Here is a 144,179-nt window from a genome sequence, read left to right as displayed (position 1 = left end):
GATCAACTCTAAAATGAACCGAATGAATCTAAAAACGCATTGGAACTAAACGCAAATATCTAGAGGTCTAGGTTAGAGACGTGTTCCGGCGTCTTTAAACATAGTCACTGTTGTTTCACATTAGGTTGGGTGATTCCTCCTTCTGTGACTCGATAGTGGTCTAATACGGACTGCGCTCCCACGTACCGTCGAGTATATAGGGAGACCCCACTAGGCTTTTATCCTTGATCCATAGGAAGCCGAGTCTGCCGCCTTACGATTCGCAATGCAGTGAACACAGCATTCACGAAGATTGACCACCCGTACCCTAAAAAGTATTCTGTGGTTTTGCGAAAAGTCTGGCACACCTTTTACCTAGAGTCTCCAGAGCAGTCACTTTTGATCCTTTTCGGACTCCCTAAACGAAAAGGTGCCTGTGAGCGTCTTGTCACTTCGTGCTCATTAAACATTCGAAGGAGACTGGAGTCATCTTTTCGTCCTTTTCTCGACTCCTGAAACATGAAAAGGTCAAGTTTAATTCCAGTGTCTTAACAATTTATTCGGCCTCGATAACATTTCCTGGTTAGATCTTGTGTGCGCTAGCTTGAGTAGGTTTCGCTTTCTTTCTCAATGGCAACTTTTCCGGGATTCACTAACCCAGGTTCCCCCTCTGATGGGAATCCAGGACAATTCCCTCCTCTTGGGAATGTTGGTGCTCCGTATATGGCGACGTTATCCCTACCAGGGTTAACTGTTGGGTTGCCTGTTTGGTTGTTTTCAACCTCTTTGGTTCCTACCGTATCGGCTGTTAGTCCATCAGTCCCTCCACCTGAACAACATCATGTTGATCCTAAGGTGGATCTCTCCCCTTCGACGCCTACTTCTACGTCGTCCTCTAGTACTTCGCCTAGTGAAAGTAACCAGGTGGCTAAGAAGAAGAAGAGGAAGACCAAGAAGAAGAAGTCCCCTAAGGGAGAGCCTACACACACAGTTCCCCTCCTAAGTCCAGCTATTCACTCCAGTACACCTGAAGTCGGGTCACCTTCTGCTCCTCCGCGGAAGGTTAAGTTTCCTTGTCGATTATGCAGGGAGGACCATCTGCTTCGTGATTGTCCTGGCATTCCCAGGGTATTAGAAGTTTGGTCTCACGATCCGGCCCACCCTTCGTCATCCACTGATGATCATGGCGATGCTACCTCATCAGTTGGGAATGGTAAGGAGAAAGGGAAGTTTCGAATCCCCTGCCAACTTTGTGAAGGCAAACATCCCCTTCACCTTTGTCCACTCATGGATAAAGCCTCTGCTGTGTTGGAAAGTCTTGCTGCTCCTCCGAATCCATTCCCCGCTGGTTATCAGCGTCTTTCTACAGCTGTAGATCGCGCCCCTGTTCACAAAGAGATCGCTTCAGATTCTCCTATTGTCCAGGCCCCTCTTCCCGAACCTGGCTGTTCCCAGCCTGTTCCAGACCCGCCGTTGGTCGGAAAGGGTGTTGACTCGAGTTCGCCTCCTCTCAACCACTCTGTTTCGGAAGAGAAAAATTCTCATGTTCTTCTCGTCTCCTCGGATCCTCCTGAGCTTGATGAAGGTTCTCCTGAAACCTCTCCGGAGAATTTAGATTCGGTTCTTTCCGAGCAGGGGGGCAACCATATGGTTCCCCCACCAAGTAGTTCAGTCATCTCCTTTGATTGGAGTCGTTTGACTGCCCCTCCCCTTCCATCCCATGTGCCTTTCTGGGTCACCGCCTATGCTTGCAATAGGGCACTGCCCGGCACTGTGTTAGACGAAGGAGCATCGGTTAGTCTTATGCCCGTTACTACTTGGCGAGCTTTGGGTTCCCCATCGCTTGTACCTGTCGCACCGCATCTCACCGCGTTTGACGGAGGAACGAGTCAGCCATTAGGGATCCTTCCACAGTTTCCTATCACTTTGGGAGGCAAGACTGTCTATATCGACGTCTCGGTTACCCAAGGTTCTTTAGACTTCAGTCTTCTCCTTGGTCGTGACTTTGTGTATGCCATGGGAGCCCTTGTTTCTTCACTTTTCCGTGTGGTTTGCTTTCCACACGATGGAAGAATTGTGACGTTCGCTCAATTATCGTTCGTTCGTCCACAAGCCCCTCCGGCGCACTCGTCCTTCCCTCCTGGCTTTCAGCCACAAGTTGCATTTTCCTCGCCGCAAATCAACTACGTGGCCACCCACCCCGTGCCCGTACCCAGTGATGACACCATCGTGCATAGTGTCCTGGGGGCATTAGGTCCTGATTTCCAAGATGTCGGCCTTCCCTCCGGAGCCACTTTCTTGGAGGCTTCCACTTCCCGTTCATTATGATGAAGTCTGGATGGAGCATAGTTCTTTTCCGGTGTCAAGCTCCTTAAAAAATGACACTGGGTCTGGTCCGAGCACAATTCCTTGTCTTGTGTCACGCTCGCTAAAAAATGAAACACGGCGTTCCGAGGATAGTTCTTTTACCTGTGTCAACCTCGTTAAAACAATGAAACATGAGTTCGTGCAATTCGAGCGCAATAGCTGTTTTGTCAACCTTCAACCCATTTTCAATGGCTTGACGCTTGGGGGGCATGTACCTCGAATTGAGACACGATGCTGGGGGCATGCCCGCTTCCTTTCCAAGTGGTTTCTAAGCATAGTTTGCATGTATGTGCTTTTAAGCTTGCATTAAAAAAGATAAAATCCATGGGTCATGTGTCATGCAAATTCATACATAAGATCACAATTGTATTGAATAAACGCATAACATAAACAATACATCATCACATGTAACAACGACTCATCCAAAAGCCGGTATGTATATATATATATATATCGTGTGGCGCACTAAGGCGCTCAAAATAGAAGTGCATGTCCCAAAATCTCAATACATCTGAGTCATATGTCTCAAAATAACAGTGGAAATAAAACCTAGACGACTAGTCAGCTGGATGGTGCTCTCTGTAGTACACAGCTGCTCGTGCCACCCGCCTCAGAAGGCGGTGCACTCTGGGTTCCACCCCCACTGTGTGAATCTGATGCTCCACGGGGACCTCCTCGACCCCCTGGTAGTCTGGCACCCCCTCCAGCAACCCCTCAAGGTTGCGAGCCACAGTCTCCGATGTGTTGGCCTCTGGAGGGGCTAAGGCCAAAGCTCCGGCTCCCAGGCCCTCTCTCCGTGCCGTGGCAGCCAGGCCAATCGGTCTAATAGGCCCCACATCTGCATGACAAGACATTTATTAAGACATGTACATGAAAATTAAAAAACAATACAAAACTCAAAAAGACAAAAAGTGTCATACCTGCATCGTCCCACTGTTCACCCGGAGGCAGTACCAAATCAGGATCATTGCGGAAATCCATCCCCGCATATGGCCAATCCTGCACGAAGATCTCCTGCTGATCCAGCCAGTCTCTGAAAAATGCCCCCCAGCTATGTGGCCGGCCGCCACCCCCACGTGGCATGATACGAGCCCATCGTGAGGCCCTCGTCTCTCGAGGATCCCTGGGGGCATCCACAGCCATAGACTGCAGCCGCATGGCTGGTACTCGCTCCAGAATGAGCGGGACCAGAATCGATCCATAGCCGAACTGCTTCGTCTCCCCACGACGGTAGTTGCTCAATTGCCTCTTCATGTTGTTGGCCACTGCCGTGCACCAATCAAACACGGTAGGCTCGAGGCACTCGAGAGCTAGTAGGAGATGGGTCTTGGACGCCTCATGATTCGCCATGCTACCCGCCGCCTGGGTCACCATGAACAGGATGGTGCGCAGCACTATGTCTCTCACTGTGGGGATCGAGCACTTCCCACTCCGCGTTTTCACCGCCCCCGGGCAAACCTGAGCCATCAGATCATCTAGTGTGCCGCCGCTAGGTCGCTGCCCCTCCAAGATGGGCCTCGCACCTCGGCGCGACAACCCAGTCAAGAAAAAGATGTCCATGTGGTCAAACTCAATGTCGTGACCACGGATGGTGAATTTCTGGTCTACAGGGTTCCATGCTCTGATCAGCAGCTCCAGAAGATCATGCTGGGCCCTCAAACGCGGCGTAAGGAAGAATTTCATGAATCCGCAAGCCCGCATGGCGTTGCAGCAATTCACATCTCCCCAAGCAGCTACATCTTCTACATCGTGAACTCTCTCTTGCCATTGAAAGGCCATGATGTCCTGCACAAACCATAAAAAACAAATTAGAAGTGCTTCCATGTAAAAATTCACGTTCATTTTCAAAAACAAAAATTTTTCCGCGCCAGCGTGGCTGTTTTAGAAACAGCCGCGCTGACAATGGCAGCTCTTTGTAAAAAATTTGAGGTCAGCGCGGAAGAACACGGCTTTTCCGTGCTGACCCGAAGTTGGCTACGTTTGTTATTTTTCGGTCAGCGCGACCCCGTGGGCGATATCTGCGCTGACCGAGGGCGCATCCATGCAAATAAAAAATGCCCAATTGGGCCAATTCGACCGTTAAAAACCTACTAAAATGAACCAGAATGCAGGGCAAGGGAACGAGAACCTACCTGGAAGAAGCAGATCTGAAAATGGTCTCCGTACGAGCTGGAAATCACTCCGTCAACTTTTTGGCTCCTCCACGTCCTTCACATTCCAGAATAGTGAAATGGTAAAAATGACTTATTACTCCCCCCTATCTATAGTAAAAACTCCTAAATTGCCATATTTTTTGGGTTTTTACCATTTTTAACCATAACACTAGCCCTGATTTTGTTTTAAGCATGTTTTAGTGTGTTTTTTTACGTATATCGAATGGATTTATGTGGGTAGTGCCCTTGTGCAGGTACAGGTATAGCAGCTTGGTCATGCCGGTCCACAATTCATGTGATCCCCAAAAAGTGTCGTCTCTAAGCTCTTTTCCGACGTTAAACAAGAGAAGATAGCCGAGTTTCCTTTCAGCTCGTTAAAAGGAATGAAAGGCGGTCGTTTTTAAGCTCTTTTTCCGACCGTTAAACCAAAAAGATCGCTGGGTGTTTGTCGTTTCGCACTCGATATTGGCTCTAAAACGACGTGTTTTCAACCACTTTTTTACTTTTTCAGGTCGGAGACACTATTCATGAAAAGTACTCCTCGGTTGTAATGACCGGGCGGTTCTTTCGAGCATAGTTTTATACTTTTTCGGGCTCGAGAGACACAACTGTATGAAAAAGGACCCCCCTGGAGTCTCCTTTTCCGCATTCTTTTCAGACTCTCGAAACAAGAAAAGAAGCCGAGTTTCTCCTTTGTCAGGCTCGTTAAACACTCAATGACATCGGATATTGTCAACATGACACACATCAAGCATATGTTATCCCCGTCAAGCTTGTCATCCAAAAATAATCGGGGTACCTGCCTGCAAAGGTGGGGAAAATGGAACTATGATTACAGTCGTCTCGGCAGTACGTCGCTCTTGAACATGGCACTCCACTGTTTCGTGTCTGGGTGGGGTCCTCTCATCTCGTTTTCACTAGCCTCCATGGGTTTGGGATATCCTATTTGACCTCTCATCTGTTCATTGCCATCACCATCTTATCCGCTGCTCATTTGATGTCAAGTACTGCCAAACCCGTTACAGTGCCGTTATATGTTCAAGAGAAGTTGTCCTCTGCCACAATGCAACCTCGTCTGCTATCTCGTACAACTCATTTTTCCTCTGTCTCGCGTCGATGATGTGGGAAACATTATGGCCCACCTTCGATCAAGGTCCCTTCCTGTTGACTTCAGCTCATTATCCGGGAAGGTGGCTTAGAGACTCCCTTCAGGTGCCTTAGAACCTGCATGCCTCAATGGCAGGTTCTTCGTGTTCGACGCGAGGTTTACATCAGTGGCCTCCGATCGAATGATTCCGTGGGTGTTCGACACCAGCTCATTGATTCACATGCCGCGGATTGTACCTATAGTACCTTGAGGACCATTGTCATTATTGGTGGTACCTCTCGCATCTGTTAACAGTTTTCATCATTGACTGGTAATCAGAGGATGTTCATGCATGTTCGACTTCAAGTCATATATTCACATGCTTGAACTTGTACTATGTTCGGATCGGGACGGAGCGCAAGACCCTGGATCCCTATCTTTGAAGGCCGGGTTGCGATTTTGTGGATGATCATTACATGACTCGTTGATGGATGGCTGCGCCCATACCTGAGTCTTCATGGATGGCTGCGACCATACCTTATCATTATTATGGTCTCTTTAGCTGGGTGGCTGCGTCCTTTCCACAGACCTTTTCGCATGTCTTTTGGATGGCTGCGCCCATGCCTAGACTGCATGTATTTGATTGTCAGAGATTGTCGGTACTTCCTGGTGGTGTTCCAGTTCGGCGTGTGTTGTAAAGCATTTCACCCCTCCCACTCTCTCGGTCTTCATGCTTTAGGGGGCATCTGTTACATAGTAATTTATCACTGCCTTCATGTCAGTCACCCTGCTATGTCCAGAATTCACAATCACTAAGTTCTTGCTCCCTGAACTGGTTAAAAACCCATTTTTCCAAAGTTTTGTTCATCAGCGCGTCTGTCCCTAAAATAACCGCGATGACAGGCGCTTTCCAGTGTATTTTGTGCGCTTCCATCGCGGAAGAACATCACTTTTCCACGATGGTTCACAGCGCGCCTTTCCCGTGTTCTTCCACGCTAATGTGACTTGTCCAGTTACTGATATGTGCTGACAGCGCGGCAGTTTCCCTATAATCCGCGCTGATCCAGTTTGGGCGAATTTGTTCAAACAACCTGCCTTCCAGATCTCTCCAGGCTTGGTTGTTAGCTTTGTGAATGTCGACTCCCTTCTATGGCATGTCTGTTTGACCCTTTCCAACAACTTCCCTTGAAGATAAGCTCATCCTTCCACCCTTATAGGAGACTCCTTCTCCTATATAAACTCTCACCATTACCATGGGCAGCTAGTTTTTGGATAGTTAGACATAGCTTGGATTGTATAGAGCTTATAGTGCTCAGATTGCTGCTACTATAGGTATTTGGTGTGCTAGGTGTGGAAGTGATTGATTTCTTAGGGAAGGTTGTTTTGTGTTGCTTGTGTGTGAGAGAGAGTTGTTGTTGGTCTTGGGAGAATCATCCTCAAAGGTGAATGCTTGAGATACATGCTGACTGGCCCCTCCTGAGAAGATTACCGACGTCAGAACATTTGGTTGTACTCTTCTCTATTCTGATTAATAATAGATGACTGCTATTATTGTTCCATTCCCATTTGTACTTGCAATGGTTAAATGTGAATTACATCTTTTCTGACCGATGTATGGTTGCTTTTACTAGATTTCACGCTTGTGTTTGTTTCCTCTTCATGTGTGCAGGTATCCATTCGCGGGGATCGCGGAGGATTGTGACTAGCCAAAGCGAAGGAGCGAAGGCAACATCTCTTTGCCAAACAACAGCGCTAGAATCCAAGTAGCTGCTCTTTGCCTCTTGTTTAATTGTAATTAGGAACATGCATAGCAGCATTGTTTGATTGTTGCTAGACCCTTGCTGGGCTAGTAGGGATCGCCTCTATCCGTAGAGGGGATTTACCTCTCCAACAGTAATGTTTCCACTTTTTCACACTTTGAACTAATGCATACAATTCTTTATCATATGTAGGATAGTTAACTACTTCAGGATTAAAAGTCTCAGAATGATAACATATGGGTTTACCGTGTTGTGTCAACACTGCTCCCATGGCATAGTCACTGGCATCTGTTTGGATCTCAAACAGTCTTTGTAGATTAGGCAGTGCTAGTACAAGTGTTGTACTAATCTTTTCTTTCAAGGTGTCGAAGGCTTTCTGATGTTTCCCCCCTACTGAAACACCTTGTTCAATCCTGTCAAAGCATGTAAGGGAGCTGCAATTGAGGAAAAATTAGAAATGAACTTCCTCCAATATTGTACTGCTCCTAAGAAGCTTCTCACTTATGTAGTAGACTTGGGTTTAGGCCAGTTTACAATGACTGCCACTTTAGAGGGATCTATTTTCAATTTACCACCCCCTACTATATGACCCAAATAATTTAGAGATGTTTTGCCAAACTCACATTTTGAGAGTTTAACATAAATTTTTTCTCTTTTCAAAACATCTAATGTCTACTTAACATGCTTTAAGTGTTCTTCCCATGTTTTACTAAAAATCAGAATGTCATCCAGATACACAATAACAAAATCATCAAGAAAAGGCCTGAGTACATCATTCATTAATCTCATGAAAGTAGCAGGGGCATTGGTCAAGCCAAAAGGCACAACCAACCACTCATACAACCCCTGCTTGGTTTTGAAAGAAGTCTTCCATGCATCTTGTTTTGCAACTCTAACCTAATGGTATCCACTATGCAAATCCAACTTGGTGAAATAAACAACTTCCTTTGATTGATCTAAAAGATCATCTATGTGAGGAAGGGGATAACGATTTTTGATCTTTATCTTATTCAGTGCTCGGTAGTCAATGCACATTCTACACGAGCCATCTTTCTTTCTCACCAAAACGATTGGTGACCCACATGGTGATGTGCTAGGCTTGATGAACCCCTTCTTGAGCAACTCTTGCACCTACTTCTTGATTTCAACATTCTCTAAAGCAGATAACCTGTACATTCCAATGTTAGGCAATGGAACATCTTGCTGCAAAATGATATCATGTACTATTTCCTTTTTGGGTGGCAGCCATTTAGGTTCCTGAAATAGGACATCATACTCTGAAACAATCCTTTCTATATTAGCTTACTGTTGAGCATTACAACCCTCAAATACATTGGTTTTATTAGGTTTCTTTTCCTTTACAACCATTAGTAAGAATTCTTTGCATGAATTTATCATTCTTTTCATCTGGTCAGAATTTATGAGAGTATAATTATTCTTGAGCTTGTGAGCTCTCACAAAGTATTCGATTCCATCTTTAACAAGTAGATACTTGTTCTCAACTCTATAGAAAATAGCTTTTCTAACATACAAGTAAGGACTTCCTAATACGATTCCACGTACATCCAAAGGAATTATGTCTAACTCAACCTCATCTACAAATGCTGACCCAAAAGAAAACTTGAGTTTACACTGTCTAGTCACTTGTAGTTGTGCTTTATCATTCAACCAGCCTAATGGGTATGGTTTCTTGTGAGGTGTAGTTGCTAATCGCAATTTCTTTACAATTGCTTTAGAAATCAAATTTACTTTTGAGCCACTATCGAACAAAGTATCAATCTTTTGATGCTTGGAAATAACTCAAATATGGAAAAGCTCATGTCTTTTTCTCTCATGTTCTTTATCAATAATATTTTGAGCAGAATTACTAGTAGATGCTTCAGAATTCTTACCTTTTATACTTGTGGCTGCAATGATTGTTTCATCTCCCGAGTCTAACCACAAATCTTTTTGAATAGCTGCAGCAATCTTCTTCTTCTTGCCCTCAGACTTCTTAGGTCTCAGCTCTGGATGCAGAATCCAACAGTGCTTATCATCATGCCCCTCCTTTTTATAGTGAGTGCATGAAGCTTTGTTTTTCTGTGCAGTGTTAGCCTTCCTTGCTTTCCACTTATGCTTTCTTTTCTACTTGCTCTTGCTTATAGTGAGTTGGGATGGTCCCCCAACTTCTGGATTTCCATTCTTTCCTCTAGCTTCTAGGTGAATAGCTTGTACAAATACCTCATCTATACTAGTGGGATTAAACATGAGAATGTTATGCCTCATGTAGCTGTGTAGACCACCAATGTACTTCAAAAGAGTCTTTGGTGAGTATAATGAGATCCCTAGAATCAATGCTCTCTTTCTAAATTCTTGAGTGTACCCTTGCACACTTTCCCCTTTCAACTACTAAAGAGTTTTCCAACTCATCATGGCTTGTTGCATGTAGGCCAATGGATATAACTGCTTCTTGATTGTAGAAACAAAGTCACTCCAGACAGAGATAGTCTTCCCATGTCTTTTCATGTCAGCTTGGGTTCTACCTTCCCACCAAACCAAGGCAGTGCCTCCTAGGCATAGGCTTGCCAACTGAATTTTGCTCTTGTCTGAGTCGATGTTTTTCACTCTACAATACACATCAATTTGTCTAATCCAATTGTCCAATTTTTTAGCATTTAGCTCTCCATCATATGTAGGCAAATCAAATTTAACATTTGGTTTTATCAAAGATGCTTTCTTATTATGCACAGGGCTATTAGGAGGTGTGAGAAAGCTTTCCTCTTTCCCTTTTCCCTTTTAGTGGTCATGGGAATGAGACTCATCTTCTTATTTATCTTGTTTAGAACCTGATGAATCTTCATCCTTATGCTTTCTAAAGTCCCTATACATTTCTTCTACCATAGAATTTATAGCTAGGAAACTTTCTATGAATTGAGGGTCTGGCCCCATAAAACCTTCCTCTGACATTGTCTTCTAAAGATAGACTCTCCCAATTTCAGGATTAGTTTCGACCAACTCTCCTTCTCCTAATTTGAGCTTTGATCTAGTGAGCATTCAACAGCTAAACCAACACAAGCTTGTACAACCTTACAGCTTAGAGCTCTGATACCACTTGATCTAATAATCACCCTATGAGTGATCTCAGTTAAAGATTTATTAAATGAAGGTATTAAAGAATCATATGTTGGTATGTGTGTCTATGTTATTTAAGCAACAGATCGATAAGATTGCAAATACACAGAACTTGAAATGGAAAATAGCAGAGAAATACAGTAAGCAAATACAAGAACACAAAAATTTAATAAGGATTTCACCGTATCCTCCAGGGCTACATCTCCGGTCCAGCTTTCAGTGGTGGCCTTATTTTATTGTGTCTTGAAGCAGAGAATTACAATGAAGGAGCTCAATGTGAGTCTCCTAAAATAGAATTTGCTTGGTAGGGTGGTTCTTGGATGCCCCAAGCCCCTAGAGTACACAGACTCTTTTCCTTACTAGCTTTGTGACCTTCTGGTCTATAATGGAGAGAGACCAATGTGGTGCTCAGTCCAAACAGATCCTCTCTAAGATGGCTTGAATCCCTCAAGCTCTATGGTGCTCGATGCTGCCTTCAGTCAGCTCGGCCCTCTGTCTTCCGTTCTGCTATTGCTTCACTGTATTTCTTCTCTCTCTTCTTCCTTTCTGTGTTCCGTCCTCCTCTCGGGGTTCTGGTTGTTCTTTTTTCTCTGTGCGTATGTGTTCTATTCTCTGTTCATGGCTTAAAACCATTCATACCCATGGCTCTTCGATTCCTCTTCCACTTCCCGTCGGATCGCCTACTACAGCTTCGTTGGGAGTTCCCTATTTGGCATCATCATTAGGCTCACAGAGTGTGGCCACATGTCCTCCTGCAGCTACACCAATTCACTTCGTCGGTTCAGTTTTTCCATTATGTCGTGGAATGAGTCTTCTGCCACCTTGGTAGTCAAATTGAACATCAAATCTTTACAAACTACGGCTTAATCCCCCATCGATTCCGCTTTCCCATCAGGCGCACTCTCAGCCATTAGATCTGGGGCCTCCAGATTTGACGCCATTTGCTCATCCCACGCAGTTGACCTGCTCGACCGTTAGCACGCGATGAGTGGCGATTGTTTCTCTCCTCCACTGCCATGCGTCAGGCGCTGAGTGGAATCGCTCCTTTTCCTTCGAAACAGCTTACTGCCCATGGACGCCCTCAATCAATATCGCCAGTTTTGGAGCGGTTCTCGCCTTTAGCGCTTTAGCCTTTATCCCATGATTTTCCCAGCTCTCATGTGACCGAGCACTTGGGGCTTCTCCAATTTGAGGGTTTTCGCCTAGTGATGCGTGATTAATCGCGCATTAAAAAACCTCCTCTGTTTCCCGATCCGGGCCTCCCAAGGGCTAAATTTGCCTCTTGCGAAGTCTTCATGGGCCTCGATTAGCGCACTTTGACCGAGGTCCTCATTGTTCCACGCTGGTTTCCATTTCCATTGGTTTAGAGGCGTTTTTGATTGTTGTTTTAAATTCTTTGAAGTTTGTCTCGACCTAGTACAACCATGGCTCTATTTAATTATTCTTTATGGATCAAATTCGGATCAACAGGCAAGGCCGCATGCGGGCCCTGCGCTCTGGTGCGCGATCTGCTAGGTGGGTAGAAAGCACACAACGGAAAACTATCATCTGCTGCAGAAATATACCCAGGTCCTACAGCAATTGTTTTGCAACTTCTACAGTTTAGTAGGACATGATGAGCGCACATGTTGGAGCTATGAGCTTATGATGGATATGACCCCTACCTATCGAGTGTAGACAGAATCGTGGAACCTCGATCCCTCCACAACAATAGCGAGGGGTGGCTTCCAAGGGCGAGATCGAGGATGAGGAGGGATGGGACCGGGACGAGGGCATGGACAGTTAATCTGCTACAACTGTGGAGGACCTCAGCACTACAGGAGTGACTATACAAATCCGACCAAAATAAGTTTCCCCTATTGCTATCTATTTGATCATGAAGTTGTAGATTTCCCGACACTGATCACACAAATGCATGAGAAAGGGTACTACAACTTGCTCCACCTCAAAATGTCCAGATGATGAGGTCGGAACCACGCGAAGGAGGCCCCAATGTGAATATGGTGCTTAGAAGTGGCACGAATATAGAGGAGGATAAGGAGAAGCAACCTGGGGACGATGTATGGGTCCACAAGACCCCTACAAAGGTGCCTGAACTTGACTCGGGATATGTGAAGGAAATAGATACAAAAACTACGAAGATCTTCATGGAGATCTCTATCTCAGGTAGTAAGACACAATTAGAACTGGGAATGGATCCGTCTGTCATTACAACCTTTTTAGAGACTTGCATGAAGCTACTATGGGACAATGAGGCAGTTCAAGGACTTCAAGAGTTGATCACTAGGTTTGCAAGACTAGGAGAACCACGTGTAATAAAAAATATGGGAAAGCATACTTTTCGTATAGGAAGGGAAATGAGGCTAACAGTGCAAATTGGTGAATATGAGATGGATCAGGTAGTTCTTGACCTAGGTTCGGATGCGAACATGCTACCAAAACAGACTTGGGAATGAATGGGTCGACCTGCATGATAGTGGTCTCCTATTCAATTGAGGATGGTGAATCAGCAAAAGATCGTGCCCATGGGAAGACTACATGGGGTAACCGTGGATATTGATGGCACAAGTACACAGACAGATTTCAAGATAATAGAAATTGTGGATGACAGTAACCCTTACCCCACATTATTAGGGATAGATTGGGCTACAAACATGAATAGAGTCATTAACCTGAAGAAGAAAAAAATGATTTTCGAGAAAAAGTCACTCCGTGTAATAGTTCCATTAGATCCAGCCGAGGGAGCACACTACACTGAACCTGTGCACGATGAAGACAGTGATGATGAACTATACTACATTTACCAGATAATGGCGCAAGACCAGGACCAAGTGAATCCGACAACTGATGGAATACTCTCATGGGAACGTGACAGTTCCTACATGTCAGATTCAGATGAAGAGGTAGAGTGCTGGCAAAACCGATTGCATGAGGGGATGACGCTAAATTGTAATATGATGATTGGATCACTACGACGCGTGGCAATTGAAGTAAGGACACTACCGAAAAATGATGGTGCAACAAATGGGGAGGAAGTCATAGACCACTAGGGATCTACAGTTATCGAGCAGAAGCGGCCTGTGGCGCACGAAGAGGTGTTGCGCACAACAACTCCACAAGGGGGGAGAATACATAGGAAGATGAGGAGGAATAGGCGAGAACGTAGAAGGTGGCTGCATGTACGGATCAAAAGCTCTCAACATCAAATGTGGCCCGAACAAAGAGGTTTGAACAACCACCTATGACAAGGACTGTAGACGTATATGCACATACCAAGGGTTCGATGGAACTATAAGATCACAACCAGAATAGGGTGTGTGAAGATGGCCTTATTCGTGCTCCAACAGGATGAAACCAGGAAGGCAGAGAAAATTTTCGTGACCACCGCTCCTACAGTTCGAACTAGACACTAGGACATGGGCAATGGAATTTGGCAGTTGTAGGAAGCCATTCGTCACGGCAGCTTGAGACTTCACAAACTTGATGAAGAATGGGCAAGGCTAAGGAGGAAAAGCACGAGGTTTGATGAAGAAATAAGCAACATAAAAGTTGGAGTCGCACACACGGGCCGCGCGAAATTGAGAATAAGGGGACCAGGCCCAATCAGCCCTCCTATGACATGGGAACAAGTTGCGACCCTACTATCATGGCTGCCATTGCACCTTAATAAAAAAGGGAGAAAAGGATGCGACACGCTTCTTGATGCAGAGGTACGCGAAGGGTTCCCGCAGCCTGGGCTAGCAGGGAAAGGGAAGCCTCATACAAGGGGTGTGACCACCTGACTATCCGTAGGAGGCCCAGTCTCAATGCATCAAGCAGTTGAAAGAAGGCACGGGACTATAAAAAATTCTGCACAAAAGCTACGCGTAAAAGACATTCCATGCAAGACCAATCTGTCATCTAGATCGCATTCGCAAACAAGGAGTTGCGCTACCGCATGGAGGGGCTAGGAGGTGACCATTGACAACACTATTCATTACAAGAAATTCGATCTACGGTTGAGAGGAGTGGGCAGCAGGCCATTAAGGCAAGAATTTCGAGTCAGATACGAAAATATCTGCCGCCAGGAAGATGTTAATGACTCAGAAGTGGAGGGAAGGGTCGAATTCAAATTTCCATGGTCCTATAAAAACCCTAAGTAGCCGCCCATGTATATGTACCTGAATGAATCCAGGATAAAAATCTTATCTAGAACTAGCGCAAGGTTCGCAGAAGAACCCTATCTGCCCCAGGAAAAGCCGGAAAAGGAGGCCGCTGAGATTCCAAAATCCCTATGTACGCCGCGACCCCAGAAGAATAGACACGCTATGGGGCCAGTCCATGCATCACCGCGACTCAGTAAATTATCAATGGCAGAAAAGGGTAAGGCAATCACTACTGAACTCGAGGAGGATGAGGAAGATCTCCAAGACCTGATAGCTCAGATTGAAGCCCAAGATGAGGAAGAGGAAAATGTTCCCCAAGTTCCTTCGGTGATAATTCTACCACCATATATCTCTCCGTGGAAAAGAATAGCCGAGACTCCAAAGGACCTGGAGGCCACGAAGAATACGCTCCAGACCCTGCTTCTTCTAGATGAGATAAGGGTTGAAGGCCTGCTGCTAGGTCAGATACCGAATATCAAGTTCGAAGATTGGGATCTCACGGATAATGAGAAGTTCCCCCAGTTGGCGAAGGAGAAATTACTACAGCAGAAGTGGATTCGGGGTGTGGAGAAGGCAAGGTTGCTCAACCTAAGGTGGATACCCCACTATCACTGCACGACCATCACGATTTTTGTCATCCGACAGTTACTATGTTTAGTACATGATGGGTATCTCTGGTTGGAGGAGTTGATTCCCATTACGGTAGACTTAATACACTAAATTTCCTAGCTGCCTACTAAAGGGAATGATCCTACAGACATAGCTAACATAAGTAGCGATGTAGGCCTCGCGGAAGCCATGAAGACCAAATACAGAATAGAAAAGCGGAAGCGCGAGTATGTCATAGCAACATCAAAGACCGAGGGGTGCGCACCGCTACCCAGTTACTGGCTAATAAGCTCATGAGGAAATGCCATGCATATGAGGTCCCAGCCTTTGTCAATGCGCTTGCGGAGTAGTGTGCAGAAGGGTTTCAGTTCAACTGGGCACAGTTTCTCTACGATGAGTTTTTGTTGAATTGTAGGAAGGCGCAGGAGAAAGGTAAGAATTTCCATTATGCATGGCTGCTACTATCAATCCTACTAGTTGTAGGAGAACTACCAAAGGGTATCTAGTTTCCCACCATTGAGATGAACCTACCTGAAGCCGTGCGATATAGCTCACTCTAGGCTACAAAAGATGCCATGAGGATTTGTGAGATCAAGGTGTTTTGGATCTTCATGGAGGCAAGTATATGGACACAAATCAACTACAGGCCATGGTTATCTCCAACAGTATACAACTGGTTGCAAAGACAACCGATTTCAAGGCAGATATACATAATCTGTATATTCGGGTGAGAAAGGATCCTACTCGAGCATGGGTAAAGCTTCCATTCATTGCAACGGATGATGCAATATTTGAGGCAATGGCGGCATGGCCTCTGGAATGGTGCACTCCAGATTTGACCAAATTAGAAAAACTTGCAGCTTAGCAACAAAAGGAAGAACTCAAACTATGCATTACACAGTTGGCAACAAAAACGTGCCACGGAAAGGAAACACCCATGTAGCAGGAGGCGACTGAGGTAGCAGCAGAAACTATCATGATGGCTAGCGAAGAAATTGTGGAGGAAATATCTATGGAACAGGACATATAGGGGGAAGTGGAGACACAAGAATGTGTGGACCTGACCACAACATCAACTCAACTTAAGAGACCGCGTGTCTAGGAGCAGCCACCAGCACACAAAAAGACAAAGACAGCGAGGACCTTGGAGGGAGATCTTCTTGCACACGAAGAACCAGTGCGGGACATCACTAAGAGTGCTCTGGAGGATTTGATGATAAAGAAAATGACTATGTTGGGGGTGCTCAGAGCAGCTACAGGCACTACAAGTGTGACCCCCAGGAGGGTTGATATTGAACCTAGCAGACAATACATCTGTAGCAGAATAGATGGTGTGTGCCCACACAACGAACACCTTAGGATTACCAGTAGGTGTCGTCATAGCAAAAGCCAAAGATAACGTGCAAAGCTAGGGGTTGAATTTGTCTGCCCTTCCTAGAGAAACCCTATACCAGCTGCACGATGGGGTAACCACTGAAATCCATGCCAGGCAAAGCCGCACCCTCTAGATTTTGGCAGAGCAAAAGGGAAATCTAGACCAAATCAATCTCCAACACAGTGACTTGGTCGCACATAACCGAGAATTGGAACAAATTTTGGTGGAGGTTCGCAATATTCTACTAGAGCTGGCTATGCCAGAAGAACTCCCAGCAGCTGAAAAGATTCACCATATAGCCACAGGATTCTGTAGGGCTCAAGAGGAGGATGCCAAAATTCAATGGGAATTGAACTTGCAGATCACAGAGCTAAGACTAAATGCACCATCGGAAGGCGTGCAGCAGCGCCGCCGAGCCATTCAAGTAGGAATGGAAATAGTGGAGCGCGCTATACAGGATTTCATGGGATTGTTGGACCAGTCCCTGCTTACACTCACATCACTACAGGAAGACCCGAAGCTACAGTAGATAGAAACAAAAGCACGAGAGTTGCAGTAGGCCTATGATAATGTCCGGGGGACCGTGCAGACAATTGCTATTACTCAGCGCTTGGTCAAGATGAGGGAGGCTAAGGTACTTAAGGCACAGGTCAACGTTGCATGCTAGAAAGAGGCAGTCCTTAAAGAATGCATCTAGCCATGTCTCGATGAGGCATTTGCAGTCACTGCCAGCATCGAATGAAAGCTAGCTCACATATAGGCAATATACAAACTCAGAGATGCAAGTGAGGCTAATAATGATGTGTCAGAGGCTCACGTGCAACAAGTACAGAAGATTGCAGAAGCATGCATTGTAGAAGTAAGCGAAGCACAGAAGTTGTTGGATAACCTCCGCGCAAAGATCACTGCACCATCGAGTGACTCGGGACAAGTCATGATGATTGTGTTTGGGGCTTGTTGGGTGGCGGACCCCTGCGTAATGGTGTTGGTGATCAAAGCCCGCAATTTTGGGTTAAAGTATGGTAAAGGTTCCACAAAGTGCGTGGAGCATGAATTCTAATGGGTTAATTCTGCCCTAAAACATTATAGATTAATCTAGAATGTGTCGGCTTGCCATGGTCCGTGGACCACGGAAGTGTATAAATAGAGCAAGGCTCTAGGCTTAGAAGGCAATTTTTGGGGTTTGGAGAATAGCTTCATGTATGGGTTTGTAGAAGCAAGAATGCTCTGAGTCTGTAAGTTTGAGTCGAGGGTAGAGGTTAGAATAGGCTCTATAGCTATGTGTATAGAGGTCTGATAGAGTCCGCAGCTATGTGCAGGAATCCCTGCAGCTGAGTGCATACCGTAGAAGTGGATTGTACTGAACAGAAGATTATTAAAAGATAAGTTGTTCTGAAATACTGTGTATCTGATTGCAAAATCTAAATGTTTATGCTTATGTTATGATTTTTATGATTCCGTTTATGAGCACGCACTAGGCTTAACTATTAAATGTTTGCTTAGAGACCTTAAAGAATAAATATGAACTATAATAATTGTAATAAGACAGAGGATCTAAGAAACTCCCCTTCGCGAATCTTTGCGAACGCCAGACTGCTGCGTGGAATAGCAGAAGGGTGTAGATCGAGTTGCTAGGAATCCAAACCTCATCAAGACATACCTAGGGTGTGGAAACCTAGTTCCAACACCCTCCCATACTACCTCAAGGGAGACCTCAGTCCGGGCTCCGCGAGCTGTTGTCGAAAGGGCCAGTAGTAGCGGGATTTTCTTGGCTAACTAATTCTGAACCTGGGTCAAGCCCCATCAAGCCAACAAGGACCGTGCACTAACGTGGTATATTAAGCACTCGAGTGATCATCCGAATGCTAGAATAGCAGAAATCCAAATTGCATTAAACAAAGAATTTAGCCAGCCAAAATCGGAGACGCGGTCGATCATCAGATTCAAGGAGATCGCGATGCTGCCAGGCGAAACCCCCTGGGATTTGGATCAAAGACTGAAGAGCATGATCCATGAAGCTAACATGATGCTGACAGATGCATAGTTCTACGCGTGGTTTGTGGCATCTTTGACACCACACCTGAGGACGGCGCTATCACAGCAAAGGATCTCAACCCAGGTAGAAGCATTGGAAATAGCAATGAGGTTGCTTGAAACAATGATACAAGATCCTAGGTTGGGAGTCCAGCAGATCCACGCCCAGCTACAAACTGTATGCTTAGAGATGCAAAGTTTGAAGTAGGATAGGGTGCACTGACCAGAAGTATGCGATGAAGTATGGTGTATCAAATGTAAAGGCCAGGGTCACGATAAGGATCACTGCCCGGTATTCACGAACTATTTGGCGAGAGGAGGACTGATGCCTTTGAGGCCGGAAGTACAAGCAGGGCCAAGTGCAGCACCCGCACTCTGGTGCATGATTTGTCAAGTGGGAGGAAAGCACGCAACCGACAACCGTCACCTATTGCAGAGGTTTACACAGACCCCCCAGCAGCTATTTTGCAATTTTTGTAGATCGGTGGGTCACGATGAATGAAACTATCAGAGTTATGAATTGTCTATGGATTAAACACCTGCCTATATGATGTAGACTGAGGTGCGAGTTCAGGACCCAGCCGCTACATTAGTGCGTGGTGGGTTCCAGGGACAAGGACAGGGACGAGGAGGAATGGGACCCAAACGAGGCTATGGACAGTGAATCTGCTATAATTGTGGAGGACCGGGGCACTACGCGTGTGACTGTATAAACCCAACCTGAACATGTTTTCCGTACTATTATCAATTTGATCATGAAGTGGTAGATTGCCCCACACTGATTTCACAAATGCGTGAGAAAGGAGTGCTTCAGACTACTCCAATGCAGAACATCCAAATGATGAGGTCTAAACCGCGCGAAGAAGACCCTAACGTGAATGTGGTGCTCAGAAGCGGTGCAACCACAGGGGAAGATCAGGGGAAGCAACCTAGGGAGAGTACATGGGTTTGCAAGGCCCCTACAAAGCAACCTGAGTTTGAGTTGGAATGTGCAAAGGAGACATTTATGGAAGCTAAGAAGAGCTTCACGGAGGTCTCTACTCCAGGTAGTAAGAATTGCACTGAACCAGAAATAGATCCTTCTATGCTAACTACCTTTTTAGAGACTTGCATGAAGCTACTACAGGATAATAGAGCAGTCAAGGGATTACACAAGCTAATAACTAGGTGCGCAGGGTCGGGTGAACCTTTTGTGATCCAAAAACTAGGAAAGCATGCTTTGTGCACCAGGCGGGAAATGCGATTGACAACACAGATTAGTGACTTTGAGATGGATCAGGTCATCTTGGACTTAGGTTCAGATGTGAATGTGCTACCTAAAAAGACATGTGAACACATGGGCAAGCCCACATTGCAATGGTCTCCTATTCAATTACGGATGGCGAACCAACATAAAATCTTGCCCATGGGGAGATTACAAGGAGTCATAGTGGATATCGAAGGCACGAGCACACAAATAAATTTTGAGGTAATAGAAATTGTGGATGAAAGTAACCCTTACCCTACATTGTTAGGGATAGGCTGGGCCATGGACATGAATGGAGTCATCAACCTAAAAAGAAGAAAAATGATATTCAAGAAAAAGGCTCTACGGGTAGTAGTTCCGCTGGACCCTGCCGAAGGCGCATGCTACACCGAACATGTGTGCGATGGGGACAATGATGATGAAATGGACTGCATTTACCAGATCATGGCGCAAGACCAGGATCGGGTGAATCCGACACCGAACGGGTGAATTTCATGGGAGCACGACAGTTCCTGCATGTCGGATTCATATGAAGAAATAGAGTGATGGCAGAACCGATTGCATGAAGTAATGATGTTAAATTGTATTATGATGGTTAGATCACTGTGATGCATGATGACTAAACCAAGGGAACTGCCAACCAATAAGGCCACAACGAACATGGAGGAATCCGTAGACCACTATGAAAAGGTGATACTGGAATGGAAGCAGCACGGTGTGCAAACAGGGGCACTGGGCGCAACCATTGCAAAAGGGTGGAGTACACATCGAAGGACCTAGTGGAACTGGCATGAATGTAGAAGGCAGCCACATGTATGGTTTGGATTACAATGCGCTTTGAGCATCCACCAGTGGAAAGGGATGCAGATGTATGTTTTGCACCCATCTCCCCACCTACGACTCAAGAAACAGAACCCGCCATGAAAACAGGGGAAGCGATGCATTCTGCCAGCCATTCGCAACAAAGAAATCGGAAAAATAGGCTGGATCATGAACAAAGTGTGCCAACTAAAACACACCAATGGGAATCTACATATACCAAGGGTTTGATGGGCCTATAGAACCATAAGTAGAAAGAGGAATGCAAAGGTGATTCTATCATTGATGAGACAGGATGAACTTGGGAGGATGGAGGAAACTCCCCAGACCACAGCCCCCTCAGTTCTAATAGGACGCGAAGACTGGGATAAAGTAATTCAACAGTTACAAGAATCCATTTGGTGCAAAATCTTGAAACCTCTAGAACTTGATGAAGAATGGGCACGGCTAAGGAGGAAAAGTGTGATATTGGACAACGAAATCAGCAAACTAAACAATAGAGTCGCACAAGGGGGTCACGCAGAAACAAGCATAAGGGGACTAGGCCTGGCCGACCCTACTACTACATGGGAACAAGCTACAACCCTGCTATCATGGTTGTGACCTCACCTTACTAAACAAGGGAGTGTAGATCGTGATGTGCTACTGACTCCAAAGGTACTTGAAGGATGCTCACAGCCCAGGCTAGCAGGGAAGCAGAAGTCTCGCACGTGAGGTGCGACCACCTGACTATCTGTGGAAAGCATAGTGTCACTGCCCCAAGCATTTGAAAGAAGTTGCAAGAGTATAAACAAGTCTGCAGGAAAGCTACACGGAAAAGAAGTTCCGCGCAAGGCTATTCGATCATGAGGATCACGGTTGCATATAAGAGGCTGCGCTGCCACGTGGGAAGGCTGGGAAGTGACCATTGACATCACTATTCATGACAAGAAGTCTAATTTATGGCAGAGAGGAGCGGGCGGCAGGCCATTAAGACAAGAATTAAGAGCTAGATTTGGGAAAATTTTCCGCCAATAAGATAATAATGACTCGGAAATGGAGGGAAGCGTCGAATTCAAAATCAATAGGTACTATAAAATTCTGTGGGGTAGTCGTGAAGAAATACTTGGTTGGTTGAAATCTCAGATAGTACAAAACATTGGGCACCAAGCTATCCTACCATCTGTGAATACGCAATCCAGTATAAACATAATGATGGCCAGAACTAGAGTACGATTCGCGGAAGTTAACCAAGAACCCCAGGTGGCCCAGGAAGAACCTGGAGAGACAGCAAAGGCACCAGAGGTTCCAAAGTCCCCACGTACACCGTGACCACAAAAAAACAAGCAGCCAATGGGGTCGGTACGGTATCCCCACGGAACCCATGTTTTAGGAAACTCTCAATGGTAGAGAAGGGAAAAACTATCACTGTTGGAATAGACGAGGAGGAGGGACACTTGCAAGCCCTGATTGCACAAATTGAAGCACAGGAAAACAAGGTGGGGAATGTTTCCCAGGTAACTTCGGCATTACCATTAAATCCCTACTTCTCACCATGGAAAGGGATAGCCAAGCTACTGAAGGACCTGGAGGCCACGAAGAGTGATCTCCAAACCCTGCTTCTTCCAGATGAAATAAGGTTCGAAGGTTCATCACTAGGGCAGATACCTAGTATAAAGTTCGAGGACTGGGACCTCACGGACAGCGAGAAGTTCCCACAGCTAGCCGGAGAGCAATTAGGATACCATAAATGGTTACGTGGTGTAGAGAAAGTTGGGTTGCTACATCTGAGGCGGATACCTCATTACCACCATGCATCTGTCATGATATTTGTCATTCGGTAGCTAATATGTCTCATACATGATGGGTATCTCTGGCTGGAGGAGCCGATTCCCATCATGGCCGACTTAATTCACCGAATTTCTTGGCTACCTAATAAAGGAAATAATCTCGCAGCCATAGCCAGAGAAAGTAGTGACTTGGGTATAGCAGAAGAAATGAAGGCAAAATATAAGCTTGAAAAGAGGAAAAGAGGGTACGTGATAGCGAGCATTAAGGACAAAGGGGTGCGCGTCGCTACACAGTTGCTGGGTGGAAATCTCATGAGGAAATGCCGTGCGGATGAAGTACTAATGTGTGTGATTGGATTGGCCGAATAGTGTGTAGAGGGAGTCCAATTTAACTGGGCACAATTTCTCTATGATGAATTTTTGATCAATTGTCAGGAACCCTAGGAGCATGGTAAGACTTTCCATTACGTGTGGGTACTCTTATCCATCCTGTTGGTTGTAGGAGAGCTGCCGAAAGATAGTCAATTTCCCACTATTCAGAAGGACCTACCCGAAGCTGCAAGGTTCACCTTGCTCTGGGCAACGAAAGATGCGACAAGGGTAAGTAGCATCAAGGCTTTTTTGAATATTCATGGAGGCAAGCATCCAGACCTAGATCAATCGCAGGCCGCGATTGTCCCCAAGAGTATAAAAAAATTTGCAAAGTACAGTAGAGTTCAAGGCGGATATGCATAATCTGCATATCTGACCGAGAAAGGATCCAGCCCATGGGTGGGTAAAGCTTTCGTTTATTGCGACGGAGATGCAATTTTCAAAGTCATGGTGGCATGGTCCCCAGAGTAGTGCACGCCAGACTTAAAGGAACTGGAAAAGTTCACAGAATAGCAGCGAAAGAGGGAACACAAGCTGTGCTTCGTGAAGCTAGCAGAGAGGTAACGCCAAGAATAGGAAGCAGCTGCGTAGCAGAAGGTGGATAAGTAGGGAGCTACAGTACAAACGACAAAACCCACCAGCGCACCTCCCACAAAGAACAAGGAGGGTCAGGATATGTCCACGGAGTAGGACATACAGGAGGAGAATGAGGCAAAGGAGAATACCATAGTAGTGCCCCAACTTAAGAGGCCACGAGGTTAGGATAATCCAATCACCCGGAAGAAGACAAAGATAACGAAGACCTCTCAAGGAGCTAGTCTTAAAAGTGGTGAACGACCACCTGATGTCACTAGGGATTCTCTGGAAAAGTTGATGATGGAACAGACCACTAGGTTGGGGGCGCTTAGAGCGTAGTTGCAAGCACTATAGTTACAACCCATAAGATCGATGACACCATGCCTCACAGAAGGTGCAGCTAAAGTTGAGCAAATGGTGCGTGCCCGCATAGCGCATACTCTAGTGTTACCAAACGACACCGTCTCCACCAAAGCTGAGGGTGAAATACAAGGTTGGGGGTTGAATTTGGCTGCCCTTCCCAGGGAAACATTATACCAGCTACAGGATGGGGTAACTGCTGAGCTACGTGCCAGGAAGGGCCGCGCTCTCCAAGTTTTGAGTGACCAGAAGGCCAGTTTGGACCAGCTCAGCCTACAACAGGACAACTTAGTCGGCCAAAATCAAGAAGTGGACTGGGCAATAGATAAGGCTTGCAACAACATTCTAGAGTTGGCCGTGCTAGTGGCACTTTCCACTGAGGAAAATATGCACCACCTAGCAGAGGGAGTCCGCAGGACTCAGGAAGAGGCCGTGAAGGCCCGGTGGGAGCTGGACATACAGATTGCAGAGCTGTGGTTGCAGGCACAGACTTCTACACCCACGGAAGTCAGAGAGCAGCTCCACCGCACCATTCAAGCAGGGTTACAAGATATTGAGCATGCTGTCTAGGATTGCATGGGATTATTGGATCAATCCCTTGTTAGGCTCACTTCACTGCAGGAGGACTAGGCGCTACAACAGTTCGAGACAGAAGCGTGGGAGTTACAATAGGCCTATGACAATATTCAGGGAACCACACCAATGGTCGCCCTTACTCAGTGATTGGCTAAAATGAGGGAGGCCCAGGCTCTCAAGGCCCAAGTGGACACCACACGCCAGAAAGAGGCAATGCGTAGAGAACGTATCCAACCCTGGATCGAGGAGGCATTCACAGTTTCCACTATTGTTGAAGGGACATTGACCTAGATGCACGATACCCATGCGCAAAGGAAGGAGGGTGCTTGTGACAACGATGCTCTAGAGAGTCGCGCACAATTGATACAATGGGCAACATAGGAATGTGCGGTGGACATCCGCAAAGCGCATAAATTGCTGGATGAACTTTGTGCAAAGATCACTGCACCAGCAGAGTGACTTGGGATGAGTCACGATGATTGTGTTGGGGTCTTGTTGGGCAGTAGATCCCCCGCTTAACTGTTTTGGGGCTCAAGGCCCACAATTTTGGCTAATGATGTTGTAAAAGCTCCGCGAAGTGTGCGAAGCGCGAATTATAATGAGTCAAGGAAAAGGGTTGTCCACCCAAAAATAATGTAAAAATAATATAGAATAGGTCAGCCTACCCATGGTCCACGAACCATGGGAATGTATAAATAGAGCGAGGCTCTAAGGATAGAAGGCATCTTTTGGTAATTCTTGAGGAGATCTAAAGGTGCTATGGGTTTTTGATATCTAGATCTGGGTCTATAAGTCAAGTCGAGGGTTATAGTAGGAGATAGAGGCTCTGTAACTGTGTGTGCAAAGCCCTGGTAGAGTCCACAGTTGTGTGCGCGGACCCCTGTAGCTGAGTGCGCTGGATGGAAGTGGATTGTATTGAACAGAAGATTAATAAAAGATAAGTTATTTTGGAAATATTGTGTAACTATTCACAAATCTGAATATTTTATGCTTCTGTCATATGCTTATGCATCTAGTTATGATTTAAGATTGCGCGCACTAATTAAAGAGATTAAACAAGTACAAGACATTGAACTAAGTCAGATCTATATTATTTCTGAACAAGATTAGACTGTGCATCATCGTGCTCTGCACTAGGCAACACGAAGGTTAGATTCTCGAGCAGAATAGCACAACAGCATAGACCAGTTCGGGACCTTTCCAAAACCCATCAAGACATCCCTAGGGTGCGGAAACCTGGTTCCAGCACCCTCCCATGCTACCTTGAGTGAGACTTCAGTCCACACTCTGCAGATTGATGCCAAAAGGGCCGATAGTGTTGGGATTTGTTTGGCTAAAACACTTCTGTACCTGGGTCAGGCCCCATCACGCCAACAATACCCCGATATGGACATTTTCAATGATACTAGGCTTGATAGAAATATCAATCGGCATCGTTAGGGTAATATTACCCAAATTTCCTTCTAACCATACTTCATGAGTCATGATTGGTGGCGGAAGCGGGAGGGAAGGAAACAAAGAAGAGGACTCTTTGAAAGTGGTAGACGTGGTTGTTAGGCGACGCAAGAGTGAGGGATGATGATGAGTATTGGTCCAAGGTGGTTACTCGAGAGACATGACTTCCATGATACCTTCATCAGCAAGGAAGGTCTTGGCCAAGGGATCAAATGATTCCAAAGCGCCAAGCCATGAGGATTGAGAATACATATCGAGAGAGGTCTTCGAAATAGAAGAATCAGAGGATGCAGAAGTCGAAGCTGAAACAATTTCCACGTAATTGATTTCGACTAGACTAAGCGGCATAACCTTGCCACAGGTATCAACAAGATCCGGTGAAGGTATGACCCAAGGATCATATTTGATCGAGACCATGTTGACAAAGGCAACATGAGGAGGTGGGAGCGGAAAAATTCCAATTAAGGCAGAATCTTTAAAAAGACCTACCCCCACACTCTCATAGGGAGCACTAGTGTGCTTGAGATACGAAACATTGCCATCTAAAGAGGAAGAGGCAAATAAAGATAGCTGGTCAACAGTGACAATCTTCCCTTGATGGGGAAAATGAATCACATGAAATAGGGAGGATGCTACAACATGCATAGCATGGATCCAGCTCCAGCCGAGTGGAAGATTGTAATTAGGATTGGCATCAACAATTTCTACCTCGACTTGCACTATCTTTCCTTCCAAAGTAATGGCAAGGTTAGGTAATGGTGCGGCTTCTTTCTCTTTCCCATCTCTAGGAGCAGGAGCTTGGTAATCTTTTGATCGAGTAGCCACATTAATAGGTGTACTCATCATGAACACTTGAGACCCTGAGGAAGCAGATGATTGAGGTTGGTCTACCATTTGGGTGTGCTGAGACAGAAATGGCTCCTTGAGGACAACGAGGGTCCCTTTAAGAAAATGACTAACTTCAGACCATTAGGGAAAATCCTTAATGTAGTGATCCTCTTTGCAAATGAGGCAGGGATACTTAGGTTTCCACTGTGATGATTCACTAGCAGAAGATTAGGGAGGACCCTATTTTGGGGCATCAGCTTTACCCTTGCCTTTGCCTTTCTTCTTACCTTTCGAGGATTTTTTCGCTCTGATAGACTAGACAGAGTGGACCTCTGAGGTTTTACCAGGTCCAAGAGGATTCTGGGAAGAACTATTGGGAACAGCATTCGAGACCAACTTCTGTTTGGAAGAATATTTAGCAAGGGTCTAGGATACCGAACCAATAACTCCATCGATAGGAGGCACAACTTGTGACTTTGGTGTCATCGGATCGGATGATGGCTGCAGAGCATTAGGTAATAACTCATACAAAGTTCCAAACAGAGAGTAAACTATATCTAAGTACTGGGCACAAGCAATGGCTTGTTCTTCAGTAACACATCCACCCATAGCTATATCGCAACCAATTAGGGCCATGAATTAATTAGTGAACCATTCAGTGAGCAACTGATCAGCAATCTCGAATTTTATCAGGAAACGTCTACGCCTCCATTCATGGATGTGATCGAAGATGTGTGTCGCAGTATCTTGCTTAAGCGATGTGAGCAAATAGGTGCCAGTATCATAGTGAACTGACAGCTGAAAATGTGTGAGGAAAGCCATGGCTAAAGAGTTAAAGTCATGGTAAGTACTTCGAGGAAGCTCAATGTACCACTTGGCTGCAACGCCTGTGAGGGTTTCCTGGAAAAGATGGAGATGAATGGAATCATCAACATAAGAGTTTGAAGAGCACCAGAGGTGATATGTCATAACGTGGGCTTGAGGATCTTCTTTTGCTTTCCCATCGAATTTTGGGCAATCGCTTGGTATATTGGACAGCTCTGGAGGCTAGTATGGTGAATGAAGGATTCGATCATTCGTAAGGTGAGACACTTCTGGGAACTCTAGTGTGGCCAAGAATGGAAATTGAGTATTAAAAGGCATAGGAGATCGGTAAGCAGGTCCAAATGGAGGAGCCCATCCCTGTTGGTAAGGATTTTGGCCATATGGAATTTGATGTTGCCCCCATTGCGTGTTACTTTGGCCATAGGGAGGATTTTGACCTTGAATACCTTGGAACTGTCCAACCATAGGTTGATGATAAGCAACATACAGGTTGAAATGCTATTGAGCGTGTTGACCTTGGAGATATGGATATTGTACCTGTTGTCCTTGAACAAGAGGATTTTGGACCTAGTGTCCTTGGGCATAAGGTTGATACACTTGTTGGCCTTCAACATAGGGTTTATGTACCTACTACCCTTGACCAAAAGGATTATGTACCTCTTGACCTAGGACATTTGGGTTTTTTACTTGCTGCCCTTGGCCAGAAGGATTCTGGACCTGTTGACCTAGGACATTAGGATTTTGAGCATGTTGTTGCAGGACTTGCCCCTGGCCTTGTCTTTGCAAGGGTTGACCCTGCTAATATGTATACAAGGGTATTGCTACCTGGGTTGGTTTTGCTGCGGCAAGGGTTGGACCTACAATTGAAAAATTTGTCCCTGGGGCTATAGAGGTTGGCCTTGTGAGGACATGGTCTGGGAGGTTTCTGGAGCATAGTGCATCTGTTGCTGCACAGTTTGCTGCAACTATTGCAAGGGTTTCCCTTACGGTTGTTGCAAGATAATTTTCCCTTGCGGTTGTGTGGATATCCCTTGCTGTAACAAAGGTTTCCCTTGCGGTAAAAAATGTTTCCCTTGTTTTTGCAAGGGTACTTGAACAGTGCTCAGAAAATTTCCGAACTGAATATGGACATAGCCACCCTAGAAAGTAGACGAGCCAGGCTAAATGTACTACCCAGACTGAAGTTAGTAAGGTTAATTAACCATTCCTTGAGAACCATATGGAACATAAGGAGTTTGGTTGATCCGAATTAGATCCATGAAGATTATCACAGTACCATGACTGTATCAAATCAGGACAAAATCTTCAAGTTTATGAACATAGAGTGATTAGGAAGACCTCTGGACAGTGCCAGTTTGCAGCCAGCATAGAACGACGAGGACCTCGGTCAAAGTACACCGATCGAGGCCCATGGAGACCGCGTAGGAGGCAAAATTGGTACTTGGGAAGCCTGGATTGGGAAAAGGAGGCCATTTCTGATGCACGATTAGCGCATCGCTGGGCAAAACCCCTCGAGAACAAAAAGCCCCAAAGTGCTCGGTCGCATGGGAAGCCGGGAAACCATGGGGAAAGCACTAAGGAGAAAGGCAGGTCCCGTGCTCCAAAACTGGCGGTATATCGAGGGCATCCTTGGGTGGTAAGCGGATTTTGAGAAAAACGAGCGATTCCATTCAGCACCTGAAGTGTGTCAGGTGGATGAGAGAGAAAACCGCCTCTCATCGCGTGCTAATGGTCGATCAAGTCAACCGTGCAAAATGATCGAATGTCGTAGGATCTAGGGGCTCCAGATTTGATGGCTGAGATTGTGCCCGATGGAGAAACTAGATTTGACAGGGGATTAAGCTACAAGATAAAGAAATTCTGAAGTTCGATTTGACATTGAGTTGGTGGATGAGTCATACCATAGTGTAACTGGAAAACCGAACCGACGAGGAAGAGGTGGCATAGTAAGCGAGAGGACAAGTGGCCACTCCCTGTGAGCCGTTGACGATGACGTAGAGACAGGGAACTCCAAGAGAGCAGCAGCAAGCGATCCGACAGGGGCGGAAGAGGAAGCGAGTAGTCAGGGATAGACTAGCTTTAAGCCATGAACAAACATAGAACAGAACACACGATAGAAGAGAACAAAGACAGAGAAAGCGAGAGCGAAGAAAAGACAGTGAAGCAAGAAGCAGAAAACAGAAAGCCGAGCTGACCTAAGGCAACATTAAGCAAACAGAGAGCTTGAGAGGTTCAAGCAATCCCTGAGGGGATCTATCGGGAATCAAGTACCATATTGGGCTCCTACCATTAAAGACCAGAGAGGTCAAGACCTAGTAAGGAAAAGAGTCTGTGCACTCCACTGTCTTGGGGGATACAAGAACCACCCTACCAAACATTATCTGTTTCAGGAGACTCCAAGTGAGCTCCTCATTGTAAATCTCTGCTTTAAAGACACAACAAAAGAAGGCCACCACTGAAAGCTGGACCAGAGACATAGCCCTGGAGGATAGTGTGAACTCCTTATTAATTGTTGTGTTCTTGTATTTGCTTACTGTGTTTCTCTTGCTGTTTTCCATATTTCTAGTGTCTGTGTAATTTGCAATCTGATCGATATGTTGCCTAAATAACATAGACACGCACCAGAACATGAGTCTGTAATACCTTCATTCATTAATTATTTAATTGAGGTCACTCAAGAGTGATTTTTAAATCAGGTGGTATCAAAGCTTTAGGCTGTAAGGTTAGACAAGTTTGTGTTGGTTTAGTTGTTGAATGCTAACTAGATCAAAGCTCAAATTAGGAGAAGGAGAGTTGGTCGAAACTAATCTTGAGATTGGGAGAGTCTATACTCAGAAGACAATGTCAGAGGAAGGTTCTATGGGGCCAGACCCTCAATTCATAGATATCTTCCTAGCCATAAAGTCCATGGTAGAAGAAATGTATAAGGACTTTAGAAAACACAAGGATGAAGATTCATCAGGCTCTAAACAAGACAAAGGAGAAGATGAGTCTCACTTCCATTACCACTCAAAAGGAAGAGGGAAATATGAAAGCTTTCTCACACCTCTTAACAACCCTGAACACAAAAAGAAAGCATCTTTGATCAAACTAGATGTTAAATTTGATTTACCTATATATGATGGAGAGTTAAATGCAGAAAAGTTGGACAATTGGATTAGGCAAATTGATGTTTATTGCAGAGTGCACAATATCGATTCAGACAAGAGCAAGATTCAGCTGGCAAGCCTACGCCTTGGAGGCACTGCCTTAGTTTGGTGGGAAGGTGGAACCCAAGATGACATGAAAGGACATGGTAAGATTATCTCTGTCTGGAGTGAATTTGTTTCTGCAATCAAAAAGCAGTTCTATCCATTGGCCTACATGCAGCGAGCCATGATGAGTTGGAAAACTCTTCAATAGTTGAAAGGGAAAAGTGTGCAAGGGTACACTCAAGAATTTAGAAAGAGAGAATTGATTCTAGGAATCTCATTAGACTCACCTGAGACTCTGTCGAAGTACATTGGTGGTCTACAGAGCTACATGAGGCATACTATCCTCATGTTTAATCCCACTAGTATAGATGAGGTATCTATACAAGCTACTCATCTAGAAGCTAGAGGAAAGAATGGAAGTCTAGAAGTTGGGGGATCATCCCAACCCACTACAAGCAAGAATAAGGAGAAAAGAAAACAGAAAAGGAAAGCAAGGAAGGCTAACACTGCACAGAAAAACAAAGCTTCATGCACTCATTGTAAAAAGGATGGGCATGATGGTGAGCATTGTTGGATTCTGCATCTAGAGCTAAGACCTAAGAAGTTTGAGGGCAAGAAGAAGAAGACTGCTGCATCTATTCAGAAAGATTTGGGGTCAGACTTGGGAGATGAAACAACCATTGCAGCCACAGGTATAAGAGGTAAGAATTCTGAAGCATCTACTAGTAATTCTGCACAATCTATTATTGATGAAGAAAATGAGAGAAAAAGACATGAGCTTTTCCATATTCGATTTATTTCCAAACACCAAAATATTGATACTTTGTTTGATAGTGGCTCATAGGTAAATTTAATTTCTCAAGCAATTGTAAAGAAATTGGGATTAGCAACTACATATCACAAGAAATTGTACCCATTAGGATGGTTGAATGATAAAGCACAACTACAAGTGACTAGACAGTGCAAACTCAAGTTTTCTTTTGGGTCAGCATTTGTAGATGAGTTTGAGTTAGACATAATTTCTTTGGATATATGTGGAATTGTTTTAGGAAGTCCTTACTTGTATGATAGAAAAGTTATTTTCTATAGAGCTGAGAACAAGTATCTACTTGTTAAATATGGAATCGAATACTTTGTAAGAGCTCATAAACTCAAGAATAATTATACTCTCATAAACTCAAGGCAGATGAAACGAATGATAAATTCATGCAAACAATTCTTACTGATGGTTTTAAAGGAAAATAAACCTGAAAAAACCAATGTATTTGAGGGCTGTAATGCTAAACAACAAGCTGATTTAGAAATGGTTGTTTCAGAGTATAATATCTTGTTTCAAGAACCTAAAGGTCTGCCACCCAAAAACAAAATAGTGCATGATATTATTTTGTAGCAAGAAGATCCTTTGCCTAACATTGGAATGTATAGGTTGTCTGCTTTAGGGAATGCTGAAATCAAGAAGCAGGTGCAGGATTTGCTCGAGAAAGGTTTCATCAAACCTAGCGCATCACCATGTGGGTCACTAATCGTTTTGGTGAGAAAAAAAGATGGCTCATGGAGAATGTGCATTGACTACTGAGCACTGAATAAGGTAACAATCAAAAATCTTTATCCCCTTCCTCACATAGATGATCTTTTAGATCAATTGAAGGAAGCTATTTATTTCTCCAAACTAGACTTGCACAGTGGATATCATCAGGTTAGAGTTGCAGAACAAGATACATGGAAGACTTCTTTCAAAACAAAGCAGGGATTGTATGAGTGGCTGTTTATGCCTTTTGGCTTAACTAATGCTCCTGCTACTTTCATGAGATTAATGAATGATGTACTCAGACCTTTTCTTGATGATTTTGTTATTGTGTATCTGGATGACATTCTGATTTTTAGCAAAACATGGGAAGAACACTTAAAGCATGTTAAGCAGACACTAGATGTTTTGAAAAGAGAAAAAATTCATGTTAAACTCTCAAAATGTGAATTTGGAAAAACATCTCTGAATTATTTGGGTCATATAGTAGGGGGTGGTGAATTGAAGATAGATCCCTCTAAAGTGGCAGTCATTGTGAACTGGCCTAAACCCAAATCTGCTATAGAAGTTAGAAGCTTCTTAGGAGCAGCACAATATTGGAGGAAGTTCATTTCTAAATTTTCCTTAATTGTAGCTCCCTTACATGCTTTAACAGGATTGAACAAGGTGTTTCAGTGGGGAGGCAAACAACAGAAAGCCTTCGACACCTTGAAAGAAAAGATTAGTACAACACCTATACTAGCACTGCCTAATCTTCAAAGACCATTTGAGATCCAAATAGATGCCAGTGACTATGCCATGGGAGCAGTGTTGACACAGCACGGTAAACCCATATGTTATCATTCTGAGACTTTTAATCATGCAGTAGTTAACTATCCTACTTATGACAAAGAATTGTATGCATTAGTTCAGAGTGTGAAAAAGTGGAAACATTACTTAATGGGCAAAGAGACAGTAATACACACTGATCATCGACCACTTCAATATCTACACTCCCAAACTAAGTTGTAGAAATCAAGGCACTATAGATGGATGGGTTTTATACAACAGTTTTGTTTAGTCATCAGATATAAAAAGGGCATACATAATAAAGTTGCAGACATGCTATCCAGACCTATTATAAATGCATCTACTATACTTAAGCATAATTCTATGCTACATGAAAGCTACATTGAACAACATGCTCAAGATATAGACTTTAAAGATGTGTATGCGACTTTAAGTCAAGGAAAATGATTAGAAGAATTGGATTATCGTGTAAAGGACCGAATCTTATATCACTGTGGGAAGTTATGCATTCCACAAACTAAAAGAGTAAGGATAGTTAGAGAAGCACACACTTCTCTGATATCATGTCACTTTGGGGTAATTAAAACAGTTGCACAGCTACAAAGATTTTGTTATTGGCCAAAAATGAATGAGGCAATTTCTAGATATGTAAGAGGGTGTACTATGTGCGCTAAAAGCAAGCCCATCAATAGAAAACTAGGCTTGTACACTCCATTACCAGTTCCTTCTCACCTTTGGGAAAGTGTTTCCATGGATTCTGTTGGAGGACTGCCTAAATCTAGGAAAGGTCATGATTATCTATATGTTGTTGTGGATAGGTTCAACAAAATGTGCATTTTGATACCTTGTAATAAACAGAATACAACTGAACAAACTGCAAAACTATTCTTTGAACATGTATGGGTTCATTTTGGATTACCCACTTCCATTGTATCTGATCGAGACACCCGATTTGTGGGGAAGTTTTGGTCAAGTCTGTGGGAACTGATGGACACCAAATTGAAGAAAAGCACAGCTTTTCATCCACAAACTAATGGCTAAACATAAGTAGTTAATAGGACAGTGATCTAGTTACTCAGAGGATATTGCAGCAAACATCCTAAGCTTTGGGATGAACATTTGTGTCATGTGCAGCATGCTTACAACAGAGAAAAACATTCTTCTACATAGAGATCTCCTTTTGGGACCTGTTTTGGTTTCACACCAAGGTCTCCTTTGGATTTTGTCTTTGGTAAAGACACCACAGTTGAGGGACATAGTGATGTGGACAAGGAAACTAGGTTCATTGAACAAATCCAAGAGATCCACCACGTAGTACAGGAACAGCTAGAAAAGTGCCAAGCCAAATAAAAGGCTAGGCATGACAAGCATCGGATGGAGCATAGTTTCCAAGTTGGTGACCGGGACTGGCTGTATATTAGCAAGGACAAGATGCAAGGTGAAGGTAAAAAGCTAAAGCCTATTAAGTATGGACCCTTCAAGATACTTGAGAAGATTGGTGAGAATGCTTTTCGCCTTGATCTACCAGCTTACATGCACATCTACTCAGTCATGAATGTAGATTGCTCGAGATTGTTTGAACCCTCACTAATTGAGGATCCCGAAGAGTAGAGTCAATTGCCTTCTATTGATGACCTGCTACTTGAATATCTTAATGAGTTGCAGGAAGACATAATTCTGGATAGGAAGGTGAGGACAACGCGCAGGGGATATGTTGAGTACCTCAAAATTGGGCTCAAGGGTTCAAAGCCGAGCATTGCAAAGTGGATAGAGATTGGAAAAGTGAGACAATTGTACCCTCACTTAGTCGATGCTTGAAAACCAACTTTTGGTGGTCCAAAAGCTTTTTTAGTGGAAGGTCGTGATCTGAATTGGATCCATGAAGATTATCACAATACCATGACTGTATCAAATCAAGATAAAAACTTCAAATTTATGAACATAGAGCGATTAGGAAGACCTCTGGACAGTGGCAGTTTGCAGCCAGCGAGGAACAACGAGGACCTCGGTCAAAGCGCGCTAACTGAGGCCCATGGACACCGCGCAGGAGGAAAAACTGGCACTTGAGAAGCCCGAATTGGGTAAAGGAGTCCATTTCTGATGCGTGATTAGCGCTTAGCGCTAATTGCACATCACTGGGCAAAACCCCTCGAGAAGGAAAAGCCCCGAAGCACTCGGTCGCATAGGAAGCCAGGAAACTATGGGGAAAGCACTAAGGCGAATGGCGTGTCCCGCACTCTAAAACCGGCGGTATATCGGGGGAATTCGTGGGTGGTAAGCTGATTTGGAGAAAAACGAGTGATTCCATTCAGTGCCCGATGCGTGTCAAGTGGCTGAGAGAGAAAACTGCCTCTCATCGCATGCTAATAGTCGAGCAAGTTAACCGCGCAAAATGAGCGAATGTCGTAGGATCTGGGGGCTCCAGATCTGATGGCTAAGATTACACTTGATGGAGAAACCAGATTTGGCAGGGGATTAAGCCGCGGCATAAAGAAATTCTGAAGTCAGATTTGACGCTGAGTTGGTAGATGAGTCATACCACATTGTAACTGGAAAACTGAACTGACGAGGAAGAGATGGCGCAGTTCACGAGAGGAGAAGTGGCCACTCCCTGTGATCTATTGACGATGATGCAGAGACAGGGAACTCCAAGCGAGCAACATCAAGCGATCTGACAGGGGCAGAAGAGGAAGCGAACAATCAGGGATAGATTGGCTTTAAGCCATGAACAAACACAGAACATAACACATGAGAGAAGAGAATGAAGACAGAGAAAGCGAGAGCGAAGAAAAGACAGTGAAGAAAGAAGCAGCAAATAGAGAGCCGAGCTAACCTAAGGCAGCATTTAGCAAACAGAGAGCTTGAGAGGTTCAAGCAATCCCTGAGGGGATCTGTCATGAATCGAGTACCATGTTGGGCTCCTCCCATTAAAGACTAGAGAGTTCAAGATCTGGTAAGGAAAAGAGTCTGTGCACTCTAGTGGCTTAGGGGATCCAAGAACCACCCTACCAAACATTATCTATTTCAGGACACTCCAAATGAGCTCCTCATTGTAAATCTCTACTTTAAAGACACAATAAAAGAAGGCCACCACTGAAAGCTAGACCGGAGACATAGCCCTAGAGGATAGGGTGAGCTCCTTATTAATTGTTGTGTTCTTGTATTTTCTTACTGTGTTTCTCTTGTTGTTTTCCGTATTTCCAGTGTTTGTGTATTTTGTAATTTGTTCGATCCGTTGCCTAAAATAACATATACATGCACCAACACATGAGTCTGTAATACCTTCATTCATTAATTATTTAACTGAGGTCACTCAAGAGTGATTTTCAGATCATTGGTATTGGACCTGAGCCTCATAAGGATGTTGATACTAGACACTGCTTGACCCAAATGGACCAATGGGATTTTGAAGCTGTTGGTATTGGACATTGCCTGATCCAATAGGATCAACAGGGTTGTGAATAACACCAAAAGAAGGTTGGTTCATACCAAGCATGTGAGATTGTGAGCCACTCACATTGGTGGCAGCTGACACCATAGAAACATTTAGGTTTTTCCCCCCAGGTAGTGGCACAGCTTGGCCACTGATCGGAGGGATGGGGGAACTGATAGAGACATTCCTCGAGACCATTGCTTGAACTAGAGGGGTGACTGGGACTGACAATACAAGAGGGTTCGAAATGGTGGGTTGCACCGAGACTGAGGTAACAGCCTGTTGGGAGGTCGAGTTTTCAATGAACGGACCTAAAGTAAGCATGGCACCCGACGCCTAAACAAGCTTATGGTAAAGTGATGAGACACTAGGTGTACCTGAAACCAACTATGCGAAAGACACATAATTAGGTAGCACACTAGCAGGAATACCCCCTGTATAGGGGAAACCTTCAGGAGGAAAAGGATGTTCTTCCTCTTCAATAGTGTGCGGAGTAGAAAATTTTGACCCTTCCGAAGAGGTGATTGGAGCATCGCCTTTAGGTTCCATATCTGGGAACAAACGACAACGAACATCTAAAGAAGTATGAGGGGATAATTCCAAAGGAACACCTGGCTGATCATATGGACTGTAAGGACACTACAGTGATATCACAACAGGGTCAAACAAAGAATTCGGAGGATAGATAACCAATCCAAGCTAACTGTCAGTGGTCAATGAACTCTCAAGAGTTTGAATGGGATTTTTTGGAGATTCCAGGCCAAGATCAACGGATGACCTAGTATCTAAAGTAGGCAGAGGACGAGATGACAAAGGTTGAATGCTCGGAATAATTCTGAGTTCAACACCTTGGTCCTCGAGTGACTCTAGTAAGTCAGGAAACAACTCCTCAGGAAATATTTCAGACGGAGGAGAGGAAGAGGAACTAGGTGAACCATATGGCTCAGCCACGATGACCTTTTCTTATTTAACAGAAAAGAGATAAATAAACTTCAAGGCTTTAAAATTTTCTTTAAGGGAAACTCACGATTCGATGTAGAATAGACTAATGGTGTGTTATCAGATCATGGCAAATCAATTATTAAGATGCATAAAAATACTGGTGCTCTTTCATTTTTTAAGAGTCGAGAAAGAAACAAAGATAACTATATCTATCTCGATTGGAAACAAGCTCAAAAGGACAAGTGCTTGAATGATCTTTTAATTTTAATGAGTCAAAAAGATCAAATGACTGCTTTGGATGATCTAGGTAAACAGGATTACCAGGTGACCTTGAACTATAGAACACCTCTTGGTGAACCGAGAAGTACGAGTAGACAATCTCCCTGAATTTTGTGTTCAGTGTATCATGTTTTCAAGGAAGCTAACTCTGCTTCCTAAGGATAAAGGATTGCAGCCTAGAGGAGTCTCCCGTTATATACTCGATGGTACAGGGAGCACAAATCTGTACTAGCATTGTCTAATGCTGAAGCTAATGACAGCTGCTAGGTTTAAAGACGTCAGAATATATCTCTAGCCTAGACCTTCTAGATATGATTGTTAGATGTCAAATTAGCCTTAGTTTAATTGAGTTCATTTTAAAGTTTATCTTGAGTTATGTATCAGTTTTTAGGCCTTAGCGATGTGACTTGAAAAAACTTAAATGCAACTAAATGAGACAAGACCCTTTCAATTCGATGAGTTGCCTACACTAGAGAGGGTAGAAACTACACAGTCAAATGCAAACCACCAAGCCACTGAAAGAAAAATGATCTTTCACTACAATTTTTCGAAAAAGTAAACTAATGAAAAATGCATTCCAATTCCTAATTTCCTAACAAGTACATTTCTAACAGTCCTTTCAAAAGAAAAAGAGTTCTTTTCTTTTTCAAATGTTAATGCAATCCTAGTCTTTAATCATGCTGACTATCATAGCATAATGATGCAACAAACCAGAATTTCATACTTTTTCATGAAATGATGAAATGAACTTTCACATGTAACACTTCAATGAAAAATTTTCGAGACAATTAGCTCTTCAAGCAAATGAAAACACGAAAAGAGAGACTCATTCAAACTAATGAAGCAATGAATTTACCAAAAACAAGACAAGTAATGTAATCCATGCCGGAAAAGAAAAGTTTAGACAAGCAAACAAAAACTTTTCAAACTTGTGTAATGGAGGTCAAAGTCGTAAAAGGGCCGCAAACGAAATGCAAGGAGTAAGTACACCTACCACTCGACTTACTAAGTTCACAATCAGCTGAATGGATGATGATCTAGATTCCCTAGTGTTACTAACCATCCAATGACTCAAGAAATCAAGTAGAAAGATGATAAGCCAATAAGCAAACAAAACCAAATGAAAGGCAGCTTTCTAGTCAGGGAGAAAACAGTCTAAGAGGCTTACGGGTCGAAAACATGAGAGAAAAATAGACTGGCCAAGATTGGGGATAAACCCTAATCTTCACTTACAGGCATCGACATGACTGCCTAACTGACAACAAGCACCAGAGGTCAGTCGATGGAACTATTTCTTAGCATATCATGCTGATCAGCGTGACTATTAGCGATTAAGCATGCTGAGCGAGGGAGCCAAGAAAAAAAAATTAAAACAGGGGCTAGATTTGCCACTATGAATTTCAAACTCTGACCAGTAAGGAGAGAAAAAGAAACAGAACCAAAGGGAAAAAGTGGAACTAGAAAAGTTCAGACGAAATCATGAAATCTCAAACAAGACAAACAGAAGGATTGGTTCGATTGGTTCCCCAGTATGGTCACCAATTTGTGGTGAAGTAAAATTATAAGTGCGGACACAAACAATTCCTCTAGCCTGATAATGGGTCTAGCCACAACTGATACATTCTATGGAATATTTCCTTAGGTTAGAACCAATTAAGAGGGCCTACCACTTAGTACACTTATCCTGTTTGATGATGTCCTTGCTTGCTTGCTCCAATGATCTTTTGCTTCCTTCTTCAAACACCTGAAACAAGTAAACAACATCAAACAAAAACTGTGATAATATACAAATTGTAATTCAGCCTACTTAACAAGTCAAGAAAAATTAAACCATGAACATGTAAGATGACAAACCATGTAGGAAACCAATCAATAGTTTCATATATATTGAATCAAGAAGAGATTACAACCATTGTCTTGATGTTGCCATTCTCCTCTGACAAAACCAGGTTCCCACACACTTCTGCTAGCATTTCATGGTGGCCTCAATAACAATAGTTTTAAGGCTCTTCCCTTTAGGCTTCACAGTAAACCAAATTGACACTTCTCTCTCACACAACTAGAGAGCTACAACTATGAATAGCTTGTTGTTTACTCCAAACTTAATTAGCACTAGCACATCAACATTGACACTAGCATGTGCTTGGGAAAAAGGGGATGTTTATAAAGGATGAATGGATGGGAGATGGATCCTCTTCTCATGGGAGAAGGTCTTATCTCTTTAGGTAGTTCCATCATTATAGGGGAAAGGATCCCAAACTGACATCCACGACCCCATCTGGCCAAACCATTTACTAGACTTCCGTTACGAAGCTTCTAGAGCTGGAAGCTTCGGCTCTTTATTTAAAAAAAATTCCATAGGAGCACCAGTGTGACTGGAACAAATATCAGTCGCTCCGGTCAGTGCTAGGGACAAAGGCCATTAGCGTTGGTCTTGTAAACTGGGAAAAATAGAAGATTTTGGGGAAATGGTGCAAAAGGGAATTGTTATGCTCATGAAGAGGGAAACAATGGGAGTTTCTTCATGAAGGGTAAGCATGTAGGGTTCACTATAGAGGTCCTCCAATATCAAGGAACAGGGAGTATAGGGATAGTGACAAAATTATGTGTAACACTATTGGTAGTGGAGCAACACCAAAGATGAAAACTAAGACTTTGACATCCTTTTCACTTGCATATCTTTATACTCCTTATCCCCAATCAAAATAACTGAGTTTTGACTTAATTTTGTTTGTGTGTTTCCATTCAAGAGAATGAAGGAACTATATCTTTAAATATATCTAAGTAAAGAAGCTATGGTGATCGAAAAAATGAACAATACTTATTGGAGAGCTAGACTTGGTTTATAGATCTATACCCATATTGAGAAGTTGGAGTTCTACCTGTGTGTCGCCAAGTGTTCTAGCTACTACAACCACCCTTCAAAATTTTTGCATACACTTCAATTTTGGAGCCTACCTTTTGTTAATAAGAGCTTGTCTTTCAAGGTCTTCAGGTGTTCCTCTTGATTGTTTATTGTTGTAATTACTAATTCTTTCATGAAACACTTGTTTTATTCCTTAAATGAGTCTTGTCGTCAATAGTGGCACATTACTTCCCTCCAAACATAAGCTAAATTTTACCTTTATCTTTCACCAACTACTGGTCTACCCTCTAGCAATTGCACAATCCCCTTCCACTGGAGACTTGTAAGCCCTTGAGGATTTCAACTGTGAAACCCTAAGATACTGGAAGTCACTCAACATGTAAATTGGATAATCACTCACTGAGAGTCAAGACTATGCAACTCAATGAGTCAATGTATTGTGCAATTCCCTGTCCTTGGGAATTGCACAATCTCTTCTTCCAGTGACACTATCTAGTTCCCTAGAACAAGAAAGTGTGAATCCCTAGAAAATAGGGAGTGTGCAATCATCTTTCGACAAGTGGCACAAAGTTTATGTTTTCGATCTAAGGACAAATGTTGCTTCCTCATTTATTTTAGGAATGCGCATCATAAACCCTAACCTAGCCCTATGTGGGATAAATATATATAGTAGACAGTTGTAGAGCTCATTTGTAGACTCGAAATTGGAGCTCTAGTCTTCCCCACAATATCAAGGATATTTGGACTTGTTTTGCAACGCTTTTCTGCATAAGTTTCTCATGCGTCACTTTTTACTGTTTTTTTTCACCTTTGTCACTTTTGTCTTTATGATTTTTATTTCACCCATTTATTTTCATGGTAGTTGGAATTTCTATCATTAGTAGCTTGTACAAGTGTTGTTTCAGTCCATCATTCAATTTTTATAAGTGTCACATCGCCTTCTTTTTTTTCCTACCAGCAATTGTTGTTGTTGGGTCTCTTTGTGCATGCATGTTTTTCCCTTTTCATTATCTCTTCTGGCCCATGTTTTTGATTGATATAACTCAACATAAGGCCAATCTACACTTATTTATACTCCAGCTTTAGATATGGAAGTTCCTCTCTATCTTTGTCAAAACTGCATAATCCTTCAACAGTTTCTTCCTCGCCAACTGAGAATTTTGCAACCTCAAGTATCAAGCTCACCTCTTGGCCTCTAAGACTATGTAGTTTTCAATTAATGGCTTTCCTAGCTACGTGTGTAATATATCAAACCCTCAGTGCCCATCCATGGCCTCTAAGACTCTACATTGTGCAAAACCTTCTCTCTCCTACCCAAATTGGGATTGTGCATTGTGCAATATCAAGCCTCAAACTTCGTCCCTATGTGTTCAAACTATGTAATCCATTATCTCACTATGAATTGTGCAATTTCAAAGCCCATCCTACCTCCTGGAGCCCAACAACTACACAATCCTTCTCCTTGGTCAGTGTGTTCCTCCATTAAGTTTGATTACTCAAATGATCTGCTTGATCTAAGTTGTTTAGCCATGAGTGCATTTCTTGTTACAAGTAATGTAAGTTTTGGGCTCATCTCTTATTCATTAGCATCAATTACCATGCCTCCCAAGAAATTAACCTCAAAAAAAACAACAAAAATTAGTACGATGAAGTTTTTGAGGGTCCTCCCACTAGATTTCCTATTCTATCTCATACTTACCTCTTCATTGAAAAAGAATTTGATATCACATGGCATATGGTCAAATATGCATTGAAATCTATATAATTCAAGTAATATCTAGAGGATAGACAAGTGTATATTAACATCCAGCGCTTAGGTTTCTACAAGGCCGCTTGCAAGTTCCCAATTCTACCTTATGCATATGTCATTAAATGGATTCTATAGCACTTGGATGCTAAGAGCATGACCCTAAACAGTGTCAGTGGGTAGAAACTTGCTTCCGATTTATCCCATTATATTCACTTGATGTACCACTTGCCTAAACTTGAGGGATATTTGGATTCCCACTTCTATGCAATCACTAGATATGTAAACACCAAGGATGTTATCAATACGTGGGTAAAAGAACCAGCTAATTTCTGCTAGACACCTAATAATACTTGCAAGAATAGATCTCTTAGAAAGGTGTATCAATACTTGATAGTGTTATGTTGTTGAATATATGGGCAAAAGAATATTGAATCCTTCCTTGAAGGATGGATTTACATGTTGCCTCAGATTGTCTTAGAGGGGAAGGTATTTAACTGGTATCATCTTTTGGATCAGGAGCTCAAGATTAAGGTAAACAAGGAAAAGAATCCACCTAAGGGTAAGCAAGCTAAATTTTACATGTCTAGATTCCAGTTGGATGGTATATGTGCTTGTAATAGTTTTCTTGGCATGGATTTGAAATGCACACCCAAGGATCCTCCTATTCACATTGATTGTAAATTGATTTCAGAGTGTATGTACAAAGGATTCATCATGAAGCTAGTTGATCACTTCTTCAAAGTCTTGTCCCAAATAATATTTGAAGAAGAACCACATTTCATGTCTTGTGAGGTGATGAACACAATATCAAAAATTGTTGATTGGGTTGCCTCACTAGATGACACTTACCTCAAGATGTTTGGTTGCCATAAATCATCTCATTTGTTACCAAGGTATGACACAGATAAGTTGGTCATGCAGGAGGTCGAATATCATCTTTCCACTGGCTTATCAGTAGTACTATAGAGGAAAACAAAAGCACCCTAGCCTGCTTTTCCTTTACAGGTGGGATCCTATGAAATCAAGAACCTGAAGGTTCCATAAGCTGAACTCAAAGAGTTGGATAATTTTAGGTTTGGCATGATAGATTATCTCTAGCATGATGCCAAAGGAATTTACAAGTAGAACTATGCTAAGTTTCATTTCAATTGGCCATGTGGAATCGTCTCTAGGCCAGAGGAGAAGAAGATCAAGAACTGCTATAATTCCTCTACGGCCCATGGACTAAGAAGCAAAGAAATCTCTTCCCATGTGGATCCAGAGAAAGATACCATTTTGGAAGAAAGGAAACAAGAAGAGCACAACCCATTGAGTATTAAATATAAAAGGAAGGTTTCTCATAGCCCAGTGGGGGAGAAAATTCATAAGTTCCAAGCGGATCCAACTATTTTGAAAGTGGCTATGGTAGTAGAAAGAAAGAGGAAGCAACAACGGGAAGAAGAAATAAGAGGAAGAACTAAAGGGGTAGGAAGAGGAGTGAATGTAGAAGGAGGAATAGGAAAATAGATAAGAAGAAGAAATGCAAATGAAACAAGAATTAAGAATAAAGGAGGAAGAAGAAGCAATGTTGAAGCAAGCAGAAGAAGAAAGATAAAAGTAGCTACAAGAAGAAGAAATCAAGCAAAAGTAGGATCAAGAACTTGCCTAAGAGGTTGAAGAGAATATTTTTCTAATATATGAAGGTAGAGCAAGCAAAGCACAATCAAGATGTTGATCTCATGCCCAATGTAGAACATATCATCACTCAGTCTATGACTCCTCCTACAGATGGGAAAGCTCTAGCTGATGAAGAAGAAATTGCTACTTTAGATGATAACCCAATCATGGATATTTGTAGTATGACTTTCAATGATCTTCATACAAGAATTTTGCAAGAAAGGAAGAGGCATTTCCCCAATAACCTCACACATCCTAGTTTCATTAATACAAAGAGGGTTTTTATCATGGATACTAGAAGGAATCCTCAAACCATTTCTGCAACTAACTTGGCCTTTGCGGGAGCTTCAAAGGAAAGTACATATTATCTAGTGGTAGCGAACAAAAAAATGGAAAATGATTTGGAAGCTGCAAGATAAGAAATAGAAAAAATTCAAGCTGAAACTCAGAACTTATCTTTTGCACATGTTTACTTGAAGGAGCTTCAGGTGGCTATATATGGTGAAGTTCAAGCATTAGGAGACACTATGATGAATCTTTATGAGGAGTTGGTCACCATGTATAAATAAGTTGTCCCCTTTCATGATATGTAGAAGAAATCTCTGGAGAATGCAAGAGTTTTGAAATTCATTCATGTAGCCATCACCATAATTCATGAATGGGGAATGAGGTACAGAGATGCACCACCAAAATTGGCTAGGTAAACAAGACAACAAGTTGTGTTGGAGAAAGTTGAAGTCATAATGCTTATGCAAAGCAATAAGAAACTCAACACTTTCATAGCCAACATATTATCTTGTTATGCATGCTTGTACAATGTTGTGGACTCCTTGGTGAAGTCTCATAAGATATCTTTAGTTAGTTCATTCATAGAGGCAAATGGAAGAAACATGGTCAGGCAGGAGGTTTTCAAATACTTGGACCAGCTGAAGCAGATTGCTACCAAAGAAGACTTGGAGATTAATAGACACATTATACATAAATATATTGGTTTCCCTACTAAGATCAATACTATGTTGTTCTTATTAAACAAAGAGACACAAACTGGTTCCAAGACTGTATGCCCATATTTAATGGAAGCTAGAGTCCACTATTAGCGTAATCTTCTTGGAAATTCTGAGGAGACCATCACGCAGTACAAATATTGGCATCACTATGTAACTGAATATTTACAAATTGAAGTTTATGAGCTAGAGTTTCCTCAAAATCAAGCTTAATGTGTCTAATTTGTCTTATTAGGCTCTACCCATTTTTTCCTATATGGGTTTTTGTATTATTGTATTTTAAATAAAATATGAAAGTGGAAGTCCAAGTGTCAATTGTGGAATATGAAAATTCATTGGTTAGGAAAATAAAAAGTAAGTTAAAGAGTATGAGGGGAGCTCGAATGTCACAATGGGAGATGAAGAGTGATATCATTTGTTAAAAATAAACCCTCATAACTCAAGAAAAGGGCTTGGAATTGAAGGATTGGAATCTTTGTTTTGGAGACTTGTCTTCATTGGTTTAGTATAGGAGGAATATCTTTCTTTGGAGAATTAAGTGTTGGATTCATGTTCCACTATTGAGGATAGTGTCTTGTCAATGTAATTGTATGCCTAGAACTTTCCCTCTTTAATAAAAGCTCAAAGCAGGCATGCCTTCATGCATATGTCATGGAAGTAGTATGATTATTCTTTATATATTTGCAATGTATGTTGTTTCAGTTTCGATAATGCTAATGAACTAATTTTTTTTCTTTAGTGTGTACCTTGTTGGATGCATGTTGTATATGTTATTTTGATTATTCTTATCTTGTGAACTATTTTGAAGGTTAAATAATTACTCTTTTGTATTACTCATACGTCTCTTATAACTTAGTGCTTTTACTTTTACTTTTACTTCAAAAATTTCATACACTTTCTATCACCAAATTCATGTATATATAATTCTATGTGTTTATTGCATTCAAGGCACATCTTTAAAAACCACCACTTTAGCAACAGGTCATTTTCTAGTTGGGGCTCCTACTCTAAATGGTGTGGGGTCTTATTGACACTACACATCAAGGAGAACCCTTCCCTGTTGGCAGCTTCCAGCATTATAAACAATATTGTTGACGGTAGTGGACCCGCCAACATGTCAGGGGATCTCCCTGATAAGAAGTCCTAACATGACCTCAAACCATTTAGTGTAGGAGTCCCAGTAGTGGGTCATGTAGTATCACCTTGAACGTGGTTGCACGCAGAGGCAAGTATGATGCCCATGTTGGTAGCAATGGTGTGATATATACAGCAAGTCAAGGAAGGTGCATGAGCAGTTCTAACATGGAGGGTGAGGTGAGTGTGCCCCTTGGAAAACTGTGAAAGCACGGAGTTAAGAAGGGATCACACGAGCAAAGACACATCACGAACTAGAAGGCAAGTAAGCTTCATACATACATACATAGGAAACCCATACATGCATGCATAAGAAAACAGATACATATATCACTTAGAGTAAACAAGATAGCTGAAATAAAATATGACATATGCATGAAACGTGTCGGCTCTGTTGTATTAAGAAGTGAAAGTTCCAATCATACAATACAACCATGACCAACCACTAGTTCTGACAGCGGGACATTACAGTCATTGTCGCCTTCTCCAAAGAGATATACTAGCTCTGCACAGTGGAGAAGCTAAGGCTTGTTATAGTACTCTCCAAGCTTTCTCTAAGATACTCCTATCAAAAGCTTGGCTGACCAAAATCCCTTACAATGAGTTATGAGGTTCTATTTATAGCAAAGGGTGGGGTGACCCTTAACATTCCCCTTTGTGACTCTTCATCTACCCTCATGACTCTTCACCTACTACATGACTGTTATGTCCAACTATCGTCAATTGGACTTTCACTGTACATGATGTTACATTACAATGCACATGTACCCATGTGGGACATCATAGGCTTGAGAAACCCATGCAAGACATCACTAAGACTTCGACTGTTGTGGTCAGAACAACTCTTCAACATTCTCATGATGATTGACGGTGGTGAACTGATGCCAAGCTTGGTCATCCATGATGGTGTATGTGCACTCAATGGTGACATCTTTCTGAAAGAAAAATCTTGCCTCTGTTGCATCCGAGTACACTAATATGGCTCCTCTGTCCAACTCGTCTAATAATATTTGCATCACCGTCTTGAGTGCAGTTAGACTAGCAACATACTGATGCATACTATTTGTGCTGACCTCCAAGCATGTGCTGGTGGCCATGCACATCAACTTGTTGGAATACATGTTCAGTTCCAATCAAACTTTCTCCTTGTCTTCACCTCGGTGAGTGTGCCAAAAGGGAGGAATCGCATGTGTGCGCACAATGATAAGCATGCTACTGAATTCCCTTGCATGCGATCAACAACATTGCTCACCTTCCCTGTTTTGTGCCAGCTTTTGGGATGGATCTATAACTTGCATGGGCACAGTTTCATCTGTCTATGCATGTTGCGCCCCCTACTGTACCTATTCATGCTATAACTCATTCTCTCGTCTATGCAGATCATGTTCTTCCTTGAGTTTCTACTTCAGCACATGCAACTCCTTCTCTGTTTCTCTCTCTACCTTTACACGAACTACGTGTCTCTCTGTCACCTCATAACCTCAATCTACAAAGTTGCTTTCGTCATGAGTGGATCTTCTTTGAGCTTGCAACTTTCCTCCACCTCTATGCTATCAAAAATCTTCATCTTGCATTCGTCGCATGCAGGTGTGCTGCCTTCCACTGCTGCTGATGGTGCTTCTCGCTATGATGTCATTTCCATTCACCTTGATATCATTGTCTATGAACAACTTGATGTCTTCATGGATAGGCAACTTCATCGACACTTGATTGACTGCATCCCTAGTTGCACTCTTAACGGTATCTTTGGCTCTACTCTACTGGAATCCATTGTACCTATGCTGCTGGGAGGCAGATGACACCTGTGATACCTGGAGGCATAGAACCACTCATGGCAAGCAATATGTCAATTGAAAACCAAAAGAAGCTATAGGACTACCATGCAACATACCTGTGTCCATGTCTGCAAATATTGCGCAATTTTCACCAGGAGGCTGCGAGACTGACTGCCAAGGCTATGGACGAAATATTTCAGGCTGCAGTGGACATTCCAGCCTGGCCTACTGAGGAAAGAAACTTTTCAATGCACAATTTAAGTCAACAGTGACATGCAACTAGAAAACTAAATTGTGTAGTTTCTGGGGCCAGTGGGACACTACCTTCGAGAATTGCGCAATCCAAGCCTAGAGGTTAGTGTTGGGCCAGACTTGCACAATTTCTGGAGGGAAGGAAGAGCCTTCACTTTCAGAAATGTGCAGTACTAGCTGGGTAAGGCATGGTATAGGCCAAGCAGCCCAGACCGGATGATGGGTGACTAAAAGCATGAGAATTCTAAATGCATGATGAGATGAGTGCAAACAAGAGTGAATTATTATGCATTCAAATAGTAAGTGCAGGATTCAGAAAATGGGGCGCAGGCATGCGTGTGAAGCAGGTCACCACGACGGCGATAGTCGGTGCAAAAACAGTGTCATGCATGCGATAGTAGTGAGATGTGAACGAAAATGGAAACGTTTCTTGTACATGCTAACATGCATGAAAACAACAACAAGTGTTCATAGAAATCAAGCAAACAACATTCAAACAAGCCAAAACACAAAAAGCGATAGAAACACAACACAAGACATGTGAAGCAAGCTTACCCTGAAACAACTAAGATGAATGTGCTGACGACTCCTAGATGTGATGTGGGATGTCAAAGCTATAAGATAGATGTGAGGAATAAGCTCTGCAGCGTCTGGTTCATAAGTTTTGATAAAATCGAGGTTTTAACACGCATGCCACAAATCTACGAAAAGCGACACTTGGTAGGAGGTTTCTGAATGATCCTTTTATGTAACCTCCAGCTCCCAAAAATGAATCCCTAAATCTAGGGATGCCTTTGTATGATGCCTTAGGAAAAGCAGTCCATGCATACAAATTATTTTTGCTCAGTCCCGGAGGGAACCAGTCAACTTGAAGGCACATGCATTAGTCTGCGAGCCTTGGATGAAAATATACATAGTTCCTGGGCTGAGCAGCGCTAGCTATTCTAGGGGGATTACGTAATTTCTAGGAGGAATAGGTGACTATCTCCCAGGATTGCACAATTTATGGGCTGAGCAGTTTTCCTGGGTCAGATTGTGAAATTTTCTCAAGGAAGCATGTCTCACTACATTGCACAATTTCTGAGCTCAGTAGGTTGCCTGACTCATTTGCGCAATTTCTGCTAGCTATTGGGTTGGCTGTCCCAGGGGGATTGTGCAATTTCTGAGAGCAGTAGGTGGCTTCTACCCAGAATTCCACAACTTCTGGGCTGAGCAGCTATCCTGGGATGAATTGCGTAATTTTGCAGAGGAAGACTATCAGGAAGAATTATGCAATTATAGAGCCGAGATAGGTGTCCAACTAAGTTTGCGCAATTTCTAGAGGGAAGGTTGGTTCACCTCCAGAATTGCACAATTCCTAGAGGGAGCTACTCAACTAGCAACAGACACTAAGTCTAGAAAGCAGCCTTTGAAGGAGGTGGAACAAACTTGCATACACAAGCTCACTAGACTCTATGAAACATTTGAAGCCTATGTGCTTGATAATGTAAGACATGTTGCTGAGGATGGTTGGTAGGGAGGCTCCAAAACGAAGTTAAGGCAAAATTTTGGAGGGTGATTGTAGCCGCTACAACACTTGGTGACACACCGATAGAACTTCAGCTCCATGAATGGACTTTGTTTGGGAAAAGAAATTCAAACACCTCCAGAAGTATTGTTCAGTTCTTTGTTTGTCTTGGTTTCCACACTTACTTGATTGTAATATGTAGCATCTGCCAAGCTCTTGGTTGGTCGACACACATTCCAAGCCAAGCCAACACAGGTGTTTCGATTAGGGATGAGGGGTATATTGGTGCACAAGAATATTGGTTGTCAGACTTTAAGTTTCATCTTTGGTGTTGCTCCATTACCAACAGGCCTGGCTAGTACCCCGGCGGAGTCACACGAGAAAACAAGCATCGTTACACTTCCAACGAGCTTGCTTAGTACCCCGGCGGAGTTACTTATATCACTTCTCTGTGTAGGAAGCATTTCTCTTCTTTCGCCTTATTCAAATTTTCATTTTTTTCAAATTTTCGTTTCTTTTATTTTTTCATAATTGTGCATAACACTTATTCATTTCAGAGGTGAAAGAGGGATCCTGACTTATTGAGAGTAGAAGAGTTTGTTACTTCATGTAGGTTTTAAACCCATACAGAAATTACCTGCATACAAATTCTAAAACACAGAAAATAAACAATACAAGAGCATAACACATAAAACCCATATACACAGAGATTTTCCCCTAGATCCCAAAACTGGGACTACCAGCTTGATTTTTCATTATGTTCTTTTCAATGTTACAATACATATATATACATGCCGAAGCATCCAATACTATGGATCGAAAACCATCGCACCCAAAACCATGTACGAAAACCATGCATAAAACCATAGGTAGGTCCTCCCACCTAATATAGGGTCCCAAAAAAATTTCCCTGGGGTGCTACCCCAGAGCCCATAGAGAGGGGCTAACCACCCCCCTCAAACCCCCTTGTGACCACCCCACTGTGCAATCGGCGCAACGAAGGGTGGGCTCTGGCCCCCCTCTAACCCCCTAGTTAACTAGGGAAGCTATTCACGGAAAGAATATAACAAAACCAAACATTCTCCACTTGTTGTTTTCTTTCCACAAGGGGCCACAGGAGAGCTTAGTCATTTATCTAGCCCTACAATGCCCATTGTTTCTCTAATCCAAGAGAAATTCTTAGACCTCACAGATTTTTTCAATGGATTTGCAGTATTATTCACAGTGTCCACCTTTACCAGCAACACTTTTTTGTTTTCTATCATATCCCCCACAAAGTGTTACTGAACATCAATGTGCTTTGTCTTTGAATGATAAGCAGGGTTCTTTGCCAAGAAAATTTCACTTTGGCTTTCACAATCTATCCTTATAGCTTCCTGTACTAACCCCATACTGTTGAGTGTGGAGCATGATTATTTAGAGGTCTTTGTTTCAGCCGAATGTATACCCCAGGAAGTTTGTACACCCCTCCACGCGGGGGGGGGTGTGGGGGGGACTTGTCCCCCTCGCGAGGGTTCAGGGGAGCCGATCCCCCTCAGCTGGGGGGTCTGACGGCTAGCATTCCCTCGAGCAGGGTTTCGGGGGTAGCGCCTCCGAACCTAAAAATAGATGTAAAATTGCCTTGTAAAAGTATAGTAATTTCTAGTCAATCTGGGCCATTCATTAGGCAGATGATCTGATGGTAGAACTTATGTTTAGTTTAGGGTTTTTTTCCCTAAAAGGCAACCGCTCTCTTTGTATGAGGGCATTGTATTGAGGCTGTGTAATAGATGTGTATTCTCTGAGCGAGAAACAGAGAGGCGAGACTGTGAGAGAAAACAAAGGATATTACAGCGAATCTGTTGTAGGTTGTGCCTCTTCATTTTTCTAGATAATAGAAAGGAAGGACTGGCTGTTCGAGGTGGACAAAGCCCAAACTGGGTGAACCACGTATATCTGTGTCTCTCTGGTTTTATATGTTTTCTATGTTTATATTTATGCTATATTCTATGTGTTCCATTGCTCTGTAATATATATAATTTTCTAACACATACTTGAACACAATCTCTGCAACCAAACTGCTTCCTTACATGCATGAGTGGCTACCATGTATTCTACCTTTGTAGTTGATAGTGCCACTACAGATTGTTTCTTACTCATCCAACTAACTACACCTCCAAATAGGTTAAGAACATACCCACTTGTAGATCTTCTCTGATCTAGATCTGAAGCCCAGTCTACATCAAAAAAGCCACAAATATCCAATACTCTGTCCAATCCTGGTCTTCCTTGGTAGCACAAACCATAATCACTAGTGACATGAAAATACCTGAAAACTCGCTTCAATACTGTCTAGTGCTCCTTCCCTGGTTTTGACATAAACCTTATCAATACTCTCACTGCATGTGCAATGTCTGGTCTAGTACATACCATCACATACATTAGGCTACCGATTGCACTTACATATGGAACACGAGACATGTCCTCTTCCTCTTCTTGCGTCATGGGACATTGTTCAGTAGATAACTTCACACCTACATGAATATGAACCTTTACTAGTTTACTATCCTTCATATTAAACCTCTGCAGTATTGTCTTGACATACTTCCTCTGGTTTAACCGGGGCTTCCTCTTTGCCCGATCTCTTTTAATTTTCATGCCCAAAATATAGTTTGCAGCACCAGGATCTTTCATGTCAAATTTCGAGGACAATTGGGTCTTCAAATCCTAGATAATTTCTTTATCATTTCCAACCGGCAACATATCATCCACATACAAGATCAGATAAATAACATGGTCACCAATTAATTTAAAATACACACAGTGACCTGCTTTGCTTCTGCTGAAGCCAAGTCCCCGTATAAATGTATCAAATTTGTAATACCACATCCTTGGTGATTGTTTTAACCCATATCAATACTTCTTTAACTTACATACTAGTTCTTTCTTACCCTTCACCACAAAGCCTTTAGGTTGCTTCATGTATATCTCTTCTTCTAGATTCCCATGAAGAAATTTTTTCTTCACATCCATCTATTCTACCTCAAAATCAAAAGTAGCAGCAACAGATAAAAGAAATCTAATAGAATCTACCTTGGCAACAGGAGAAAAAATATCACCAAAATCAATTCTCGGCACCTGGGAATAACCTTTTGCTACCAACTGATATTTTTATTTCTCCACCTTTCCTTTTGCATTTTTATTCTTCTTGAACACCCATTTGCTACCAATGGGTTTCCTTCTAGCCAACAAATCCACCCGATCCCAAGCCTCATTTTTGTGAAAAGATGCCATTTCATCAACCATGGCCTCTTTCCAGAGTTTTCCAACCATTGAATCTACTGCTTCCTTCACAATTCTGGGATCATTATCAATAATAGATAAAGTAAAATTTGAATAGAAGGCAGATGGATTATAACTTTCTGGTTGCCTTCTTTCTCAAACTGATCTTCTCACAACTGGAGTTTGTCTATGTTCATCTTCTGATTCCTCTTCTGTTGTAGAGTCTGATTCTTCCTCCTTTAGCTCAAACTATATCTTCTCAAGTTCCTTTGATTGGACTTCATGTTTAATAGCATCTTTCACCTCTCTGAACACCACATCTCAGCTGTACACAAGCTTCCTTGTTACTGGGTTCCAAAGTTTATAACCCTTTAAACCATCCTTATACCCAATAAAGATGCACTTTTAATATTTACTATCCAACTTTGTTCTTTTCTCCTTTGGAACATGTACATATGCATCACATCCAAATACCCTAAGATGTGAAAGAGTGGGTTTCTTACCAATCCATACCTCTTGTGGAGTCTTATCCTCCAATGATGATGAAGGTGATCCGTTGACCAGGTAACATGCTGTCTCCACCGCCTCTGTCCAAAATTCATGTCCTAACCCGGCACCACTAAGCATGCTTCTTGCCCTTTCCATCAATGTCTTGTTCATTCTTTTTGCATCTCCATTTTTCTTAGGTGTGTATGGAGTAGTCTTCTATCGTGCTATACGACAGTTCTTACAGAATTATTCAAATTCCTTCTTGCAAAACTCTCCACCATTATCTGTTCTTAGCATCTTTATCTTCTTCTTTGTCTAGCTTTCCACCAAAGCCTTAAATTCTTTAAACCTCTCAAAGACTTCATATTTCTTCTTAAGGAAATATATCCATGTATTCCTTGAGAAGTCATATATAAATAATACATAGTACACAGACTTACCCACTGATGGAACCTTCACAAGTCCAAACACATCACTGTGCACAAATATCTGTTTTGCCCTCTTACCACCGGAGGGGAAACTCACCCAATTCTGCTAGCCATGTTAGCTTTTTGGGGCCTGACCCAGGTTCAGAGTTAATTAGCCAAAAAAATCCTGGTACTACTGGCCCTTTCGGCAATAGTCTGCATAGTGCAGACTGAGGTCTCACCCGAAGTAGTATGGGAGGGTGCTATAACTAGGTTTCCACATCCTTGAGAAGTCTGAAAGGTTTGACTTGTCTCACTGCGTGTCTCTGCATGCAGGTCACTTCGCGCGCTTCTCTGTCCCTCACACCCTGATATGCTGTCTTCGCGCAGCCCTAACTAGGGACTGTGGAGCTTCCACGCTGCTAGATCCACACTCGGGTTTATTACCTGCAACCTTACTTATCTTCTTATACCAGTTAATTACCTTCACATATTTGGACACCTTGTGTTATTATTAGTTATACAAAACATTCAAGTAAGTTTCTGCAGCAAATAAACAATATATTTGCAATTTATACCCAATCATACATTAAAATAGGAAAAGATGCACAAAAATATGGTTAACTTTCTCTTTATTAATTCTTCCAACGGTTACAGACTTGTCTTGCCCTGCGCACTCAACTGCAAGGGTCCCTGCACTCAGCTGTGGACTATTAGGCCTCTGTGCACTCAGCTGCAGAGCCTTATCCTACTCTACGACCCAAAGACAAACTCTACACTTAGACTCAATCACTTAGACTTATCATGCTTCCATTCTTGATATTGATATCCTTTACAACTTAGAGCCTCGCTCTATTTATACACTCCCATGGTCTGCAAAACATGGGTAGGTCTATCCAGCGAACATTACATTACAAAAACTAGGGCATACAACCCTATGACTCTATTATGACTTCGCACTCTGTGCCCGCAATTCACGGAGCTTTTACAAAAAGATTCAGTCAAAACTTGGGCTTTAAGCCCCAAAAACTGCCTTGGGGGCATTCCATGCCCAACAAGCCCCCAACACAAACATTGTGACTCTCCCTCGAGTCACTCTATTGGTGCAAAGATCTTTGTATGGAGTCCCTCAAAATCTACTAGAACTACGACAAGGTTGGCAACGCACTAAGCTGCTGCCCGCTAGATCTGTTGCATGCTTGTTCCGAGACCGCATTGTCAAAAGTTCTTCTCTACATCTATATGTGTATCCCCTACATTTTTGCAAGCTTAACTTCAAATGATACCATGATAGTGAAGGCCTCTTCGATCCAAGGCTGAACGTGCGCCTTCAGGACCGCTTCCTTGTGTCGTGCCACGTCCACCTGTTCCTTCAGCGCTTTGGACTACTGCATCTGCGTGAGCCTCTGGGTGAGGGTCAATGTCTACATAGTTCCTCTGACACTATCATACTGTTGTTCAAGTTCTCGCGCCTCTGTCTCTAAGTGCTGGATGTTGGGATAATCCTACAAATTTGTGAGGACCTCTAATGACTCTACCAACATGCCAATGCAGTGCTGCACTCCACTGTCAATTTCATCCAGGCTTGCTGTAATAGCACTAATGCACTGTTCTCTGACTTCTAGAGGGGTGGATGGCTAAGCCTTTAACCAAAACTTGACGATCTTGAGGTTCATCTCTAGCTAAACTTTTATCAGTTCCTCTTGTGCCTCTCATACCCATGCTGCTAACCTAAGGACGCGCGCCTCTATTGGAGTGTCCACTAGGATGGCCAACTCCAGGATGCTTTGACAAGCATCAGTTATTACCTGTTCTAACTGTCGATTCTTCGACACCACTTCGTTGCACTGCAAGATCAACTGTTCCATATTGATTTTATGTTAACTAATGACTTGTAGTGCACAGCTCTCCCTAGCCCGCAATTTTGTAGTTATCCCGTCCTATAGTATGTATAAGGTATCCCGTCGGAGTGCAGCCAAGTTGATGTCGAGACCCTTCATTGTGCTAATCATAGGCCTATCGACCTCATTTGCTATCACTACTGCCCCTTTTGGTAACACGATGGTATTCGTCACCCGGGAATGCATCATCTGTTCTACAGTTGTTGTTCCAATTGCGAGGCTGGTTGAAAAGGTACCTGCCTGAGGAATGCGCACCTGCAACTCCTACAGTTGCATTCTAAGGGCCCCCAACACAATCTAGTTCTCCAGCATGAAATCCCGGAGAGACTCGAAGGTGACATCATGCACTATTTTGCTGATGTCATGTAGATCACCCTCAATAAGGGTGAGTGGGTCCATAGACAATTTTGATGCCTTGACCTTTTTGTGCGACCCTACTCACTCAATCGGGTGTAGGCGCTTCAATTGTGTTGATGCGGTTTGTAGGTCCACACCTCCCCCTGCTTCCTTTGCTTCCTTCCCATGTGAAGGCGACTTTTGGCCCTCGCGCGCCTTCTTAGTTTCCTCCTGCGTTGCTGCTACATGTTCCTGTTTAGTGGTTGTTTATGTAGTGTCCTGTACCATCCGCGCTTCGGTTACAGCTGCCTCCTTCTTTTTTCTGCCAATTGGGCAATGTATAGTTTGGCCTGTTATTTCTCCCTTTGTGCCGCTAACTTCTCTATCTCCACGATGTCTAGGGCACGCCAATCTGGTGGCCATGTCTCTAAGACGTTAAATATGACATCGTTGGTAGCTACAAAGGGTAGCTTCCTTCATTGTTTGGCCGAGTCCTTACGTGCTCTGATGTATATACTGTGGATGTCCACTTTAAATTCTCAAAAGCTCTGTAGGCTATTGTAGATATTGGGTGACAATCACAGCTTGTGGTTGATCCCCATTCTGAGGTTCATCTCCATGAAAACTGAGAATATTTTACTGTCAAGAATCCTGTTAGCATTCTTTGTGGCCCAGGGCAAAGCATACTTCGTGGCCTCCGGCAGATTCCTTTCAATTATGGAGAATTGACTATCTTCGAGCAATTCTCCTGCCATGAGCACTATGGATAGTAGAAGCCATGCATAGTGCAACATTTTTCCCTGTTCTTGAGCTTCGTAGCAATTCTCCAAGAATTCCTTGCAGAGGAACTCGTACCAGTTGAATTGCACCCCCTCCCCGCATTGTTCGGTAAGTGTTACTGATGAGCCCCAGAAATGGGTAATTATATGGGCTCATTCTGCCTCATATTTCGACTTAATCCACCATTCTCATTATTTTATTGCATGTTTTTTAATATATTGATGCTAATAGAGTGAATTGGGTTAGTCACCTTTCCATGTAGTCTAATGAATGTTTCATGCAGAATTTTTGGCCAATTTTGGACAAAGTCAAGGGATTTATGAGCAAATGGAAGCCAAAACTCGTGGAAAATAGGGAAGAGGATTTTTAGGGGGCGTGTCTCCTTCATTTATGACCCCTTTCCTCAAATCCTCCATCAGCACTCAGAGCACAAAGGTCCACATTGATGATTCCAAGGGGCAGCTGAGCAAGTAAAGTAGGACTACTGTTTATCTTCATTTCTAGGAAGCCGAGTTCCTTGATTTTAGAAGAACTGTTGGAGGACTCCATTTGTATAAATAAGGAGGCTTAAACACTTAGTAGTTCAGCCAGTTATTTGTATATTTTCACACTTTTGTGCAGCACATTGTTCAGCTTGTTTTCGAGTTCCTTTTTGAGAACATTTTTTGTAATGTAACTGCTATTTTTGATAATGAAGATGAAACAGTTTTTGAGCCAGCACTGATCTCTTACAGAGGGCTGAAGATATTGGGTTAGGGCCCAACCCAATTTTCCCAGCACCTCCTTCTGTGCACTTATATGTTTTTGCTTCCATTCATGAGTTAACTTTTGTTGCATAGATTCATTTTACTTTGTTAGAATAGGTTGCTTTTGATGGTTAGTATAGTTGTTTTTGTTTTAGTTGCTCAAATAGGTTACTGCAATGACAAAATAACATTCAAAAAGGCCAATAGCAGGCCCTGATCTCCTTTCTCCCTTTCTGGGATTATGATTTGATGTCAAGGCACTACTGCTGCCACCAAAAACACAGTTTTTGCTCTTCCATGCAACTGCTAGTGTGAGAGCTTGATTTCGAAAAGTTGATATTGGTTCAGATTCAATTTCTTAGATCATTTCCTATTATTTTACCATAGTTCTCTCTGCATGCTTTTCTAGTCATAGGTTGTTGTTCAGCATTTTCTGTTTGTAGGTCAGAAATTAGGTCAAACTAGAAAAAGTTTTGTTTTCATGGTATAGTTAGTTCTTTCTTTGGTCAGTTTTGATAAGTAAATGTGTAGATCTCTTGTAGGACATCTCAGCTCACCATACATCCATAGAATAGCCAGCACTAGCCCACTTCTCATAGATTTCCCAACTCATTCGCAACATTTCTCCAATCTACCCTAATTTCTGCGTTTTTTTTCCATAAAGTTGCTTCCTTGATATTTGAACAAATCCAACCATCACGTTCATCCCTGATCTTCCTTGACAAGCTCTAGACACCGCAACACCTTCAGCTAGCCTTCAGTTCCCCTTTCCCATCATTTTTCCACCTTCAAAACTCCAAAAATGACTCTCGGCCTTCTCCTGTAGATCCCCTGCAGCCTCCTGTAGAACTTCCTGTGAGTGATTTTTTGAAGTTCGATCGCTATGGAAGTCTTTAGAAGGGTACTAGGGGCTTCTTAGGACCCCTCCACACCTTCCTCACCCTCTTCAAAAGCCAAATCCATCTTCCTTTGCCACCAAACCTCTGCACAGTCACAACCAGATAAATCACAAGCATAATAATTTTGACATAAAAACACTTAAAAGTACAAAAAGATGATTTCTTCTCATTTCTTTTCAGAAGTAGCTCGAATGAATGAAATTTACTTTTTCAGCAGTCAATGGCACTCATTTCATTAGTTTCCATCTCTTTTCTTGCAAAAGTAGGGTTAGTGGGTAAACTAGGGTTTGCGTTTCATTTCAGTTTTCATTCTCTTTCTGCAAATAGAATTGCATCTGTAGAGTTTTCTTTCTTCCATCACAGTTAAAATCTTCTTCTGAGAACTCATAGAAGTTGGCTTAAGCTCCTAACGAATTTGCGCTAGTTGACCAAGTGACAACCTGCAGTAAGAGCTAGTACTTGTGCATACAACACCGTCGCTTCCAAGTTTGTTACAAACTACTAGGATGATAAAAGTAAAGAAAGAAGCCCCAAGAGTTGCAGCATTATTGCTGCAATACTGGATCCCCACCATCTTTTTGGCGCCGTTGTTGGGAAAGCATCGGAGTATTTTGTGATTACTACTTTTCTTCTATTTTCTACTGCAACATTCTGCTAAGTAGTTTATTTCAGAAAAAGTAGAGTCAGTTGTCTCATTTCAATTCTGCAAAAGTAGATTAGGCAATTCCTACTTTCATTTCCATTCTGCAATTTTGTTTCAGCAAGCGTAGATTAGGCATTTCCTGCTTTCATTTCAATTCTGCAATTTCATTTCAGTAAGCGTAGATTAGGCATTTCCTGCTTTCATTTCAATTCTACAATTTCCATTTCAACAAGAGAAGAATAGGTATCTTCTACTTTCATTTCAATTCTATAATTTCCATTCCAACAAAGCAGATTAGTCATTTCCTTGCTTTCCTTTCAATTCTACAATTTTATTTCAGCAAGATTCATTTTAGTTAGTTGCAATTTGTTGTTCAATCCATTTTAGTTTTGCAAGTACCAGGAAAAAAAAAAAAACAAAAAACAAAAAAAACACAAACAAAACAAAACAAAAAAACAAAACAAAACAAAAAAAAACAAAAAAAAACAAAAAAAAAAAAAAAAAAACAAAAAAACAAAAAAAACAAAAAAACAAACAAACAAAAACAAAAACAAAAACAAAAACCAAAAACAACAAAAACAAAACAAAAAACAAAACAAAAATCACCCAAAAAGAGATTTCCTTTCATGCCTTGTAGGAACAGAGACAATTCAGGAAAATTCCTACCCAACACCCCCACCACATCACTAAGTCACCCTTCTCTCTTCTTTGGTGGCAGTGATCTAGAAGAACCTATAGGTGAACCTCCAGAGATATACAAAGATCCTATAGCAGAAGAAGAGCAAGAAACCATTCCTCCTGAGACCATGGCTAAAAACAGAAACGTTAGAGGAAATGGGGAAAGAATAGAGGGTACCTTTCCTATCCGAGAGACCAATGGGGACACTAAAATGAAAAACATAAGTCCTTCAGCCTTACCTCACTTCCATGGATTGACTACCGAAGATCCTGATACCTTCTTGTTTGAATTTGTTGTCCTTTGTCGAACCTATGACTATGCAGAAGATGAGAAGAAGTTGAAATTGTTTCCTTCTACCCTTAAGGATGTAGCATTGCTCTGGTTCATGGGGTTACCTGGAAACAACATCACAACTTGGGCTCAGATGCAGCAAGCCTTTAACAACAAATACAGGTACTACTGTAGATCAAAGGATACCAAGGAAGAAATCTTCCGAATGACCATGGGAAGTGATGAATCCTTAGAAGACTATGAAGAGAGGTTTCAGCTTAGTTATAAAAGGGCCAGGTGCACACTTGACCCCGAATATCTAAAGTTGGTCATGCTCAGAGGAGTCCCTAAAGACCTTCTACATACCCTGCATTTGCTGGCTGGGGGAGATATCTACCAACTACCTTATGATGACATAAAGACTGTGTTTAGAAACCATTCTAGGGTAGCCAGAAAAAGAGGTAGGGGAAGTCAACCTTTAGCCAGCACATCCTCATCCAGTTCATCCCTTAGAAGTGAATTTGAGAATCAGCTGGAAGATTTCAAGAGTGAGATGAGGCAGACTCTTGCCATGCAAATGGATACCTTGCATATCAAAAGGAAACAAGAGGAAGCCGAGAGGGCTTTGGCCATCTTCTATCCTAGGTGCACTAGAAGGCATCCTACGAACAAATTTCCATTGAACTCTATAGAAGTGTGTTCAGTCTGTGAAGAAGACCATTCTACGAATCAGTGCCCTTCCTTGCGCGGACTTAAAGCTGCATATCAGGGGGCCAAAGGAGCCACTGAACCACTCTATTTCATGAACCAAAGGAGGCCACATGGGCCCAAACCTTATCAGCAGGGAATGCAAGGGACATCCCAGACCTATTACAACCCCAATCAAGCCACTTCCATGCCTTCTTGGGGTCCCCCTACTCATCCTTCCTGGTCCACACCCCCTCCTTGGTCATATCCATCTCCATACCATGCTCAACCAGTTGCTCATTTGTTTCACTCTTATGCTCAGCCACAGCCTCAGTGGAATGCACCTCATCAGGGGTGGAGGCCCCAGTACAACTCTCCTCCCGCTCTTTTGCCTCCACCACTTGCTTAATCACAACCATTGCCTCCTGCTCCACCAAGGCAACCCCAAATGCCTGCTCAACCGAACCCGAACCCCAATAACAGACAGGCCCAATAGGTATATAGTGGAGAAACATCATGCCTGACCTATGCCATAGAAATTCAGGAGATTAACCTACGATCTGGTATGTTTCTCCCAGACAGCCAACCTCCCCCCAAGGAGGATGGGGAAGACAAACAGAAAAGTGAACCCAAAGCCACTCCACCCTTTCCTGAGAGATTATCTGGAACCACTCAACCGACCCCAGAAGAAACTGAACTTCTGGGAGAATTGAAACAATTATGTGTAAAGATACCACTTCTCCAAGCCATAAAGGATGTGCCTATATACAACATGATGATCAAGGAGAAGTGCTTCAAGCACCTAGGCAGGTGCAAGAGAGATGCTCCGACTATCAATGTCATAGGACAACTGTCCGACCTGATGTTGGGGCAGGTAATCTATCCGAAATATCTAGACCCTAGGAGTCCTGTAGTCGATGTCCACATCAATGGCACCATAATCCCCAATACCCTAATTGATCTAGGAGCTGCCATTAATGTGATGACCAATGACACTATGCTCAAGCTCAACCTTCAGGGCTCCTTGAGAAAGACCACAACAGTGCTGCAGTTAGCAGACCGCTCCACCTCTCAGGAGAAAGAACTGTGTACCTTATTGAAAAAACACTTGGATGCTTTTGCTTGGAGCTATAAGGAGATGAAAGGAGTCCACCCTTCAGTCTATACTCATCACATTTACATTAAAGAAGATTGTAAACCAGTCAGGCAGCCTCAAGGGAGGATGAATCCAGCCCTTAAGGACATTGTCAAAGAAGAACTGCAAAAGCTGCTGGATGCAGGATTCATCTACCCCATCTCTGACAGCGAATGGGTCTCTCCTTTGGTGCTAGTGCCAAAGAAAAATGGGAAGTGGAGAATCTGTGTCGATTATCGGGAACTAAATAAGGCCACCAAGAAGGACCATTTTCCTTTGCCTTTCATAGATCAAGTGTTGGATGGCCTAGCGGGGAAGAAGTTCTTCTCCTTCCTAGATGGGTTTAGCGGGTACAACTAGATCCAAATCAGCTCAGAAGACCAAGATAAAACCACATTCACTTGTCCTTGGGGTACTTTTTCATACCAGGTCCTTCCTTTTGGGTTGTGCAATGCTCCCACCACTTTCCATAGAGCAATATTGAGTATATTTGCTAAACTGGTTCATGATTCAGTGGAAATCTATATGGATGACTTTAACCCTTATGGTTCTAACTTCCAAGAAGCTTTGACTAACCTGGGAAAAGTTTTAAACAAGTGCATTGAAATGAACCTGTCCCTCAGTCCCAAAACATGTGAATTCCTGATGACTGAAGGGACCGTGCTTGATCATATAATTTCTCAGCAAGGACTACAAGTGGATCCCAACAAAATTGCCATCATCCAAAGGTTCCCGCCTCCTCAAAAGGTAAGAGATGTTTGCAGTTTCCTAGGCTTAGCAAGGTATTATAGAAGATTCATTAAGGATTTCAGTAAGCTAGCTTCTCCATTGTTTGATCTTTTGGGGAAAGATGCTGAGTTCATATGGACTGACAACTGTCAAGAGGCTCTGGATACCTTGAAAAGTAAACTAGTGACTGCCCCAATTTTGAGAGGTCCAAACTGGGCCCTACCTTTCCACATTCATACAGATTCCTTGAACAAAGCAATAGGAGCAGCCTTAGGGAAAATTGATGAGAAACTGCCTCATGCCATATATTTTGTAAGTAAAAACTTGTCTAAGGAATGATTAAACTACACTGTAACCGAAAAGGAGCTCCTAGCTATAGTCCATTCCCTAAATAAGTTCAGACACTACATCACCGGCTATCAAACATTCATACACACTGATCATAATGCAATTAGGTATTTAATGAACAAACCAAATGTAAATGCTCATATTATTAGATGGTTACTTTTATTGTAGCAATTTGATTTAACCATTGTTGATAAGCCGGGTAAGGGAAATGTTGTTGCTGATTTTCTGTCTAGATTAGATCTGCCTGCAGGTGAAGAAGGAATGGTGGATAATCAAATTCCAGATGAACACCTATTTTCTATCTCAGTACTCTCTCCATGGTTTGTTGATATATCAAATTACTTGGTTTCAGCACAGTCTCTGCCACACCTGTCCTCAAAAGAGAAGAGAAAGATCGTGAGAAAAAGTGCCCCATTCACTTGGATTGGGGGCAATCTCTTCAAACTTGGCCTAGATCAGATTTTGAGGCGATGTGTCAGGGAGGAGGAAGTTTTTGACATTCTCCTAACCTGTCATGATGAGCCCTGTGGGGGCCATTTTGCAGCAAAGAGTACTGCCTTCAAAATTCTGCAAGCAGGTTACTATTGGCCCACTCTTCATTAAGATGTCAGGAGATATATCAGTCAATGTGACTGATGTCAAAGGATGGGGAAACCTACTCCAAGGGATGAGATCCCCTGCAACCTCAAGTGACTTTCGAGCCATTTGAGAAGTGGGGCATGGACTTTGTGGGTCCTCTCAACCCTCCTTCAAAACAGAAATCTTACATCATTGTGTGTACTGATTATCTGACAAAATGGGCAAAAACAAAGGTGATCAAGGCAGCAACAGAAGAGAAAGTAGCTAAGTTTTTGAGAGAAAATATCTTCTACAAGTTTGGCTATCCAAAAGAATTAGTCACAGATCAAGGGAGTCAGTTTACCTCCAATCTGATTGAAGACTTGCTCGCACATCACAAAATTAAGCACATAACTTCCACCCTTTATCATCTGCAAGCAAATGGATAGGTGGAAGTCACTAATAGAGCTTTAGAAGGGATTTTGACCAAGGTAGTGAGTAGCAGCAGGAAATATTGGGCAGATCGATTGGTTGAGGCCACCTGGGCCTATAACACCACCTGGAAAACCACCACAGGGTTCACACCCTATGAGCTGGTCTATGGGAAGAAGGCTTTGATGTCAATAGAATTTGAATATAACACACTATGGATGGCAACTCATCTGGACCTAGATATCAGCCATGCACAAAAGGAAAGGTTACTTCAGTTAAATGGATTGGATGAATAGAGATTGCAGGCCCTTCTCCACTCAGAGGTAGTCCAACTTCAAAGGAAAATATGGCATGACAGACACCTCAAAGAAAAACAATTCCAGGAAGGAGATTGGGTGCTACTGTATGATTCAAGATATAAAGATTTCAAAGGCAAACTGAGGACAAGATGGCTGGGAACATATGCAGTAGAAAAGTGCAATGACAATGGTTCAGTTCTGATCCAGACATCAACGAAGAAGCCATCCCTATGCTCATCAATGGGCATAGGTTGAAGATCTATAGGAAGCCTCTCTCCAAGCAAGAATTCATTGAGAATCTAAGTAAAACAGTGTTGGTAGTGGAGCAGGTCTCTGCCTCCACTCCACCCACACCCTAAACACAAAAAGAAAAGAAACAAAAAGAGACAAAAAAAAAGAGAATAAAAGATCCTTGGGTGAAAACCTCCTAGAGGCACCCAGGGTAGGCAATGAGGGTGAAAACCTCCTAGAGGCACCCCAACTATCTCATTAAAAAAACAAAAAAAAAATGAAAAGAAAAAATAAAAGAAAAACAGAAAAACCAATTTCTTTTGAATGCATTGCAAATTGCAGGAGGGTCACAGAAGAAAAAAGGACATGGCCAGGCTGAATACACCTGTTATCACCAAAATAGGACCATAATAGGTTGCTTATCAGAATATCTCAGTGTAACTATTTCAAACCAATCTTTTAGCTAAGGCTTAGCCTCCTTAGCTTGAGAGGGCTCTCTCAAAGGTTTAATGATATTGATTAAAGATATGGATAGATGGCTAACTCTATGATTTGTGATTTTATATGTTTATGGGTTGAAAGATGAAGGCTGGATACCATTGGACTATGGAGTCAAAGTATGTTTCAGTACCACAGCAAGACTTGCTTAACATGAAAGTCAGGGCATAGAGAGTCTTTATACATCAGCAAAACAAAGATACAATGCAAGGAAACATAGTTTATAAATACATGAAGGAAGTTAGAGCATCATTGATGAGTTCTAAGTAACATGTATTCATACCACTGCAAGTAAGTGAAAGAGGAAAGCCATGAAACAATAGGACATTAAAAACTATCTTTGAATCCTGAGTATTGAAGCCAAAACATTCTACCTAGCATGGAAGTCAAGGCATTATAGAGTTCAAGTGCAGAAATGCAAATATAAAACAGTGAAACACAATTAGTTTATATATGAAGGAAGTCAGAGCATCATTGATGAGTTCTGAGTATCATAAGTAAACACCACTAAAATGTAAGTATTGGAAGATGCCATCGAAAAAATAAAATACAAGAACTCTTCATGAATCTTGAGTTGTCTAAATAGAAACTCTGCATTAGGTTAAAAATATACACAATCTGCACATAAAGTAGCAGCTGAGCCAAAAAGTCTCCAATCCTTTGCTAATTTGACCTCTTGCTTTATATATAGCATTTACAACATGGATTCCCTCATCCCTCATCAAGAGAATTCGAATTTTCTATGAGTGACACCTATTCTAACAATAAAACAAACCTTTAAATGCATTTGACAGTGAACTAACAGTCCTAGAGTCCTAATACAATTAAGAGTACAACTCCTTGTTATGACTTAACCACCTTAACTAAACATTGAATGCATTATTTGACAGCTTCAACCTCATGAGGTCGAATTTGATGAAGCCTCCCACGTTGTCACCTTACTACTGATGATAAACCCTAGAAATTAGGGAACATGTTTCCCTGTTTTTAGGTTTAGGATCTTTGAAAATTAGCACGTGGGACAGAGCCTTTATCTTCTCATCCATGACATATTTTATGAAATTGAAGGAGGTTTTTGTATTCCATGCTGTCTAGAACAAAAACCTCTATTTTTTGTTTAAAACACTTCTCTAGCTGTCCAGAATCTGTCCTTGAAAAACACGTGTAAAATGGGAAAACTCTGTTCTCTGAAATTAGGGTTTCAAAGAAAGCTTAGTATATCCCAACTGATAACACTTATAAAGAAAGTGAAATAGTTTATTATAGATGGAGAGTCGATGAAGAGATGCCTCCTTCAGAATTGCAAAATACCTTTTCCTATGACCAGAAACTGATCTTGAAAAAGACTGCTAAAACTAGAAGACAAAGCTTAGCTTTCAACAGTGTCGTAGCACAAGTTTAACCATATATTTCTCCCACCTCATAATGAATTTGAAGAAAATGAAAGAGGTTTTTTTATTTTAGTATGTTAGGAAGAAAAGCCTCTTTCAGTTTTCAAAATTTAGTTCTCAACTTCTCAAGAACCCTTCTGGAAGTTGACTAGTAAAAGCAGAAAACAAAGTCTTTTATGCTAAAATAGGTTGTTTCAGTGGTTTCGTAGCACGCTACGAAAACTCCTAGTTTAGAATCCATGATTTCGTAGCTAATTTCAAAAAAATTTCAAAATGATGTGAGATATGACTTCTTAACACATGGTGAAGCTTCTAGGACATGGAATGAGGTTGTCAAACTTTATTTGGAAAAGAGAATGACACTATTGAGATGAGATGACTCAAAGCCTATTATAAGACTATGACTAGAAACAAAGCAAACTTTCCAAAGTTTAGAAACAAAAATTTTAGGGTGATAATAGTGGCTCCACTAGGGATAGTGTGCCCTTGTGGTACACTAAGAACCTATAGCTCCAGTGCTACTATCCATCCTCTAAAATAAAACTCTGGACTTCTGTCCAATCTTCTCCTCAAGCCTTTAATGATTCCTGTAAGAAGAATTCAAACTGCACCTGCTAAAACAGATTCTTAGTCAACCTACTCTGAGCTTATTTGTACATTCCTACCTACCCTATCAGCTACAATCTCCACTTGTAGCTTCAAGGAACATGAAACTTCCAATGAAGCCAATCATCGATCTAATCTGACACTTGAATCTCTTGATTGTGCTTGAAGCAAAAATAAACCAGATACTGAAATAACCAAGGCAGCATGAGGTGTAACTGTTCTTCAAGATGAAAATATAACTGGAAACCTGAATAGTAAATATTTTCGATGTAATCAACTATAGGGTCAAAAAAGATATGATTATTTTGATGATTCTCATAACATTCTATATCTTTAGACAATTGATTCTCAGCCACACAAAATTCCTTTGATATGCTATCCAACTACCTTTCTGCATGATTCCCATAGACAATGTAATTTTCCTCACTATTATGATCATTCTTTGAAGTAATCTACTGTAAGGAATTACATAAATGATCAACCTTTTCCTCTGCCTGAGGGTTATAAAAAATTTCTTCCAGTATTTCTTCTTGCCATTTGCAATTATTTTCATCTTCATTATGATCCGAAGAATGACAAGTTTGATGCATCTCTACATCAATCTCAGAGGATGTAATATGATTTTCATAAGTAAACCCCTGTTGATTTTCATGCTGCATTTCATGGGATGTTATCCTTTCTTCTTGGTGTTGAAATATATTGTTATGAAGAGCCTTTAAAATTTCTTCATCCATGAATTCATCATCATCATAACAATCCTCCAAATATTGAATAAAACTCACAGAATGTTTACAACAATCTTTGACCAACAATAAGGAGGGATGACACTCTTTATACATGTCATAGAATACATCATGGAAATTAGCAAGAGAATATAATGAACCATTTTCCAAGATTTTATACCAAGACCATGCTTTTCCTTCTAAAGTGGTCATAAACATCTTCATGAGACAATCTTCAGGGAACTGAACCTTAAGACTGCTTACATGCATATGGAACCTAACCAAATGAATAGAAACATTGTCTTTCTTTTCATCTTTGAACATTGGAAGATCATCTAACCAATCAACCTTTGGCATAGGATTTGGAAAACCAGGGATATGAGACCAATTCATAGGGGCATACCTGGCATTCATTCTTGCAATGGAACTCATCTTGAAACTTCATCAAGCTACTGATCTTCTAGCAGTGGAGTCACCTTCCAATTTTTTATTTCATGTGTGGAGTCGCCAAGGTAGATTGCAGCCTTGAAAACTTTCTGAGCTCCTGCTACCTTCAGAAGTTCAGCTTCTTGATTTCGGGAATGAATAATCTTTAGACTCCCGGCAGACGCACCAAAATGTTATCACCAAAATATGACCCTGATAGGTTGTTGATCAGAATATCTCAGTGTAACTATTTCAAACCAATCCTTTAGCTAAGGCTTAGCCTGCTCAGCCTGAGAGGGCTCTCTCAAAGGGTTAATGATATTGATTAAAGATATTGATAGATGGCTAACTCTATGGTTTGTGATTTTATATGTTTATAGGTTGAAAGATGAAGGTTGGCTACCACTGGGCTATGGAGTCAAAGTATGTTTCAGTACCATAGCAAGATCAGTTTAACATGAAATTCAGGGCATAGAGACTCTTTATACATCAACAAAACAAAGATACAATGCAAGGAAACACAGTTTATAAATACATGAAGGAAGTTAGAGCATCATTGATGAGTTCTAAGTAACATGTATTCATACCACTGCAAGTAAGTGAAAGAGGAAAGCCATGAGACAATAGGACATTAAAAAATCTCTTTGAATCCTGATTAGTGAAGCCAAAGCATTCTACCTAGCATGGAAGTCAAGGCATTATAGAGTTCAAGTGCAGAAATGCAAATATAAAACAGTGAAACACAATTAGTTTATCTATGAAGGAAGTCAGAGCATCATTGATGAGTTTTGAGTATCATAAGTAAACACCACTGCAATGTAAGTAATGGAATATGCCATCAAAACAAGAACATACAAGAACTCTTCATGAATCTTGAGTTGTCTAAGTAGAAACTTTGCATTAGGTTAAAAATATACACAATCTGCACATAGAGCAGCAGCTGAGCCAAAAACTCTCCAACCCTTTGCTAAATCAACCTCTTTCTTTATATATAGCATTTACAACATGGATTCCCTCATCCCTCATCAAGAGAATTCGAATTTTCTATGAGTGACACCTATTCTAACCATAAAACAAACCTTTAAATGCATTTAACAGTTAACTGACAGTCCTAGAGTCTTAATACAATTAGAGTACAACTCCTTGTTATGAATAAACCACCTTAACTAAACATTGAATGCATTATTTGATAGCTGCAACCTCATGAGGTAGAATTTTATGAAGCCTCCCACGTTGTCACCTTACTGTTGATGATAAACCTTAGAAATTAGGGAACATGTTTCCCTGTTTTTAGGTTTAGGATCTTTGAAAATTAGCACATGGGACAGAGCCTTTATCTTCTCATCCATGACATATTTTACGAAACTAAAGGAGGTTTTTGTAGTCCATGCTGTCTAGAATAGAAGGATCTCTTGGTTGTTTAAAACAATTCTCTAGCTATCCATAATCTACCCTTGAAAAACATGTGTAAAACAGGAAAAATCTGTTCTCTGAAATTAGGGTTTCAAAGAAAGCTTAGTATCTCCCAACTGATAACACTTATGAAGAATGTGAGATAGGTTATTGTATCTAGAGAGCTTATGAAGAGAAACCGCCTTCATAATTCCAAAATACCTTTTGTTGTGACCAAAAACTGATCTTGAAAAAGACTTCTAAAACCAGAAGACAAAGCTTGGCTTTCAGCAGTTTCATAGCGCAAGTTTAACCATAAATTTCTCCCACCTCATAATGAATTTGAAGAAACTGAAAGAGGTTTTTGTAGTTAAGTATGTTAGGAAGAAACTCTTATTTCATTTTTCAAAATTGAGTTCTCAACTGCTCAGGAACCCTTCTGGAAGTTGACTAGTAAAAGTATAAAACATAGTCTTTTATGCTGAAACAGGTTGTTTCAGTGGTTTCGTAGTGCGCTACGAAAACTCCTAGCTCAGAATCCACGATTTTGTATCTAATTTAAAAAAAAATTCAAAATAATGTGAGATATTATTTCTAAACACATGGTGAAGCTTCTAGGACATGGAATGAGTCTATCAAACTTTATTTGGAAAAGAGAGTGACACTATTGAGATGAGATGACTCAAAACCTATTATAAGACTATGACAAGAAACAAGGAAAACTTTCCAAAGTTTAGAAACAAAAATTTTAGGGTGATAACAACACCCTTGATAGCTCACTTCTCCATTCGCTATTTTCTTTTCTCGGACCCTGGTCTCACTTGTTCTAGCAATTTTGCATCCTACAAGAAGCTTTGTGCATTCTACAGGAGGCTCCTGTAGAAACCACAGAGAGCTCGAAATCAAGTTCAGAAAAGAATCAGAGGGCTAGAAATTTTTCCAGAAGACCTATGGACATCCCTGCCACCATTCATCCTCCTAACCCTCCATTCCATCCCTGCACCACTACATTTCCACTCGCTTCCTTATTCCCTGCACAAGAAAACACAGAAATCCTGTTTCTTTTGTTTTTTCTTGAAAAAATGAAGAATAAACATCAGCATTCTTAACTTGTTTCTTACCTGGTGCATACCAGCTACTTTTCCTTTTCCTTAAGAACCTTCCTTGGCTATCTTTTTAGTCCCTGCTCAAACCTCAACCAGAAATTTTAGAGGGAGAAGCAGTTTCAGGAAATCCTGCAGGATTCCTGTAACAGCTGATCCCTTTAAAAAAACAACCTCCAGAGGTAGGGTCAGTGCAGCCACAGGTGTATACAACGTGCAAGGAGCCATTCCTAATCAAAGATCCCCAGCATGAAGTAGCCAAGCCACCAGTTTAGAATCCACGATCGCCAATAGCAGCAGCAATCCATGAACAGAGTGCCAAAGTCTAAGCATGTAAAGCATAGTAGCGACTACTAGGTAATTGGCTAAACCCGTTCCTCTGTTGCATGAATATGATTTAGAAACTACATGAACCATTGAAATGGTCACAATTAAATGAAATTGGTGGCTAGCTAACTGGTCACCCTCGTCCAGTTCGAACAAGCCTCGTCCAATTCAAACAACGTTCAGTGCGTGCAATCGGCATGTGTGGTCAGTCAACTCGAGAAGAAAAACTCAAAACAGGTAGTGGTGGCGGAGTATAACGGGAATGATGGAAGTGATTGCAGGCAGGTGGTATGAAGTATCATAATGGCACTAGAATAGGGACCAACGGTCCAGATGAAGATAACATACCCTTCTTGCCACCTCACCTCGTCACCGCAGAACACGCCATAAGCTTAAGTACGCTGTAGTCGAAAGCCTCCACCACCTTTGTTTTCATTTGCATCTACGAGTTCTCGGCTGCAAAAACTCACCTACCATCTTCAGAACCTTGAAACATATGTTCTCTTCTAGTTTCGAAACCCTTCCGCTTATTGGGCTCTACAAGAGCATTATCGCACTCTACAGGAGCGGAAACACAGTCTACAGGAGCCTTTCTACAGGAAGGCCAGTGAGGAACTCTGCAGAGGGAAAATTCAGGATTTTTTTTGCCAAATTCAAGCTCGAAAAAGGTAGGCTCAGAAAACCCACTCTCCATGTTATATATCTACAAAAGGGGGTGGATTTGAAGCGAAGTATTGAAGTTGAAAAGAAAAAAAATGAGAACAGAAGTCTACCTGTGTTTTTCTTAAATATATATAGTCTCTCCATTTTACTCTCTACACTAAAAGTCTATCTCTTTCTCCTCCATGGTGTTCTCCTGTATGAAGAAGTGATGCAACCATAGGAAATTAAGCCTGTAAAATAGTGAATTTGCATTGGGTGGTTTGCTTACTTTGTGAAAGAAAAACATTGTCTTGCTCTTTGTGTTTTTTAAAAGAAAAAGATATTGATTTCCTCAAACAACCCAAAAAGTAAATTAAGATTGAGAACAGAGTTTGAATGGCAGGAAAATTACAATTTGTTTTTGTTAAAAAGAAGAAACATGTAAAACTCTCTCTGGTTCCAGAAAAAATCCTCAGATGTTCCTTTGTTTTTGGGTTTGAAAATTTGCTGCCTTCCTCCTCACCTGAGAATTTCCAGCAGTCACTAAACATCATGACAGGGGGTTTTATGAGAAAGGAGCCTCTGAATTCCACCAAATTACATGAACACCCAGAAGTGGTAGCCCTCTTTACCAGGGAAAATTGGATGCCTTTCTTTGAGAAATTTCATGCGTATGATGAGGAAGTTACAGAGGATTTTTTATTATTTTTAAGACCCCATTCAAAAACCCATGCTATAGTCAGTTTCAGGGGTCTAACCATAGAACTTACACCAGAGTTCATCAGCAGAATTACAAGTCTCCCACTTGGGCTCCCCTGGAGCAAAGAAGAAAAACCACTAGGACAGGTTGCTAAAAAGACCTTTTTCCAGCCTGATGAACATCTTGTGGAAGATAAGAATGGGATCATAAGGACAAGTATACCTTATCCATGGGGTGAGGCCAGCTACCAGATCATGAAATTTATCTCCTGTGAAGGAAGATACAGTATAGTCTATGGGTATCATTTCAGATTGTTACATGAACTAAGATATGGAATGGACCTACCTGCATCTAGAAAACTCAGTCTTCCATATTTTCTCCTCCAATCCTTGATAGAGTATAGCAATAAATTGAATGCAGGGGTTCCAGACCAACTGGCTCACCACAGGCTCATTAAATTGCTAGTGGAGGATGCCCTCCACACTTAAACAATCCCTATAGCCTAGGAGATTTTCAGGAACATGACTAAAGCAGATGACATAAAAACTCTCATTGATGACCTTAGTCCATCTCACAGTGAGGAGGAGGAGCACAGGGAGGAACTTGAGAAGGAAATCCATGAAGAAGAACAGAATATTCAATTAGAAGAAGAAAAAGAAGAAAAATAGAGAGGAGAGGAGAAACATGACACAACCACAGTTGAACCTAAAGCAGAGAAGAAAACAACATCAAAAGCAGAAAAAGGGAAAACCACAGCAGAGAAAAAGAAGAGAACAAGAACTAAAAAGAAGAAGCCAAAGACAGGTTAGAAAAAGACTACCACAGGAAAGGCAAAAACTCAGCAAGTAAAGGAGAAAACAACACCAGAGACAGCAGAAACAAAATTAGAGACAATAGACACAGGCAAAGCATCAAAGGAAGAAGAAGAAAAACAGCAAGAAGAAGTGTCTCCTGAGACACTAGCAAGGGAAGCAGCAGTTGTTCTTGCTGCACTTAGTACTCTAGCCAAGCAAAAAGGGAAAACAAAAAGACAACCATCTATGTACTTCAAAGCTCAAAAGAGCACCAGAACCAAGATGGGGAAGCCTCAGCCACCTTCAAAGGAACCCATCATCAATGAGGATGCACCTACTATAACAAAGGAGGAATCTCCCTCCAAAATCTCCATCACTTACGAGAGAGGAAGTCCTAAGACCTCTACCTGGAAGGAAAGGATAAAATTGATGGACTCTAAAGTAGTCCTACAGAAGGCACAGAGCTCTCTACAGGAGACATTGGCAAAGCTCACAGAAACTAAAAAACTTGAAAAGAAGGCAGAAGAACAAACCCAGGAAGAAGATAAGGCAAAAGAGATACCAGAGCCTAGACCTTAGCCTAACTTAGGCTCCTACTACAACCTTCTGGAAGGTAGGAAGATCATCACACAAAATTTTGCAGTGCCTCTTTTCTTTGAGCTGGAAAAGGAAAGAGTCAGAACCCATACATGGATGCAGATTGCAAAATCAAAAGGGGTAGAATACATTGGGCACATGGAAAAAAAGTTGAGAGAGATGGGCAAAGAATTGAGCATGGTTAGGCATACAGAAAGAATCAGAAGACCTCAATTGCAGGAAGAAAATGAAATGTTGAGAAAGCAGCTACAAGAAAGGGAAAATCAAGGAGGAAATGAGCTGTCAATCTTAAAAGGATAGCAACAGAAATAGGAACCCCAGACAGACAGTGAGACATTGATGAAACAACAGTAGGAAAAAGAATCCCAGACAGAAAATGAAGCGCTGATTTTGAAAAGGTAGCTACAGGAAAAGGAAGCCCAGTTAGCCTGCATAGCCAGCTGGGCAATGGAATCATTGCAGTGCAGGCAGCCAGCCAAATCATATGCATTGTACCTCAAAGATTGGTGGCTTCAATTTCAGATTAAGAAACTAGCCCAGAGGGGCACAATACCTTTTTAGGATTATGGCCAATTTATGCATTTTTGTGATCACAGTTTAGCTGAGGATAAAGCGAAGCTAGCAGAATTTTACCTGCACAACATGGCACTTACTGACATGAAGTTATGGGATCCAAATGCTACATTGTGAGACTTGTAGCTAATGGTTATGGCATCTTGGATGAGCCATGAAGAGAAGAGGGCAGTGGAAATCCAGAAAATGATGGCAAAAGAGTTGAGTGAGCCCCAGATGATTAGAGTAGAACCAGCAGAACCCTTGGCTCTCATCTATGCCCACCAACACCTTGCAACTAATCCTCAAGTTTTCCCTGACTTTGTTGACAAGCAAGCCTAGGCTATTGTTCATTTCGAGGATATGGAGAGATTGTTTGGCGATGACTGCATTCATGCCTGCATGAGAAGGTGGAATACATTGCCAAAAAGCCTAAGGATCAGTGAGTATCACTCCCCAAATAGGATGATGGAAGCCATGAGGAGAGTGCCCCTGTATAAGCACTCAATGCAAAGCTTGAAGGAAAATTGGATTGGCCTTAAATTTAGTCCTCCACTACTGCTAGGACTGTTGGAAGGAGTAAAGGAGGAGGAAGAACAGAAACAATGGGAAGAAGTGGATAGGAAAGCAGGTTTCCATGATAAGGAGGAAGGCATCACATCAAAGGCTTGGGATGTCAGGGAATCTATCATAGCCATTAAGGATGAAGAGTTAGATTAGTTGCTCAGAGGATGAACAACCCATTCAGCAGGGGGTGATGATGAGCCCCAGAAATGGGTAATTATATGGGCTCATTCTGCATCTTATTTCGACTTAATCCACCATTCTCATTATTTTATTGCATGTTTTTGAATATATTGATGCTAATAGAGTGAATTGGGTTAGTCACCTTACCATGTAGTCTAATGAATGTTTCATGCAGATTTTTTGGGCAATTTTGGACAAAGTCAAGGGGTTTATGAGAAAATGGTAGCCAAAACTCGTGGAAAATAGGGAAGAGGATTTGTAGGGGGGGTGTCTCCTTCATTTATGACCCCTTTCCTTGAATCCTCCATCAGCATTCGGAGCACAAAGGTCCACATTGATGATTCCAATGGGCAGCGGAGCAAGTAAAGTAGGATTGCTATTTATCTTCAGTTCTAGGAAGCCGAGTTCCTTGATTTTAGGAGGACTGTTGAAGAAATCCATTTGTATAAATAAGGAGGCTTAGAGCCTTAGTAGGTTAGCTAGTTATTAGTAGATTTTCGCACTTTTGTGCAGCACATTTTTCAGCTTATTTTCGAGTTCCTTCTTGAGAACAGTTTATGTAATGTAACTATTATCTTTGATAATGAAGATGAAACAGTTTTTGATCCAGCACTAAACTCTTTTAGAGGGCTGAAGCTCTTGGGTTAAGGCCCAAACCAAGTTGCCCAACACCTCCTTCTGTGTACTTATATGTTTTTGCTTCCATTCATGAGTTAACTTCTGTTGCATAGATTCATTTTACTTTGTTAAATTAGTTTGTTTTGATGGTTAGTATAGTTGTTTTTGTTTTAGTTTCTCAAATAGGTTACTGTAGTTACAGAATAAGATTCAAAAAGGCCAATAACAGGCCTTGGTCTCCTTTCTCCCTTCCTGGGACTATGATTTGAGGTCAAGGCACTACTGTTGCCACCAAAAACACAGTTTTTGCTCTTCCATGCAACTGCTAGTGTGAGAACTTGATTTGGAAAAGTTGATATTAGTTCAGATTCAATTGCTTAGATCATTTCTTGTTATTTTAGCATAGTTCTCTCTGCATGCTTTTCTGGTCATAGGTTACTATTCAGCATTTCCTGTTTGTATGTCAGAAATTAGGTCAAACTAGAAAAAGTTATGTTTTCATGGTATAGTTAGTTCTTTCTTTGGTTAGTTTTGATAAGTAAATGTGTAGATCTCTTGCAGGACATCTTAGCTCACCACACATCCATAGAACAGGCAGCACCAGCCCACTTCTCATAGATTTCCCAACTCATTCGCAACATTTCACCAATCTGCCCTAATTTTTGCCTTTTTTTCCATAAAGCTGCTTCCTTGATATTTGAACATATCCAACCATCACATTCATCCATGATCTTACTTGACAAGCTCTAGACACCTCAACACCTTCATCTAGCCTTCAGTTCCCCTTTCCCATCATTTTTCCACCTTCAAAACTCCAAAAATGACTCTCGGCCTCCTCCTGTAGATCCCCTGCAGCCTCCTGTAGAACTTCCTGTGAGTGATTTTTCGAAATCCAACCACTATGGAAGTCTTCAGAAGGGTAATATGGGATTCTTAGGACCTCTCCACACCTTCCTCACCCTCTGCAAAAGCTAACTCTATCTTCCTTTGCCACCAAACCTCTGCACAGTCACAACCAGATAAATCACAAGCATAATAATTTCACATAAAAACACTTAAAAGTACAAAATGATGATTTCTTCTCATTTCTTTTCAAAAGTAGCTTGAATAAATAAAATTTACCTTTTCAATAGTCAATGGCACTCATTTCATTAGTTTCCATCTCTTTTCTTGCAAAAGTAGGGTTAGTGGGTAAACTAGGGTTTGCGTTTCATTTCAGTTTTCATTCACTTTCTGCAAATAGAATAGCCTCTGTAGAGATAACTTTCTTCCATCATAGTTAAAAGCTTCTTCTGAGAACTGATAGAAGTTGGCTTAAGCTCCTAGAGAACTTGCGCCAGCTGACCAAGTGACAGCCTGCAGTAAGAGCTAGTACTTGTGCATACAACATTGTCGCTTCCAAGTTTGTTACAAACTACCGGGTTGATAAAAGTAAAGAAGGAAGCCCCAGGAGTTGCAAGATTATTGCTGCAATACTAGAGCCCCACCAACGCAGGTACCTCGTCCGTGCGACACTTCCACATAACTTTATCGGCCAATATTTGGGTCGACACTCTCACTGCTTTATCATTGATGTTGGATATGGTGTAGCTCCTCTTTTTTTGGTCAACTTGTACTTCTTCTTCATGGCCTTTGTGAAGGCCAAATCACTGCTTTTTCCTTCTGAGATGTATGTGAGGTCCTCCCCTTTGCATGGAATCTTGGAAATTCAGTGAACCAAGTCTCCCATGATGGGGATGGGCTCCTCTAGCCACAAACACCCATCATGCAGCAGGCAGAGCAGTTGCCTGATGAAGAAAATGGTTATTGGGACGCGATGGAAATGTGGCACCCAGAGCAAGTTAAGTAGTCAGGCCTTCTCTACTCCACATAACCACTTTCGCATTTCTAATTCTGTAACCCCCACCGCAGTGTGCTGCTTGGGCCTCATAAGGTTCGCAGTTGCAAGGCGAGGGAACTTCTTATGATCAGCAAGGTCCCAATCTTTGAATTTCAAGCTCGGCACCTGTCCTAGGTGCATGCCCTAAAAAATAATGTTATCAAGGAAGAGCAAGGTCTTTGGTCTTGCCAAGGTCCTTGGGCACTTTAGCCTTTCCTTTCCACGGGGGATATAAGCGGGCAGTTTTGTTGGGGGGTGTGCGGGCTTAACTTCCTCCCTCATGCCTTCGTCCTCATCCTCTTCAATAATCAAGTCCTCCAGGTCTTCCTCTTCTTCATCAATCTCTATGGTGACGGCTTTCCCCTTATCCTCCATTGTCAGCTTGGTGTGTAGCGGGTTCTGCAGGGACACACGTACCAGAACCATCACTTGTTTTTCCTTCTTGGGTCTTGGCGTGCGCAGTGATTTCTAGATTCCTACCACAATCCTAGCACCTTCTGGTGCATCCCCCACAGTCATCTCCTATGCGGCCTCTTCAACAATTATTTCTGGGATTCTCAGAACTTCCAAAAATGTTGCCATTGTGTCCGTCCAGAAATCTAGCACTCAACGCTCGACACAAAAGAAACAGAGCTCTGCTCAATAGCTCAATTCGCAAATGACCAAGGGACATTTGTTGGGCAGCCCATTGTATTTTACAGTGCTTTTTGAATTTGAAATCAACCGTTCCCCCTAAATTCGGTTCATAAATGCTCCCTTAGCAGTACATTTTCCTAGATCTTGCCCATAAATCATGTCTTAAATGCATGCCACCCAATCCATTTGCCCTCAAGTCGAGCATCCCATCGTGAATAGTGACTTCAATGGTCAATTTTTGGCCAACCTGCATGACAGCACAGCCACCCATGCATGGCGGCGGACCTTGTGACTCTTTGTTGCTGCGCACAACTACAACATTGCATAGTTTTTGGGCAGAGTAGTTTATATTCCCATGCTTCCTTTCAACTGCCTGTTGTGCTAAGACTGTACTTCCCTCAGCTAGTCAAGTGGTCACACCACCTGTGTAAAGTTTCATCCTGTCATCCATCACGTTCCCTGGGAAATACCCATCTTTCATTGTTACAGAAGGTATCGCGCACGTTACCCTCTGCAACGTGCTACCATGGTCAATTTTTTTAATAATGTTCGGTTCAAGCCAAGGCATCAAATTGATCAATTCACGACAATAGGCCTCAAACCGGTTAGCATGACCATGCGCACCTTGTTTTTTCCCCATGGTCTTCTTATCAAAAAACTCTTCCCTTATCTTGTCCTCCAACTTCTTGACTTTCGCTTCTACCAAAGCGCTTTTCTTCCTTAATCACACCCTTTCTTTCTCAAGTTCTTGGAGCCTAAAATTTCCCTGTTGGACTTCTTACTTAAGTCCTGAGTGTTCTGCTTCTTTCGGTTATGCGATCCATTCTTTCAAGGCACCGCGAGCCATCATATCTACTGGTGTTGTCACATGCAGACTAGGCATTTCATGCTCCATGGGGATTATAGTGGTGGCCTCATATTCCTGCCTTAGAGGTGCCTGTGCCATCAGTTTCTTACACGCGGTCCTATAAGCCCATAGAACCGTTGGTATGTGCAGGTCCCAGTTAGTCTGCTTCCCATTATGGACCTTGTTGAATGCTCCACATACTTTGTTAAAGGCTTCCGCGTGGATATCCTTCAGTGCACTTGGTCTTTCCATACTCCATGGTTCCAACCAGAGGGGTTGTCCATGCCATTTCCTTACCCGCACCTGCTTACTGATCACACCATATGCCTGTATCTACCTGGATAGGTGGTCGCACAGACCGTTCTATCCAGCGATCTTGTCTATTAATCACATCTAAGGATTCCAAAACTGCATGTGCATCATTCTTCTACAATCACGCCAGTCCTCAAAACCTCTTTGGTGCATACCCCACCACCTTGCGGGCATAGCAAGGAGTACCCATTTTAACACTTTGAACCATTGTGGTTCTGGAACTTCTTTTTCAAATCTGTTCAAGAAGTCATCCACCTCACTCAACCCATCATACGTAGGCAGATCACTTACCATCGTTGACATGTAATGTAGTGATCTCGTCATCGTGTTACAGTTCAGTGTGGTTACCTCATGTAACCAGTTCTACGATCGTTTTATCTCCTCATCGAAGTATGATGTGCAGGAGCTTTTGCGCTCCCATGAGATTCATCTATCCACGGTCGGATTTACCCCATCTTACTCCCATGCGGTTATCTCATAGATGCAGTCCAGATCGTCGTCACTGTCGTAGTCATGCACTGGCTCTATGTAGCGCAATCCTTCTGCAGGGTCTAAGGGTACCACTATGCATAGTGACATTTTCTCAAAGATCATCTTGCGCTTCTTCAGATTTATCACTCCATTCATGTCAGTGGCCCAATCTATTCCTAATAGGGCGGGGTAGGGATTGATGTCATCAACAATCTCTATTACTTCGAAATCTGCTAATGTGCTTGCTCCTTCAACATCTACTGTGATTCCCTATAATCTCCCCATAGGTAGGATATTTTGTTGATTCACCATCCGTAGCTGGATAGGTGACCATTACAATACAGGCTAGCCCATGCGCTCCCATGTTTGTTTTGGCAGGACATTCACATCTGATCCTAGATCTAGAATCACTTGGTCCATCTCATATTCCCCAATCTGCACAATCAATCTCATCTCTTTCCTTATTTCCGTCGTGTGTTTCACGAGCTTCCAGACTACGCACGGTTCCCCTAGTGTGGTCCTAATGCATCTAGTTATGAGTTCTTGTAGTCCTTTTACAGCCTTGTTGTCATGCAGTAGCTTCATGCATGTCTCCAAGAACGTAGTGAGCATTGATGGGTCCATTTCTAGCTCCAATCTATCTTTACTTCCCGAAGTGGATGCTTCCGTGAAGCTCTTCTTAGCTTCCATGAAAGTCTCCTTAGCGCGCTCCAAATCAAATTTTGGTTCCTTTTTTGGAGCCTTACGAACCCAGGTACTTTCTTAAGGTTGCTTGCCTTTGTCATCCCCTGTCATAATTCCACTCCGGAGCACGATATTTATGTTCGGGTCTTCCTCACACGACTCAGACCTCATCATTTGCAGGTTCTGAGTCGGGGGAGGTTGGAGTGTTCCCTTATCGTGCAACCTTGCTATCTTTGTGGGACAATCCTTTGTCTCATGATCAAACATTATGCAATAAAAACATGATGGCCGCATTGGATTTGTGTAATCGCAGGCGTAATGCCCTGGCCCTTCGCAATTGTAACAGATCAGTAGTTCGCAACCTCTCCCTGGTTCTCCTCCACCTCGGTCTCATCCGCGCCCCTGAAATCCAATTCACACTATCCCTATGTTCTGGTCAAGGGGCCACGTTTCGGCCTGAACCTTGTACGTAGGGGTCTGGTCCATCATCAACTCATAACTCCAAAAGGTGCGCTCGTCATGTCCTACAGACCTACAGAAATTACAGAACTGCTATGAATTCTACATGTACTTATGTAATAAATGGTAGTTATGTGTAGCATGTTTTTCTCCTATCTGAAAAATCGCGCATCATAATGTGAGCACCGCACTCGGTCCTTCTTGTGCCTCCAGTTTTAGTGGCATTGGCCTTCCTCCCATAAGGTAATTCGCAAACACCAGGCAATGGTCTTTGTCGTGCCCCTGACCCTTGCATTTTATGCACCATACCTCGCCATGCACCTCTGGGTGGGTTGTCCTATCTTGTTTCAAACTCTGCATCTCCAGGCACAAGTTTTTAAACTTCACATTAATCTACTGAAATCCCAAGTTAGGATCTTGTATTAGGGTGTTGTGCAATCTCATTGTGACCTCTAGGGCCTTAGCCTGAGTGGTAAGCCTTTCTTGCGACAACGTGTTCCGTAGATTCGACGTTAACGATGTTACAAACCTTTCGTGTTGTTGCCCATCTATTAATGTCATGTTTGCTTCGCGAATTGTGCACTTCAGTCTTTGATCTAACTCCCACGGGGTTTCGCCTGGTAGCATTGTGATTTCCTTGAACCTAATGATTGATTGTGTCTCTGACATCAGCCTACTAAATTCTTTGTTTAGCACCACTAGGATATCCATGATTGCTGCATTTGGATTGTCATTGGAATGCTTAATGTACCAGGTCAGCACGTGATCTAGCAGGGTGATGACCAATGTTGCCTTCTTTATATTGTCATCCGTGACTCCCTGTGCTTCCCATATAGCTTTTATCATGAACCAAAATTGGTCCAGATCTTCATTCCCTACTCCTTTGAACACTGGTAGATTTATTGCACTTGCTATACTGCTTCGTGGTGGTGGTGGGGTTGGTATGGGCAAAGACGGGGGTGAAAACAGTGAAACTAGAGGTGGCGTAGGTGGAGTTGGTGTGCACAGAATTCTCTGTCTTATCATATTGATCGCACTTCTTGGTGAGACGTTTGTGAGCTCTTGTTCGCCCCCTCATGGAGGTGAGATCAACTAGCTAATAATTGTTCTGTGCTACCCTCGTTTCTATAGATTTTCCTACTTTGCACAGCCCCAAACATCAATTTATTTGCATAGCCCACTTTTCACACAGTAGCATTTTAATCCAAGTGTTTAAATATTTAACGTAATTACCTCGTTGTCCTTTGAGGAAGCATCATTTTACCTCGCTATAACTGACTGATGTATCTACCACGAAATCGGTGATGAATCCTTCTATGATTCAATTGAGCCAATGATCAACAGCACGCGCAATGTTATCCTCCGATGCTTCTAGTTTGCACACCCATTTTGGAGTCCACACAATTGGTTTGTCAACTTTACACCTTCCTTGGCTATTTTCTAGCTTTGCGATTCAATCATACAACTCAGTGGGGAAGTATGTAAAGAAAATTTCATGGATTTCTGTATATAAGTAGAAGTCTAACCACTTTTCTTTTGATACCCGTGGATTCCTATTTTCCTACGCTGCGAACTCGTGAATCTTCCTGTCCAACCAATCTACAATTTCTTTCTTTGTCGGATTTCAGTGATATGACATCAGACATCTCTTATGCAAATCCCGGTCTTGGCAGTAGAACCATTTATTGGCTTGTTGGGACCTAACCCAGGTTCGGAGTTAATTAGCCAAACAAATCCTAGTACTACTGGCCCTTTCAGCAACAGTATGTGGAGCCCAGACTAAGGTCTCACCCGAAGTAGTATGGGAGGGTGCTAGAACCAGGTTTTCGCACCCTTGAGATGTCTGAGAGGTTCAACTGGTCTCACTGGGTGTCTCTGCATGCAAGTCACTTCGCGTGCTTCTCTGTCCCTCATTCCCTAATATATTGTCTTCGTACAGCCCTAGCCAGGGACTATGGAGCTTCCATGCTACTAGAGCCACAATCGGGGTTATTACCTGCGACCTTACTTATCTTGTTATACCAGCTAATTACCTTCACTTATTTGGACGCCTTGTGTTATTATTAGTTATACAAAACATTCAAGTAAGTTCGCGCAGCATATAAACAATATATTTTCAATTTATACCCAATCATACATTAAAATAGGAAAAGATGCATAGAAAAATGGTAGACTTTCTCTTTATTAATTCTTCCAATGGTTACAGACTCATCCTACCCTACGCACTCATCTGTAGGGGTCCGTGCACTCAGCTGCAGATTACTAGGCCTATGTGCACTTAGCTGCGAAGCCTTCTCCTACTCTACGACCCAAAGACACACTCTACACTTAGACTCAATCACTTAGACTTCTCATGCTTCCATTCTTGATATTGATATCTTTTACAACATAAAGCCTCGCTCTATTTATACACGCCCATGGTCCGCGGACCATGGGTAGGCCTATCCAGTCGACATTACATTACAAAGACTAGGGCGGACAACCCTGTGACTCTATTATGACTTCGCACTCCGCGCCCACAATTCGCAAAGATTTTACAAAAATATTCTTTCAAAACTTGGGCTTTAAGCCCCAAAACCTCCCTTGGGGGGATTCCATGTCCAACAAGCCATATACACAATTTTCATAGAAATCAAAATCCACAGAGCTATTAGTCATACCTTCTACCATACCTTTACAATGAAGTATTCGAAGGCCCTTCTCTCCAATATGTCCAAGCCTTTGATGCCATAGCATGGTATTTTCTCCAGAGACCACTAGATTTTCTACTCCACTTTCAGGAACCCAGAACTGTTGCACCCATCAAAAATAGTGCTACCTTGCAGCTTGTATAGAGTTCCAATCCAAACTCCCCACATCAATACTAGTGCTCCCCGAACCATCTTACAGGTATCCTTCTCGAACATTGTTTTTACACCTGCATGATCCAGCTTACTTACAGAAATCAGATTTCTAGCCAATTCAGAAATATGCAGAACACCCGAAAGTGTTCTAATCCTTCCACCTTGAAAATTCAACTTAACTTTTCCATGACCAACTATTTTAGCCTTTGTTTCATCCCCCAATAAGACATCACCCCCATCATATTTCTCATAATCGCAGAACCACTCTCTATGGGGAGTGAGGTGAAAGGATGCACCTGAGTCAATCAACCATGCCTCATGATCTACATGTGTACTTGAAGAAGCCAAGTACACATCCCCACCTTCATTTGAGGTGGTTTTCGCCTCTGCAGAATGAGCATCATCAGATCCCCTTCCCTTTTCAAGGGCTTTAGATTTATATTCCCTTTTGTAGTGCCCTTCCTTTCTGCATTTCTAACACACCTTTACAGGTTTTCCTGGAGATTTAGATCTCCCTCTAGATTTAGATCTCCCACTCGATGACTTATTTTATTTTTTTGTTCTGGGACCGTCCTCGTACTGACAATGCATCACCATTTTGGCTCTCCATATTTTTCCGTCTCATCTCCTCCGTCAGCAAGGATGAGACTATTGCATCAAACTACAAGGCAATTGCATTGCTATCTATGGCAAAAACCAGACTATCCCACAAATATGGTAGAGAACACAACAAACTAATGCACTTATCTTCATCTGAAATTTTAATATCAACAAATAATAACTAACTTACCATAGTATTAAATGCGTTCAGATGCTCTGTCACCGAGTCTCCATCTTTCATCCTTAGGTTATACAACTTTTTCCATAGGAACAGTTTATTCACTAGAGACTTAGATTGGTACAAAGTCCCTAACTTGTCCCACAAAGCCTTAGCCATAGCTTCCCCTGATACATTCAGCAATACTGAATTTGAGACACAGAATCGTATTTTTCTCTTTGCCTTCCAATCCAACTTCTTCCATCCTTCATCGGACACTCCCGTTGGTTTAGTATCCGAAACTACCATGATCCACTAATCTTTATCTACCAACAGATCCTCCATCTTGAGTTTCCATAACTCAAAACTCTAACCATTAAATTTCTCGATCTCTATCTTTCCACTACTCACCATCTTCTTTCACCACCAGAATCAATCTCGTAGATCTTCCACTGAACAAGGTCTACCACAAGCCCGAGCGAAACCCCTCAGCAACAAAGGTGTCCCCTTGAAGCCAAAACATCTCTAATTAAAAATGTAGTTTTTAACGGCATACAGAAATTACTGGCATACGAATTCTAAAACACAGAAAATAAACAATATGAGACCATAACTAATAAAACACATATACACAGATATTTTCCCCAGGATCCCAAAACTAGGACTACCAACTTGATTTTTCATTATGTTCCTTTCAATGTTACAATACATATATATACATGATGAAGCATCCAATACCATGGACTGAAAACCATCGCATCCAAAACCATGTGCAAAAACCATGCACAAAACCATAGGTAGGTCCGCCCACCTAATATAGGGTCAAAAAAAATTTCTTTGGGGTGCTGCCCCAAACCCCGTAGAGGGGGGGTACTACCCCCCTCAAACCCCCTGTGACCCCCCCACTACGCAATTAACACAACCCCCCGATTAACTAGGGGGGCTAGTCATGGAAATAATATAACACAACCCAACACTTCATAGAAGTAGTTTATATATACCCCTGACATGCTTGTTAAGTTTTTCCCCCTCACCTTACTCTACTTGACTGAGATGATAAGGATTGACTCAAAAGCAACTGACTAGAGAAGGTGATACTAGTTTTTGCGTAAACATTGTGTTTTTACCAAGGTTCACTTCGAAAAGTACGTATTTTCCATTGATGTATCATGAATTGAAAGTAAAAAGTTCTTCATGAGAGAGTGGACAACAGATAACGAAATGTTAATAGTTGCACAAGTCCTCTTGTACTTTACCCAGGCTTGTTTCAAGAGTCGCACAATGTCCATGCAAACCTAACCTATGAATGAAAACAAGCAAACAAAACAAAATGAAAAGCAAGAAGCAGAAGCAAATGCATATGAAAAGTGAGTAAGAAAACAAACAAGAAAGAAAGAAAACACACAAAGAAAGGAGCAAACATGCATGCAAGCAAACAACTCAAAGCAAATACTACTCCTACTCCTAAGCTAATAGTGCATGGGTCATCTCGTGTGAAGTGATACTTCCAATGCAACCACTGACGCATTGGTCGACCCATGTTGGTGAAGGCATGGTTTGTGAACATTGCAGTTGTGCAAACCGGCAAGCATGAAAGATATAACGATGAAGACATACACACTCTGAGATTACAAGTGTCCACAAAACAAAAATGAGTCAAAGCACATGATATGCACTCTTTGCACCGACCATGGTGTTGTGATACACTGCGTGCAGATGTTGAGTGTATGCATTCTCTTGACTGTGACATGCAAGCAAACATAAGATAGGTAGAACAATTACGTTGTGCAAGTGTGCTTGTTCTGTAAGATTCCTCCAATGCATGAGTGATGGGATCGTGTAGTTCGAGTGGAGGAAGTGAAATCTAAGTGTTAGATTGATCTTGAATGCAAAGTAAAGAGTGATGAGGAGCCTTGTGTGTTTCAACAATTTTTTGATCAGAAGTGAAACCAACCTCAAGATAGCAAGGGCCTGACATAACCATCAGCTCAGGCTGAAGTTCCTCGACAGTCTGCGAGGTTTTGACTTCATCAACAGATAGATCATCATAGACATGTGGCTTACACAGGTTAACAATGAGTGAATGAACATCATCATCAGATGAAGAAGTAGAGAGGACACGACAACCAAGATCATAAAATCCAGGATGTTCATTGGCATCCTCATAATTTGATGAATTGTGCAGAGGGGTAGATGACAAGCAAGGATGTTCACCCTCTGTGTTTTCAGAAATGAAAGATGAAATATTGGACAGATTTTCGGAGGAAGATGTTTCCTCTCCACAATGTAATGATAGACTAACATTCAACATGTCCTATGAATGATCAGAAGTAGAAACATCCAAAAATGAGTTTTCACAAGGGATGTCAAGATAGATTGAATGAGGCATGGCTGGAAGGGAGTCATCCTTCACCGCGAGTTCTTCTTTAGATTCCTGAACATACTCATCATGAATGATGGTGCAGGTTGGCTACACAACACTAACTCTCTCAACAGCTTGATCCTCATTCACAACAAGTGAGGAATCTATAATGGAAGAACACAAGACAATACAATCCAAAGGATCAACATAATGCAAGGATGAAGGTTTAGGGAATGAATCCACGTGACAAACAACAGGCTTGCAAGACAAATTTGCACAGATATCAAGAGAAGGTGGAGTGGGAGGCTATGACAGTTCAATAGATGTGTGTGCATAATCTCCCACATCACTCTGTGGTGGGGGCATTGTTTGATGAGGTGAAGGGGGACAGTCACTTGTGATAGCAATTGTGCCTGCTTATGATTATGTAACTCCATCACCGAAGTGTGCTAAGTGGAGTTCGGATGATTTCAAGAATTGCAGATTTTTGGATGTGTAAAGAAGATACTCAAATCTTCCATCAAGAAATTTCCAATGAATTTCATCTTCGGGGAGTGAGTATGCAAGATTAAAAAAGTGTGTGTAAAAATGTTCAATGGATTCATTGGGTGTTTTTCATAATTCTACAATTTCTTTGTTGACTGCTTTACGGTTAAAGTGATTGAAAGCACCGTCTATCTCTATGGCCAGATGAGAAAGAGAATGAAGCACACTAGTGCATTGGGTGCCCTCGAAGCATGTAGACGAATAGCACATAGTTCATGTATTCTTCAAAAATTCCATGTCTTTCGCAAAAGCCTACAACGTTGATTGTGAGCCTAACAAAGGTTACGTAGCCTCCACCATCATATGTTTTATGTGACAAGTTATCCGAGAGATTTTCTGAGATAATGAAGTTGTTTCCATAAGACATACACTCCGAAAGAGAAACTTTGTAGTTAGTCATGATAGATATGCAAAGATTCAAAACAGATGTGAGGACTCAGCTTGTCATCTAACCCTCCTTCTAGCGCCAAAATGTTGACATTCCAGAACCCGCCAACATGTCAGGGGATCTCCCCAGTAAGAAGTCCCAACTAGACCTCAGACGGTTTGGTGTAGGAGTCCCAGTAGTGGGTCTTTCAGTATCACCTTAACCGTAGTTGCGCGCAGAGGCAAGTACGATGTCCCAGTTGGAAGCAAGGGTGTAACAAATGCAGCAAGTCAAGGAAGGTGCATGAGAAGTTCTAACACACGGAGGGTGAGGTGAGTGCGCCCCTTGGAAACCTGTGAAAACACGAAGTCAAGAAGGGAACACATGAGCAAAGATGCATCACAAACTGTAAGGGAAGTAAGCTAGCAATCCAAAGTGATGGTTAAACCAATAGCACATTTTAGTAAGATTCATACATACATACATAGGAAAGCCATACATGCATGTATAAGCAAAGAGATACGTACATCATTTAGAGTAAACAAGATAGTTTAAATACAATACGACATATGCATGAAACGTGTTGGCTATGTTATATTAATAAGTGAACGTTACAGTCACTATCGCCTGTTGCTCCAAAGAGATAGACTAACTCTGCATAGTGGAGAAGCAAAGGCTTGTTACAATACTCTCCAATCTTTTTCTAAGATACTCCTATCAGAAGGTTGGTTGACCAAAAGCCCTTATAATGAGTTATGAGGTTCTACTTATAGCAAAGGGTGGGGTGACCCTTGACATTCCCCTTTGTGACTCTTCATCTACCCTCATGACTCTTCACCTACTACATGACAATTACGGCCAACTATCAACACTTGGACTTTCATTGTACATGATGTTACATTACAATGCACATGTACCCATGTTGGATGGAATAGGCTTGAGAAATCCATACAAGACATCACTAAGACTCAGACCATTGTGGTGAGACCAACTCTTCGACATTCTCATGACGATCGATGGTGACAAACTGATGCCAAGCTTGGTTGTCCACGATGGTGTCCGTGCGCTCAAGGGTGACATCTTGTTGAAAGCTAACTCTTTCCTCCGTTGTATCTGAGTACACTGATATGGCTCCTCTATCCAACTCGTCTAATAATATGTGCATCAATAACGTGAGTTCAGCTAGACCAGCAACATATTGATGCATATTGTCTGTGCTGGTCTGCAAGCATGTGCTGGTGGTCATGTGCATCAAATTATCGGAATACATGTTCACCTCCAGTCGGACTTGCTCCTTGTCTTTACCTCGGTGAGTGTTCCAAAAGGGGGGCATCGCATGCATGTGCACAATGACATGCATGATGTTGAATTCCCTTGCATGTGATCAACAATGCTACTCACCTTGTTTGCATTATGCCAGCTGCTGGGATGGATCTATAACTTGTATAAGTGCAATTTCATCTGTCTGTGCATGTTGCACCCCCTGCTGTAGCTGTTCCTCTTGTAACTCATTCTCTCGTCTGTGCAGCTCTTATTCTTCCTTGAGTTGTTGCTTCTACACCTGCAACTCCTTCTTTGTTTCTTTCTCTACCTTTATGCAATGTATGTGTCGCTCCATCACCTCATAGTCTATGTTGTCAACAACCTTCCTCTTGCATTTGACACGTGCATATGTGATATATTTTGCTGCTACTGATGGTGCTACTCACTGTGATGTCATTTCCATTCATCTTGATATCCTTGTCCATCAAAAACTTGATTTCTTCATGGATAGGCAAGTTCATAGACACTTAATCGACTGCATCCCTAGTTGCACTTTTAATGGTGTCTTTCACTCTACTCTCCTAGAAGCCATTCTACTTGTGTTGTTGGGAGGAAGACAACACTTGTGATACCTGGAGGCATTGCAACACTCATGGAAAGAAATCTGTCAGTTGAAAACCAAAACAAACTAGAGCACTGACATGCAACATACCTGTGTGACTGTGTGTTAAGATTGCATAATTTTCACTGAGAGGATGGGAGAATGACTTCCAAGACTGTGGAAGACACAGTTCAGGCTGCAATGGATAGTCCATCCTCATCCACTAAGGACTGAAACTATGCAATGCACAATTTTAGTCAGCAATGACATGCAACCAGCAAACTACATTACGCAGTTTCTAGGGCCAGCGTGACACTGCCTCCAAGAATTGCACAATGCAAGCTTGGAGGTTAGTGTTGGGCCATAATTGAATGATTTTTGGAGGGAAGGCAGAGCCTTCGCTTCCGAAAATGCGTAGTGCTAGCTAGGCATGGCACGATCTAGGCCAAGGCAACCCAGACCAGCCGACGAGTGATTGAAAACATGAGAAGTCTAAATGCATGATGAGATGAGTGTGAACAAGATTGAATGATTATGCATGCAAACAATAGGTGTAGGATTTAGAAAATGGGACGCATGCATGTGTGTGAAGCGGGTTGTTGGGATGACAACCATTGGTGCAAAAATAGTGTCATGCATGTGACAGTAGTGAGATGCGAGTAAAAATGGAAACGACGCTTGTACAAGCTAACATGCATGCAAACGATAGAAAGCATTCACAGAAATCAAGTAGACAACATTCACACAAGCCCAAACGTAAAAAGTGATAGAAATGCATCACAAGACATGTGAAGCGGGATTACCCCAAAACAACTGAGTTGAATGTGCCAATGACTCCTAGATGCAATGTGGGATGTCAGAGCTACAAGATCATTGTGAGGAATGAGATCTACAACGTTCGGTTCATAAGTTGTGATAAAATCGAGGTTATGACATGCATTCCACAAATCTAGGAAAAGCAACACTTGGCGGGAGGTTTTTGAAATGACCCTTGCATGTATCCTCCAGCTACTATAAATAGGTCCCTAAATTTAGTGATGCCTTTGCATGTTGCCTTGGGAAAAGCAGTCCATGCATGCAAATTAGTTTTGCTTGGTCCCAGAGGGAACTGGTCAACCTGAAGGAACATGCATCAGTCTACGAGCCTGGGATGAAAATCTGTGTTGTTCCTAGGCTGAGCAGAGCTGGCTGTCCCAGGGGGATTGTGCAATTTCTGGGAGGAACAGGTGACTATCTCCCAGGATTGTGCAATTTCTGGGCTGAGCGTTTGTCCTAAGTTAGATTGTGCAATTTTCTCAAGGAAGCGTATCTCACTACATTGTGCAATTTCTAAGGCCAGCAAGCTGCCTAACTGATTTGTGCAATTTCTGCTAGTTGTTGGGTTGGTTGTCCTAGGGGGATATAACAATTTTTGGGAGAAGCAGGTGACTGCTAGCTAGAATTGCAAAATTTCTAGGCTGAGCATCTGTCCTGGGATGAATTGCACAATATTTGAGAGGAAGACTGTCAGGAAGAATTTCTGAATTTTGGAGCTCAACTAGATTTGCACAATTTCTAGATGGAAGGCTCTTTCCCCTCCAGAATTGCGCAATTCCCAGAGGGAGATGCTTAACCAGCAAATGACACTAAGTCTAGAAAGCATCCTATGAAGGAGGTTGAACAAACTTTCATACACAGTCTGATAAGACTCTATGAAACAACTTAAGCCTATGTGCCTGACAATGCAAGACATGTTGCTGAGGATGGTTGGTAGGGAGGCTCCAAAATGAAGCTAAGGCAAAAAAATTTAGGGTGCTTATAGTTGCTACAATAATTACCTAAACAAATGCATCAAAATCATAAACCTCATCTCCTACAACAGATGACCTCCATCGAGTAGTACAACTCTTCCAGATCTTGTCCAACATCTCCAACACTTGTAGGACCTCCTACACCTATCAAAATTCTTCCAAATCCTAACATACTTCCTCCAAACTTTTGAATAAAATTGTAGCATCTAGGATATACTCATCATGAGTCCAAAAAAGCTTTACACCAATGAATATATGAAGACATAATGTGTGTTCCAACTCAACAATAGGAATCACACACTTCTCACACATATGAGCATCATCTTTCTGCATCTAATATCAACAAAAAAATCACATCAATGTCATCACCATAGAGTTAACATCAATTCCAATACATGAAAACACAATCCAAAACCTCCATGAACACCTTCATGAGCTCAATATTCTCAACTATACCATCATAAAGTTGACATCACTGCCAACACAACTAGCTACATCCAAGCTACAAGAATAGCATAAATACATTAGCTAGAATGATCATAGGGTTGTCATCAATGCCAACACAAGCTAGCCACCATCATGAAACCAATTCCAACACTAGCTGATTACAACCATGAACACCATAATGCCAACAATCTCCCCCTTTGGCATTGATGGTAATGACACACAATCTCAAAACCAATCTCCTTGATCACCCCCCCTTTGATATCAATGGAGAATTTCAACCCCATCTAATAAGGTACGAAGAGAATAAACATGTGCACTGGAGAAAATAACTCTACATGGCTAAAAAAATATTGTATATCAACCAACATCCATACTCTTCACATCAGTAGAAAGCAACATTGAGAGCAGCACGTCCAACCAATAATCCTCTAGCAACAATAACAATTTACACAAGAAACGATAAGCAACATCAATGAGAAACATTGCATAACATGTAACAATATGCACATGAATAACCAACCAACACTCTCCATAGAAACCACATAGCTTCAACATCAATGGCCATCATCCTATCTACTCATAACATGAGGTCAAGAGCCCTAACAGTCATAGCATAACATGAGGCAACCCATGAACTACTCCAAGTGGACCATAATGCCGACAATGATGGATGAAGTAAACAAGAGGAAATAGATTCTCCCCTTGAACACATGCAATCTCCAAAATCTGCTCCAACCTGCAATGGACCACTTCCGCTACAAACAATGCTTCCTTGCCACAAATAGAAGCACCATATGGACATAGAATCCACATGAACATGATTGAATTACATATATATTGATAAATACATGACTGTAGTAGTGACATAATACCTCTTACATAACTCTCATATGACCATAACATGACCTCATGCCTCATGACTAGATGACCCAATGATACATACAATATAAGTACATGGCTTCATGAGCATTTTACATGGATATATCAATAAATAACATTGGAAAAATGACTGAAATACGTGAAATATCATGACTGTTATATAAAGGTTAGCCCATATATGTGGTTTCACTAAGACTCTATGACACTCCAAAACATGTCTATCATCATAATGACTCAAACCACTAACGAGTGGACCCTCTACCAACATAAAATTATCAAGCTGTAATAAAACGCATATAATAACCCATACATGGTTGGTCCATGTCTCATATCACATATGCATGTCATTTCCACATGTGTTCATGCTAGGCTAGCTGAAAGATGATCAATAAAAGATGAAACAAGGCTGATATATAGGTATTTCCACTCATAAATAGTAAATAGATTAGCTGCAAAAATAATGAGTCAAAAGAAGTATAAAACATAAAGAAAAAACCTTGAAAACATATCTCCTCCTAAGAATAATATACCTCATGATTAAATTGATATTTTTGATCTAAAAATGCATGGATGAACTAGATCATAAACTCATTGTTGCTAGTACTCTTCAAGCTGCCAACGCTCCCCTTGAGCCCATGCTAGTCTCATATGTACCGTTGCAGTCAAGTAGATATAACATGCAAGATTTGACTATAATAGGGGATGATCTCTCCTAATACGAATCTGATGACTCAGGAAGAGTACTCCTTTTGTCTCCTTTTTCCTCTCACTCTTCCCTTCAATACATACACATTATCTGGTGCCTTGACTCCCTTGGAAATCACTCTCTCTGATCCTTCTTTCCTGATGATGCAACCATTGGAGTTGAAAACCACCTCCTTGCCTCCATCAACCATTTGGGTCACGCTCAAAATATTGTGCTTTAGGACTTCAATGAGCCAGACATCATCTGCATGGGTCCTCTTCTCACCAAGATTAGCTTTACCACTTCCCAATACTCTTGTGGTTTCATCAACTTCAAAAACAACATGCCAAATCTTGGTCTTCCTCGGGAAATGAAATTTCCTCCTATCTCCTGACGTATTGTGTGAGAATCCATTGTCAATATATGACATGTCATCCTGATCACACGAATAAAGTGCAATGTTATGTCTTCCTTGTTTCTCCTCTTTCTTCTTCAACGTCTTCCTTGACTAGTTCCTTGATTGTGCATTCTCTTTTATCTTTTGATTTTGAATAGATGGCCTAAAGGAATTAGGAATCTTATAATATTTGGCCATGTGCCCAAAATTGTGACACACATTCTATATGAGCAAGATATGTATCCAAAGGATCTAATCTTTCTTTCATCAAGCTAGATCTCCATCTCCTTATGATATATTTGGAATCAATGGCCTTATGAACAAACAAGTTTCAAGTAAAAAAATAACCTTTAAATGAACTTGTATACCTGAAAGTGGGTCCACTACTTGGTTGTTCAAACTTCTACATAGATGTGTGCAGTATCCGCCTACAAGCATTTTACACATGTCCAAAATTGTGGAAATTAAAGCACTCAATCTCATCCATCACGGGGGGAAAGGAACTTTCACTCCTCCTCTAAAAAATTCTACCATAAAGGATATGAGAAAATGATCTTATAGACGTGATAGCTCCTTTTGGTTTTATTCTTTGCTACTAGTGGATTTTTTTCCTCTCTCCTTTGTTGTTGCCATTTCTGGTCACATTTGTAACAACCTTGGTTAAAAATCCATGTAATAAAGTTAATAAAGGAAAAATAAGACCAAGGTCATGGGACACATATTCCAAGCTAAATGTTGGGAAAAAAACATAGTGATGTGAATCACTTGTGATTAATTAATGGCTATGGAAATTAGAAAATGAATTGGTAAAGGAAAAGAGGCATTAATTGGCATTTATTTATGAAAATAAAGGAAAATAAGAGAAAAATAAGGTGAAATGTCACATAATTTCATGTGAGGAAAATTAAAGGAAAAATACAGGAAAATGAAGAAAATAGAAGCCTCGATGATAAAAGGGCTTTTGAGGATCAGTTCATAGATTTTTTCAGTTGAACATTGCTTCATTTTTAGCTTGGACCTCTCTTCTATTCTCTCTCTCATACTCTTACACATTTAGAGAAATCTTGGAGCATTATTAGCACATGCTTGGAGCACTCTAGATTTTATTCGATTTGGAAAAGAAGGAAAAGAAAAATCAGGAAAGTGCACAGGGACAGTCAGATCAATAGCTACAATGGGATTTCATTGCAGGTGTCGAGTTGCATGTATGATTTCCTTTCTAGTTTTGGCATGCATGGTATATGCATGTGGTTATTTGGCTTTGATATGTCATTGGCGTGGAGGATTTCCTAGATTGATAGTGGTTTTTCCTAGCCTTGCCATTTCCTAGATAACCATGTGGTTGTGGGTTTCCCACTTGATTGTTTTTTTATTGGTGCTCATGTTCCTTGTGGGTGTGGGTTGAGTTGCTAGTTCCTGGAGCCTTGGTTGGAAAAATTCTCTGGAAGCCCCGAAATAACTTGGATTGAGTTACTAGTACAAGAAGATTTGGTTGGACAAATGATCTAGAACCCTTGGTGGGTTGAGTTACTAGTCCTAGAGCCTTGGTTGGACAAAGGCTATGGATCTTTGTGGTAGTTATGGGTTGAGTTACTATTCCTAGAACCAAGTTGGAACAAATTCTCTAGAGCCTTGGACAACTTGGTTAGAGACTGATCTGGTGATTGTTAGTGATGTCTAACCATGAGGTGGAATAATTGGTTGAGGTTTGAGGTGGTTTGGCTGCTAGAATCCATGGTTTGGTTTTTCTTGGTTCATTCTATGAGATCCCACATTCATGCTTGGAATATGGCGTGGTGGTGATTAGCTGAAAGAAAGATTTGGTTTAGCCAAAGCTATGTTTGCGTGGTACATGGAAGTCCCTGACTTCATTGGATTTTGCATATGTTAATAAGAGCTATTTTCCTCTTGTATTTCACGAGTATTATTACCTGTTATTATGTGGCCTTGATGGTTGTTCTATCATTGATATTATTTTGGTTATATGTTGGTTATAAATATGGTTTTATGATAGATTCTAGTTATGGCTCTTATCATGTTTGGATTATTAAATGAATGGTTGTTGAATGCATGATCTAAAAGATTTTAATGTAGCTACTGTGATAGATCATTAGACCTTCTTGATGATTCTCATATAAGTATGAGACCTCTATGTTCATATATGCATTTATGACCTGTATATTACATATTCACAATGTATTTGACGAAATGTCTCTCATTGTTAGGCTTGGTTAGGTCGAGTTCTTAACTAAGTTTCGCATTAATGGAATTGTCTTTGTTTCATTCATAATTCTAGAAAGTTTTATCAATTTCTGGGCAAAGGTACTAGCCCTGAAAATGTGGCTCAAATTCCGGGGTCACATCCTCAGAACTGGGAAATATAGACTGTAGTTGCTAGGAGGCAGGGTTATCCATGCGACTGGAGGGTCACAACCATTGGCTTTCCTTGTTATGCAAGCATCGAAGAGTCCAAATCCATAAAAATGAAAGTTAACTCAGGGTTATGGCACTTGGAGTGGTTGTTTGGCTCCTAGGGGTCCTTTAGCTCTTGAGGAAGGTTAGTAAAGTTTCAGTTTGTTGATTTCACTTACTTAACTATACTTAGGAGGTTGAGTCATGTCATAGTATCTCCTCCTCTCATGTTGACCCTAGCAGGTTGGTGAAACTAGGTAGATATGGGAGGGGTGGTTACTGAATGGTATTAGAGCCCCCAAGTTCAACACTTGGACTAGATGGGTGGAATGTGATTTTCATGCATGTATGTCGTTTGTATATGTGTTCATTATGCATGTTAGTGTCTATATGTTTGTTATGCATGTATTGTTATGGTTATGATTTTTGTGCATGTATTGTTATGGTTCTGATTTTTGTGCATGATATTATAATGTATATACACATGTATCATGCTAATATGGATTGATCTTGCAGACTTGATATCCTCCCTTGAACTTCACTGAGTTGTGTAGATTATGTTTGTATTTGGTTTATATAACAATATATTTTTGCAAGGAGTAGAGGATCAAATATGATAAGAAAAATGGTGGACTACAACTCACGTGATTCTCCCTACAGATCAGATGAGTAGCATGGTGTTGAGTACTCCCCTCACATAGAAGATAGATTGTGAATTTTGAAAGCAAAGATAACAATTTGTAAGAAAGATAATGATAGGATCATTCAGTCAGAGGAAATACTTGCTAGGGCACAAGAGAAGCAAGCAGAGGCCAATGCAGTGATTCTTCAAAGTTTATCAGATTTATGGAGACAAGGACCACTTAGCATCAGTCATGGACAGGAGGAAATGATAAATGGTGCATATGGAAGCAGGTCTTGATCAGGACACAGGTTGGATAGAGAGGATAGAGTCAGATATGGAATATTTCTAGATTCACCTAATCAAAGGGGAAGTGATCATGGGTTCTATCCTAGTTTTGGTATAGAGAGACAACATTGTTATCACTTTCACTACTTGTATAGGAGGAGTGACAAGAAATATTTTCCAGAAGCATTCAAGAAATTAAATCCACCTACATTTAAAGAAGAAATGAAGAATTCATGGGAGGCAGAAGCTCGGTTGCTTGGGATGAATAAATTCTTTAGATTGCATGACTACTCAGGAAACATGAAATCCAAGATAACTACCTTTACTCTTAAAGGTAACGAAGACATTTGGGGGGAAGATGTAAAGAATGTCAGAGGCATTCTAGAAGATGTGTTGACTTGGAGTGATTTCGAGAGACTTTTTAGGAAAAAGTATATGTCTGATAGATATGGTTATGACAGGACAAAGGAGTTATATGAGTTGAATGTGGGATCTATGACCAATGAGGATTTGTTGAGATATGTGCCTTACCTTAAGGAGGAGAAAGTGAAGATCCATATATTCATCAGTGGGCTTCCAGTATCATTCAAAGACAAGATTGATTTTGATGAGCCTATATCATTGAAAGAAGCCATCTGAAAGTTGAAACATTGTTATGAGTAATAAAGGTGCAAGTCTAAGACTAAGAAGGATTAGAAAGGTAACGATAAGAATAAAGGAAAATGGGTTAGGAAGAGAGGCAAGCCACAGGATAAACATGATAAGGAGAATGAAACACCTTACAAGAAGTTCAACGCATTGGAAAAGGATAGGGATTTCAGTTTGAGGGGCCAAATAAGGGTGATGGTAGGAAGAATTTACGGCGTTGGACTTGTGGCAAGGATCATAACAAGAGAGATTGTTGACAACATCAGGGTGGCAGACTACAAATCTACAGTTCTTATGAGGCACAAAGAGTGGGGGATGTTGGATAGAGTATTCCTCATATTTATGCAGCGGTGGATAATAGGAAGGCGAATCACCAACCATGTATTATCAAGATAGATGGTAAGCTTTGTGATCGAGTTGTTTCTATTTTGTTTGACTTTAGATCTAATTATAGTTACGTTAATCTTGACCTGGTGGATAAGTTTGGTTTGAATAAAGAAGTGCACGTTGATTCTTGGTTAGTGCAGTTGGATATAGGTACTAAAAAAGAGTTCATCATTGGGTAAAAGCTTGTGAATTTGAGTTGAATGGTATGACTACATCAGCCCATCTAAATGTGCTTCTGTTGGGATCATACAGTATATTGTTGGGTATGGATTGGTTGTATCTTAATATGACCAATGTGGATTCTTATGAAAAGGAAATTAAGTACTTCGATGGAATTGGAGAACGGAGAATCTTCCAAGGTAAGAAAAAGGTGACCTCAGTTAGAATGGTTACAACTATGCAAGAAAAGTGAAATCATAGGAAAGGATGTGTATTGTTTGCAATGCATATTTACAGTGATAAAGGTAAGAGCGTTGAGGATGTAGAGGTCTTCAAGAGGTACTCGGTTTTGTAGCAATTTTAGGATGTATTCCTAGTAGAGATTTCAAATTTACTGCCTCACCAGGAAGTGGAATTTTCTATTGAGTTGGTACCAACAGTTGCATGAGGATCAAAGGCACCTTATAGGATGAGCACTCCAGAGTTAGTAGAATTGAAGATGAAGTTGAAGGAAATGTTGGACAAGGGATACATTAGTCCAAGTGTGTCACCTTGGAGTGCACTAGTGTTGTTTTTGAAGAAGAAGGATGGTACTCTCAGGTTATGTATTGATTATAGATAGTTGAACAAGGTGATTATTAAGAACAAGCATTTGTTTCCAAGGATTGATGACTTGTTTGACCAGTTGAAGGGAGCATTAGTGTTATCGAAGATATATTTTATATTAGGATATCATCAGGTACACATCAAATAAGAGGACATTTACAAGAATGTTTTTCAAACCAGCTATGGGCACTACGAACTTTTTGTGGTTCTGTTTGGTTTGACTAATGCTCTAGCTACTTTCATGTGTATGATGAATAGTGTGTTATGTCCCTATCTAGAAATATTTTTTATTGTATTCATTGATAATAAATTAATATATTATAAGAATGAGGAAGAGAATGCAGAACATTTAGCAACAATGTTGAAATTTCTAAGAGAGCATCAATTGTATGTCAAGCTTAATCAATGCAGTTTCTTTCAGACAAAGGTCCATTATTTGGGGCATGTGGTTTCCAAGGAAGGCATAGTAGTGGATCAGGGAAAGATCATGGCTATCCTTGAATGGGAAGCTCCTAGGAATTTAGATGCGGTCAGATCATTCATGGGGTTAGAAAGTTATTATAGGAGGTTCATCAGGAACTTCTTGCATATTTCCTAATGTATTACATCATTGTAGCAAAAAGGAAAGAAATTTGAATGGACAGAGGAATGTGCACCAAGTTTTGAGCAGTTGAAGAAATTTCTTACAAATTCTCCAGTTCTAAAGATTGTAGATCCAGATAAAGAGTTTGTGGTATGTACATATGCTTTTAAGAGAGGACTTGGTTGTGTTCTAATGCAGAAAGGACAAGTAGTGTACTAAGAATCAAGGAATATGAATGAGCACAAGAGGAATTATGTGATGCATGATCTTGAGTTGGCAGTGATTATTCACTCATTGAATATGTGGAGACACTATCTTCTTGGTAGGAGACTTATATTGATGAATGATCATAGTGGATTGAGATACCTATTTGACAAACCTATTCTCAATGTTAGGCAAGCTAGGTGGTTGGCCACGATTAATGAGTTTGATTTTGAGATTAGGTACATCAAGGGTAAATAGAACATGGTTGTAGATGCTCTTAGCAGAAGAGTATAGGTAAATCACATAGCAATGATGAGTTCATATGGGATAGATTTACAGGATCATATCTTATAGGAAGGACAACAGGATGACAGGTACCAGCAACTCAAGAATATGTTACAATAGTAGGATATAGGCGAACAAGATGTCAACTATCACCTCATGACAGATGGTTTGATCAGATTTAGGGGTAAAATCTATGTGTCAGACAATCGTGAGGTCAAGAAGCTTATCTTGTGGGAATTTCACGTCAAGTTGTATTCAGGTCACGTGGGATTTCAGAAGACATTGAAACTGGTTAAGACGTTCTACCATAGGCCAAATTTAAAGAAATAGGTGGCAGAGTTTGTTGCGAGATGCTTGGATTTTCAACATGTAAAAGAAGATTGTAAGCATCTAGGTGGATTATTGCATCCGATTCTGATTCCATAGTGGAAATGGAATTAGAGTGGAAATGGGAGGTCATTTCCATGGACTTCATTACTGGTTTACTGAGGACATCTAGAAAACATGATTCTATTATGGTTTTGGTTGACAGGTTGACCAAGGTAGCTCACTTCATTCCAGCAAATTCTAAGAATTCAGCTAGTGAGGTAGCATAGGTCTTCATCAGAGATATAGTGAGGTTGCATGGTGTTCTACAGAAGAATGTGTTAGACAAAGATACCAAGTTCACTTCTAGGTTCTGGAAAGAGTTATTTGCAGGTTTCGAGACAGAGTTGGCCTTCAGTACAACTTATCATCCTCAGACAGATGGATAGACAGAGTGGGTCAATAGGATTCTTGAGGATATGTTGAGGATTTACATCATGCATCAACAATGAAAGTGGGAATAGTACCTTCCATTGGTAGAGTTTTCTTAAAATATTGAGTATTAGGAATCTTTGAAGATGAGTTCCTTTGAGGAAATTTATGGGTGGAGTTTTAATACTCTTATCAGTTGGAGTGATACAATGGACAAGGTATTGATTGGATCGTACATGTTTGTAGATATGGAACAGGAAATTCAGGTTATCAAGAAGAATCTAAAGGCACCACAGGATAGAAAAATGAGTTATGTAGATCAACACAAGGTGATTAAGGAGTTTCAATTTGGGGAACATGTGTATTTTTTCATCAAGTCCAAGAAGAGATCCTTAAGGATTGGATCATGTGCCAAGTTGGAACCATGGTATTGTGGGCCTTTCAAGATTATTGAGAGGATTAGACTAGTAGCCTACCGACTTGCACTGCCTCCAGTAGTGAATGTCCATGATGTTTTCCATGTGTCATTTCTTAAGACGTATGTGAAATATGTTGATCATGTGATTGACTAGTCTGTATTGGAGGTGGAACTAGGAGGATAATTCCAACCGGAACCTTAGTGCATGTTGCAGCGAAAGATGATCATGCTCTAGAATCGAGCAATTGAGCAAGTTAAAGTGTAGTGGAAGCCCGCTTCGGCCCGATGAAGCTACATGGAAGATGGATGATCAGATGCGGACTATGTATGCTTCACTTTTCGATAGTTGAGAAGATGTCTTTTGATATATTTTTGATGTTGTGTTTTGGCTATGTCTATATGCCTATGTATGTTGTAAATACTACATTGGATTGTCTTATAAAGCTCTAATAAGAGGTATGATGTTCATGATATGTTGGTTATGTTTGCAACAGATGGATATGATGTAAATGTTGCATCCAGCTATGCTATAAAGCTCCATGGGAAGCATGTGTTTTGTTGTATAGGTGCCATTGAACACCGAGGATGGTGTTCCTCCAATGGGGAGGGTTCTATAACAACTCTGATTAAAAATCCATGTAATAAAATTAATAAAGGCAAAATAAGATGAAGGTCATGGGACACATATTCCAAGCTGAATGTTAGGAAAAAACATAGTGATGGTGATCACTTGTGATTAATTGATGGTTGTGGAAATTGGCAAAGGAAAAGAGGCATTAATTGGCATTTATTTATGAAAATAAAGAAAAATAGGAGAAAAGGAAAGTGAAAGGTCACATAATTGCATGTGAGAAAAATTGAAGGAAAAATAGAGGAAAATAAAGAAAATAGAGGCCTTGATCATAAAATGGTTTATGAGGATTAGTTCATGGATTTTCTCAGTTTTAGATTGGATCTATCTTATATTTTCTCTCTCATACTCTTACACATTTAGAGAAATCTTGGAGCATGATTTGAGCACTTTAGTTTTTATTGGATTTGGAAAAAAAGGCAAACGAAAAGTAGGAAAGCACATAGGTACAACGAGACCAACAACTACAATGGGATTTTTTTTCATGTATTGAGTTGCATGTATGATTCCATTTTTAATTTTGGCATGAATGGTATATGCATGTGGTTATTTTTCTTCTATATGTCATTGGAATGGAGGATTTCTTGGATTAATAGTTTTTTTTCCTAGCCTTTCCATTTGCTCGATGGCCATGGTGTTGTGGGTTTCCCACTTGAATTCTTTCTGATTGGTGCTCATGTTTGTTATGGGTGTGGTTGAGTTACTAGTTTTTGGAGCCTTGGTTGGACAAATGCTCTGGAAGCCCTGGAACAACTTGGGTTGAGTTACTAGTCCTAGAAACCTTGGTTGGATAAAAGCTCTAGATCCCTTAGTGGGTTGAGTTACTAGTCCTAGGAACCTTGGTTGGACAAAAGCTCTAGATCCCTTGGTGGGTTGAGTTACTAGTCCTAGAAACCTTGGTTAGACAAAAGCTCTAGATCCCTTGGTGGGTTGAGTTACTAGTCTTGGAGCCTTTGTTGGAAAAATGCTCTGGAGCCCTGTGGCAACTATGGGTTGAGTTACTAGTCCTACAGCTGGGTTGGAACAAACGCTCTAGAGACCTAGACATCTTGGGTAGAGACTAATCTAGTGATGGTTAGTGATGTCTGACAGTGAGATGGAATCATTGGTTGAGCGTTAAGTTGGTTTGGCCTATAGAATCCCTAGTTTGGTTTTTCTTGGTTTATTCCATGAGATCCCACATTCATGCTTGAGATATGGCGTGGGGGTCATTGGCTAAAAGAAAGATTTGGTTCAGTCCAATATATGGTCAGGTGGTACGCGGAATCCCCTAAATTGGTTGGACTTTGCATATGTTAATAATAACCCTTTTCCCATTGCATTTCATGAGTATTATTACCTGTTATTATATGGCCTTGATGGATGTTCTACCAAGTGTATTATTCTATTTATATGTTGGTCATAAGCATGGTTTTATGATAGATTCAGGTTATGGCTCTTATCATGTTTGGATTAGTAAATGAATGGTTATTGAATGCATGATCTAATGGATTTTATTAATATATTATAAGAATGAGGAAGAGAATGCAGAACATTTAGCAACAATGTTGAAATTTCTAAGAGAGCATCAATTGTATGTCAAGCTTAATCAATGCAGTTTCTTTCAGACAAAGTTTTCCATTATTTGGGGCATGTGGTTTCCAAGGAAGGCATAGTAGTGGATCAGGGAAAGATCATGGCTATCCTTGAATGGGAAGCTCCTCCAGGGAATTTAGATGCGGTCAGATCATTCATAGGGGTTAGAAAGTTATTATAGGAGGTTCATCAGGAACTTCTTGCATATTTCCTAATGTATTACATCATTGTAGCAAAAAGGAAAGAAATTTGAATGGACAGAGGAATGTGCACCAAGTTTTGAGCAGTTGAAGAAATTTCTTACAAATTCTCCAGTTCTAAAGATTGTAGATCCAGATAAAGAGTTTGTGGTATGTACATATGCTTTTAAGAGAGGACTTGGTTGTGTTCTAATGCAGAAAGGACAAGTAGTGTACTAAGAATCAAGGAATATGAATGAGCACAAGAGGAATTATGTGATGCATGATCTTGAGTTGGCAGTGATTATTCACTCATTGAATATGTGGAGACACTATCTTCTTGGTAGGAGACTTATATTGATGAATGATCATAGTGGATTGAGATACCTATTTGACAAACCTATTCTCAATGTTAGGCAAGCTAGGTGGTTGGCCACGATTAATGAGTTTGATTTTGAGATTAGGTACATCAAGGGTAAATAGAACATGGTTGTAGATGCTCTTAGCAGAAGAGTATAGGTAAATCACATAGCAATGATGAGTTCATATGGGATAGATTTACAGGATCATATCTTATAGGAAGGACAACAGGATGACAGGTACCAGCAACTCAAGAATATGTTACAATAGTAGGATATAGGCGAACAAGATGTCAACTATCACCTCATGACAGATGGTTTGATCAGATTTAGGGGTAAAATCTATGTGTCAGACAATCGTGAGGTCAAGAAGCTTATCTTGTGGGAATTTCACGTCAAGTTGTATTCAGGTCACGTGGGATTTCAGAAGACATTGAAACTGGTTAAGACGTTCTACCATAGGCCAAATTTAAAGAAATAGGTGGCAGAGTTTGTTGCGAGATGCTTGGATTTTCAACATGTAAAAGAAGATTGTAAGCATCTAGGTGGATTATTGCATCCGATTCTGATTCCATAGTGGAAATGGAATTAGAGTGGAAATGGGAGGTCATTTCCATGGACTTCATTACTGGTTTACTGAGGACATCTAGAAAACATGATTCTATTATGGTTTTGGTTGACAGGTTGACCAAGGTAGCTCACTTCATTCCAGCAAATTCTAAGAATTCAGCTAGTGAGGTAGCATAGGTCTTCATCAGAGATATAGTGAGGTTGCATGGTGTTCTACAGAAGAATGTGTTAGACAAAGATACCAAGTTCACTTCTAGGTTCTGGAAAGAGTTATTTGCAGGTTTCGAGACAGAGTTGGCCTTCAGTACAACTTATCATCCTCAGACAGATGGATAGACAGAGTGGGTCAATAGGATTCTTGAGGATATGTTGAGGATTTACATCATGCATCAACAATGAAAGTGGGAATAGTACCTTCCATTGGTAGAGTTTTCTTAAAATATTGAGTATTAGGAATCTTTGAAGATGAGTTCCTTTGAGGAAATTTATGGGTGGAGTTTTAATACTCTTATCAGTTGGAGTGATACAATGGACAAGGTATTGATTGGATCGTACATGTTTGTAGATATGGAACAGGAAATTCAGGTTATCAAGAAGAATCTAAAGGCACCACAGGATAGAAAAATGAGTTATGTAGATCAACACAAGGTGATTAAGGAGTTTCAATTTGGGGAACATGTGTATTTTTTCATCAAGTCCAAGAAGAGATCCTTAAGGATTGGATCATGTGCCAAGTTGGAACCATGGTATTGTGGGCCTTTCAAGATTATTGAGAGGATTAGACTAGTAGCCTACCGACTTGCACTGCCTCCAGTAGTGAATGTCCATGATGTTTTCCATGTGTCATTTCTTAAGACGTATGTGAAATATGTTGATCATGTGATTGACTAGTCTGTATTGGAGGTGGAACTAGGAGGATAATTCCAACCGGAACCTTAGTGCATGTTGCAGCGAAAGATGATCATGCTCTAGAATCGAGCAATTGAGCAAGTTAAAGTGTAGTGGAAGCCCGCTTCGGCCCGATGAAGCTACATGGAAGATGGATGATCAGATGCGGACTATGTATGCTTCACTTTTCGATAGTTGAGAAGATGTCTTTTGATATATTTTTGATGTTGTGTTTTGGCTATGTCTATATGCCTATGTATGTTGTAAATACTACATTGGATTGTCTTATAAAGCTCTAATAAGAGGTATGATGTTCATGATATGTTGGTTATGTTTGCAACAGATGGATATGATGTAAATGTTGCATCCAGCTATGCTATAAAGCTCCATGGGAAGCATGTGTTTTGTTGTATAGGTGCCATTGAACACCGAGGATGGTGTTCCTCCAATGGGGAGGGTTCTATAACAACTCTGATTAAAAATCCATGTAATAAAATTAATAAAGGCAAAATAAGATGAAGGTCATGGGACACATATTCCAAGCTGAATGTTAGGAAAAAACATAGTGATGGTGATCACTTGTGATTAATTGATGGTTGTGGAAATTGGCAAAGGAAAAGAGGCATTAATTGGCATTTATTTATGAAAATAAAGAAAAATAGGAGAAAAGGAAAGTGAAAGGTCACATAATTGCATGTGAGAAAAATTGAAGGAAAAATAGAGGAAAATAAAGAAAATAGAGGCCTTGATCATAAAATGGTTTATGAGGATTAGTTCATGGATTTTCTCAGTTTTAGATTGGATCTATCTTATATTTTCTCTCTCATACTCTTACACATTTAGAGAAATCTTGGAGCATGATTTGAGCACTTTAGTTTTTATTGGATTTGGAAAAAAAGGCAAACGAAAAGTAGGAAAGCACATAGGTACAACGAGACCAACAACTACAATGGGATTTTTTTTCATGTATTGAGTTGCATGTATGATTCCATTTTTAATTTTGGCATGAATGGTATATGCATGTGGTTATTTTTCTTCTATATGTCATTGGAATGGAGGATTTCTTGGATTAATAGTTTTTTTTCCTAGCCTTTCCATTTGCTCGATGGCCATGGTGTTGTGGGTTTCCCACTTGAATTCTTTCTGATTGGTGCTCATGTTTGTTATGGGTGTGGTTGAGTTACTAGTTTTTGGAGCCTTGGTTGGACAAATGCTCTGGAAGCCCTGGAACAACTTGGGTTGAGTTACTAGTCCTAGAAACCTTGGTTGGATAAAAGCTCTAGATCCCTTAGTGGGTTGAGTTACTAGTCCTAGGAACCTTGGTTGGACAAAAGCTCTAGATCCCTTGGTGGGTTGAGTTACTAGTCCTAGAAACCTTGGTTAGACAAAAGCTCTAGATCCCTTGGTGGGTTGAGTTACTAGTCTTGGAGCCTTTGTTGGAAAAATGCTCTGGAGCCCTGTGGCAACTATGGGTTGAGTTACTAGTCCTACAGCTGGGTTGGAACAAACGCTCTAGAGACCTAGACATCTTGGGTAGAGACTAATCTAGTGATGGTTAGTGATGTCTGACAGTGAGATGGAATCATTGGTTGAGCGTTAAGTTGGTTTGGCCTATAGAATCCCTAGTTTGGTTTTTCTTGGTTTATTCCATGAGATCCCACATTCATGCTTGAGATATGGCGTGGGGGTCATTGGCTAAAAGAAAGATTTGGTTCAGTCCAATATATGGTCAGGTGGTACGCGGAATCCCCTAAATTGGTTGGACTTTGCATATGTTAATAATAACCCTTTTCCCATTGCATTTCATGAGTATTATTACCTGTTATTATATGGCCTTGATGGATGTTCTACCAAGTGTATTATTCTATTTATATGTTGGTCATAAGCATGGTTTTATGATAGATTCAGGTTATGGCTCTTATCATGTTTGGATTAGTAAATGAATGGTTATTGAATGCATGATCTAATGGATTTTATTACATCTATTGTGAGAGGGAATTAGACCTTCTTGATGATCTTAGATAAGTATGAGACCCTTATGTTCTAATATGCATTTATGACCTATAGATTACATGTTCACTGTGTTTCACGAAATGTCTGTCATTTTTATTCCTAGTTTGGTCGAGTTCTTGACTAAGTTTTGCATTAATGTATTTGTCCTTGTTTCATTCATCATTCTAAAAAGTTTTATCAATTTCTAGGAAAAGGTTTAGATACTAGCCCTGAAAATGTTGCTCCAATTCCAGGTTCGCATGCTCAGAACTGGGAAATATAGATTGTAGTCACTAGGAGATAGGGTTATCCATGTGATTGGAGGGTCACAGTCCTTGGCTTGCCTTGTTATGCAAGTGTCTAGGAGTCCATATCCCTAAAAAGGAAAGATAACTCACGGTTATGGCACCTGGAGTGGTTGTTTGGCTCCTAGGGATCTTATATCTCCTGAGGAAGGTCAGTAAAGTTTCAGTTTGTCGATTCCACTTCCTTAACTATAATTAGGAGGCTGAGTCATGGCATAGTAGCTCCTCCTCTCATGTTTACCCTAGTAGGCTGGTGAAATTGGGTAGATATGGAAGGGGTCGTTACAACATTATTTGTTGAAGTCTTCTTTGGTTCTACTTTATTATTCTTCCCTACATGTGAGATTGTTTCTCCCTTTTGAAAATTACTCCCAGATTTGTTCACTACTATGGTGCTCTTTACTTTCTCCAACTACTAGTCCTTTTCTTCAAGTTTATTCCTCAATTTGTCAATCACGCCTTCAAGCGCTTCAACATAATCCTTCTTATATTTTTTCCTTCTCCAATTGACTTCTTCGATTCTTTTCAATTCTAGAAACTGTGTCCTCAAGGTAGTGATCTCTTCCTTGATATTTTTCTCCTTTTCATCACAAATATGAAATTTCTTCTCATTCTCCTTACATGTATCAGTTAGTCTACCAATTTCGCTGGAAAATTCAACAACAAATAATGCAGATCCATATTTAGCCTTAAGGAAAATATAACTACGATCACCATTTTCTTCACTAACAAAATCTAAATTATCACCACCACTTCTATAAAAAATATAACTCATAAGTAAATAATTGTGGCTTATACCTTCAGATTTATTTTCCTCTTTCACAATTGGTTAAGTTGGATCTTCCTTTTTCGGGAATCTATTCTTCTTCTCTTTTTTTTCTTCTCTTCTCAACCTCTTCATCACTACTGCTATAACTTGCACCATATAACATATATATTCTATCCCAAGCCTCCTTGGAAGCGTTTAAATCTTTAACTTTTTATAAGTCTGCATTATGGATATTTTCAAGAATGGTTCACCTTGCTTGAGCATTTTGCTTCATTTTTCTGGATGAAGGTTAATCCTCATCATTTCCTTCACATACAAATATCCACAAGTTAGAACCAGAAGAAAATAGTTTATATTTAACACTTTCTTTCCATACCTTAAAATTTGCAGTAGTGAGCACAGGTATTCCTTGAGAATTCATTCTAGATTTTTTCTTTTTTTTCAAAATTTTTACCAACAAACCCCGGATCTAATCTCCAGTGATCAAGCTACAACTAAGAGCCTGACTTTGATACCAAATGTTTGAAACCTTTAACACTACTGAGAGGGGGTTGAATCAATATTGTGATCTATATATGATTTTTACCAATTTCAACTTCTCAAATGTGTTGTGGGGAAAAATGCCTATGCAGGACGATCCTATCCACCTAAGGTGTGACAGTACCTTAGCAACAAACAAATACAGCTACTTCGGTTTCTTCCTTTATGAAATATGAAAGAGAGGAGATTGGTAGACTTACCGTTATCTTCCGGCTGTCCCTCGATCTATATCCTCTCCTCTTTGGGTGTCCACAGCTACTTGCCTCCTCGCTCGCTCAAGAGAACAGCTACTCGATTCCCACGAGATCACAAGAGAACAGCTACCTGTGACAAGAGAACAGCTACTTGCGACAAGAGAAGGACACAACACAAAGGCAAATATACATATTCATAAATGATTCAGGATTAGAAGTAAATCAAATATACTAATGCAAATCATACAAAATACACCAGCATATAGGAAAGAACCAAGAAGCTTTATTGATTGATAAACAAGGTTCAGGAAGAGATACAACCCATAGGGCTCCAACCCAGCATCTCCTTCCCAGCAGAATGGAATTCCTTCTTCAGCCCCTTTCAAAGCAAAAACACCCAATGATCCAACCACAAACCAACAGCTATTCTTTGCAATCACAACATTCCAGCCTCTCTTGACCTCATGGAGAGAGATCTATATATAGGAGTTTTGGAGAGAGGATGAGTCAGCTTGAGAAGTGACTAGTGTCCTCTCCCACTTCAGTTCTTGAGTCCACTTGGAGGTTCTTGCTTCCACTTGGAGATTTGGAACCTCTTACTCATCACCAGTCGAATTCCCTGACCCAAGTGTCATTTTGGAAGCTTCCTGGGCATTGACACCTTGAGAAATGAGTCTGCCACTTGTCCAGTTACGCTCAGCACAGGTAGCCTTCTTTGCAGTTGACATTCAACGCAGGTAGACAGTGGAGCAGTTGACATTCAGCGCAGATGCTCAGTGGAGCAGTTGACATGATCCAGAAATGGCCTGTTTTTGAGTGTTTTCAGGTGGAGAACTTCTGTGAATTGCTGTGGTTTGTTGGCCTTGTTCCTCTAGGGGTAGGAACAACATGTTTAGGGACTTTGGATCCCTTAATTATTGACATTTCATGCTCAGTGATGCAAGGCACAAAAATGTCTATAACAGTTGCCCCCTAAAGTATGAGGCCGTTCATCGGGTGAAATGCTTTATCCAGGGGAGTCCGAAGTTCATCCATTTGCTGGGAGGAGACCTGTAATAAGATACAATACAATAAATTATGATTCATTCTGCTTTCATGATCTAGCTGAGGCGGGCATTCCCATGCTCAGCTTTATAAATACATTTTGGTACATAGAACAGATGATCGTCTGATGGTAGACTGATAATTCTGGTGAAACTATCATCCTTTGAGTAGGATGATCATCTGCTGCAATGATGTACATGTCAAATGTCTTTATTTTCTTGAATATATATCGCAGCCTGGATGGATGAAACTAGATCCAGGGTCTTCAAACTCGTTCGATCTTCACTCTAAGTACAAGTCGATCCATGTGAGAATTGCGCTGAAGTCGAACATGGAAAGACATCGCTTGATTGCCGGTCAATGATGTAAACCGTTAACAAGCGCGAGAGGAATCACCGATAATGATAATGACCCTCAAGGTACTGCAGTACAATTCACGTGGTGTGAATAAAGGACTTGGCATCGAACACCACGCAAAATCTTCTGGTCGAAGGTCATTGATGTATACCTGTCGCCGGAAGGGAGAAACTTGCCATTGAGGCATGCAAGCTTCAAAGTACTGAAGGGGTTTTTCCTAGATCAACTTCTTGGATAATGAGCTGATGTCGACAAGAAGCGATCCGTCAAAGGAGGGCCTTAAAATCCCACATCAGTGACATGGAACGGAGCTAATGATTTTAATGGAGGTGAAAACGATCTGTGACATATGATTCAGGGTGGCAGTCATGAATGGATGAAGGATAATGTATGGCAGTGGATGGGACCTGGTTGACTCTTTCTGAACGACTTCTCTTGAACATATGGTGACACTGATGCGATGGATTGGTAGCATTACCCCAAGTATGGATGGTGTGGCAAGACCATGGTGATGTGACCGGTGAATGAAACAACCCAACCCGATGTGGTACGGAGGAAAAGTGTCATGTTCAAGAGCGACCTGCTACCATCAAAGACTTCTTGATTTTTCCCAATTTTTCCCCAGTCATTGCTGACCAGTACCTCTTTATTTTTGTCAAGCTTGAGGAGGATAACATATGCTTGTTCTATAACCTGCCCTTCGGGCAAGCCCATCGCTATGTTTTAACGAGCTTAGCGATAGTGAAACTCATTCTCGTCTAAAGACAAGTTTGTCGCTATTTAGTGATTTTAACGAGTCTAACGACAAAGAAAACTCGGCCCTTTTCATTTTTAGAGAGTCTGAAAAGGTACATAAAGTTAACTCCAAAATTCCTTTTTCGTCATCTAATCCCTTAAGTCCGAAAAAGTATAAAACAATACAGAAGGGATGAGTTTTCGATAGTTTTAACGAGCCGAACAAAACAAGCGCTCGATCTTTTTATGCAATAATCCCTCAGGTCCAAAAAGATTAAAATCTAGAGGAGGGATAGCTCTTCTGGTCGTTTAACGAGCTGGAAAGCCAAAACTCGGCAATCTTTTCATATTTTACGAGTCAGTTGAAAAGAGCTTAAAGAAGACTCGTCTTTCGAGGAACGAGTGATGAACAGGGTTAGCAGCAGATTCCAGGTACAGGTTGGAATTTTCCAATCACGGCAGTGTCACAAGGATGGCTAGGTGAAATCACTCTTCGCAGCTGTTCCTCAAAATGGGTAAACAATCATATGGAGGTAAACGATCGGCTAAATGAAAAGTGGAGGTGACGGTACACAAACACGACCAAGGCTTTTATGGTTGATCAGGTTACATATTCAATGGTTATTTACCGGGATGGGTTTATTTTTTAACGAGCTTGAATGCGCCGCTAAAACTGCTCAAGATTATGTTTATTTTTTAACGAGCATGAACTATGTTGCTAAAACTGCTCGGATCTCGCTTTTCTATTTTTTAACGAGCATAAATTCCGCGGTATAACTGCTCGATTATACCAGTCATATGATAAGATTGTCTCATGGGAGATCGCTATTTTTTATGTAGCTTCATCTCCCTATGCTTTGCTCCATATCCTTTCTTTATGCAAGTTCGGAAACGGCTAACCCAAAAAACAGATAAATAACCGCTCTTTGCTTGCACTCCAAAAGGTTTGCATGCCCCCAGGTATAAAATACAATTTCAAGGTTTCCTCTCCTTCTTCTCACCTCTGCTTTTCTTTGGGTGTTCACAGCTACTTGTCGTCTTGCTAGTCCAGCTTCAATGGGTCTATATGAGGTCACAAGAGAGCAGCTACTTGTCTTCTCGTTAGTCCAACTTTCAATAGATTTTTGCAAGATCGCAAGAGAACAGCTACTTGCGACAAGAGAGCAGCTACTTGCGACAAGAGAAGAACACTACTCAAAGACAAAACATTTGTTTTACTGAGGGAGGCCTACCTCTTTCAGGTTACCCAAAGATTGTCTCGTTAATCAAAACACTTCCTCGGCTTACCTTTTTCAGGTTACCTAAAGATTGTCTCGTTAAACAAAACACTTCCTCGGCAATGTCTACCGAAATAGACAAAGGTGAGTGACGACGACCGCCTACTCACATAACTTTGACAAAAGAATATTTTTCTAGAACAACCCTCTTTCCTCTATGGACAGGGTACGGACTAGTCATATTCTTCCGCGGAAACCTACCCTATACCTAAAGTTCTCTGCCGAAGCAGACCAGGACGCATGCCCCCTGGGTTCCAGTCATATCCTCCCGGATTACTCGCGCTCATCAGGAGGACGGACCGTGGGTTGAGACACTTCTTTCGTGAATAGACCATTTAGGGATGGTATATGACTATTTGCGATGTGTGATCCGGGAAATGAAAGTTGGTCCACGAGCTTGACCATTCTTCCTTCATGCGGAAAACACATTACTCTAAAGAGTGAGGAGACTATTGCTCCCATGCAATATATATAGTCTCATCCAAGGAGTAGGTTATAATCCAAGGGTCCTTGAACGACCATCACGTTCATTTGAACGGTCTTCCCTTTCAATGTTATTGGCACATTGGGGAGGATCCCTAAAGGGCGACTGGTTCCCTTATCAAAGCCTGATAGATTTCTCATTTCAGGCAAAAGCGCTGGCGAACCAAGCGCTTTCCAAGCAATAAAGGAAAGGATACTCACAGATGCCCCTTCATCAATAACTGTGCCAGCCATTACCATTCTATATATTTGGACAATAATTCTGAATGGTATGCTAGCTGGCAAGCGGGGTCTGCCTAGTTGGTTCCAGTCAAAGGACACAACCAGGTTTCTTGGTGGTGGGACCGAATATATGGCCGGATAGCGCTCTGATGAACTTCCTTCCTACGATAAAGGAATGGTGGCATTTCCCCCTTGATCATCAGAGTCGGTGCTGATGAAGAGAATCTGGACAGTGTCGTCTTGATTCTCCTCTATGACGGTGTCATTCGAAGATAGAGCCTCTGAAGGCAAAACCGGGTCAACTGCCGTATCAACCTTTTGATTTTCGTCAGGCATGGATCCAGATGGTTCATCTTCAATGACAAGTGCTTCGGCTGACCACCTGGCCGGGTCGACCAGATTCTCAACTAGCGAGGGACTTGGAAAGAGTTTTTGATATCCAGGAGGAAGATTCGCTCTTAATATCGGGCGATCTTCCAGAACTCTTTTCGCCTCGTCTAAGAAGGGACAACGGTGGATGGCATGATCGCCTTCACACAGTCTGCAGGGAAATTTAGCTTTCCCACTCTGTCCTGGAGCTTCACTCCCACTAGTTGATGGTGAACAGTCGACATGGCTATCAGAGGTCGATGCTACCGAATTGTGCAAACGGGGGGACCAGTCTCTTAGTATCCGGGGGATACAGGGACAATCTCTATGGAAATGGTCTCCCTTGCATATGACGCATGGTGATTTAGGCCTTACGAGTGCTGTGTGTGGATTTTTGTTAGATGACACTTGTTTGCCCCCAGTCGCCTTAGGCTCCTTCTGCTTCTTTTCTTTCTTCTTCTTCTCCTTCTTCTCCTTAGGAACTCGGTTCTTTGAACGACCAGTTCCTTCAAGCGAAGAGGAAGGAGGAGAGGAAGATGAAGTGGAAGGCTGGTGGGCAACTCTTGTCTGATCTAACTGTTGACTCGACTGTTCAGGAATGGTGGCATTCTGAACGACATTGGTTGAAAAGAGCCATACTGGTAGGCCAATTGTCAGTCCTGGAAGCGACAATGTGGCCATGTGGGGCGCACCAACATCTCCTCAAGAGGAGAAAGGACTAGGATTTCCATCAAGGGGAACTCCTTGTTTGGTGTGCTCCATCTTTTCAACCTAAAGATCAACGCGGGAATAAGGGTGATTGTTCCGTTTAAAATAAATTGTTAACGACGCTTTAGACACAACTTGATTTTTCAGTTTTAAAGAGTCGAGAAAAAGCTAAAGATGACTCTAGTCTCCTTCGATGTTTTAACGAGCCCGAAGTGACAAATGCTCGGATGGACTTTTTCTGTTATAGAGTCTGAAAAAGGCCAAAAGAAACTGCTCTGGAGATCTAGGCAGAGGGTGTGCCAAACCTTTCGCAAAACCACAGAATACTTTTTACGGTACGGGTGGTCAATCTTCATGAATGCTGTGTTCACTGCATTGCAATCAGTAGGGTGGCCGACACGGCTTCCTAAGGATAAAGGATATATGCCTATAGGGGTCTCCCAATATATACGCGATGGTACGTGGGAGCACAATCCGTACTAGCGCTATCGTCCCTCAGGAGGAATCACCCACCTTCCACGAGATCGACAGTCACTAGGCTTAACGACGCCGGAACACGTCTCTAGCCTAGACCTCTATGTTGTGTGTTATGTTGCAAAGCGTTGTTAGGTTCATTCAGTTTATTTTAAGTTGATCTTTTTAGAAGTTTGTCTTTCAAGATCACCACGAGATGTATGGTACAATTCCTAAATGCAGTCTAAGATGATAAGCAAGCTTTATAATCTTTCAACTTTGAAAATCCTAGCTACTGAGGGAAAAGAGAGCGACTATCTTTTCTCAAAGAGCAATCAACACACTCTAATGCACTCTTCCTAAATCAAACATGCAAACTCATCAAAATGCAAATGCACAATGCAGGTGTTTGTTTTCACTTTCTTAGTATAAATGCCTACAAAGAAAGCTTTTTGTACAACTTTGAATTTGCTTTTAAATGACTGAAAAATAAACAAGTTTACTTTTTCCAAAATCAGCAAGGGTAGAAGAGATTACAATCACTTTGCGAATTTTCGAAAGAAATACTTGTTTCGACACTTAAAAGTGACAAATTCAAACCGATAAGCAAGAACAAATGATAATCAAACTGTAAACAGCCAATGAACTCTCTCCTAAGATCACAATCAATCAATCAATCAGATCTGAATCAGGGGCTACAGGATGACTATTTTGCTCATGCAAAGGAAAACTGTAAATGACGCCACAAACACATAAAAACACTTACAGTCTTTTTGTACAAAAAATGAGGCGGAATTCAAGCAAAGAAAAGGGGTTATCAGAGGTGGTACCTATGCTGGTTAAAGGCTGCAAAAACAGAGATCAAAACAGGGCAAAAGACAGCAAGGAACCCTAGCTGCACAAGGCCACACTGGTTCAGCGCAAGTGTAACACTGTCAGTTTGACATTCAGCGCAGGTAGCCTTCATGGGACCTGCGTTGAAATGCAGACTGCCTTCACAGCAGTTGCGCTGAAAGAGAAACTCTCGTTTCCCTTGGTTTCTGGGTCATAAAATGCTCAAAAATCAACTGTTTCAGGCCAAATCAAAAACATAAGCAAGGTGTAAACAGAGGGATGCTTTGAGAGGGTACTAAAGACTATCACAAAGGATCATCAAGTCACTTGTGAGTCCATTGTTGATATCATAGACAAAAACCCAGTGAAGGATCAAAGCAGCAACATTCTACTTTGCAAAAGCAGTTCGATTGTTGCCGTTGAGTCTATGAAGTAAACAATGATGTAAACACAAACAAAATGACTAAAACAAAGTTCTTCCCCAGCGGAGTCGCCAATTTGTTGTGGGGAAAAATGCCTATGCAGGACGATCCTATCCACCTAAGGTGTGACAGTACCTTAGCAACAAACGAATACAGCTACTTTGGTTTCTTCCTTTATGAAATATGAAAGAGAGGAGATTGGTAGACTTACCGTTATCTTCCGATTGTCCCTCGATCTAGATCGTCTCCTCTTTGGGTGTCCACAGCTACTTGCCTCCTCGCTCGCTCAAGAGAACAGCTACTCGATTCCCACGAGATCACAAGAGAACAGCTACCTGTGACAAGAGAACAGCTACTTGCGACAAGAGAAGGACACAACACAAAGGCAAATATACATATTCATAAATGATTCAGGATTAGAAGTAAATCAAATATACTAATGCAAATCATACAAAATACACCAGCATATAGGAAAGAACCAAGAAGTTTTATTGATTGATAAACAAGGTTCAGGAAGAGATACAACCCATAGGGCTCCAACCCAGCATCTCCTTCCCAGCAGAATGGAATTCCTTCTTCAGCCCCTTTCAAAGCAAAAACACCCAATGATCCAACCACAAACCAACAGCAATTCTTTGCAATCACAACATTCCAGCCTCTCTTGACCTCATGGAGAGAGATCTATATATAGGAGTTTTGGAGAGAGGATGAGTCAGCTTGAGAAGTGACTAGTGTCCTCTCCCACTTCAGTTCTTGAGTCCACTTGGAGGTTCTTGCTTCCACTTGGAGATTTGGAACCTCTTACTCATCACCAGTCGAATTCCCTGACCCAAGTGTCATTTTGGAAGCTTCCTGGACATTGACACCTTGAGAAATGAGTCTGCCACTTGTCCAGTTACGCTCAGCGCAGGTAGCCTTCTTTGCAGTTGACATTCAACGCAGGTAGACAGTGGAGCAGTTGACATTCAGTGCAGATGCTCAGTGGAGCAATTGACATGATCCAGAAATGGCCTGTTTTTGAGTGTTTTCAGGTGGAGAACTTCTGTGAATTGCTGTGGTTTGTTGGCCTTGTTCCTTTAGGGGTAGGAACAACATGTTTAGGGACTTTGGATCCCTTAATTATTGACATTTCATGCTCAGTGATGCAAGGCACAAAAATGTCTATAACAAAATGTATCACACATATTATTGCAAGACCTCACAATATGTTAGTAGTCAATGCACGTGAACCAACAATAAACAATTAACTATGTAAGAAGATAAACCAAAACAATCATGTGAGCAATAATGATCAACACATCAAATCAAAAACACATCATCACACATGAGACATGAGATATCTAGTGGAAACCCTTATGGGAGAAAAACCACCCTTGTTTTTGTTGCACACTCTGAATCTCTATGATGTCAAGAAATTGATATTTTACATAGAAATTTCAATCCCATCATCCTTGAGACTCAATCTTATATACAATAAGATGACCCCCATCAGCCTGGAGACTCGATTCTACTAATCATTTCAGAAGACTATGTTCTCACATGGATCTACAGATAATTATCTGCTAAAAGCCACCAGAATAAATGATCCTCTCCCAACTCCAATTGGACTATCCAACTACCATTGGATGGAGAAACTATTCCTTTTTCTAATACTATCGAATCACTACTCCACTCCCATGGAGTCACTACTCATCTACTCTCTGGACCTTGTTTCATATATTTTCACACTGGATTCAGGACTCTCTACTCAACTAATTCATCTTTGCAATATGAACTCCAACAACAAAACTATAGGTTTTAACCCCGTACAGAAATTACCTGCATACGAATTCTAAAACACAAAAAATAAACAATGTGAGAGCATAACACATAAAACACATATACACAGAGATTTTCCTCTCGATCCCAAAGCCGGGACTACTAGCTTGATTTTTCATTATGTTCCTTTCAATGTTACAATACATATTTATACATGTCGAAGCATCCAATACCATGGACCGAAAACCATCGCGTCCAAAACGATGGACCAAAAACCATCGCATCCAAAACCATGTGCGAAAAACATGCACAAAACCATAGGTAGGTTCGTCCTACCTAATATAGGGTCCAAAAACAAAATTCCCCCTAATACACAATTGTTGCAACGAAGGGGGGGCTCTGCCCCCATTCTAACCCCTCGATTAACTACGTCGGATACTCGTGGAATGAATATAACACAACCCAACATTCTCCCACTTGTTGTTTTCTTTCCACAAGGGGGCACAAGAGAGCTTAGTCATTTATCCAGCCCTTCAATGCCCATTGTTTCTCTACACCAAGAGAACTTCTCAGAGCACACAGATTTTGTCAATGCATCTGCAGTATTCTTCAAAGTGTCCACCTTTACCAACAACACCTTTTTGTCTTCTATCATATCCCTCGCAAAGTGATACTGAACATCAATGTGCTTTGTCTTTGAATGATATGCAGGGTTATTTGCCAAGAAATATGCACTTTGGCTATCACAGACTATCCTTATAGCTCCCTGTACTAAAACCATACTTGAACATAATCTCTGCAACCAAACTGCTTCCTTGCTTGCATGAGTGGCTGCCATGTATTCTGCCTCTGTAGTTGATAGTGCCACTACAGATTGTTTCTTAATCATCCAACTGACTACACCTACAAATAGGTTAAACACATACCCAATTGTAGATCTTCTCTGATCCAGATCTCCAGCCCAATCTGCATCAACAAAGCCATGAATATCTAACACTCTATCCAATCCTGGTCTTCCTTGGTAGCAAAAACCATAGTCACTAGTGCCACACAAATACCTGAAAACCTGCTTCACTATTGTCCAGATCTCTTTCCCTTGTTTTGACATAAACATGCTCAATACTCCCACTACATGTGCAATGTCTGGTCTAGTACAGACCATCGCATATATTAGGCTACTGACTGCACTTGCATATGGAACACGGTGTTAGTTCCAGTCTTCGCAGCCTATCACCAAGGATCAATGTGGGCTTTTACGATGTCTAGTTTTTAGAGGTGTTTTGCAAATAATCTTCAGTGAAAAACATGTCCTAAGCATGTCCATTAGAAACAGCTCGGAAAAAGCTTTCAAATAGTATATCACACTCCCAAAACTAGCTCCCGGATCAGAAGATATGACCACATGAATAAATGACTTAAAGATCTCCCGGTGCAGCAATTCATGTATTGAATATTCTAGAGGAAACTAGGACATGTCAGTGGCTGGATTGTGATAGGAAGGAGAGAATGTCATGCTACTAATCCTCATATCAAACATATGGCAAGCTCATTTCCCTGCTTTGATTGAAAGATACATCCATGAATCTGTGCAGGGGGCACTGTACATTGATGACAGTGATATTGCTGGTGAAAAGTTTACAGTTGCAGGTCTCATGGTTCTAGAAAGAAATATTTGGAGATTTATAGGTATGAATCTTGGGTGAGGCAATTGTTATGGGCTATGATGCTATGCACTACAGATGATTCAGGACATTTTGATGTATATATATGTTACAAACTCCAACAAAACACCTGTCCATGAACTTGGATTAAATCTGGAGAGAGCATGTAATTCGTGCTGCAAAAATTAAGGATAGGCTATTGAATATTCTTCTTGAACTTGTATGTTGTGAAAGAACTGGAGAAATCATCAATCGACGTTTAATGTGTAATATCATTAAAATGCTAATAGGCTAGATTGCAATCTAAACACTAGATTAGATGGTGTATCTGTAATACTTGCATTTGAGGATCACGACCATGCCAATACTGTCTCACCCCTGGATAGACCAAGTGTCTGCTCAAGAAGTGAGGATCAAAACAATGATGAAACATATTGAAATCTTTGAGCACATTCATGATGACAGTGGAAGTGCCACAAAGCAGGGCCTTTCAAAATGTGAAGAGTATAGTGAAGGAAATATGTTTTCAACTACCCAATTGCAAAAAGAAGTTGAAGCGTTGCCCCCTTTCCCTATGTCACTTTATATTGCTGAGCCAATAGTCAATATCAATAATGAAGTATTGCCCCATGATTCTGTCATTTCTATGGCTAGTAAAACGTGGGAAAAGAATCAAATTAGCATAGGTAGCACTTTCAAGGAATTTGTGAAGTTCAAATTATTAGCTTTCCAACATGATTGTTCTCGTAATCTCTCTATGAATTTTCACTTTTGTAATATGAAGCACGATGATTTTCTGATTAGCTGCACAGAGTTTGAAGTACAACTTCAAACATTGGTTTTGTGGGTGGATTTTTGCATAGCAAATAAACTCGGCAAGTTGATTGAAGGCATCCAACATCACTCTATTTGAGAGGATTTCACTTCAGCATTTCATTTGAGAGCAAATTTCATTCACTCAGGAAGATTGTGGCATATGAAGTTGAAATTAGCAAACTCCACAATTTCAAACGCTCAGCTTCAAACTCCATGCGCCCTGCATCAAAAATCACAAATTTTATTTTTAAAAAATCGATTAAGAGTCGAAGGCTCAGCCTAGCTCTCATGCAGCTACAACACACAAAAATCAAACCAAGACAATTTAAGTGTGGCACTACGTGTTTCCTCTTGGTGCTGCACGTTTCTTCTTGGCACTGTGTGTAGAACCCATCTGTCGAAATGTGATTCACGCTTTGTCAATGAGCAAGAGAATGAAGGAGAGGAGGATTTGTCCAATTTGAAATTGGGAAAACTTGAATTAGAGAGTTGTCATCTAGAGGAAATGGATCCACATTCTACTCTATTGTGTGATCTGCATCCATATCAAAAGCAAGCTCTGCGCTGGATGAACAACAGATTCAATATTCTGAAAAAGCAGTTGGAAGCATGTAGCAAATCCATTCAACATTTTTTCTCTCATTATGGTTGGCAGCAATCTGAAGCAAAGCAACTGGATGGCAATAAGTTAGAAATGAAAGATGGCAAAGCTCATTGTGCCAAGCCACCTAAATTGGATGAACAATTGTCCTCTGGGTAGGAAATATCTACTGATAAACAAAGTGGCAATCCAAAGGACTTGAGTGATAAAAAATGGAGCTCTCAACTGGCGTGGCTTAGCAATATTCTGGAGCCAACTTTACAACTCTACAAGTGGGTTCTGCTACCGGGTTACTCTGAAAATGGACCTAGCCCTACCAGTACTCATTCTCTTGTAGAAATTGCTACAAGTCTGCATCGGAGTACTCTTGGAATGCAAGAATGGAGCTTGGGGGATCTTACTCTGGGTCTTTATCTTCTCTCTCTTCGTCATGCTTCTGAAATGGTGGTTGATAATATCAGGGGTGAATAGAACTTCTCTAACTATGTGGTTCAGGATTTGATATATTATGTAGAACTGGAAAAAGGTGCTTACATGAAATATGCTTCAGGTCTGGCACGTAACAACATGCTTCGAGAAAGTAATGTTTTTGAAGTTTGTAAGCAATTCAAATGTGATGCGGCCTAGATATTATATTGGAGTTGACATTCACAATAAGTTGGTAGTACTTGGTATCCGTGGAACACACATAGTCCATGACATTGTTACTGATACGGTTTCTCTGAGCAACCAGGAAGTCTCTTTTGATGGATTTCAATTTCATTTTGGGACAGTTGAAGCTGCACATTGGTTTTTTTTTCCATGAGCTAGAGACCTTAAGGAAGTGCCTTGAAATGCACAAGGGTTTTGGATTAATATTGGTAGGGCATTCACTTGGAGGAGTTGCAGTAGCATTGCTAGCCATAATGCTTAGGAAAAGATCAGAAAAAGAGCTAGGTTTTAGTCCTGATATTGTATCTGCTGTTGGAATTGCAACTCCACCTTGTACCTCGAAAAAACTTGCAGAAGATTGTCTTGACTTTGTCACCACAATGGTGTTGCAGGATGATGCTATCCCAAGGATGAGTGGGGTGTCATTAGCGAGGTTACGAAATGAAATACTTCTTACTGATTGGACAAGCCTCTTGGAGAGAGAAGAGCGGAAGGGTGTTGCAGATCTTGTAGTAAATACAATGCAGGCATTGTCATCTGCACAAGATGCAGCCCGTAAATATGTTGCATATGCAAGATTAAGAAGTGCAAATGACTTAGGTGATAAAAGTAAGAAAGAAACTACGGGATCTGAAGTAACTTGCAATAAAATCCTATGTGGACTATCTTCGGACAAAGGGGATCCAAACCCATTGGCTCTAAAACCAATTGAAATTGCAGAAGAAGAATTATTTGCTCCTGGAACTCTCTTCCATATTCGTGGCAGGTGTGTTTCCATTGCAGTCAAAGAAACATCCAAAGAGCAACAAGATCAACAGAGATTGGTGTAGGTGGGTGCAAGGTGGCAGTCAATCGAATTTTTGAAAGAGGCATGTGGCATTATTCAAATTTTTCTAGGAACTGATGGCAAATGTTTTAGCCATGAAATCAACAGTGCTGAGTTTTTGAAGGGGATAGATGGTAGCATTCAAATTTTCCAATGGATAGGTGGCAGAGTTTGTGGGCTTGAAATCAACAGCTGTTAAACATTCCAGATTTCCAGCAATGGTTCCAAACAAACTTTGGCAGGCATTTCGACTTGTGGCAGCGAATCAATTGTTCTTTTTGATGAAGATTTAGTTAGATTATTTAGTTATAATTTAGTTCATGTAATTTGACCGTAGCACATATTTGGTTTTCTTTTTTATTTTTATTATTTTGATTCCTATGTTTAGGAAATAAAAATAGATTTGTAATTTAGTATAGATAGGATTATTTTTAAAAGATAAAGGTTCAATTTTTGTAGCAGAGAGAGGCTGCTTGGGACTGTGTAAAGTTTCTCTTGAATATTATTTTAATAAAACAGTTTCTGCCCTTTGGACCTAGGATCCATCACGATGTTAATGTCTAGTATGTTTTTCCTGTAATTCACTTACATATTTTGTTTTTCTACCTTGTTATAGCATTATCTAAGAGATGTGTTAGGAATTCATTTGTACACGATGCTCCTTTCATAATGATTTTGTTGTTAAATGTAGTGGTTGTCTTTGCAGAATCCATCCTCTGTTAGATGCTCTGCTGAGTAACCCTGTGTTTCTCTTTTGTCTAACGCTACTACTGTAGATCCATCCCCTGTTTGATGCCTACAGGGCAATGGGCTTTCTCTTCTATTCTTCTCACATTTGCAATATTTATTTGGATGAACATTGCACTTACTTTGCCACTATTTTCCGACAGAAACTGGCATTGACTCCATAGCCCAATGGTCCTTTCTCTTATTGTTTTTGACCCAAAAACATTTTAAACAAATCCCCGCACTCCATAGCTAGCCTAAAATTCATTTATTGCAGTCACATCTTGTTGGCAAAGAGAAAGCCCTCTCTGGTTTGGCAGGGCTAGATGCCAGATCAAAAGCTTGGTCTGTGGTTACCTCAGAGTTGCCTCTTCTCAGCCTTGAGGTTCATTCTGAATGCTAACACACGAGACATGTCCTTTTCCTCTTCTTATGTCTTGGGACATTGTTCAGCGGATAACTTTACACCTACAGGAATAGGAACCTTCACTGGTTTACTATCTTGCATATTAAACCTCTACAATATTGTCTCAACGTACTTCCTCTGGTTTAACCAGAGCTTCCTCTTTGTACAATCTCTTTTAATTTCCATGCCCAAAAAATAGTTTGCAGCACCAAGATCTTTAATTTCGAATTTGGAGGACAAATGGATCTTCAAATCCTGGATAATTTCTTTGTCATTTCCAACCAGCAACATATCATCCACATACAAGAGAAGATAAATAACACGGTCACCAATTAATTTAAAATACACACATTGATCTGTTTTTCTTCTAGAGAAGCCAAGCCCCCGTATAAATGTATCAAATTTTTGATACCACGTCCTTGGTGACTGTTTTAACCCATAGAGAGACTTCTTTAACTTGCATACCAGTTCTTTCTTACCCTTCACCGCAAAGCCTTTAGGTTGCTTCATGTAGATCTCCTCTTCCAGATCCACGTGAAGAAATGTTGTCTTCACATCCATCTGTTCTACCTCAAAATCAAAAGCAGCAATAACAGATAAATGTAATCTAATAGAAGTTACCTTGCCAACAGGAGAAAAAATATCACCAAAATCAATTCCTGACACCTAGGAATAACCTTTTGCTACCAACTGAGCTTTGTATTTCTCCACCTTTCCTTCCGCATTTGTCTTCTTCTTGAACACCCATTTGCTGCCAATGGGTTTCCTTCCAGCCGGCAACTCCACCAAATCCCAAGCCTCATTTTTACGCAAAGATGCCATTTCATCAAGCATGGCCTCTTTCCATAGTTTTACATCCTCTAAATCTACTGCTTCCTTCACAGTTCTGGGATCATCATCAGTAATAGATAAAGCAAAATTTGAACAGAAAGTAGATGGACTATACATTTCTGGCTACCTTCTTTCTCGAACTGATCTTTTCACACCCAGAGTTTGTGGCTCTTCATCTTCTGATTCCTCCTCTACTATAGAGTCTGATTCTTCCTCCTTTAGCTCAAACTCTATCTTCTCAGGTTCCTTTAGTTGGACTTCATGTTTGATAACATCATTTACCTCTCTGAACACCACATCTCGGTTGTACACAACATTCCTTGTTACTGGGTTCCAAAGCTTATAACCCTTTAAACCATCCTTATACCTAATAAAGATGCACTTTTCAGATTTACTATCCAACTTGGTTCATTTCTCCTTTGGAACATGTGCATATGCATCACATCCAAATACCCTCAAATGTGAAAAAGAGGGTTTCTTACCAGTCCATACCTCTTGTGGAGTCTTATCCTCCAACATTGATGAAGGTTATCTGTTGACCAAGTAACATGTTGTCTCCACCACCTCTGCCTAGAATTCCTACCCTAACTCGGCACCACTGAGCATGCTTCTTGCCCTTTCCGTCAACATCTTGTTCATTCTTTCTACAACTCCATTTTGCTCAGGTGTGTATGGAGTAGTCTTCTACCGTGCTATACCAAACTTCTTACATAATTATTCAAATTCCTTACTGCAAAACTCTCCACCATTATCTATCCTCAGCACCTTTATCTTCTTCTCTGTCTGGTTTTCCACCAGAGCCTTAAATTATTTAATCTTGTCAAAGACTTTAGATTACTTCTCAAGTAAATATATACATGTATTCCTTGAGAAGTCATCTATAAAGGATAGATAGTACATAGACTTACCCAGTGATGGAACCTTCATAGGTCCAAACACATCACTGTGCACAAGCTCTAATATCTGTTTTGCCCTCTTACCACCATAAGGGAAACTCACCCGATTCTGCTTCCCATATACACTATTTTCACAGAAATCAAAATCCAGAGAGCTATTACTCATACCTTCTACCATACCTTTACCGTGAAGTATTCGAAGGCCCTTCTCTCCAATATGTCCAAGCCTTTGATGCCACAGCATGGTCTTCTCTCTAGAGACCACTAGATTTTATGCTCCACTTTCAAGAACCACAAAACTATTGCACCCATCAACAACAGTGCTACATTGCAGCTTCTACAGAGTTCCAATTCGAACTCCATGCATCAATACTAGTGCCCCCCAAACCATCTTGCAGGTATCCTTCTTGAACATTGTTCTTACACCTGCATCATCAAGCTTGCTTACAGAAATCAAATTTCTGGCTAATGCAGGAATATGCAGAACACCCAGAAGTGTTCTAACCCTTCCACCTTGCAACTTCAACTTTACTTTTCCATGATCAACGATTCTAGCCTTTCTGTCATCCCCCAAGAAGACATCACCACCATCATATTTCTCATACTCGTAGAACCACTCTCTATGGGGAGTGAAGTGAAAGGATGCACCTAAGTCAATCAACCATGCCTCGTGATCTACATGTGTACTTGAAGAAGCCAAATACACATCCCCACTTTCATCTGAGGTGGTTTTCGCCTCTGCAGAAGGAGTATCATCAAATCCCTTTCCTTTATTAGGAGCTTTAGATTTACAGTCCCTTTTGTAGTGCCCTTCCTTTCTGCATTTCCAGCACACCACCTTTACAGGTTTTCCTGGAGATTTAGATCTCCCTCTAGATTTAGACCTCCCACTCGATGACTTATTTTTGTTTCTATTCTGGGACCGTCCTCATACAAACAAGGCATCACCATTCTGGCTCTCCATATTTTTCTGTCTCATTTCCTCCATCAGCAAGGATGGGACTATTTCATCAAACTGCAAGGCAGTTGCATTGCTACCTATTACAATAACCAGACTATCCCACAAATTTGGTAGAGAACACAACAAACTGATGCACTTATCTTCATCTAAAATTTTGATGTCAACAGATGATAACTGACTTAACACAGTATTAAATGAGTTTAGATGCTCTGTCACCGAGTCTCCATATTTCATTTTCAGGTTATACAACCTTTTTCATAGGAACAATTTATTCACCAAAGACTTAGATTGGCATAAAATCCATAACTTGTCCCACAAAGCCTTTACTTTAGCTTCACCTAATATATTCAGCAATACTGAATCTGAGACAAACAATTGTATTGTGCTCTTTGCCTTCTGATCCAACTTCTTCCATTCTTCATCGGACACTCCCGTTGGTTTAGTACCTGGATCTACTATGATCCATTAATCTTTATCCACCAACAAATCCTCCATATTGAGTTTCCATAACTCAAAACTCTGACCATTAAATTTCTTGATCTCTATCTTTCCACTACTCACCATCTTCTTTCACCACTGGAATCGATCCCGCAGATCTACCATAGAACAGGGTCTACCACAGGCCCAAGTGAAACTCCTCGGCAGCAAAGGTGTCCCCTTGAAGCCAAAACAGCTCTGATACCAAATGTAGGTTTTAACTCAGTACAAAAATTACCTGCATACGAATTCTAAAACACAGAAAATAAACAATGCGAGAGCATAACACATCAAACACATATACACAGAGATTTTCCCCTGGATCCCAAAACCGGGACTGCTAGTTTGATTTTTCATTATGTTCCTTTCAATGCTACAATACATATTTATACATGCCGAAGCATCCAATACCATGGACCGAAAACCATCGCGTCCAAAACCATGGACTGAAAACCATCGCATCTAAAACCATGTGCGAAAAACATGCACAAAACCATAGGTAGGTCCACCCAACCTAATATAGGGTCCAAAACCAAAATTTTCCACGGCGCTGCCCCAGACCCCATAGAGTGGGGTTACCTGCACCCCTCAAACCCCCTGTGACTCCCCCCGCTATGCAATCGGCACAATGAAGGGGGCGCTCTACCCCCCTTCTAACCCCCCGGTTAACTATGTGGGCTAGTCATGGAAAGAATATAACACAACCCAACAAAAACTCTCAACAAATCATAATAAAAAACACCACAAACAGTGTGCTCCCAAAAATAGAAAAATAGTGGCTCACATTTATGCATCAAAACTATAATTACTATGACCATCTAGCAACATAATCTATTCTACAATCCTCCAAAAAAAACTTTGGTACAACGACCCCAACTCTAATCTAAGCACTGATACACTACTTCAATAATCTGCTCCATTCACTTCCATTTCACTCAAGCACTATCCATCTTTTCTCTCTACTAGGTCTAACATATTCTTCTACTTATCTGCAACCTTCTCCCTCACATATATACTTAACCAACCATCATTCTACTCCAAAGTGAAGTATATAAAACATACAGGGTGAATTACACTTTTGGACTGGGATCAAGAGTGCAAAAAGTTGACGAAATCAAGCCATTATCACCACTACTTGTGCACTTAAGGTGTTCACATTCATTGTTTGAATTTTCCAAACCATTCCTGACCTTTTTCAATTAGTATAGAATCCTCCATGAATTTCTAAATCCAATGTGCACGAGGAATCTAGAGGAAAAACACTTCAAAATAGAGTAACACTCCCTTTTCTTTGTTGAATTGCATTATAACTCTTTTATCCAACATTTGGCCAGTGTTACTAATACTTTGTGTGCAAATAATACACTGTGTTACCCCTCATTTGGTCTCCTTCCTCGAGGTCTTTTCCAGCCCAACTTCAGGAGGATGTCTAGGGCATCTTGCTCATCTTCTATAAGGATTTTCTCATTGTGACATTGAGCATAAGTCCCTAAACGGAGGAACACAACTCATAAACATTATCTCCTATAGAAAATGACCTCCATCTAATAGTACAATGCTTCCAAATATTTTCCAACATCTCTCCCACTTGTAGGACCTTCCACACCTATCAAACTTCTTCCAGATCCTATCATTCTTCCTCCAGACTTCTACATGACATTGTAGCATCTCTAGATCCTCATCATGAGGAAAACATTCCTCTAAACCAATGAAGAAATGAAGACCTAATTCATGTGCTAACTCAACAACGGGAATCACACACTTCTCACAAATCTGAGAGTCATATTTCTGCATCTAAGCTCTGCAAACAAATCACATCAATGTCATCACCATAGAGTTGATATCAATGCCAATACATGGCAACACAAGCTAACACATCCCTAAACACCTTCATGACCTCAATATTTGTCAACTAACCATCATAAATTTGACATCATAAGGTTCACATCACTCCCAACACAATCAACTCAATGCCAACACAACCAGCTGCAACCAAGCTACAAGAATGTCATCAATACCTCAACTAGATCATCATAGGGTTTACACCAATGTTAAAACAAGTTATCTACCATCATGAAACCAAATCCAACACCAACTAGCTACAACCATGAACATCATAATGCCAATAGGAAGATAATGAGAGGCTAGTCAGAGCTCAAGAGAGACAAGTTGAGATAAATTTAGTCATCATGTAAAGTCTCTCAGGTTTGTAGATGAAAAGGAAACCTAAGATGAGAGCTAGTCATAAAGAAAGGGGGAGCCCTCAAGTGTCAGATGAGAAGACGAATGGGGAAGATGTTTTCATATGTTTTTGTATGATTAGTTTTTTTGTGCTAATAAAAATTATAGATTTAGAAATATGTGCATGCTTATTGCTCCTTGTGTTGAGGTTTCATTAGTTATTTGTGCTTACAATCAGGTAAATTTCCTTAAGTTTAAAAGTACATTCATGAGAAAAATAGCTTCAAAAACAAATATTGAGCAACAAACATGTACAGTGTAGCAAACCATCAAAGAGACACATTAACATAGTGTTTTGATGAAGGAGTCCACCCCTCCTTGGCTACATCTCAATGGTCCAGCTTCCATAGCTTAGGCCTCTATATTAGCTCAACATGGAAAAAAATATATTTACAAATATCTATGGCTCCTGATACCTGCACCAATGTGTTTAGAATGTCCAAATTAGCCAAAAATGACTATTAGATCTCTGAAAACTAACTCTGGCTGATCTGGGCATCACCTCCTTCCCTGGTGGCCTTGGCTTCCTTGAACTTCCCTGTGGAAAAATCACCTGTATAAGTCTTTTATTGCCACTGAAACATGTACCAATGAGTTCAGGATGTCCAAGTTAGCCAAGAAAATCTCTTTTTGAGCTCAATTTGGTCAAAAATTGCTCAAGATATGCTTCATTCAATGTTTCCCTAGGAAATCTCGCTAAAAATGGAGAAGACTCCAATTAGCACCGCCAAAACTGGCAATCCATCGAATTTGGCACTCCTCAGAATCTGCCACCAACCTTAAAAAATTATTTAATTAATGTTAAGCATGATTAGGGGTGCTAATCATGCTTGGTCATTTGCGTTGGCTCTTGGTTTTTGGAGCATGGTCGTATGGAGAGGGGGCTGGCCCGTAAGGCTAGCTCCCTCCTCTCCCATCATAGGATCCACTGTCGCATTAAATATATTTTTGGAGGCTATGGTTTTCAAGGTTCGTGCTTTTTTGGGAGTGGGAGGTCACAGGTTCGACTTGCCCTCCGCCCATCCCGTAAAATATTTTACCATATGAAATATTTGTATTTTGTATATAGTTCAGAACTATACCGTGATATTTGAAATGTGCCATTGTATATAATGAAATTTAATATTTAATATAATATATCTATATATATATATATATATGTGTGTGTGTGTGTGTGTGATATAAAACATATATATCTATATATATATATATATATATATATATATATATATATATATATATATATATATATATATATATATATTATTATTTCTTTTCTAAAAACTACAATTCACATAATATTCACCATGAACCAATAATTCCACTTTGGAGGACATTAGGAAATTTCACCTTCACACAACCAAACTGGCGAATACTAAAGTGACACTTGTCACAAGCTCATTGGGAAAAAACTGAAGAAGATTCTCATCACGTTGACTGTACTACCATGTCATCATTCTGTCCTATTTTGCAATTTTTTTAGTTGCATAGCAAAACGAACAACGGGTCTTTTCTCCTTCATCCAGATTCAGTTTTTAATGAAACAAATTGCATTGCGATCATCTTGACGAGGTGGAAGCATTTGTATATGTTTCGAGCCAATCTAAGAACTTTGATTTTTGAGTAAAATATTGAGCACCTAACCATTCCTCCCCACTAGAAGCCTTTTGGACCCCAAAATATCACTATTAGCTGACAAGTAGATGAGGGTACAGTCCCATCACCTTTCCAATCTCGATCCAATTGGCTTTTGACGATTTTTTTTCCTTCAGCTCCTCTCTAAGGAAATCAACATTCCCTTACCTTGAGGACCTCGTTCTTATGTCACAAATGGCATCTTGTTGAAACTGATTCAAAAATTTTGTAGGGATGCATTCCGAATGTGAAATATGAACATTCTCTCCTTGTTCAACAACTTGAAGCCTCCTTTTGCAAAATTGACACCAGCTTGCACCATCAAATTGAAATATGTTATTGACATAATACATGTATTTGTCTTTTCCCTTTTCAAATTCATCTTGCACTGTTTGTTGCACCATTTTCAGTCATTCATAGAAACTCATGGTTTTTTCCATGTCACCATCAAAAGAAACATCCTTCTTAACAATATGACATATCAAAATATAATGTAAATGGATGAAAAATTTCACTACTTTGTTTACATGACTCAAGCCCAATTGTACATCTTGAAAGTATGAAAATTTCTGAACATAACTTTCATGTAAAACATAATGATGCTTGAATACAACAATTACATAACCAATAGGCCTAAAAGGCATAACAATGAACTTACTTCTTATACCTCTTTTGTACCTTCAAACCAACTGAAAATGTTTGACAAGTATCCATCCAATGAAAGTGCATGGATCGTTGTAACTTAATCTTTACACCATGGAAATATTTTGAATGAAATAAGATGGTGAAGTTGCTTGTGTTCGCACTCAGAATGAACCTGAGGGCTGAGAAGAGGCAATTCCGAGGTAAACACAGACCAAGCTTTTGATCTGGCATCTAGCCCTGCCAGACCAGAGAGGGATCTCTCTTTGCCAACAAAACGTGGCTGCAATAACTGAATCTTAGGCTAGCTATGAAGAATAAGGATTTCGTTGAAAATTGTGGGTTGAAAACAGCAAGAGAAGGGACTATTGCGCTATGGATTTGGGGCTAGTTTCCACCGACAAACTTGGGGCAAAGTAAGTACAATGTACAGCCAGATTAAAGATATAATGAGAGAATAAAAGAGTGAAAAGATCGCTGCCCTGTAGGAATCAATCAGGAGATGGATCAACAGTGGCAACTTTAGAAGAAAGAGAAGCACAGGGTTACTCAAAAGAGCATCTAACAAAGGATGGATTCTAAAAAGATAACCACTACATCAAACAACATAATAATTGTGAAAGGATTATCATGCATGGATGGATTCCTAACAATTCCCTTAGAGAATGATGTAACCAAATTAGCAGAAAAAATGAAGCATGGAAATGAATTTACAAGAAACACATGTTGCACATTAAACACATTGATGAATCCCAAATTTAAAGAGCAGAAAAAACTTCAATATAATAATATTCAAAGAAAAATTTACACAGTCCAATGCAGCCTCCCTATGCTACAAAAATCCAACCATTACACTCTAAAATTCATCAAATATATACAATTAGCTCATCCATGTACTAAGGGAGTTGAGCTCAACCATCTCTCTCAAGATAGAATCAGTTACATTAATTTTGGACCGAATTTCTGAAAATAGGGCTCAAAGATGAACTCGTATCTCTTGAACCATAACACCCGTTAAAAAAATGAAAGATTTTTTTGTAGATAAGGTCATGTGTGAGAAAAACCTCTCTCAAATTTTAGAAATTCGTTTCCATTTGCTCGAAATCCGTGTCAGATAATAATCTCTAAAACAGAAAATCACTAAATATTTAAAACTATAAAAATATCCTATAAATATCTAGTCAAATATTCCAACTCAGGGAACCTTTGAAGAAACAAAAAGAGGTTTTTGTTATATGGCTTGTGGTTGACAAAAACCTCTTTGGGTTTCTCAAAATTACTTTCCATCTGTTGTAACATGACACCGAACTAAAATGACTAAAACAATAAAACAAATGTAAAAATTGTTTTGTTTTAATGTAGGCTTAAAATATCACTGCATATCTCCCACATAGTAACACTTGTGCATAAACTGAAGGAGGTTTTTGTTATTTGGTATGTGATAGACAAAAAAATCTTTCACTTTTGTAAAATTCCTGTCCAAACTTATTTTGTAGTAAACTTTTCCCTGTGTGTAGCAACTGACCTCAAAACATGCATAACCAAGAATTAATCATTCATTTCGATCACATCTTCTGATCTAGGAAATAGTTTCTGGCGTGAAATATACCGTTGGAAATATATTTCTGAGCTTCTTCTGATGAACATAATTAGGATATGATTTTCACTGAAACTCATGTGCAAAACATCTCTGAAAACCACACATGGTAAGATTTCATTTTGATCCATGGTGACAGGCTACAAAGACTGGAACTAACATTGGCCTTATTGGAGATGGCAACTCCTTTGAGGTGTCAAGAAAACTGTAGACCAAGTACCTCATCCATTGTACAATACAGTCTCAAATAAATTCAAATCTGAACAATTTATACCAACCAAAAACATATACATATTGTAATTTGTACATAAACAAATACCAAAAACTGAAATGTTGCCTCAGGTAGCTTATTTATGTACAAATCTACCCTACTTTGCTGCAAAATCAATAGATCAAGTGATGTTGTAATGCCAGATCAACCGATCAAGTAACTCTAACAAGGATATTGCTGGGAAGTGCTTTAACCAGGACACAACTGGAAATGCTGACAGCCATACATGCACAAAATGAGTCTGGTTGTGTAAAAGACAATCTGGGTTGTTATTAAAACTGAAATTTTTTTCCATATATGCCGCAACAGGATCAAAGAAACCAAACTATGTTTTCTACCCCAACTCCTCAATACATGCTTCCAGCTGCAAATTATTAATGCAAACATCCAAGGGCAGCCTTACCTTTCCTTCCTTCTGCTGAAAAAGGTCCCCAAAGAATGGGACTTGACAGTCTAGATCTTGGGACTGTATGTGGGTCTCCAATTCAGTTAGATCTTCTTAAATTCTAATGGAAAACTCTTGCAAAAAATTTAGCTTAACTTCATGGCCACATCGACAAGATTTCAGATAAGAAAAAAGAGATGAAGCAACGTTCTATCTGCCTCATCATCTGTGCACATATCTTCCCATTCTCTAAAGCCTTGAATAGAGGGCACCTCTATTTTGAATTCTTCCTCTTTCTCCATCCATGTTTTGAGAAAGATGTGCCAAAAATTCGTGAATGACTTAATAGATCAGATAGGAAAACTTTTAATCCATCTTCTACATTTGCCTTAAAACGAATCAAAGAACAATCTGATGAAGGCACCTTCCTTTTTAACTCTAAGAATTTTCACAAATGTTTTAAAATTTTCTACATGTTCAAGAGTCAAAGTCAGATCTTCCCCATTGAATTTACGGCCATTACTCAAAATATATGCATCCTTTGGTAATTTATTAGGAAAACCAGGAAGATTAGAAAAATTGATACATGAATACCTTGAACAAATAGAAGCAACATCTAAGTCCTTCATTTAGCCAGTGGAGCCACCATCAATACTTTGAAACTTGGGATTTCAAACAATGGAGTCGCCAGGGAAATGTTTAAGCCTTCATATCTGTCTGACTGTTGTCCACCATTAGCAATCAAATCTGCAACTTGAACGATCTTTCCTGGAGAAGATCTGCCACCTCATCCCTAGCAATGGCGCCAATATGTTAGCACTCAGAATGAACCTGAAGGCTGAGAAGAGGCAATTCCGAGGTAACCATAGACCAAGCTTTTGATCTAGCAAGTAGCCCTGCCAGACCAGAGAGGGCTCTCTCTTTGCCAAAAAAATGTGGCTGCGATAGCTGAATCTTAGGTTAGCTATGAAGAATAAGGTTTTGGTTGAAAATTGTGGGTTGAAGACAACAAGAGAAGGGACTATTGGGCTATGGATTTGGGGCTAGTTTCTGCCGGCAAACTTGGGGCAAAGTAAGCGCAATGTACAGCTAGATTAAAGATATAATGAGAGACTAAAAGAGGGAAAAGACCACTGCCCTGTAGGCATCAATCAGGGGATGGATCAACAGTGGAAACTTTAGAAGAAAGAGAAGCACAGGGTTACTCAACATAGCATCTAACAGAGGATGGATTCTGAAAAGATAACCACTACATCAAACAACATAATCATTGTGAAGGGAGCATCATGCATGGATGGATTCCTAACACTTACTTAGAGAATTTTGTAACCAAATTAGCAGAAAAACAAAGCATGGAAATGAATTTACAACAAAAACATGCTGCACATTAAACATCATGATGAATCCCAAATTTAAAGAGTAGAAAAAGCTTCATTATAATAATATTCAAAGAAAACTTTACACAGTCCAATGCAGCCTACCTCTGTTGAAAAAATCCAACCATTACACTCTGAAGCTCATCAAATATATATAATTAGCTCATCCCTGTACTAAGGGAGTTCAACTCAACCATCTCTGTCAAGATAGAATCAGTTACATTAATTTTGGACCTAATTTCTGAAAATAGTGCTCAAAGATGAACCCGTATCATCTGATCCATAACACCTATTACAAAAATGAAAGAGGTTTTTGTAGCTAAGGTCATTTATGAGAAAAACCTCTCTCAAATTTTATAAATTCATTTCCAGTTGCTCAGAATATATGTCACACAATAATCTCTAAAACAGAAAATCACTACTGATATTTAAAACTATAAAAATAGCCTATAATGATCTAGTTAAATATTCCAACTCAGGACACTAGGGAATAAACTGAAAGAGGTTTTTGTTATACATCTCGTGGTTGACAAAAAATTATTTGGGTTTCTCAAAATTGCTTTCCATATGTTGTAAAATGGCGCCGCACTAAAATGACTAAAACAGTAAAACAAATGTAAATTTTGTTTTGTTTTAATGTAGGCTTAAAATATCACTGCATATCTGTCACATAGTAACACCTGTGCATAAACTGAAGGAGGTTTTTGTTATTTGGTATGTGATGGACAAAAAAATCTTTCACTTTTGTAAAATTCCTGTCCAAAATTATTTTGTAGTAAACTTGTCCCTGTGTGCAGCAACTGACCTCAAAACATGCAAAACCAAGAATCAATCATTCATTTCAATCATATCTTTTGATCCCCGAAATGGTTTCGGCGTGCAATATACCGTTGGAAAGCTATTTTTGAGCTGCTTCTAATGAACATACTTAGGATATGATTTTCACTGAAACTCATGTGAAAAACATCTCTGAAAACCACACATACTAAGAGTCCATTTTGATCCCTGGTGACAGGCTGCGAAGACTAGAACTAACATTGGCCTTATTGGGGATGGCAGCTCCTTGGAGGTGTCAAGAACACTATATACCAAGTGCCTCATCCATTGGACAATATGGTCTCAAACAACTGAAAACCTGAACAAGTTATACCAACCAAAAACATATACATATTGTAATTTGTACATAAACAAATACCGAAAACTGAAATGTTGCCTCAGCAACCTATTTATGTACAAATCTACCCTACTTTGCTGCAAAATAAATATATAAAGTGATATTGTAATGCCAGATCAACCAATCAAGTAACTTTGACAAGGATACTGTTTGGAAGTGCTTGAACCAGGACACAACTGGAAATGCTGATAGCCATACATGCACAAAATGAGTCTGGTTGTGTAAAAGACAATCTGGCTTGTTATTCAAACTGAATTCTTTTTCCATATATGCCGCAAAAGGATCAAATAAGCCAGACTCTATTTACTATGCCAACTCCTCAATACATGCTTCCAGTGGCAAATTATTAATGCAAACATCCAAGGGCAGCCTTACCTTTCCTTCCTTATGCTGAAAAACGTCCCCAAAGAATGGGACTTGACAGTCCAGATCCTGGGACTGTATTTGGGTCTCCAATTCAGTTAGATCTTCTTCAATTTTAATGGAAAAATCTTGCAAAAAATCTAGCTTAACTTCATGGCCACATCAACAACATTTCAAATAAGAAGAAAGAGATGAAGCAAAGTTCTCATCTACCTCATCATCCATGCACATATCTTCCCATTCTCTAAAGCCTTGAATAGAGGGCACCTCTATTTTGAATTCTTCCTCTTTCTCCATCCATGTTTCAAGTAAGATATGCCAAAAATCTATGAATGACTTAATAGATCTGATAGGAAAACTTTTAATCCATCTTCTACATTTTCCTTGAAATGAATCAAAGAACAATCTGATGAAGACATCTTCCTTTTTAACTCTAAGAATTTTCACAAATGTTTTGAAATTTTCTATATGTTCAAGAGTCAAAGTTAGATCTTCCCCATTGAATTTAGGGCCATTACTCAAAATATATGCATCCTTCGGTAATTTATTAGGAAAACCAGGAAGATTAGACAAATCGATACATGAATACCTTGAACAAATAGAAGCAACATTTGAGTCCTTCATTTAGCAAGTGGAGCCACCATCAATACTTTGAAACTCGAGATTTCGAAAACTGGAGTCGTTGAGTGAATGTTTCATCCTTCATATGTGTCTGACTGTTTTCCACCATCATCAATCAAATCTGCAACTTGAATGATCTTTCCCAGAGAAGATCTATCACCTCATCCCCGGCAACAGTGCCAATATGTTAGCACTCAGAATGAACCTGAAGGCTGAGAAGAGGCAATTCTGAGGTAACCACAGACCAAGCTTTTGATCTGGCATCTAGCCCTGCCAAACTAGAGAGGGCTCTCTCTTTTCCAACAAAACGTGGCTGCGATAACTGAATCTTAGGCTAGCTATGAAGAATAAGGATTTGGTTGAAAATTGTGGGTTGAAAACAGCAAGAGAAGGGACTATTGGGCTATGGATTTGGGGCTAGTTTCTATCGGAAAACTTGGGGCAAAGTAAGTGCAATGTACAGCTAGATTAAATATATAATGAGAAAATAAAAGAGAGAAAAGACCGCTGCCCTACAAGCATCAATCAGGGGATGGATCTATAGTGGCAACTTTAGAAGGAAGAGAAGCACAGGGTTACTCAATAGAGGATGGATTCTGAAAAGATAACCACTATATCAAACAACATAATCATTGTGAAAGGAGCATCATGCATGAATGGATTCCTAACTCTTCCCTTAGAGAATGTTGTAACCAAATTAGCAGAAAAAATAAAGCATGGAAATGAATTTACAAGAAAAACATGTTCCACATTAAACACCGTGATGAATCCCAAATTTAAAGAGCAGAAAAAGCTTCATTATAATAATATTCAAAGAAAACTTTACACAGTCCAATGCAGCCTCCCTCTATTACAAAAATCCAACCATTACACTCTAAAATTCATCAAATATATGCAATTAGCTCATCCCTGTACTAAGGGAGTTGAGCTCAACCATCTCTCTCAAGATAGAATCAGTTACATTAATTTTGTACCGAATTTCTGAAAATAGGGCTCAAAGATGAACTCGTATCTCTTGAACCATAATACCTATTCCAAAACTGAAAGAGGTTTTTGTATATAAGGTCATGTGTGCAAACAACCTTTGTCAAATTTTATAAATTCGTTTCCAGTTGCTTGGAATCCATGTCACACAATAATCTCTAAAATAGAAAATCACTAAATAGTTAAAACTGTAAAAATAGCCTGTAATGATCTAGTCAAATATTCCAACTCAGGACACCTGGGTATAAACTGAAATAGGTTTTTTTTATATGGCTCATTTTTAACAAAAACCTCTTTGATTTTCTCACAATTACCTTCCATCTGTTGTATAATCGTGCCGCACTAAAATGACTAAAACAGTAAAACATATGTAAAATTTGTTTTGTTTTAATGTAGGCTTAAAATATCACTGCATATATCCCACATAGTAACACCTGTTCATAAACTGAAGGAGGTTTTTTTTATTTGGTATGTGATGGACAAAATAATATTTTAGTTTTGTAAAATTCGTGTCAAAACTTATTTTTTAGTAAACTTGTCCTTGTGTGTAGCAACTGACCTCAAAACATGCATAACCAAGAATCAATCATTCATTTCGATCATATCTTCTGATCCAGGAAATGGTTTCAGGCGTGCAATATACCATTGGAAATCTATTTCCAAGCTGCTTCTGATGAACATACTTAGGATAAGATTTTCACTGAAACTCATGTGCAAAAAATCTTTGAAAACCACACATAGTAAGAGTCCATTTTGATCCCTGGTGACAGGGTGTGAAGACTGGAACTAACATTGGCCTTATTAGGGATGGAAGCTCCTTGGAGGTGACAAGAACACTGTAGGCCAAGTGCATCATCCATTTGGAAATACGGTCTCAAAAAACTGCAAACCTGAACAAGTTATACCAACCATAAACATATACATACTGTAATCTATACATAAACAAATAACGAAAACTGAAATGTTGCCTCAGGCAGCTTATTTATGTACAAATCTACCCTACTTTGCTAGAAAATCAATAGATCAAGTGATGTTGTAATACTAGATCAACCAATCAAGTAACTCTGACAAGGATACTGCTGGGAAGTGCTTGAACCAGGACACAACTGGAAATGTTGATAGCCATACATGCACAAAATGAGTCTGGTTGTGTAAAAGAAAATCTGGCTTGTTATTCAAACTGAAATTTTTTTAGATATATGCCGCAACAGGATCAAAGAAACCAGAGTCTATTTGTTGCCCCATCTCTTCAATACATGCTTCCAGCTCCAAAATATTAATGAAAACATCCAAGGGCAGTCTTACCTTTCCTTCCTTCTACTGAAAAAGGTCCCCAAAGAATGGGAATTGACAGTCCAGACCCTGGGACTATATTTGGGTCTCCAATTTACTTAGATCTTCTTCAATTTTAATGGCAAACTCTTGCAAAAAAGTTAGCTTAACTTCATGGCCACATTGACGACATTTTAGATAAGAAGAAAGAGATGAAGCAAATTTCTCATCTACCTCATCATCTGTGCACATATCTTCCCATTCTCTAAAGCCTTGAATAGAGGGCACCTCTATTTTGAATTCTTCCTCTTTCTCCATCCATGTTTCAAGAAAGATATGCCAAAAATCTGCGAATGACTTAATAGATCTGATAAGAAAATTTTTAATCTATCTTCTACATTTTCCTTGAAACGAATCAAAGAACAATCTGATGAAGACATCTTCCTTTCTAACTCTAAGAATTCTCACAAATGTTTAAAAATTTTCTATATGTTCAAGAGTCAAAGTCAGATCTTCCCCATTGAATTTAGGGCCATTACTCAAATATATGCATCCTGTTAGCACCTAAATCTGCCTTAGGCTGAAGGAAGGAAAAATTTAGGGTAACCACAAATCACACTCAATCTAGTAGCTAGCCCTACCAGAACAGGAGAGGGCTCTCTCCGGGTCACACTCAGAAAAATAAACAATAGGGTCTGCAAAAATGAATACTGATTTTAGGCTAGGTAAATAAATATGAAAGAGGTATTTTGAAAAATGACTGAGTTTTCTGGGATGTGTGGGGGCCAAGGAACAGAATGAGCAGAGAATTTAACTCAAAGACACGGATTATTTCGTGAGGCATGATAGGCAAAAAGTCTAGTAATTAGATTTGAAATAATATGGACTGGAGAGATTGTTTAAGAGTGTGAAAAGGGCATAAATACATGAATCCTTTTCAACAAAAGAAAACATAGAACATGAAAACTATCCCAAGGTAGAGCAGTACACTGAATTCTACCTTTTTACTTAGAAAGCTTTCACTGGAAATGAATATGAATGAAAATATGGAACATAACGAAATACATATGAAACATAAAGAAGATACATTTGCTAAACTCACGCCATAGGAATCTCATGAACCAGAGCTGCAATCTTTCATTAATTCTCTATCAAAATGTACAGTGAGTGACTGGGTGTCTCTCCAACAGTTTCCCAGAAATTCCAACCAACCCTTTGCAAATGGTTTGCATACAATAAATAGACTATGCCATTGGGAAATAGAACGACCTAGAGTTGGGGAGTTTTCCAAATGATTACAAACTGGAAATGGAAAGCCAACCATTAGTTACAGGTGCAGCGTTACAAAAATGACAAATGTCTTGGGTGACTGCTCGCCTTCCTTTGCCACTTGGATAGAAGCCAACCTTTAGTGAAAATATTCTTTAAACTTTGCCTTAGGTGGCGAAAAAAGTGTAGTGTAAATGAGCGGGCCCACTTGGAGAAAGTCGCGATTCGAAATGTCGCAGAGCGGAAGTGATTTTGGCCTTTGGGTCTATATGCGCCGCACCCAAATCTATATGCGTCACGCCACTTTGCAGGCAATTTTGAGGTACCCGCAGGAGTCCAAATTGTGCCCAAGTGTGCTTTTTGGAAATCCTGGCCTATCTACTTTCCAACCAATGTGGAATTTCTGAATTTGGTGGTCATTTGCCCCTCCAAAACTTCATTCTCCAAAGACTGCTTCCTGTGTGTCAAAATAGGGGCAGAGAGGTCATTTTTTGAGTGTTTTTGACCTCCTGGGGACTCAAATCATGCCCAAATTTATTTTCCATGCACCAACAGGCATGATTTTTCATGCTGAATCCAAAAATGCAAACCATTTGTGATTTGGAGCTCCCAATCCTAAGCGCCGCGCCACAGGGAGAAAAACCCTGTTTCTTGCACAAAAATTTCCAAAAACACCAAAAATGCCCCAAATTTCTTGAAATTTGGGCTAGAGAATCCTTATCAAGTGTTATGCTGGGCCAAAGAGGCTTTGGCCAATATCTGAAGTCGATCAAGCTCCCTTTTTCCTCTTTTTCTTCTTGATTTCCTTCCTCAATTTCGCCTTCAAATTCCTGATTCGGGCCTTGCACACTTTGTTTCGCGCCATGTGTCTCAACAATGCATGGTCCTTGTCGGCCTTGTCCAGCAGCCTCTCCAAGTGCATGTTAACTCTCTCGAGATTGGCCTCCCGATCCTCATTAATCTCTTGCTCCAATGACGTGAGCTCAACTCTTCTCCTTTGTGCAGCTTGGCGATGCTCACGAATGTTTTGTAGCTCCATGATCGCTTACTGATCCTCTAGCTGTTTGTTCCTCTACTCCAGATATTTCATGTTCCATTTGGCTCTTTCCAAATCAAGGGACAAGGCTTGAATCTCTGCTTGTTGCTCCTGGATTATCTCTTTAAGCTGTGCATTTGTCAGTTCTGTATCTGTCTCATTATCATGAAGGAGAACGAATTCGGTCTCCCATTCACCTGATGGCTTACCTGAAGGCCCCTCATCCTGCATTGGCTCCTTTCCTTTGTCCTGTTCCAGTGATGCTGATGGAGGAAGCGAGGCCCCTTCCACCCCGGGTGGAGATAACACTCGCTTTGCCACTGCAAACAAACGTCTGGTGCCTTTTTTATATGTGATGAAAACCCGCACACTAGCAGTCTCATGGCGCTCATACCGACAAGAAGGTTCACCCTCATGCTTAACCTCTAATAATACCTGCGAAGTGATAAATAGGTCACGGGAGATGAAATCATCCCAAGTGATGCCCTGCAATCCCAGCTGATGAACCACCAAAATCTTAATAAGAGCAAACTGATAAACACTGTTAAGTTGCTGCTGAGGGGTCCTGTGCTGCATGAAGGTGTTCATCCTCTCTATGTTCCTGCAAATGAAATATGGGATGTTCATCATCTGTACCCTAGTAAAGTGCATGAGCACCCTGATGTGATAGGCATATAGATGAGAGAACCTCCCCTCACAGCTGAAGTACTTCATGATCAACTTCATGAGTGGAGCATATTCATCTTTCAAATATCGGAATGGAAAGACTCTTGTGAGCTGCCTCAAGAAAGTGGCCTTAATGTAAGGATCATAATGCTGCCGATCAACCTTCTATTTCTTGTGCCATGGTTCTCCAACATTCAGTATGCCGGTTGCTAATGAGACAGTTTCATGTGTTGGTGTGAAGGTGACACCGGCCAAGATAGAGTGATCTCCATGTAGCTGAAGCACAAAAAGACGGGCCAACTCATGATGAACTCGAACATTAGCCACTCTTTGACAAAACTCAAAACATGATAGATGCTGGAAACATGACATAGCAAGAGGGCAGGCCTGCAATTTAGTGAGGGTGGTTGGCTCATCCCTAACATGTTTGCCACTTTTGTGATGTCTCTAGGGAGCCTGTTCTTCCGAGGATGAATCACTTTGTGTTTCCATCTCATACTCCGATGAATGCTCAGATGCCATGACTGCTGTATGTGTATTGTGCTTGGACTGCCCTTTGATGATGGTATGAAACTAGGTGTTGTTGTGAGATCTGCCACCAAGGGGAACAATGCAGAAAGGGAGTGTTAGGAAGGGGAATAATATGATGGGAATAGGGGTTATGGGGGGAAATTTTGTTTAGGGATATGTAGGAGGGTTTGGGGATTTTATAGGGTAGGGTTTTGGGGTTTACATTGACCAATGAGTGGAGGGATAGGGAATATGGGTTTAGTAATGTTTTAGGGTAGGGAAAATAGGGAAAAATGGGATAGGGGGGAAGGGAACAATGGAAAGGAGTGAAAAAATGAGAGGTGAAAGAGGAGCCTTGGCATCAATACGACAAGTTTGCAACCCTAAAAACAATGGCTTTGATGTTTTCTAGTGGTAGGTTTTAGGCATTTTTATTGCAACTCTAAATGGCCATGAACCATCACTACATTCCATAAAATTTGATGAGCAAGCCAAGATATAGAGCCTACCTGTCAATTTGAAGGGTTTCAAAATGATTGGTTGCAAGTTTGGCACAAATTCGGGCCTCTGTGGGTGTGCGCCGTGCAACAAACCCAGTGCGCCGCACTCGGTATATGCGTCATGCCCGTGTTAACTTTACACTGCGGGGTCGCGCTCTGTGCGCCGCACTCCCTATGTGCGCCGCGCCCCTCTATGTGTGCACCGCGCTCCTGAAAACGACTCCAAACTCACTCCAAACGCGTGCTTGCACTCTCACACTCACTTTGCAATGTTTCTCTCTTCCTTGGTGTTCACAATGACTTTGTTTCTTGTGGAAACTTGTATATAAAGGCTTTGAAGTCATGGGTTTGATTTTTGCTTCTCCAAAACCCATTTTGCTAATGTTTTGTTTTGACACTTTTCACTGATTTAATGCAACACTGAATTTCACTTTTCCCTTTGAATTTTTAGCTAAAATGATGAAATTTTTTGGCACTTTTGTAGGGGTCGCATGACATGGCGTTTGGCCAAGGAAACCATGACTGCACCTGAATAAATCAACTGGAGACTTTTTTGAAAATTATCACAAATGACACATTGTTTGACTTTTCTTCAAAACAGAGTTTTGAAGAACAGACGTAATCTGTCAACATGACAATGAAAATCTCTGAATCATAACTTTGTAAGGGCCTCCCTCTGGCCTACATGGCTTTATTGGACATGTTTGAAGACCAATTTATCTGATCCCTAGACCTAATGACTGAAAATGACTCTCGTCCATTAAAAGATCGAACATTGATTGTCATGGACTTTAGTGAACCTTGACAAAAGACTTGAGCCAACAGGTGCCAGACATGAGGGGAACTGACTAACAAGACCTTTTCCGTCAAATTATGGCATGCCCCTAGCGGAATGCAGCTGAGTGAATGGAGCAGGACTCCTAAAAATGAAATTCAGAAAGAGTTTTGATCTCTGACAGAGGACTGACAAGACCGAATCTAACATTGGCTCCAATGGGGATGGTAGCTCCTTGGAGGTGCCAAGAACGGCAGATCTTTGGGAGAGCAGA

General features: G+C 40.9%; 1 pseudogene; it reads left to right on the top strand.

Annotated features, from left to right (window-relative positions):
• The first annotated feature begins 24,494 nt into the window (after positions 1–24,494).
• Positions 24,495–122,295, top strand: LOC149207657 (uncharacterized; annotated as a pseudogene).
• The last annotated feature ends 21,884 nt before the right edge of the window (positions 122,296–144,179 follow it).

Source organism: Pinus tabuliformis, chromosome 1_2 (genome assembly GCF_031772625.1).
Source record: "Pinus tabuliformis cultivar Carrire ecotype Pingquan chromosome 1_2, CPIR1, whole genome shotgun sequence".
In the NCBI taxonomy this organism is placed as follows: Eukaryota; Viridiplantae; Streptophyta; class Pinopsida; order Pinales; family Pinaceae; genus Pinus; species Pinus tabuliformis.
Note: the sequence above shows the minus strand (reverse complement) of the source record. Positions and strands in the feature narration are given on the sequence as shown.